The sequence below is a fragment of the Strix aluco genome, chromosome 5 (assembly GCF_031877795.1).
Source record: "Strix aluco isolate bStrAlu1 chromosome 5, bStrAlu1.hap1, whole genome shotgun sequence".
Taxonomy (NCBI): domain Eukaryota; kingdom Metazoa; phylum Chordata; class Aves; order Strigiformes; family Strigidae; genus Strix; species Strix aluco.
The window spans coordinates 64,053,275-64,197,453 of NC_133935.1; the positions used below are offsets into that span (position 1 = coordinate 64,053,275).

The 144,179-nt window shown below is 38.7% G+C and overlaps 5 protein-coding genes across 21 annotated transcripts in view; 2 read left to right on the forward strand and 3 right to left on the reverse strand.

Annotated features, from left to right (window-relative positions):
• Positions 1-4,811: 4,811 nt before the first annotated feature.
• Positions 4,812-29,042, reverse strand: IQUB (IQ motif and ubiquitin domain containing). The gene is made up of 11 exons (XM_074827614.1): positions 28,583-29,042; positions 27,345-27,506; positions 27,070-27,245; positions 26,665-26,820; positions 24,339-24,549; positions 20,207-20,382; positions 15,284-15,454; positions 13,694-13,870; positions 12,011-12,259; positions 7,970-8,155; positions 4,812-5,733 (listed from the first exon to the last, which is right to left on the reverse strand). The coding sequence occupies exons 1-11, from the start codon at positions 29,040-29,042 to the stop codon at positions 5,608-5,610; spliced, it is 2,250 nt and encodes a 749-aa protein (XP_074683715.1). The 3' UTR covers positions 4,812-5,607.
• A 4,786-nt stretch (positions 29,043-33,828) lies between these two features.
• On the reverse strand, positions 33,829-37,750 carry NDUFA5 (NADH:ubiquinone oxidoreductase subunit A5). Its single transcript, XM_074827615.1, has 5 exons — positions 37,565-37,750; positions 36,990-37,034; positions 35,268-35,384; positions 34,465-34,530; positions 33,829-34,036 (listed from the first exon to the last, which is right to left on the reverse strand). The coding sequence occupies exons 1-5, from the start codon at positions 37,583-37,585 to the stop codon at positions 33,935-33,937; spliced, it is 351 nt and encodes a 116-aa protein (XP_074683716.1). The 5' UTR covers positions 37,586-37,750; the 3' UTR covers positions 33,829-33,934.
• Positions 37,751-38,040: 290 nt separating this feature from the next.
• Positions 38,041-56,980, forward strand: ASB15 (ankyrin repeat and SOCS box containing 15). 16 transcript variants are annotated; one of them, XM_074827620.1, is made up of 13 exons: positions 38,077-38,877; positions 41,843-41,937; positions 42,464-42,560; positions 44,856-44,912; positions 47,377-47,518; positions 48,801-48,853; positions 48,949-49,080; positions 49,496-49,654; positions 51,709-51,954; positions 52,586-52,757; positions 53,136-53,706; positions 54,283-54,436; positions 55,942-56,980. In XM_074827620.1, the coding sequence occupies exons 5-13, from the start codon at positions 47,403-47,405 to the stop codon at positions 56,112-56,114; spliced, it is 1,776 nt and encodes a 591-aa protein (XP_074683721.1). In that variant the 5' UTR covers positions 38,077-38,877; positions 41,843-41,937; positions 42,464-42,560; positions 44,856-44,912; positions 47,377-47,402; the 3' UTR covers positions 56,115-56,980. The 16 variants fall into 16 exon arrangements, with proteins under 16 accessions (XP_074683727.1, XP_074683733.1, XP_074683721.1 ...); XM_074827626.1 differs by adding an exon at positions 38,041-38,063 and having other exon boundaries at positions 38,721-38,877; positions 41,843-44,912; XM_074827623.1 differs by having other exon boundaries at positions 38,077-38,350; positions 38,721-38,877; positions 41,843-44,912.
• Positions 56,981-67,266: 10,286 nt separating this feature from the next.
• On the forward strand, positions 67,267-73,696 carry LMOD2 (leiomodin 2). The gene is made up of 3 exons (XM_074827634.1): positions 67,267-67,660; positions 71,591-72,928; positions 73,267-73,696. The coding sequence occupies exons 1-3, from the start codon at positions 67,388-67,390 to the stop codon at positions 73,291-73,293; spliced, it is 1,638 nt and encodes a 545-aa protein (XP_074683735.1). The 5' UTR covers positions 67,267-67,387; the 3' UTR covers positions 73,294-73,696.
• A 19,690-nt stretch (positions 73,697-93,386) lies between these two features.
• Positions 93,387-144,179, reverse strand: part of WASL (WASP like actin nucleation promoting factor) — a 51,583-nt gene continuing 790 nt past the window's right edge. Inside the window, exons 2-12 of one of the 2 annotated variants that reach the window (XM_074827635.1) lie at positions 118,649-118,783; positions 117,366-117,452; positions 116,731-116,827; positions 111,747-111,770; positions 106,240-106,408; positions 102,954-102,996; positions 102,397-102,550; positions 101,587-101,604; positions 98,691-99,211; positions 97,442-97,550; positions 93,387-96,081 (exon numbers count right to left, since the gene is read on the reverse strand). In XM_074827635.1, the coding sequence (XP_074683736.1) occupies positions 96,020-96,081; positions 97,442-97,550; positions 98,691-99,211; positions 101,587-101,604; positions 102,397-102,550; positions 102,954-102,996; positions 106,240-106,408; positions 111,747-111,770; positions 116,731-116,827; positions 117,366-117,452; positions 118,649-118,783 (1,419 nt within the window). In that variant the 3' untranslated portion in view covers positions 93,387-96,019. The remainder of the gene's footprint in view (positions 96,082-97,441; positions 97,551-98,690; positions 99,212-101,586; positions 101,605-102,396; positions 102,551-102,953; positions 102,997-106,239; positions 106,409-111,746; positions 111,771-116,730; positions 116,828-117,365; positions 117,453-118,648; positions 118,784-144,179) is intronic. The other variant, XM_074827636.1, reaches the window with a different exon arrangement.

Sequence of the window (144,179 nt, forward strand, 5' to 3'; positions counted from 1 at the left end):
TAGATTATACCTTGTTTTAAGCTATATCTTTTGGAGGGTATTTGCACACACTAACCAAATCACACACAAGTGAGATGGAGCACAGTTGGTGGGTATACTGTCTGTATTCTGCCTTATAGAAACAGTCTTAGAACTTTTGAAACAAACCCAGATTGTTTTCTCTCAGATTACCATATTACTTATGAACAAACTTTTAACTGAAAACAAACTGAATTTTCCTTTTTAATATTTCTCCACAAACCACAGTTTGGGAACAACTGAAATGAAGAAAGCTTTGAAAAAAAGGAATGAGAAGAACCTATTGAGTGGGATTTTAATTTCGCTCCCTCAGTAAATTTGGCTCACAAATGCATCTGCATATATTTTCTCCTTTTTCTTTTTTTCTTCACTCCTAAAAATAAAGATTTTTTGCCAAATGAAAAGAAAAAAAAATACCTATTGAAAAGAGAATTTTCAAAACAATTCCTTTCTTTCATTTAATTAAAATGAGATGAGATCACAGTGGTTCTTTTACCTGTGAGCAGGAACCTAAAACCGCTTTTGATAGATGTCTGTTGGTATACTTAAAAGCACACACAGTTTACTGTTGCATTTTCCATAGGGCTTTTTCCTTGAAAACCCATAGGTGATCTGAGTCCAGGTTTAGAACTGTTTGTACATGAAGATTTTTTTTAAAATCCAGCAAAAATTCAAAATACTGAAACTCAGACTGCTGTCAAATCATTAACTGCAATGAAGAAAAAAATACCTCCATTACCATGTATCTCAGCTTAACTAAAATAATTTTATTAAGAGAAGCTGTAATATTGACATACCATGTATTAACATTCTAGTCCTACCCATTTCTCTGGATTTATACATGCTTTCTTTTACAACTGTATGCCTCTCATATATCCTATGTATTTCTTATCCTGTCCAAGTTGAAATATAGGACTCATAAAAAATAACTGAAAAGACCAATATGATGGAAGCTTAATTACTTTTTCTTATGAATCCTTTTCTTTAAAAGAAAAAAGAAAAAAATCATCTCAACCTCAGAATTCTACATTCCTGATGTAAAAAATTTTTAATAAAAAGAAGTGTGAATTCCAGATTTGTGTGGGATGAAGGTAAATTTAAGACTGCAAGTCAGGCTAAAAGGGATGACTGTTGTAACAAGGACAATTTACAGTGCAGGATAAGCCAGAAGAACTATCTATAGATAGGTGACAAAAATAAATGCCATCCATTTTGCATGCAAGTTTGATCCTTGAGCAATAGGTTTGAGAGATAACATGGTACTACAGCAGCATATTAAAGAACCTCTTCCCCCAGCTCAACTAATAGACATATTCAAATTTAGGCTCTTTAAAAAAAATAAATAATAATTAAAAGAATCCAAGATTTGGATACTTTTTTTAAAAAGTCTCAGTTACTATTAGTATTATTTCCTATTGAAAAAGTATTTTCCATATGGCAAATACTGGTCAGCAACTACTTTGCTACCCTCACACTTTTAAATTATAATCCTGTTTTATTACTTTTTACAATAATTTTATTATGTAAGAGGGGACTCAATGCTTTGTTCATTGGGACATCTTTTTGGGGCAAGGAGATGAAGGGAGAAATTACTCTGAGTTCTTCTTCCTTTGAGACATAAATAGAGAAAATTACATCCTGGAAATAGCATGAACTTTCATCTTGGGACTGGGGAGACAGAATGTTTTGCCAAATTAGCTATTATTACCTATTTGTGCATGTGGGAAGAAAGCCAGAACCTTTCCCTCTGGAAAAGGATTAGTGGCATTGGAGGTGGGTAGAAGGCATATTTTGCTTCATGCTTGAAGAGTCTTGCTCACAAAAGAGTCCTGTGAGGTAAGCTCCAGGTGTTAATTGGCCACGTGTCTCTGCTACTGCAGGAGAAATACAAGCCACATGGACTGATCCCCTTTTCCTGGTAGAGAGTATCTACATCTGCCAAAGAACTGAGATGAACCCAGCATTTCTGACCAGTGTTTCAGGAGTGTGGACTCCTCGTGATCTCAAACTCTAAGCTACAATTTAAGAGACTCTATAAGCCTATTACTTTAGCCACTTCTCAGAAGTGAAGAGAGAGGGTTAGAATTTCACCTTACAGTTATTCTCCTTTGAAGAGGCACTGATACTTTGCAATCATTTGTTCTCATTATACTGGTGAGATCTAGGCTCCAAAGCCAAGGCCTTTTTACCAACAGATTCCAAAACCATGTTGTGAGTACTTCATTGAAATTTAAGCAAAGATGATCAACTGTGCTTTTAAAGAATTTACTCAGTTCTAATGGAAATTGTCAGATTTGACCATTTATCTGAACAGTTTTCTTTTCCTGATAAAATGCAACTACTTCTCCTAGAAATCATAGAATCATAGAATGGTTGGGTTGGAAAGGACCTTAAAGATCATCTAGTTCCAACCCCCCTGCCATGGGCAGGGACACCTTCCACTAGATCAAGTTGCTCAAAGCACCATCCAACCTGGCCTTGAACACTTCCAGGGATGGGGCATCCACAGCTTCTCTGGGCAACCTGTTCCAGTGCCTCACCACCCTCACAGTGAAGAATTTTTTCCTTACATCTAATCTAAATCTGCCCTCTTTCAGTTTAGAACCATTACCCCTCATCCTATCACTACACTCCCTGATAAAGAGTCCCTCCCCATCTTTCCTGTAGGCCACCTTTAAGTACTGGAAGGCCGCTATAAGGTCTTCCCAGAGCCTCCTCCTCTCTAGGCTGAAAAACCCCAACTCTTTCAGCCTGTCTTCATACGGGAGGTGCTCCAGACGACTGTTCTTCTTCATGGCCTGCCTCTGGGCCCGCTCAAGGAGATCTATGCCCTTCTTATGCTGGGGGCCCCAGAGCTGGATGGTAGTCCATGTGGGATCTCACGAGAGCAGAGGAGAGGGGGAGAATCCCCTCCCTCGACCTGCTGGCCACACTTCTTTTGATGCAGCCCAGGATATGGTTGGCTTTCTGGGCTGCAAATGCACATTGCTGGGTCATGTTGAGCTTCTCATCAACCAACACCCCCAAGTCCTTCTTCTCAGGGCTGCTCTCAATCCATTCTCCACCCAGCCTGTAACTGTGCTTGGGATATATAGCATCCTAAGTATATATACTAGAGGATATATATATAATCTTTAATCTGACTCTGATCCTTTCAGTCAGGTTTTCCAGTATTCATCACTGGCTGATACAGAGAATGCTTTCATTCTTCGTACTTGTCCAGTACCTTTTTTAGTATCATTTGTAAGCTACATAAACAAGCGAAGCAACACAGTAACTACTAAAGAAAAGTTTTAAATTAATTCCTTTTCAAAATGTAATAGAATTATGAATGCTATGGACAAAAAGGCGTAAAAAGTAATTGTTTTTAAATTCAGTAACAATGTCAACAAAACATTTATGATGATGAAATTAGCAATTAAAGAAAACTAACATAAAGGATTTTGTACTAATTTCAATTATACTAATTTTTTTTTAAAGTGTTATCCTATTTTTGAATTATGTTGGCTTTACTTGTTTTTTCCCTAACAAAAGGATTCAATTACATATCCAAAATATTGAAAATACTTTTTCAATTTTTCACCAACTCTCAATACATCATGTCCTCCAAAACATTCAGTTTCCATGCTTTCAAAAGCCATTTTTGGACACTGACTTGAAGGAAGACATGAGTTTTCAGTTTATACAGGTAGTCACTCATTTTGTGGACAGCCATGTCCCAAATATTAGTCAAGTATCCAATTCACTATAATTGTGACACAAATTTTTAACTACTTATACAAGAGCTTTCACAGTGTGATTAAATGGCACTGCCGTTATCAGGGACTACCTTCTGGACTTCTGCAGGAACCAAAAAATTTGTGTGTTTGAGCAATTGTCTATCAGGCCAAAACGCTAGTTTGCTTGAGAATACTGAACTGAATCAGTATTCAGAACTCTTCAAGCATAAATCTGTAATACTGTGTGAGTTTGGGGCCCCTCAAATCAAGAAAGGCTTTGATAAACTGGAGCAAGTTCAATAGAGGTCCACCAAGAAGATCACGGGGCAGAAGCACTTGACATGTGAGGAGAGGCTGAGGGAACTGGGCTTGTGTAGCCTGAAGAAAAGAAGGCTTGGGGAAAAACTGCTAGCAGCTTTCCAAAACTTAAAAAGATATTATTAAGAAGATAAAGCCAGGCTCTTTACAGGTGTGCATGTTAGAGGATGAGAGACAACATACTCTATTGAAATGGAAAATTTCTGTCAAGGTAAGGACAGTCAAGCACTGGAACATGTTACATTCTTCATCCTTGAGGTTTTCAAGACCTGAATGCATAAAGCTTGGGGCAGTTCAGTCTGACCTTATAGCTGGTTGTGCTTTGAGTAGGAAGTGGACTTCTGAGGCCCCTTCAAACCTGAATCATTCTGTGCTTCTGTATATTCCTGCTATGACAAGGTGACCCGCTTAGTGGATGAGGGAAAGGCTGTAGATGTTGTTACCTAGACTTTAGTAAAGCCTTTGAACTGATTGGTTCAGTACTGAACTAAAATCCAGAATCTGAATGCAATGGTAAAATCAATGGAAAGACTCCACTGATGTTAGAATGCACTGGTCACTCAGTTACTGGTTCTACAGTTCATGTTCTGTTGAGGGAGTCAATCCACTTTACAGCTGTTTGCTGCCAAATATATGCTTATTTCTGTTTGCAAATGCTACTGCTTTTTCCTAGACAGTTTTATTTGTCAGAGAAAAAGGCTTTGTCCTAGGTCAAAAACATGTCATAGAATAGAGGTTTCAAGAAGAACACTGCAATTTTTTGTAGGACTTTATTGAATATAGACCATATAATATTTTTCTCTGTAACTATAATCAAACATAAACATAACTAAGGTTATGGAGAGAATTGACGTCTACTTTAAATAACACAAGACTGTTCGAAACAGTCTTCATTGTGTATTTCAAATTATAAGTCTGATTTACAATAATTTCAAGATCTTGGATACAATAATTACATGCTGGAAGTTCCACTATGACCATCAAGATGAGCTATAAAATGTGAAGTTATTTTTTTGCACAAATATTTTCAAAGCAAAACAGCTATTTTTGGAAGGGCATATCAATTCTGTTCTGTACGAATTTAGGGTTTGAGGGGTTTTCTGCCTTATATGCCTAAGATAAGAGAAATAAATGTAATACAATGGTTATAGTATTATTTTTCTAATTAAAAGGTGACAAAGAATTATCTACATTCCCCCAACAGGAATATTACACTACAGACAGAATGTTCCAAACAACACAGGCATAAACAGAAAGAAAGTCATTGCTCTGAAAATTTAGAATTTACGAAGACCATCAACAACACTTTACTTTTTAAATAATGAGGTTACAAAACATGAAATGCAGTTATATTGACTGGTCAAGATCAAATTATTTTATCCTCAGAAGTTTATTTTGATCTGTGTAAAACAATTAATTGATGAAAAAGTACATCTCCTTAAAACCAAGGAAATTATATTAATCAATAATACAGCTAACTTCTTTAACTTCAGTTAACTTCACTTAAGAGTTATGTTTTTGTACCAGTAGGAATAGGTGTAGCTATTAAAAATTAATTGGCATTAGCCTGATTGTCACTCCTATGCAAAAACGATGTCATCACTGGAATCTGAGCAAAATAGGTTTTTGCCAGGATATGCTTATGTTTTATTCTTTGAATAAATGCTGCTTCATAAGCCTGAAAGGAAAAAAAATGCAAATCCCATTAAATACAATTAAAATATCTAGCAATCTACATGTTGCTTCATATTTTAGACAGCATGAACAGTGACCCTGTAATAAACTAAGCCAGATAATTTACTCATATATGATACCTAATGAAATATTTTGTAGTTCTATACTGCTACCTTATGGCCCAGTAGTGAAAATGACTAACTATACCTTGTGAAATATTAGTCACCTTTTGAAAACAGAAAAACTTCCAGCATTTTTTATCTGTTCAAGATAAAACTTACTTATTTTTTTTCAGGTAAGAACATTTGTACTTACCTTTGAAAATTAAAAAAGGCAATGCTTAGATATCAACATTTGCAAGGTGATGACTATAGGAAATTTCCTTGATAAGAATCAGAGTGATTATTTACAAATAATCATGGCAGCAAGTATTTTGCCACATTGCAGTCAGCCTTTGTGTTCAGTGGTGATGTTTTCTTAAATTTCTAGTGATTAGTAGTAGCTCAGGTGATGTAATATAAATAACCAGAATATTTAGTTGAAAAAGCTCTTTGCTATCGCTATAGTCATTGTTATGAATAATTGCGATTAAAGAAAGTGCTTGAGAGGCCTTTTTTTGTTTCAGCGAATGAGAAACAATCACTCATGTATGACATTCTAACTTTGTTTCATTTTCCTTATTTCACACTCTTTTTTCTCTTTTTTTTTTTTTTTAAGAAAGGTTTGGCCATTACCAGTGAAGAAAGGTGACTCCTCATTATAGCTGGTCCACTTCTACTTTTGTAGCAAGAGCTAAGTGAAAATACTTACGATTTTTAGGTAGGCTTGCATACCTAACCTATTGCTCTTCTGGCCTAATTCCCATCTCCACTGAAGCTCTGGACCTAACCAAGTTAATGGCATCTCTTTGACTATGACATCCAGACTTATGAAGTTAAACCAGGTAAGTGCATAATTAGAAACTTTGCCTGCCGTAATTCTAGTAACATACATTTATGGATGTAGATTCAGACTGCCTGAATAGCCTTGCTGACTGAAAGTGAGACAGAGGAGTCAATACAGGAATTTCCAGCTTGAAACTGATTTTACCTTTTAAAGGTAATGCTCACATAAACACGTGTCTGCTTGAAGACACAGGCTGGGCACACACAGAGAAAATATCATGCATAGCAGAATTCCCTTTACCTTTAGAATTCCCTGACTGATATATTTCATCCCCAAAGCAAACCTTTCATTATGAGAGCAATTCATTTGCTCTGTCAGTTTAGTGATCACATACTCTTAAGAATTCCAAAAAGAAGAACAATGCATAACAGCTGAAGTTGCATTTGTGATGCACACATTTTGTGTTAGAAATTGAATTAAGAACACCCTGAATAAAAGGACACTATACAACAATGCCCTCAGATCACTACTTACATAAATCAATAACCGAGAGGTGAAAGGCTTAATAATCCATTACTAATTGCAGGACAAACACAGCTCACTGGATTCTCCCATGCCTTAGAAAACTAAATACTCTACCATATGTTGTCCAGTGGAGTGAAATATTTATCAGACTACCACGTTTAGGCATGGAATTGGGGGAGAGTGGTGTAAAAATACAGTTTCAATGACTTCTTTAACAAATTATTAAGCTTTTTAATTCAGAACAGCAATTATGTTTTTATTGCTTAATTGCAAACTGTAAGATTACATTGTCAAGGGTACTTAAATGACATCTATGTAAGAAAATAAATTGAGACAAATTTTATTATAACAACTGTTTAAGTTCTAGACAAAGCGCCATTCTGTTATTTGATGAGAAATTTATATGGCCAGAAACTAATGAGGCCAGAGCATGTGCAAGAGCACAGGCACACAGTTGTCATATGGTTAGTCTTTAATGTGTTTTTCATCCAGGCCAGCTCTTGTCTGATCTCAGCTGAGGGAGTAGCATAGGCATGGCACTGTTCTCAGTAGGCAGCATGGATAAGGCCACTTAGCTTCTTACATTTCTGGAGGGAGAATCAGGGCAAGGCAGAGTTCAGGTACATGGATGCAAGTTGTACGTGCCAGCTGCCCTCTGGACTAGTGCCTGGTTTATTTAATAGTACAGATGTAATCATTTAAATAGTCACAATGGGCCAATTTAAACATGGATGAGTTTAAGGACTAAATTTGGCCAAACATCTTTAGTCACAGGATTCTATTAAAACACAACATAAATATTGTAAAAGATTAATCCCATCAAATTTTACCTTTTGAAGGTCACACAGTTTAAGATGTGCATCTGCCTCGTCTCTACTGAGGAGAATAGTGTTCCAGGGAGACCACTCACGGTGCTTATCCCATCTGACCATGACCAAATCATAGAGGTCACTGCAAGCACTGAGAGCTGACCGACAGCCCCATATGTTCTCAGTCAGGTACTGCAGATCTTGATACTTAAATGGAAAACAAGGTTAAGAAGGAAGAAGCACGTTTCATTCTACAACAAAAGCATTGTAACCATAAAAGAATGCAAATTTGAGTAAAAAATTTTTCTATGCATATATCATATAATCACTTGGTTAAAGAATGTCTAGACATACACATCTTCCCTTAGCATGGTGTGGCAATTGTTAACTATATTTTTCTTGTAACATGTCTAAAATATTACATTCTTACTTTGATTGTCTTTGCCAATGGCAATTCATATCTTCCACTGACATCCTCAATGCTTAACTGCTCTTACAAAGCTTCTTAAATCTCATGTTTTTTCTCATATAGCATGCTTAAGCCTGTTCAGACCTTTCTGGTTAATAACAGTAATCCATCTCTGTCATTACTCAGATGAGTTCCCCATTTCATTCTGGGATTCAGAATTAATGTTATTCAACAAATGAGTTATTACACTACTAAATTACTTAAAGTTTACATATAATCAGAATAATCTGCCCTGGAAAATGTGGGAAATTAGGACAAGAAAAACTTCCACCTGTGACAGACCCCAAATCACTGCCTGCTTTGCTTTCTTCCCCTCACTCTGCTGTTGACATATGGAGAGTTCATTGCGCTCATGATACTGTTGCCAAATAAGATTATAAGATCAGGTAGCTATGCTACAATATTAACAAAAAATAATAGAAGGTCTGTTTGTAAAGGTTCTCCACTACAGAAAGGCCTTTAAATGTACTTTTAACCTATGTCTAAGGTTAATTTATGTCAATCTTAATTTGTTTCATTTACTACTAGTCATCTGAAATCACTGCTAAATCTTGATAAACACAGCCTCTTGAATGAAAGAAAAAAAAATTGGGATGGCAGTTACCACTGAACTTTGGCAAGTTTTCTTGTCACTCTCCATTAGTTCTTCTCTGTATTAGTCATGGAAAATTATTAGAAGATTTTTATCTACAGGACTGTGTAAACAACAGACTTTAAAATAGATTTTCCTCCAAGCTAGCCATTTGAAGACAACTCATTCTTCTAAAAAGAAATCTTGACTTAATTAATTAAATAATGGTGATTATATGTTACTTATTAAATTCCTGACAAAGGATGAATGAAACTATACCAACTCAGTGTTTTAGTGAAATGCAGCCTCATGTATTCTCATCCATCTTGCTTCCAAAATCCAGGAGCCCATGTAAATTCTTGCCAGAGAAAATGTAAGATAAAAGCTGGGCTTAGACCCTCCACTGGTAATAAACTACTACTACTACTGATTCCAAGAACATAGGACTTGTCCTACATCTGGTCTTAAATCTGGTTCCACAGGGCTTCCTTTATTAGGTTTCACTAACTAGCTTCTATTTTCAGTATTTCCTCCTTTTCACAAAATTTCAAATAACTTCTGTATCTTCTCAGAAGACAGAAATTTGCAAGCAGACATAGTAGCAATTATTACTATTTTTGTGCTAAGCTACACATCTCAAAAGTTATCATAACTTGCAAAAATCTATACTGAGGCGTATAAGGGTCCATGTAGAACAGAACCACAATTTTACTCTTCCTTTTTCTTGGATTACAATTTTTTTTCTCCCTGAAAAATAGGCAAAAGCTTGTTCTATGTTAAAACTTCTCAGGTTATGTGAAAGAGTTTGATTTAAGATACTACTGCACTTTCTAAAGGTAGGCATGCATTTTGCTGTGAAATTTTACAGTTAATTCATTTCAAATTATGTTTCCCCCCCATTTGTTCTGTGCTCACAAGAAACAGAAGTGGCCTTCAAGTACTGTCGTCTGACAGGTTGGGAGCAAGTATTATTGTATCATTGAATGCTCAGCAGGTGAGACTAGGAAACAAGGGTAGGCAGCAAACTGATAAAGGAGTTAAGTGTATTTGTAACTTCAAATGAATAAGACATTGCCATTGGGATGTAGCTCATCAAGAAAAATCAAAGCCATAGTATGTACTATCGATTGTAAAGAGTATGGCATAGTTAAACCTTCTGAAAGAATAAAAGGTAGCCTCAGGCCTTGACATATTTGCTGAACTAGTTCATTTTGATACAAAAAAGGTCTTTAGCTGCAGTAAGTGGAACTTACTGGAACTACCTTAACTCTCACCAACGGGTTTTTGCATTTTAAACCTTATCAGCACTCATATAGGTAGTCAACCCAAACACAGAATCAGTATGCAAGAGATCTGAAGAAAAATCTTTTATCTTATCACAAAAGTCTTGCATCTATCCACAGACAATATAATCAGAGTCAGTAATGGTACTGCACTGGACAATGAATAAAGCTGTCATAGCTGCTCCAAAAGACTTTTAATTGTGTCCAAGTAATTTCTAGATGCCCAGAGATGTTTTCTGGATATAAGTACACAAGGGGACAGACAGTTGTGAGGGGAAGGAAAAAAAAAGCAAGTAGCTCAGAAAAAAATTAATAATTTAAGGAAATGTTAGGGAAAAACCCAAGGAAATTAATGATTTAAGATACAAACCTCTGTTGTTTAGATATTTACAGCTCTAAAGAAAAGAAGTTAATTTGGATGAAAATGACACAGTATCTAGAGCTGTTGCAGTGGTACAACCACAAACGAAACTGCAAGTGAGGGCTTTCGGTGTCAGCAGTTAAGCAGCAGTCATGTTTCAGTGCATCAATGGCCACCAGCCATCACAATTGATGTGATATGATGTGATGTGAGAGAGCTCTAAAAGATTTTGGAGGATGTTTACATATTAAGATAAACTAAGTTAGACACAGACAAAAAACTTTTCAGCTTAAGTGAAAACCAATATAGCTGAACAACATCTACAAAATCCAGGTTCTTTGAGAATATTTCTTAAAGAGGCATGATAATTAAAGAATCCCAATCTTCCTTTTGACAGCTGCCACGGGCAAAGTGCCAAACCACAGCATGGCTTGTTTTGATAGCAGTGGGATATTCATGACTGGCTTTTGTTTGGTTGGTTGATGTTTCAGACATACCAAAAATATAGTTCAAAATCTATTCTATGAATGTTGATGCTGTAGAGATTTTTATTACTAAGTGTCAGAAAGTTCAAATAAATCTATGCTGTTCAATATTTTCAATAAATAACAGTTTGCAATTACCTCAGATTTAAAACTTTCCCGGTGGATGTTGGATGTCAAATTCTTTTGTTGACAAAATAAGTAATAACAACTAAAAGAGAGAATTTGCTGAAGACAGAGGCAAGAAATGCTTTAAACTGAGTTGTACCAGTAATGATTATTAAGAAACATTAGCTACTTAATAATATTGCAGAAGATTACAGATGATGGTAAAAAAATTTAGAAGATTAAAATATTTAGTGAATCCCTTTCCTAATAAACACAAAAATCCCAACTATACAGATATTCTACTGACATAGAACAGGAATGTCAAAAACTCAGCTCTTTTATTTTTTTCCCTCTGAGAACACAAAACAATTTAGTTATATTACTAAAAGAGTCCAAATAATGGGGTTCAAAATCTTTTACTAGCATTATGTATTGAACAATAGTCACAAAAGCATTATTGTTGATTTACTGATGATGCTAGTGTCTTTAAGCAACAGGACGGCCATAGTAGAACCAGAAGAATTATTTGGATCATCTGATTCTTTGACCGGTCAGCTAGACTTCTACTTTCTTTTAATGCATAGCTTGTAACCACTTTTGAAAGTACAGCTATACTTCAAGAGCTTAAGTGCTTCTTCTTTACAGTATGGAACATCCCATATCACGGGAAGAAGTTTTTGTAGCTTTTAGCCTATTTCTCAACCTGTCAACAGCATACACAAAATAAAGGAAAAATTATAGTCAAAGCCATTGGTTTCCATTATTAGCAGTACTCTTTCAGACAGTACCTGAACTAAGTAAACAACTTCAGCATCATCCTGATAATCAGCTTCAGACTTTCTGAGATTTTCTAGTATAAGTTTGTATGTCAAAAGTGCATCTCGTCGCCGAGCCTCATTATCAAGTTTGCAACACAAGCGACATCTGCCAATGGTGCGGCAATTAGCAGGAACAGGAAACTCAGTAGATGGTAAATAATTTTCACAACTATGACAGAAATTAACATTTTTATAAAGCTTTAAGGGATCTGGTGGAACCTAAAAGATTAAAAAAAAAAAAAAAGTTAATTTACCACAAAGTATGTTTGTATTACTTGTATTCCAACAGAGCTAGGGTGACACACATTTTACATATATTCATGCAAGTATTCTAATATGTAAAAGCTTTTATGTATGCAGAATGTCAGCCATTCTGGAAAGATGACCACACAGAGGAAACAGAAACTAACTATTCCGCATTTAATTTCTCATATAGAATCTGCCCTTTATGTCAAAGATAAAACCCTGAGATTATGGGCATATTAATATTTTGGCATAAGAACATAAAATCAACAGAGCCACATGTCCAAAAACAATATAGGGGAAGATAATAAACTAAACTTGCTAATGACTTCCTCATCCTCATATTGCTTCATGGGTTCTCAAAAGAATATAATGTAGTCTGTGCAGAGGGCCCAAGTCTGTAACTGGATAGTCTGAGTAGTCTGATAATCCAGCTACCTATTGTGGTCATCTGCCTTTTTTTGAAAATAGCCTGAGGATTTGGTCACTTTGACTGTCTCTTGATGAACTGCCATCTTTTTTGTGGTCTAGAGAAGGTTACAAGATTCAAATATAGGTGCAATTCAGCCTTCAACTCAACATACAGTTAACCAAAAGGTACAGAAGACAAAGATCTCCCATCTCCAGTCTCTGCTATGACACATCTAGGTAACCCTGTTCATGAACCTAGTGTAAAATAACTGTTAGTTGGTTCTAAATCTGACTAACAGTTACTGACAGATTCTCTATTCCTGAGATACCATCAACCACTGTAAGAGGAATCCTCTTCTGACATATGCAGAATACTTGTTGCTGCCTAAAGCTGCAACATACAAGAGTGAATTATATTTTTAATTGTAATCTGTAGTTGGAAAACAATCACATGACTTGAGAGATGTCTATCACTTTCTCCACTTCCTAGCTAAACTTTCTCACAAAGTAGCAACTGGTTGTACAACAGAAGCTCGTAACAGTTCTTGCTTAGGTGCAAACTCATTAGACATCCCTTTGACAATGGCAATGTTGTTCGTTTCTGGATGCATGGTATGCTGTCCCTTGTCCGGTGGTAAGAAGATAATTGCGCTCTCTGTTGGTTCCCCATTTGCTATTACATTTTACTGTTACCATCCCATAAAATCTACCATTTATAGTTCTCAGATTTTTTATTTCATACATAGAGCTCCTGGGCTCTCTCAGTGCTATCAGCCACTTGTCAGATTCTTATACCCACGTCTATGCCCCATGCTTCCTATATGATTATATAAGCTTATTTGTGTGAAGCCTGTGTACTTGCTACATTCTACATCTTGAGGAACTCCTCCAGTGATTCTACAGCAAAATGTAAAATAAAAACCTTTCATTGTTTTCCATTCCCCTTCTACACCAACCTTAGTTCAATGGCCACTATGTCAGACTGCAAAATAAGAATACCTTAAGTATCCTAGCAACTTCAGGGTTGAACTTTGGAGTTTTAATATACTGAAGAAATAACGTACAAATTCTTTTCCTCAGTCCTTCTAAGTTGCATTCTTTCACCTCTCTCGACATAAGATCAATTTCCCTGTCAATTAATTCCACTATTTCCTGTGTTAATTTACATTCATGTTCCTGAAAGAAAACACAAAGAAAAAGGAACACAAACTACACAACAAGGAAGCAAACAAACAAAATAATTCTAATGCAGGTATGAAAGCAAACTAGGGATTCGATACCAATCATCATTCATACCTCTGTATGTTCACGTAACAATATGTTCATAGAAGAACCCCTTAGTGTCTTAGGAGAACAACCTTCAAGAAAATGAATGTAAACTACAAAACTGAGAACGCTTACAGATTCTGCTTTAAGGGGCCTGTATATATAACCAAAGCTGTGAGGCACTGTAAACCTGGAGGCAATAAAAAATGCTAACCAGAGGCACATAATGTATGCAAAATTTGCAGTCTCCAAAAGCCCCAAGAAATACCTCCCTAAGAAGCTTCCTTTGGCTATGTGATGGGAGCTGTAATGTCTATACAAAGTAATGGTTAAAAAAACCCCCAAACATATAAAAACCCCCCACCCCACAAAAGGCATGAGGGGCTTTATGAGTATGCTTGGAAATCAGTCAATAGTTCAAATGCTTAGGAGGAGATTTTTCAGAGTCAGATAAGAGGTAAATTTGTTCAATGTTTTCTCACCTAAAATAGTGCACTAATTTACAGGAATTCTAGAATTTGTTCACTACAGCAATATCAACTTGTATCAAGACAGGTAGGAGTTCATAAACCAGCAGTGCTCCCAGTGCTATATTGGCTTTAGATCAAATTCTGGTACTACCAAAGTAAACAGCAAGATGTTTATTTAATAAGACCAGGAAGCAGCATTCTATTCTAGTTTGACATCAACAGTATCATCCTGAAAGTACCTTGAAACTCATATTATTATTTTGTACAAGAATAAGTAAATAAATAAAACAAATATGAAAGACTAAAAGAAATGCAACCAGCTTCTAATTTGCTGGGAACACTGGCAGCAGCAATGAGAGTGGGGACTGAGGGGCAAAGGAAAAAATGATTAAAAAATCAGTATTTGCTACCCATAAAACTGGTAACTCAAACCAACAGAGAGATAAGGTTCTAAACAGACATTTCAAAGAACTGAGAAGAAGAAATAGAAATAGCCACTTAAATCTCTGCCATGGTGTTCATCAAGTTGTTATAAATGTTAAGCTAAACTTTGTACTAAAATTGTACTCTTTATTAATATACAAAAAAAGTCTAAAACCATGGGGTTAAAATTCTAACACAACTTGAAGAAAAATGTGCCCATCACAAAATGAAATATGTATTTAGAGTATATCTAACTAGAATGTAAATTACACTCTTATGACAGGTGGTACACTAGGCTTTCTCTTGCTGCCAGCTGATCATCCTGGCACCCGTCTGCCAGAAGGATTGCTTATGTGTCAACATAATTAAGTGACTGTATCTTTAGGAAGTACAGCTTCAAACTAAACATAAATAGAAAAATAAAACATACCTTCACTGTACGTCTGAGTGTTAACAGCACATCTATTCTCTCATCTTTTGTGATGTCGTTCATGCTAATGCTGCGGTAGATTTCAAATAGTTCTCTGGCATGGAGTGTGTACTGTGTATCCATTTCAGTGATTTTTCCATCATATGCTTTCCATCTCTTAGGTTGTGCACACTTCAGAAACAATTTATATAACTCTGAGCTATTATAATCTGATCACCAGCTGAACAAGTGCATTACATTACATCAAGTTTTATCACAGGAAATAGGGACTTAACATCAATGCTTGGCTAATACAAAAGGCTAATTCTATTGTCGATTTTTATACAGTACCTTTTCCACCAGAGCAAGTAGTCAATTGCACACTTTGTTTAAAGTTGCAGGACATGAAAATTTTGACTTTACGGTATATTAAAAGTAAATAATATTCTCCTACAGGGATATGCTCTACTTCTTTGAAGTGAATTTAGTGACAGTAGTGTTAGAATACATTTGCTCTGTATTTCATCTTGTAGTCATAAATCCCTCTAAACTATCAGTAAAAATCAATGGGACTGTTGACTGTGTAAAGATTGCAAATTTAAGGCCTCAGAGTCTACTGCAGTACAAAATATCTCCAGGGAACTGTTCTATTTATGCTAGTTATACAGCTGGATAGAAGGCATAGACTTTGTTAAAGCTGACTAAGGCAAAGTATGAGTTTACAGCTTATCGTATAATTCACCTAGCTTCTTGTTTGCCAACTTAACCACATACCATATGCCTACTACTTCAACTGTCTCTCTGCACACCTTTAACTTTTATACACTGTGAGGATGTACACGGTGTCAGCTGCCCCACTCAGTTTGAAAAGTCTGACCATTTCAAGAGGGCTGTTTTGGTTGCAAAACACACTGTTACATAGGGAGCCAGGTATCTAAAACAAATAGAAAGATACTCATTCTGTGTATTAATTATTCTCTTTCACTGTATTTGCAACTCGAGTGTTCACAAGCACTTGTGAACTTTGCAGTCTCAGTGCGAGTTAACTACAGCAGCACTTCATGCAGCATTCACATGCCCAGTATTTTTCTGGATATGACTCCAGCATTGACGTAATCATTATTTTGACCAAATATACAGACTTGCTATGGTGATAAGTCATAAAAATACCAAGAATATTAGATAGTTAGAACAGATATGATTAGTCACCACCACAATCAAAATAGAGCTCTCCTCACTTTTAAATAAATAAATTACAAAGTTAGGCAAGCAAAAGAAGGACAAAATAATTGAAAAAAGGATTTAACACTGAATAACTGACATTTAATTACATTATCAGTGGGGGTAGAACTCTAATTAAAGGAGGTATTGCTAATCAGAGGTCACAGTTGAGAGCCAAAACTGATTAAGAAATGCAATATCAAAACTAGACATTAGTAAAAATAAAACTCTTAATTCCTCAGTAAAATCTTTGAACTTCTGCAAAATTAGAGAGGCGATTTTCTCTCTGTCATGAAAATGGAGCATTCTACTATAACTTCATGACTTTGTTTCACTATCTTTGTACGGTACTAGAAATTCTAAAATACCAAACCAAAACAAAAAAATCAAGCAAACGGCAAAAAAACCCCACCAACTTAGAAGCTATATCATGCTGTAACTCCCTCCTTTGTATGGTGGACTGTACCTACATTTGATTCTCTTCAATGAAATCACTTTCATGATAAGACAGAAAGGTCATTTGCTTATGTGAGGGAGAGTCAATGGGCAGAGTTTACCCTAGGAAATGGTTATTAAAACTAGGTTCTTCTGATAAATTTGCAACAAACCATATATGAGCTAGCAGTCTTGGTATTCCACTCTGCAAATGACCGTTAACACAGTCAAATTATATTATGATAACATCTAAATTATTCAAAGCAGGATATCATATCTGTAACTTCTGTATTTTTTCTTACTACCTCATCATAACTGGGTATTATATAAAATAAAATAAATTAGAAATTATGCAGCTTTTACTGAAAAAAAAAATACAGAGGTCTCATCAATATAAAGATTTCCAGTATTTCAGAAAGAATCACATGCTTTCTGATTTCAGGACTAGTTTCATATATTCAGGATTAATGCAAGAAAACTAAAACTTCAAGATTTTTTGCCATCTTCTTCTTGTGTTTTAGTCTGTGGCAGTGCTGTGGAATTTACAATAATCCTGTTATCTGTATTACTTCAGAGAGCAAGACTACTACAACTGCACTCTGCTGCCAATGCATGAAAGCAAAGAAAAGCACCTGAGGAGAGAAACACACCACCACAGACACAGAGAGAAAAAGGTAAGAGAAAAAGGTAAGAAAAGTTAAAAAAATCCATAGACTGGGTGCAGAAATAGCACAAAGCATGAAAGGTATGAACTGAGTGATAGTTAATAATTACACAAAATCCTTTAAGAAAATATTATTGCTGTACAAAAGCTTAATCAAGTACTTCCTCTTCAAAATACAAATGCTGAAGAAGAATGAGCTCAGCATAAAAAAAGAAGCCCCCAGAATGTAGCGTACACACAACCAGTAGCAACCACTGTAAAAGCACACATGCGTGAGGAGGAATATGCTTTAAGTAGCAAAGAAGGGAACGAAGGTTTCCATGGAGAAGCAAGTTTCATACCACATTGGCTATTGCAGCAAAGTGAAATGCTTGCAGTCTTCAGAGGTGAAAGGTGTTATTTCAGCTTTAACTGGCAAGTGTCCAGATTAACACTACCAGCTCAAAGTTCAAGAAATAACTGAATAAGCTATAATCTAGCACTCCAACAATAAATTTCATACTACAGTTTAAAGTATTTAAATTCCATTGTTATAGTCATAACAAACCATTTGAGATTTCCAAAAATCTATTTTATTTATTTTATTTTTTAAGAAATGCAGAAATGGTTACTTTCTTTACCTCTAAGTTAGGCTGCTACCTATGTCAACATTTTAGTACAACACTAAAAACCCTATAGCTGACATGATAAAAAAACATGAAAAGAAGAAGTTGCACTAGTTCAGAAGCTCACTAGATTTTCAAATTAAAAAGAAACCAGTCTCTTTAATGAAAAACATAATTTATAAATTTAAAGTATGTATAAACAAATTAGTAGTAAGTGCTGCAGAAAAATGTCCACTGTTTGGAAAAAGAGAGCATCTCTTGTCTCTCTTGTGTCTCCTGAATCTCCAAACATCAATTGTCTCTAAGAATTCTGGTACTGAAGAACATTTTGCTTCTGATTCCTAAAGGTAAGAAAACTGTACAACTTGTGAGAATATATACTGGAAGTAAACTATATAGGTTAGGACAGTGGAAAGCAGTCCTTAAAGGAAAAATAGAGACTCAGTTAAGAGAGAAATATATTTACTTTCACTGTTCCAGGCTTCTTTTTCTGAGAAGATAACAGAATAGACTGTAAATAGCAAAAGCAAACATTTAACATATAAATGATTCCAGGTTTTGATATCATATCGAAATATTTAGTTTTCTGGTTTTTTTCACTCTTGAAAGCAGTAACATCACAGCAATAAACTTGGTAATACTTCCACCAACATTTCAGATAAGTAATTTGTTCGTAATGAAGAAAGGTAATAGATTTTATCAAATCACTTTTTACAGCCCAGTTCCCATACATCAATAATAAAAAGAATGAAAAAAAGTCTCTTTTGGCCAAAACAGCCACTTTTACTTTTGAGCACTAAATATTCAAAGTTTAAAAATAAATAAATAAATAATTAAATAAATAAACTATTTCTGTTGCAGTATTTTGTTTCACAATTATGTCACATACTATGAAAACAGCCAGAAAATGAACTGTTTCTTTTTTCTGAGGGGGTGGACTGCTGGGACATCTACCTAAAAAGGACTTTTTTTGTATTTTACATCAAGGTGCCATTGTATCTAATGCCATTCTAAATCATCTTTGTGTATGAATGCTCATCCTTGTTTTATAGATAAAAGCCTGAAGAACACTTGTGTTAAATTTCATCCCCTAGATTATTCAAGAATAAAATCTCAAGTTCTAACGCAACTGAAACTAGTGAATTAATAACTGAGTTCAATATGATATAAGACTCAGTCAAAGCTCTTCCGGGTTTCTATCCTGTACATTAAAACAGAGTAAATGCTTTCTTTAAAGACAGACATATGATGACCAGGCCTGTGCTCAATGGGGAAACAAATGACAAATCTAGTTTCTGAAGGATAACATTTCTGAGGGAAGAAGAAGAAAAAAAAAAAAGAATCAATTAATCCATTCTGGAGGGTTAAAGTTTAATTTTGCAAATACTTGCTTAAACATTTGCATATAAGTTTAAATGAAATAGCAAACTTTTCACTATAGAGAACAATGAACAACCAGAGGGAAAATCACTTAGTCATTAGTTTTGATTAGTGAAACTGAGTGTTTTTGAAAGAAGCTAATAGGCAGATTTTTAAAGTTTCAAAAACAGAGTAGGAAAGAGCATAGTTTCATGCATGAATTCCTACATCATTGCAATGAACACAATACAAAATATAGAATGGTATGCAATATCCTGATGCTTTATAACCTCAGATAACCATTCTGAATTGTTAGAATTTGAGCCTTTAATATTGTTAAGAGTGCCATCAGAATCATGTTCTTTATGCAGAATAATACAAAATTCATCCACTCAGCGCTATTGTTTTATATTATATATACACACCTGAGATTCACCATAGACATAGGTAGTTAACGGTCTTAACGATGCACTGTTAGTCCTTCAGCCAGTCACAGGGCTAAGAAATTCTTAGCTTGGAAAAAGAAATGTACTGAATTGTATTGACATGAAAAACTAGATAATCTGGATATTTATAACATTAGCATTCACATGACTAACTGTTAAAGCTACAAAAGTTACTTTGGTATTCTTTATGTTCAGCTTAAATTACATCACTGACCTTATCCAGAAAGTGCAGTATTGCTTTTTGTTGATTCTCCTCATCTGCATTTAGTTTGTGTCTCCCAATGGCAGCAATCAGCTGTGTCTCTTTTTCCAGAAGTCCACAAAATGCTGCCTTTCTTTCAGCTCCAGTAAGAGTTCTGTTAATCCATTCGGTCTCCTCCTGCCTCCATACTACAGATACAAATATTTTGGGTATTTTTATAAGATGTTTTCCAGTGAAATGTCTACTTTCATATTTAAGAAATACTTAATTTTCAATATTCATTAAAAGCCAGTTTCTATGCTAGGGAATTGATTGTTATGCAGAGTTTTAATACACTCAAAAAGGCCCAGAAATGAATGTAAATTATACAGATGTTCTGTGAAAGTATGTGTGTGTACATCAATTCCAAACTGCCAATTCATACTACAAACTCAAAGATGGGTTAGGATAAAAAGGAGCTCTATGTGAAAAAAAGAATTTAGCTCCTGTGGAAACATGTGATTAAATTATTTCTTCACGATTTTGCATCTAAAATAACTGTTTCAGACTCAAACAGCTCCAAAAGGTATGAGCAATAGGAACTTTTCAAACAATTGCTCATCAAAGTCACAAGAAAAGATACCATGGAGATCTTCTCAACAGATTAAGGACAGCATCTTACTGTAGTACCACTAGTACTCAGTGCTGACAATATTACTGCTTCTCCCTGCATAAATGAGTAAAACCTAAAGAAGCTTGAAGTCCTCCAAAACTGAGATAAAACTTGACTGACAGGTCTTACTGAATGTTTGAGTGGCATCTATCTTTTGCTATCTAAGGCAGAAGGATGCACATTAATAACTAGACAGATGTTGCTTTACTCTCCCTTTCCTCTTCTACAGCAGAACCCTTCAAATGGAAGTGGCATGCAAACCACAAGATAATAATGACAGCAGCACGTGAATCAGTATACGCCGTATAAGAATCTGGCCTTCTGACTCTTAGGGTCAAATCACAAAACCACAGGTACATGCTGCACTTACAAGTTAAGACTACTTAATGACAGAAACATACAGATGTGTTTCTATCAGGGTTTATTTTGTAGTATTCATATTTTTACTAGAAGCACTAGTACACAGACTATATGCCCTTACAGAAATCTGTTAGCAAAAACAAACTGTGTTTACTGAATCGTGTTTTCCTTTGCATACACTGTAACAATTTTTGGCTTTTCTGAAAGCCAAACATATCTGGAGTTTTGCAGGGAAATTTATAAGATCCAACACTTCAACATTCCTGAATAATCTCTCAAAGTGTTGTTATCGTTCCAGAACAGCTATGCAAAAGCAAAATCCAACATAAAGAAACAATCTAATAAGTGATGCACACTTACTGAAAAAGCCTATAACATCCTGTATCAGGTAAGATTAGAGGCAAGAGGAGAGAAAAGAGGAAGGTTTATTTTCTGCATGTGCTTCCTTATGTTTTCCATTTTAAAACATTTTAATTAATTTCCTTAAGGCTCTCCAAGCTTTGGTATTAATATGACAGCTGTCTGACAAGTTCTCAGTACCCAGAGATATATTTTTAAATAAAGCCATTTCAGCAAACAAAAGCACTGTATAGAATTAATTTACATGAAGCTTTATATGCCTGAAGGGGGCAGCAACTTCAAAGGTAGAGCTAATAAATACAGTAAGCAATTTTGTACTTACAGAAATGAAGAAGCTGTCAGTTATCATCAATACTCACCTCCTGATTCACCATGTACATGCAATCAAGTTAAAAGCATTTCTCTTAGATTATGTTTTACAGACATTTTACTCATTATCATTTTTATTCCATTTTTTATAAAACAAAGTAGTTCATGCTTTTCAAATAAATAATGAATGTCTCTATATGCAGACACACTGAATATACAGACGCACCATACAGTCAACAGGCAATTTTTTGTACCAACAGGAATTGCTTGTACTGGTTGACCCTGTAATAGTATCCCCCTGTTGTGATCAGGAGCAATAACCTTCACAGTTCTCTAGAGGACAAGTCTCATTCTATTACTGTCACAATGATTTAGCTTGTATAGACTGTTGACACTACAAGAATGTAAAAGTAGTTTCAGATGCAGGTAGAAAAAAACCCAACTTCCTAGAACCACTAAGCTCTATTAAAATAAACAGCGTGACTACAAGTCTCCATGTAGAGAAGCAACTAATCAACACCAGTAAACAAAACACAAACCAAAAAGACTGATAGCAGACCATTATTTTTAACAAAATGTTAAGAACTTTCAAATACTGGGGCTTGTTCTGTTCCAGTTTTGAAGTGGCACATGCTTTTTCAGGTTGCCTAGATATTAAATTCCTGAGTATGCAAAGCTGAAAGTTTCATTATTTGTGAATCCAATGACATTAAATTAAGCAAAAAGAGACACGTAAATAAACACAAGTTTTAAATCTGAAAATATTGGGAATATCAGCACTCATTCACAATTTTGTCTGCTTTGTTGTTTCTATTGCAAATAAGAGTCATTACCCTTTAAAAAAAAAAAAAGTGGATCATACATTTGATAGCACATTAGCTAGGAAGCAGTTTTTTAAAGAAAATAATGCAGGAAATCAGATACCAAATAATAGCACTTGCCATAAGCAGGGAGGGAAAAAATTGTTACTTTAGTACCTTGGCTTTTGATTACCTAGTCAGACACCTTCAACAGGGCTTGAGTCTTGTGGAGTGAAAAGCTAGCCAGCTATGAAGGAATTTGGGGGTGGGGAAAACAACCCCTAACAAACCACAAATGTTATGAAGATACCATTCCCAGAATTCTAAAGTTTAAGAACAGTAATAATTTTTATATTTGGCACAAACAGTAATATTTGTAAGTCATTTATACATTCAGACAAACTATGCCCCACAAAGTATGAGAGCATTAAAAGATTAGGGTATAACTTGGGAATTCTTGAATCATGATCCTAAGCTCTATGAATAACACACACTACCAAATTTATGCTCAGTTTATCATGGAAGAAATAGCTGGAATGGTTTAAGGTAGGTCATGTGGCTTTGTAATAAAGCGGGTAATCCATTAGGCCAGTTCTACTATAGGGACAGTAATGTCCAAACTGACAAAAAGTTATACCATAAGCAAGTACTGTAGCCTTGGATAACATATGAGTTGCTACAAGTCACAATGCAAGCATCTTGTTTGAAAGGAGACATTTAAAAAATAACTCTTGCAATTACATTATATGCTGGTGCAAGTCCACTTCTTTCTATTACTTTGTTTTTCCAAAAGCACATTCTCTAGGTTTTTTGTTACATTTGCAACATTATTCTCCTGTAAGTTATGTCAATTATCTGTAGTATTCACCTTATTTTTCCAGGAAAGTTTAGAGATGCTTGCCTATATTAGACACCATCCTCTCCAACAGGAAAAGTAAGTCTTTCAGGACGCCCTGTAGGATACCTAACAGATTTTAAAATTTTGACCACGGCGTTTTGTGAAACATGGAATAAATTAAAGCAGAGAAAAAACAGAAGGAAAAGAAGACTAGGACAAAAGGAATAACCTCAGTCATGTATTGTAAAATTCTGGCCAAAAATTTAATCCATTATAAAGAAATGTCTATATTAAATGACGAAAGATGGATCTTAATAGTAATTTCTTCATAGTATTATTTTCAGCATCCTAAATGTAGAGTGAAAGATTAAAGTAACTCTGATCCAAAAAAACAGTTGCTGTTCCTCCAGCTGACCTGAACACTAGAGATGAATGAAAAAAAACCTCAGAAAAAACCCCTGCCAAATAGCATTATTCTACAAGCAGATTATTTCCTAAAAAGGTGTGACAGTTTTGACTGGGATGGAGTTAATTTTCTTCACAGTAGCTTGTGGAGTGCTATGTTCTGGATTTGTGATGAAAACAGTGTTGATAACATAGGGACGTTTTAGTTATTGCTAAACAGTGCTTACACAGTGTCAAGGCCTTTTCTGCTTCTAGAAATATATGAAAGTCAAGTAATTCTTTTAAAATGAAAGAAATTCCACTGTAAGTCAAAAAAATCAAGGAAGTATCTATAGAAACATGTCAAAACCAGAAGAGTTTGTTTTAAACAAACTGTACTCTTCTGCTGATTTAAGAGTATCCCTTTAAGAAAAAACTTACATTCTAAAGCATGGTACAGTAGCTCAAAGTCTTTTTTTGTTTTAGGGTTCAGTCTTCGTTCCTGTTCCCTTCTCAGTTTTTCATCTTTCTCTTTTTTTCTCCGTACTTCTTCTTGTGCTTCCCATGACAGCCTTAACCTCTTTTTTTCCCTCAGATTTTGTATGACATTTATAGCATGCCAACGACGGAAATACGTCTGTAATACTATTACCTATATGTGACACAATACCAAAGAATCATGAATTCATGACAATACAGAATGGGGTTTTTTTTCTTAACAGTTATTTTTTCTACCTACTTAACCACATTTTCTAATACTTATCTGGTACTCAAACTAATTTAAACGTTACAAAAACAGTCATGTACTGTTACTCTAAACACTAGTATGCTTACTTATTTAGGTAACTGCAGGAGTTTAATCAGTGAGTACAGTGGAGAAAGTAGGTTCAAGTAATCAAGTTAATGTATAAACTGCAATTACTTTTTTTTTTTCTTTTTCAAATCTCTCCTTAAAAAATACCTTTTTCATGTATTGTTTTCATTCTTTTCAGCCTTGCGGGCAGAGGTTCTCATTTTACTATCCATTTATATAGTGTCTAGATTAGGAATATAGACATGTTTGCAAAATTTCTTTTAAATTTCTAAATACAAAAATCAACACACATACACACAAAAATCAACTGCACTTTATTTGTAAACAAATAATGAAAGTGAAATTACCAATGCTGTTATGACAGAACTTAAAAAAGAAAATTTAAAAATCCACCTTCCAAAGCTGTGGCCATTAAAAACTAGGGAAATGTCTATACTAAGCTAAGGGTGCACAATGCACAAGCCTGAGCTTCTGCCAGCTGAGTTAGCACTTGCACCACAAGCAGTTTAGCCAGGTTGATACCATGAGCTAATAAGCATTGTTCAGCATTGAAGGCTATCAAACACAAACCCACACTAATATAGTTACACTGTCTCTAGAGATATCTTAACCTAACATTTCTCTTGAATACATCTTCAGCTAGTATTACAATATGGAACTACACTGCACTGTGCAAATCCATCAACTTGAACCAACACCAAGCTGATGTCTCTCTACCGTGCATTATAGATTACCTACAGATACCTTACAGATTTCAGTAAGTGGCAGTAATGATCAGAGTAAAACATATTGGCATTCCTGAGGAAACGGCTACCTATCTGGGTTTCACTTCTACAAGACCCTTATTGCTGTCAGCTGATGCTGACCAAGTAAGTTCTTACAGAAAACTTCTACCCAGAATAATGTCAATCATGTCAATATAATTATCCTCAGACACATGGGGAACCATTTAATTACATGCAAACTATTTTAAGTAATCAAATTAATAACTAGACCATTTACAAAGCAGTAAATGATGTTGGGTGTACTTAGGTGTGCAGTCACCGAACACATGGTTTTCAAAAAGCAATTTGGAACACCTAAATGGCATCTTCTGCACAATGACTATACAGAATCCGTCATCAGAATCGCCCACATGAGGCGACTCAGCCCACCAAAGAACTCCACAGGCCTGTTGCATGTGTCTGAACAGCCACGTTATACCTTAATGCCAAAGCAGGAGCTTGAACACAATCCAGAACAGAGCAGTATGCCAAAGGTAACCTATCAGGCCTGTTAAAGCCAAAAACCACAAAACCCATAAGCTGAATGCAGGTCTCCTAAATCCTAACCCAATACTTTACCCATTTGAGGCCATACATTAAGCATGTAGAATCATAGAATCAGAACAGTTTGGGTTGGAAGGGACCTTTAAAGGTCATCTAGTCCAACCCCTCTGCAATGAGCAGGGGCATCTTCAACTAGAGCAGGTTGCTGAGCCCTGTCCAACCTGACCTTGAATGTTTCCAGGGATGGGGCATCTACCATGTCTCTGGGCAACCTGTTACAGTGTTTCACCACCCTCGTCCTAAAGAGGTTCTTCCTTGTATCTACTCTGTACCTTAGGTCGTTCTAAAGAGATGATGAGAATGCCATAGGGACAAGCCTATTTTAATCCCTAATGCTCTATATGGAAGCTTAACTGTCACTGTAAGTCAGAAATCAGTAAAATCACAATTATTAACATTTAAAAAACCACAAGGTCTCAAAAGTCATTAAAAACACTAATATTGTAAGTGAGCAGACACACGCTTCCCCCATACCTGAAAGATTACAAAAGGGGAAGATTAAGCAGACATTTTGCAGCTCACTGTTAAATTCACTCTTTGAACACTCTGAACACTCATTAAATATTCAGATAACCTTTGTAATACTTCATTTTACAGATACAGTTTCAAACAGATGAGAACTTACTGCTTCAAGTCTACGTTTATGGTATTCTTCCGCTGTAAGATACTTCCCAGGACTTATTAACTTGTCAGTCATGTTTGACACATACAGGCCAATTTTAGCCATCTGTGTTGATGTTGTATTTTTTGTTTGTTGTGTCTTATTTTTTTCAAAAGCCGTCTGGGGAAAAAATGCATGTCAGATTATAACAAGATATAATTAGATTTTTTTTCCTCATTACAGTAAGTGGCAAAATTGGCTATTTATAACAAAAATCACAAGACTAATGATGTTCATCCACTAAATACTTAGACTCAGTTGCACACTTATTGCTGATATACTTCCTCATTCCTATGGGAAATAACTGTGTCAACATTCTATTCTGTTTGGTAAAAACAGCATTCTAAAAAGACACTACAAAGCCATTACCTGTGTTTCCCTACAAAATAACTGAATTCCTTTGTCGGGTTGCTTTTTGGGTATCGTTTGCGATCCTGCGTTATGAAATTCAACTCCTGTTATCCTGTTCTTAAATCCACCCAGAAATGGTTTATGATAGGTAGGTCTTTTAATTTTAACAACCACATCTTGAAATGAATCAGAATCTGTTAAAATGGAAATTCCAGGATATTGTTTCTTTTAGTAACAGATTGAGAGTAGAGCATGATTATACATAATGACACTCGTATAAAAACAGCATTTACCTCTTTGTACTCTGACAGTTACGACATCAGGCATGTGGTAATCCTGTTGAACTGCTTTCCCAGGAAAATATTTCTGATCAAGACATAACTTCTCAGACTGGATAGTTTCATCAAAGTCAGCCCTAGTCCTCCTAAGAGCTTCATCATCCTCAATCATACTTCCTAAAAATAAAATAAAAATTAATTCCTAATATGCTTCTCAAAACAAACAAATAAATAAAATAACTCGAGTTTACCCTGAGATGATTTTATTGAAACACTGCAACACAGAATAACCATAGATTTTTGAGCTGGAAAGACAGTCTACTTGAAAGCTGAAACACTTTTTAAAGAGCTATCCAACATAATACTGCCACCACATAAAAAGTCATTCATACCACAACTTACTAAACCTGCTCCAGTTTAGACCTGATCCAAGTATACAACAGCTGAATCACTGTTGTCTTTCACACAATACTTGACATGGTGTTTATTCAAAGACTACATTCTGAACCAGATCTACTTAAAGCTCCAGAAACTACTTCTTTCTGATTTAGAGATAAGAGTCTATCTGGCTTTGGTACAGTGCCCTTCCCAGGAAGCGATCACCAGCTACTGAGAATGAGAGCACCTGAAGGCAGCTCAGCCAAGAGGAAGGCGGTCAGCAGGTCCATCCTCCAAAGGGTCACTCACTGTGCTCGCCTGCTGAACGGGATGTGCTACTGTCTGCTCTGAAGACCGAAGAAAACGGGGCACTGAATTCAAAAGAGAAAGTAACACAGGACGCCCAGAATGGAGAGGAACAAGTGCAGGAAATGACAGAGTGTTTCAGGGACTGCCGGAGAAAGGCATGAAGAATGGAAGGGTGGCAGGTGACAGGGGAATCTGAGAGACGTAAAATAGTAAGGTGATTGCTGTGGTCTAGTCTAAACTGTTAGTAGCCCATGTACTCATGAATTATGCACTGCTGTTTTTCAAATGTGTGTACAAAAGACATATACGTATTCACGTTTCTGAAAATGAAGATCACTATAAAATGCTGTATTAGTCCATAAACTGCTACTGCATTTTGAGATAAAGAATACCTTCTTCACCTTTTCGAGCATGTTTTATATAAGAATTTTAAAAGTCACTTCAAGACCAAAAACCATAAACGGGGGGGGGGGTGTGTGTGTGTGTGTACAAGAAGCCATGATCAAGCTGAAGAAAAAAAAATGTCTTTAAAGCATTAATGTCCAATATTTTAATAACTTCATTACCTGTCACTGTCCCACTTGCTGTATTCTCTGATAGTACTGAGTTTTGAGATGTTTGTTCTTCCCTTTCTGAATTTCTTAATTCGGGTAAAGTAAAATAATTCTCATTTGTTACAGGAGATGTGCTCTCAGGTGATGCGCTGAATGGGGCATCTGGCTCAAATACATCTTGCTCATTTTTTCTGATCACTTCTTGATTGCCTAGTCCTTCGCTGGGTAACTCCCACTGTGCTAAACTTGACTGCTCCTGTTCCTTCAGAGCTGACTGCTCCAGAGAGGACTGCTGCCCACAGCCCTCCTCCGACTGGGCCGTGCCTGTAGCTTCTGAATGCAGAGGCTTCTGTGCGGGGTCCCCGTTCCCGGCCTCCCTGACTGCTCTTTCTTCTGAGGATGCAGGTGGCTGCTCTGCACCTGACCTTTCCGTTATAACAACTTCAACGCAACTATCCGATGTATCTTCCATTTCCTAAAGTATCAGTTGCACGTTTTTAACCTTTCTGGAAAAATAATCACAGTATCTATTTAAAATTGCATACTAGCACATTTCTACTACCACACGTATGGGTGACTCAATATCCTGAAAGGCTTTCTCTGTATGTATTCCCACGTAGCCTATTTAGAATAACAGCGTGAGGTCTCTGCTTCCACCAAACGCAATACACCTGACATCTTCTCACCGGTGTCAAACATAACGCTCCCTAGCGCTGCCAGCAGGCAGGCAGCGTGACTCTTTCCTAACGCAAGCCTCCGCAGAGCAGTATTACCCGCTGACAGCACACCTTTAAGGCTTTCCGTGCTGCCACTGACGTGACATGGGCTGGAAGAATCCAAACCCCATATTCATGACAAAAAAACCCAGCAGCAAACGGGAAGCAGCTCCCGGCCGGAGCCGAGCAAACGGGTGATGGCCTACCGAGCGCCCAGCTCCGCCGGCACCGCCGCGCGCCGCCCGGGGCCCGCAGCAGCCCTTAGCACGGGGCGCACCGGGGGCCGGAGGGCCGCGGCCGCTGCTCGGCGCCCGGGGGGGCTCCCCCGCCCGGCCCCGCACCCCCCGCCCGGCCCCGCGCCCGTTCCTTTCCCGCCTCGCGGCTGTCCCTGGCGGCGGCGCGTCGCGGTAGCTATAGCAACCGGAGGGGGCGGCGCCTCGCGTAGCCCGGGGCCGCAGGGCGGGGAGGGCCGGGGGCCGCGAGCATGCGCACTGGGGCGGGGGTGGCCGCGCGGGGCTGCACGTGCCGGGAAGGCCGAGAGGGGGGAAGGGAAGCGGTGGGACGGACAGAGGCTGACAGACCCTCCTGGCTCCATTCCACTCCTGCGCGGTTAACGGAGGCACCGCAGGGCTTCAGACCGTAGCACCAGCAGCAGCTTGTGGTTGCTGCCTCCGGGGCGGCCTTGCCCGACCTCTGTTGGGTCGGTAACTGCGCCGGGCACCTGCCAGTGTGAGCACACCCACGCTCCCGACACTTGCCCTGGCCTACGCTGTGATCCACGGCAAGGTGAAGATCAACTCTTAGGGGTTTATAGTGACCTTAATGTAAGAAAACACCATTTTCCCTAGATTGTAGCAGAAATTGTGCTAATACGCAAAACTGTTCCTGGATATTAGGAAGAGCGGGTGTGTTTGGATGCTGACAATCCCCACCATCGCTTCCCAGCTCCGTGTCAGCACGTCGCCGCACGATGTGTTCAGCTGAACAGTGGTGCTCTCCCCTGGAAAGTCTGCGGTTCTGGTGTGGAAGCAAAGTGGAAGCTTTGAGTGGAAGCAAAGACACACCAGAATTAAAACCACATGAAACTGAATTTCTTGGTGCTTAATGTGTGGTTTCTGAGACAACTCTTGCAAGTGTTTCAGCACGCTACAGGAAAACAGACTACACTCAATTCACACAACCATTTTAGAGCTGAAATACACAGTTCTGTGTCACAACTCTAGGAGAATCCTGAAAAATTTCTCTTTCAGCAGGTATATCCATAAAAGCATATCCATAGTTGGTAACAGTATCCCATGATCACTGTTACCAAGTTTCACAGACTTTGTCAGGCATTTGAACCATAGCCTGCTTCCCATCAAAAGGACAGAAATTTCCCATTACTACCTTTTCTCTAAATTTCATTCTCATTCTTTCCTATGCTCTTTTCTCTAAAACCTGGATCAAACTTGAACTCAGGGTGGAACAGAACCGGGAGTAACTCTAGAAAGACAGTATGTCATTTTGTCACTATTATATAGTCAACTTGATTAAAGATGCAAACACATTTTCAGTTTGCAAGATTTTACATTTTTTTCTAAAGAAAAGCATACATGCTGTAAATTTTTAAAAAGCTGCTTTCACTCATCCTCCCTTTGAACACAATCAGAAATTATTTCAGAGATTAAAATGGAGTCCTTTCAGAACACAACTACTCCAAATAGATTAAGCAGCAGATAGCACGTTAGGAATAACAAAAACCTCAGTACTACTGCTACCTGGCAATCTGAAAGTTGTTTTTCTGGTTTTACAGGCTCTGCCTCTATTATGTCCCATCCTTGCAAATAGGGCAATTTTCACTCCCATAATGACCTCAATCAGATGATCTCAAAGTGTTTTAAAGATCTAAAGTTTATTAACTCTTAAGTCTTTCAGTGATTTACCTTGCCATATTACAGCTGATAATGATGACATCCTTGGCATCATCATGTATTTCCAACATTGGTAATGGTGAAAAATCAAGTAAAATCATTACAGGTAGTCTCCAAATTATGCCTTGCTAGCACATTCATCTTAAAATAAATTATTTGCAACATAGTACTTCTAATATAGATTCTCTCTTGCCTGTAAAATATGTGCACTGTTTTCTTGCTACAGTGTGGATTTAAATATCAGATACACAGTTACAGAGTTAATAGCAAGGTAAAAATTACTGCTTCCCTTCCTGGCAAAGATGTATTTTTAAATTAGCCATGAACAAGGACGACGTGAACTACACAACACTGTACAAAAGTCATACACCGCGACATCTCAGAACTGCAATGCATTTTCTTTCCTCCGTTTGTTCTCAATAACTGCTATTTAAAGTCGATGCTACAACATAATACTAATTAATTTAACAATCTTATGTAGCACAGATGATTAATTTATGCTAAGATAATGAAATGAAATTTAACCAATGATAAAATAATGAAGTAACACATTTTGAGAATTTGATAAAAAGCTCAGAAGGATGAAAAATCCTTATTAATGATTCCTAGAGTTGGCTTCAGTAGAACCTTTTTAAGACTCAAGTTAATTGATTCCTAAATTAAAGCATTTGTAAAAGCTAATCCAGTGTTTCAGATAGAAAGATTTAGAAAATTATCCTATTTTGAGTCACATGAAAGAAACACATATAGACCAGAAAAAACACTGGGAATATAAATGAGGAAATAGAGCTAAAAAAAAAAAAATTCCCTCAAGGTAGTAAACAACTCATATTAGGGTCTGTACTGAGGACATATCTGTGCATTTGAGAAAGGGAGAAGATACGGGCACAGTTTTGATCAGTGAAACTCAGTTTTAAGAGACCAGATAGCAAATTTCAGCAGCAATTGGCCAAGAAACTTCCTCTCCCCTGCCATGAGCTTATAGGAAAGCTTTTCTCACACACATGACAAATATGATTTTGAAGTGGAGAAAATGAGCAAAAAGAGTTCAGTTGATGTCTCAGTTACAAAACAACAGAAAGAATTCCAATAGTTGTCACTATTCTGGCAACTTCCCCCACCCCCCCAAGTATTGCATGCCAGTATCATACTAGACTTCAGGGAGTTTTATTTATTTTTTATTTTTCTTTCTCTCACATCAGCTCAATAGTTATTACCTAAAACAATTTCTCATCTGACATCATTCGCCCTCATTAAAGTTTGTAATCCTTTAATGTTTATAATGTGAAAGTTGTGGTTAACTTTAGCGAAGTCCTCTTATGGAATGCCATCTAGTGGTTTTCTCTCAGAAGAGACCAGCTTCTGCCTTTTCCAAGGCTGAAAAAGCCTTCAACACCAAACAATGAGGCAAATTACTTTCCACTTTTTCAAAATCTAAAAATTTCTGTAATTATAGTAAAGAATGCAGTGAAAATAGTTGCTAGAGTATACCTTAGGTATACTGTTTTTCTCTTCTACTGTCCTACTCCCCAATACCTCGATTGTATGAGATATTATATAAAGATGTAAGTAATCATTAATAATAATGATGTTACAGGTAAACTTATAGGCCTAATGACTACGAAAAACGGCTATGACAAAATATGTAAGGTACTGCAGTGGTGCTCTATCATAAACGTTTAACAAACTGCAGATTTTTGTCATACAGCTATATTCCTACCTTTAAACTTGCGAGAACTTTATTAATGGTACTGAAAAAACATGAGTAAAGGCAAACTCGCAAAGTATCTTTAGAGCTTAGTTTGGCTATTTTAATCAGGGCTTATAAGCTCGTAAATTAAGTAAACAGAAGCTTGTAAGCTAAGTAAACAGAAGTTTTCAGAAGAGTCAGGCACTGTTTCCATTTAAATGTTTGAAAGAACCTAGATGTGTCAAGAAAGATCCACTATTTTTTTCATATTACTAAGTAACATTCAAGGTCGTCAATAATATACAATTAAATCTATAAAGTATACATGTTTATATACAAAGTCTTTGTAAGACCCCAGTACTAAAGTTTGTACCATGTGTATGATGCTAACATGGTAACCTACCAGCTAACCAAGAAACCTGTTCCTGCTGTCACCTTAAGGGGTGGTCTTCCTTCTCCCCCTCACCCCTCCAATCTTGGGTCTTCCCAGTGCTTCCCCTGAGTCAGAATTAGTGTTTATGTGGGCCGCGAAGTCAGCCAGTTCAAGACAGTGATTCAGCCGAAATCTAAAAAACTGTTATTTTTGGTAAGCCTAGTTTTCATTACATCAGATCCCCGATCTCAGTATCTGCATAGTCATAAAGACCCTGGCAGTGGCTGGCAAAAATACGCAACCAAAGGTGGGAGAGAAGAGCAGGATCATACTTTTCTACAGCTTTGATTTTGATTTCAAATGGCCTATAATACCTGTATTTGTTAACATACAAATACAGATTAAATAAAATAAGAAGGATGCAAATACCCTGTTAATAATAAATTACAAAAGGAAATAAACCAAAGGTTGGGTAGTACAACAGCTGAGAATTTTCTTAAAACCATTTTTTCAAGAAATTGGAAGCAGTCTTTAGATTACTAAATGTAAGTGGACATTGGGACGAAGCATGTTTTTATCAAGTTATTATCTTTAATTTAAAGACAACTGTCAGTAACAATAGATTAATAATTAACTTTTTTTTTTAACTTTCAAGAGGTTACACCATTTTGAACATTATATTGGCCATCTCCACTGGTCAGAAGGAGGTTCTTCAACTAGAGGCTCCCACGGTTTCCACTGTACCATTTTTCTTGCCAGGGAAAGCTCATTTTCAGCCTGTTAATAAACACCATACACAAATTCTTAAATTCTATACAATTGCCAAAGTATTAAATGACCTCTATTTCAGTTCATTATCTCGGTGATGTCACTACCTATCACAGTCACAGCCTACCACCAATTTAATCTATCAACAGCAAAAGGAACTGTGTGTTTTGGGGGTTTGGATTTTGTTTTTAAAAAACATATTGAATCACCCTCAAATACAAAGACAGGTTTCTTCACCTGGTCATTCCCAATGACAACTTCATACTCCCAGTCTATTTGGATTATCCCCCAATATTATTCAATCATCTGCCCTTTACACTGATTTAGACTCTGTAAGAAGGTATGCATGCTATATATGTAAACATAATACAGAAAACGTGTTCAGTTTTAGTACGGTCATCCCAATCACTACATGACGATTCATTTTCAGATTTTACCTGCACAATGACTTCTTCTATGTGACCACTATTCAGTTTGTCCTGTAGTTTTTGCACATCAGTCTCCTGTGTATTCAAATACATATAAAATGAATGCTTTGTTTCACTGAGAAGTAGAGAGCCCAGATAAAGCATGAAAACAATAATTTAACCAGATCACACTCTAGTCTTCCTCAGAACTACCATCAAATTAGCTGGCTTCTGTCATTTTACATTATCAAAGAAATCTCACACACTTTTCTTATTGGAAAACAAACATCAAACTCTCAGTGATAAATATGACAAACATACTATTAAATGACATTCAAAGAAGCATTAGCAGCTAAGGGCTTTAGTATATATCTTGTAAGAAAATTTTGATCATGGCTTTTTATAAAATGATATGCAACCTTCCAGTTATCACCTTACATACACAATACCAGTACAGCACAGTTTAATGTACCAAAAAGCATTTTAAAATGTCAAAGGCAAGGACTGTGCTATGATACTACATTGGTAAGAGAACATGCATCTTTTAGTGCAAGTGTGTGGAAACTATCACCGTTCTACGAATCTTAAAAAAAAAAAAAAAAAGCTTTCTTCTAATTTTCACAGAAAACATCAGTAAGAAATTATTCTTTTTAATATACCATCAAAATATTCCATTCAATAACAAAAATAAACCTCAAGACTTCCAATTATTTCAGAACTGATACCTGAAAGTTACATATACCCCAGAAAAATACCCACTCATTTTGAAAATCATTCTTCTCATCCTAAAAATCTTTTCATGTGTAACATTTATGAAACATCACTGTACTTACCGTTTGCACCAAATTAAATCGCTGATTTACAATCTGCTCAGTGTATTTCCTATATGCTGCATCTTTAGGAATATTTTGCAGGACACCAAGGATTTTTGTGTACAGTATTCGCAGGCGCTGAAGTGACCACAAGACATTGTTAGAATACACAAATAGAATTATTCAACTTCTTGTCCTACTTAACCTACTAGCTAACTATCTATACACAAAATATAGAGGGTTATGGTATTCAATCCAGATATGTAGGATTAACAAAATAACTAAGTCTGAACCACAGAACTGTCTTGGGTAAGACTGGGATTTATCAGGACTGAGAAGTTACCACTGTCAGATTCCTCAAGGAAAAAAAAAAAAAAAGTTGCAATCTGAAGTACATTTGATGCAAAATGGAAACAATAAAAGCTGTGTTTCTAATAGTAACCATACTTCTAAAAAATGAGGCGAATTCATGTCTAAACCATCAGTTTCTGAAAAATTACCTGGGAAAGATACAAAGAAGCACATAAGCTACCAAAGCATAATGAGATTATTTTTTTTTGGCACTTCTAATGCTGGTACAAAGCTCTGAGTGACAGACAGATCTGAATTAAACTAAAAAGTGAAACTTTTATTGCTGGATTTAAATGCAGTGATAAAGGACACATTGGGTTGAAGAAATTGCAGCTTTTGGGCCATATGTTGGCTGCATAACTGTATCTAACTGAAGAAGAATGGATATCATACAGGAACAATAAAAAATAGAAGCAGATACTGCAGTCAAAGAAATACAAAGAAGAAAAAACAGGAAATGAAAAGGGGACTGGCACAGAATCTATACTTCAACTAAAGCACTGTTGATTTCTTTACTCATGGCTTTATGTCACTGAAAAAAAAAAAAAATGTAGTAAGTTCAGCCAGAAGGTGTCTGACAAGGCTGTGGACTATGCTGGATTCATTTGTACAGAACAATAATGATTTTTTCTATGGTTCTTTTTGATAGTGTTCTTAACTTTTGGTGGCAAAACCATTTTTGAAATAGAATCATTGCATGGTGGGAAATTTCAAAGCATGAAGAAATGAATGAATTATTGAAGTCCTTTCAAAGCTCATGCCTCCTGAATAAGCAAGCAAGATGTGGCAAACATAGTTTCACTACTGAGCCTGTGGAGGTAAAAAAAAGTACTAAACTGCTACAAGAATCACTTAATGTGGTTCCTGAGAAGCACTTAAGTGTTCCAATCTCCACAGCGCTTGCCATTACAGGGCCTTGAGGTGGCTTTGCACCACATGGTTAGCCTCTATCATGTAAGGCTAGCCTATCCTCTTAGTATAGGTCTAAGTTATTTCAGTACTTGTTGGAAACACAACATAGCAAGGCAGCAAAAATCTGTATGCCTGTGATGTAGAAATTACAGTTATGAAGAACCAAATTTGAAGATTTCTTTGCTTTTGCACTGGAGAGAAGAGAAATTAAATACCAGTTCATAAAAGTACTTATACAAAGGAGGTTTCTGAAATCAGCACATGCAACAAAAAGTACCTGTGCAAAGTAACTCCTAATGATATGAATTAAACCTTTAAGAAGTAATTTGCTTCCTTTTATCGCTCTGGAACGTTTTTACACTTTCATTAAGTTGCCACCGCTTTAAGGTACACAGCGTACCTACATACACAAATATGTAACAAAAAGCTTTGATCTCCGTGACAATTCCCATTAAATGCAGAACACAACACGTGACATACCTCATGAGGGTTTTCAGATACAGCCAATCCTACAAGTCCAGTGGTCTGCACAGAAAGCATAAACATGTCTAACATACCAAAGCATGGAATCCCATACAGGTTATTTTGGTTTGGCTCAACATACACTTGACGGGGACCGTCCTGGGACATAAGCCTCTGCCTCCCACCACACGCACGGGACCCCACAAATTTGCTGCGTTTTGACCAGCGCACACGAAGGGGAGAGACAGCGCGATGAGAGGGAGCAACTCACACTACAAAGCGGCTGCTGCAAAGCCTCCCGGGTGGGGTGCACTCCACTTTACCCACCTCCTTCCTCCCCACACAACGAGCCAGCCCCCTCCGCTAAGGGTCGCTGCTGCCCCGCGAGCAGCTGGCGCCGGGCCCGCCGTCCCCCGTGGGCCCGGGAAGGGAACCGGGCCCTTTCCCCGCGGGGCGCCCCACTCTCACCCCGCCCCTCAGGCGCCCCCTACCCCCTCCCCAGAAACCTGCCGGGGCGGGGCGAGGCGAGAGCCCGCAGCGCAGGACGAAGCCGCGGCAGACTGCCAGGCTCAAGGACCCCTGCGGCGCCTCACCTTCCTCAGCGCCCCCGCCATGGCTGCGCCGCGCCAAACGCCCCGCTCCGCCACCCGCCGCCGGGCGCATGCGCGGTGCCGGGCGCGTGCGGTCGCCCGTTAGAGGACATGGCAAAGGACACCCGACCGCGCATGCGCTGCAGCCACCCCGGCTCCCGATCCCGGCGAACAGCGAGGCGAAGCAGGGCGAAGCAGGGCGGGAGGATGGGGAAAACGCGCATGCGCCGAAGCATGTGCACCTACCAGCGCATGCGCCGAGGCGAGGGCATTCCCCCGGCGCATGCGCCGCCTGAAGGTGGTGCGGAGGTTGCGCGCGTGTGCGTGGCGGCGAGCGCGGTGCGGCTGCCGTCTGTTCTAGCCGGCCCGGTGCTCGCCGCCGCCTCCTCTTCAGGCGGGGGCGCGGGGGAGGGTACCGGCTCGGCTCGGCTCGGCTCGGCCCGGCCCGGCCCGGCCCGGCCCGGCCCGGCCCGGCCCGGCGGCGTTTCACCCTCTGAAGAAAGTCTGTTTGTGGTGTGGTGTGGTGTGGCGGTCGCTGTTGGGGGCAGGCGGCTAGGCCCCTGCTATGGAACTGCGGGCACGGCAGGGCAGGGCAGGGCGCGGCTTGGCCTCGCCCGCGTGGCCTGTCCCGGTGTGGGGAGAGGGTGCCAGACCTGCTCGCAGATCCGCGCCTCTGAAACCATCACAGACTGGCCCGTCTGCAGTGTTTATTCAGGAGAGGCGTCTGATTGAAAGGCAGACCAAGTTTTGAAGCCCAGTGCTTTGAGATGTGCTGAGTATGCTATAGCAGTATGCTACAGTTAATGCTTTGCTGCACTTACGTAGATTTGAATATCCCTTTTTAAGTATAGGTTGACTGCGTGAAAGTGCTAAAGGTAGCTTATGGTCAGTTTGCAGAAGTTAGTTTCTAGATGAGGAATGCTCTCTTGAAAGATGTGCTTACTAGAAATGCATCACAGAGGAGTTGTAAGTGCTGTATGTTGTATTTAGATTTTCAGCATGTTTCTAGTAAAGATGTGATACGCATTTGATGTGTTTTGTGTGGCTGGTGACAGTACTCGGAATCAGCTGATTTTTGCCAAGTGAAAACTGCCAGTAATGAGTTCTCAGAACTACTATAAGTTCATAATTTCTGATTTATTTTCCAAATGTTTTGCAGAGTCCAAGTGTAGTCCAAGCTTCAGAGTTGATTTCAAAGCTCCCTTTCGTGAGTCAGTTGTGTCAAGCCTTAAAGCTTCAGAAGTATGTTTGGCTGCTGCTCAGAGCAGTCTTGTGTGATACGTACTTGGAAATAAAGCTGTTTATGTCCACACAAGGTGAGATTTTCATGTAGTAGATGTGATTTGAATATGTGTCAGCTTCTGTCATTCTTTCATGAAACACTGACATGTTCAGGGTTTGTAGAAGTTTCTAGTACATGAATTATAGTTTTCTGCAACATACATGTAAAAAAATAAATACTTTCTGATTGATAACTGATACAGTGTGTAACTAAACATTTTTATGCCTGGGAATAGGGTCTAATTTAGAAATAATGCAGAAACTTATAAACAATTAGGAGATTATATATTTTTAGCAAAATTCATATATTAAAAGGTTGTAACTGCATGTATGCTATCAGTCAAGTCTTCCCGAGGTTGATAATTTTCTACCTCTGAGACTAGTCATAAGTATTCTGGAATTTGTTTAATAAGCAGAAGCATGCATATACCTTCTATGAATTTTAACTGTGAGATTGATTTGACCAAGAAATTGTGTTAAAAATAGGTAATTAACTGCAGAATCAAAATTAAGGATCAGTGTAATAGAATATGGTAAATAGGTAATTTCTGAGTTAATGGAATGAGTTAAAGTGAAAAAAGTTGTAAAATACTGATGGAAAATAGAAAACTTAATTAAGGGACTTGAGATAGAGTGGGAGAAAACAGCAATAAAAAGACAGTTTAATTGACTTTATTGGTGGAGATGAACACGGTGTTCATCTGAAGATCCAGTTGTCTTACCTTTATGGCCTAGCTGCTAAGTTAAAGGGTGAATTTTGCATAGTGAGTAAGATTTGATAATAATTGTGGTGTAACTTTATATAGTATTTATTCTGGACAAATTTATAATTCCTTTGGCCTGCACCTGAGGTCCTCTTTTCTATAACTGGTAAGCAAATGCAACAAACTGAGTTTCAGAATATCGTAGAGTTCTCCCTGAAAGCCAGTCTTTTAATAAGACATGCACTACTGCCATTCCACAACTAAAGCAAAGTTGTTAATACAGTTTATATCAGAATTCAGAGTTTGTGCTTCACCACTTCCACGTGTTCTTCAAGATTGCATCAGAGAGACCTGGGGTTTCTTTCCAAGGCACTGAGAATCTCTCTTTCATGTGAAAATTACATTGTTTAAAAATTTCTGCCTTTTTTATTGGATCATCCCTGCATTTTTACCTTCTCTGTGATGGTCCAACGAGATGATCTATCTCGTGATTACACTAACCGACCACAGCACAAAGTGTTCTGTGCCTGTCAATCTTTAGCCAAATTAGCTCAGTTAGCATCGTTCAAACAGTAGTTGTGTCTGTTTAGACAACCCAAGTATGTAGGTGTCTTTGACACACCCTAGTACAAAGAGTAAAAAATAGTAAGCCATGTTGATGAGATGGTTCATGAAATCAATCCAGAGTGACACAGTAGGAAGTTCCTCAAACTGCCAAACTCTGTTTCAATACGTATTTTTTTTTTAAAATATAACAACTCCAAGACCTAAGACGTATTGTCAGAGTACATTCAGTAATTATCTGGTTTTGAAAACAAGCCAAAAAAAACCCCCAAAACCACCCACACAGCATTTCACAGATAATATCTGTTTAGCACTGGGTACTCTGTTAGGAGTATTATCCTGTGTGTTAATACGTAGCGCGTAGGCACCCTAAGAAGGCCTTGCTATAGCTGTGACTTCTCTTCCCTTTTTGGTCTCACCAATGAATTTATCTCACTGGGAAGTCTTGCTAATTGCCATATGATTTGGTATCTGGAGAAGAGTCTCATTTATTCTGGCTTTACGTGCATGGAACATAGTTGACTGATGGATTTATACCTTTTAACTATGCATGAGCAGAATCAGACACTTTACATAGCAATGCAAAATATTAAAAATATCTGAAAAGCTAAACAATACTGTGCTCATAATGTGGACATGTAGGAGTTCTGATAGTGTCCTGGTTATGTAAAGGAAATGAAAGAACTCAAGGTAAGCAATTAAAACATTTGTGTTGTGTATATGTATTTATACATTCTAGGTATTTTTTTTTTTATTATATAAGAATATATTTCTGTTCTTACCTCTTAGTCAACAGTAGAGCAGGGTCTCAGCACTGTTTCTGTCTGCGTCTGTTCTGATTTTTTTGGAGGCTCTCCATGTTTACTTAGGTTGCACTGGCAAAAGAAGTTGCAATGAGTATTTATCGTCATTAAATGGTTTTCTTGATCTTGTGTCCAGAGATGAGATGCATGTAGTGCCTGACTTAAGCTTACAGTTTTACGGTTCTATAAATGCAAGTGAATCATGGGGCACAGAAGAGTTCACAGTGTACAATTTCATTTCATCAGAACAATTAAAGATAAGTTGGAAGTTTGTCGTTTCACTTAGTTATATTCCCTTATTGTCTGTTCATTTTGGTAAAGATAGGAACTAATTGGTTAAAACTAAAACAGGACAGAGGTATTGCATCAGTGATACGTATCGAGCTTCTTCCACATCCCGTGCCTGTGATTTAACTTGCTGGGTACTGCTATTCTCAGTGTTACTCGGGTTATTCTGCTTTTGCATCACTGCTCGCTGTGGTGCTGTGCCTCCTGCTTCTTTGTCCAATTTCAAGTTACTGAATCTAGTCAAATAAGTACTATAAGTGGCTGTCATTGAATCTATGAAGCTTTGCATCATAGCAGCCTCAGAGGGAGAGATTAGTGTTTGGTGATGTGATATGGCGGGATCTACAACTAGTTAAACGCTAAACCTTCTCACAGATTTGTTTTAATTTAGGTGAATATGTTACCAGATTTTGTTAATGTAGCCCTTGAGACTAAGTTGGCAAATAATTTATTTTCTTAATGAGAGTTGTTGAACCAATGAGGGCACAGATAATCTTATTATACCGTTCAGACCTTGTGTTACATTTGATGAGATTTTAGAGAAGTCATGTGTAATACTTCCCTGTGGGTCGAGTCTGCTTATGTTACAGTTGTACAAGGTCAGACCTTAATTTATCTAGCAACTGCGTATTTAATTTTAGAAGTATCACAGGACACATCAGCTTGCGGGGCACCATTCCTGGCGGTTCAAAATGCAGGCCCCAGAGTAACAGTGGCAAGATAATGGGTTGAAAAGGTGAGAATATATTATGTGCTCGCCAATTAGACTAACAGAGAAATAGTTTAAAACTGTAATATTTAATAGACTTGAGTCCAAATTTAGACTGCTATTAATTAATTTATTGCTATGAATAAGCTCTTTGCATGCCTAAGGGCCTTCTATTTATAGAGAGCAAAGCTAGGATTGTCTAGTTTATTTTAAGGATAAGAAATTAGAATAACATTAACACTGACATAACTTTAACTTTATGCATTTAAAAGCAATGAATGCTTGATACACTTCTTTCACAGGAAAGATGCAACTTCCATGATTAGCAAGTAGTTCAGATTTTTTTTGATTAAGAAACACTAACTTAATTTAAGAGAGCAAAACTTTTTTCTTTTTTAAGGAAAACAGCAAGAAGTAATGTCTAGTTTTTCAGGCATAAATGGAAAAAATACCAGAAAAATATCAGACTACTTAGAATGTTGTTTAAGGAAAATATTCTTGGTAATACAAAAAGTAAAACTGGCTTAGACCAAGCATCTGCCATTGTTTCTAGTGATCTAGTGTCTGGGTCTGGTAAATGCAAAACTTCCATAGGTGAATGGAAGAAGATTTTGCTGCTGAGCTTTTCAGCCTTTCCATTGCAACATCAGGTAATGTGGCAGGGATGTCTTCTGCTGCTGGTCAGTGTACCAGCCGTGCTGTTCTATTCCTCTGTGATCCTAGTGGAACATCCATGCTTCAGTCAGACCTTGTCACCTCAGCACAGCGTATTACCAGCAGTGATAGAGCAAATCAGGCTCTCAAAGCACGTATAGACCCCTGGCAGTGTGTCCAGCACTTGTGCTGTGGTGAGCTGTTTGCCTTACACTTACTCTACCATATCACAGCCACTTGCTACCTTACTGGCTTTCTCATTCTATAGTATATTCTTAATTTTTGTAGGTTAAGATAATTTGAAAACAGTACACCCAACAATTCTGAAACACTGCTCGTCTGAGACCTTTCTGGTTAAGTGTGTATTCAGGTAGAGCTCTGTGTTGCCTGGAGCATGGTCAGTCTGGGGAATACAGCAAAGCAGGAGATTGCTGACCAAATGGGTATGGTTGTTGTATGACCAGAAAAAAGAAAGCAAGTTTCTATGATGACCTGGAAACTGATTTCTTCCTGTAATCTGGAGATAAAGGTGAGGTAGAAAGGCAATACATTTTTTCTGAAAATAAAAGGATTTTCTTACTAAATTACTGTCATGCAAGATGCTCTGTGCTCTTAACTCTTCTTGGAATCAGTGATGTTGGAGGGTATTGATCACCTCACAGGACTAAACTATAAGTGAACATCTTCATAAAGATGCTGTAATATACCAGAAGAGCCTTTTTTCAGAGACTTTGCAATGTGAGGGTCTAATCTAAGGCCTATATAAGTCTTCAGGAGTCTTTTTGGTTCAGGCTCAAAGATAAATATAATATGATTGACTGTAATGTAATAATGTTCAGTTTCAGTTCTCCTAAGGACAGCAACTTCAGTAGGGCTTGCAGGGCACGAAGATCCACCCATGTGAATCTGGTAGGGTGAGCGTGATTCATTAAAAAGATGCTTCAGAATTTCAGCACTGGCACGAAGTCTTCAAATGGAGGGTTTTCAAAACAAAAGATGTGAAGAAAGGGAAGATAGCTTCTGTTTGCCTTTAAGCTGTTGTTGAGGAAATAGATTAAGAATTTTACATTTTTTCTTAGTAAATTCCTTAATTTCTTTATTCCCAAATTTCCTTAATAAATTTTCTTACATAAATTAACTGTTTGGTCTCATTTGGAGCACCTCCCAGCTGCCAGTGAAATGTTTAATTTATTCTAAAATGTACTTTCCTTTTAGCTGATGGTAGGAGAGGTTGTAGATATGTTTATTTAGATACACCTCTATAACTGCTAGTCCAAGAGAGATTTTATCTGCTGTCTAAAAGGTTTGTCAGTCTTCAAAACAGTGCATATTTGTGGGTTAAATGATGGGAGCCTTCAGGTGCCATCAGAATTAGAGAAGTGTTTATGAAAATGTAAAGATAAACGCTCAAAAGAACCTTGACTCATAATTCTCCTGCCTGTCAGCAAAGTGCGTTGCCAGCAAGAGATGAGGAAAAGAGGCTCAGTTTCATGGCCTTACTGATGATGGGAATTTTACATTATGATTTAGAAGAAACTTGTGGCAGCATTTAAAAAAAAAAAAAAAGATGGTCAGCTGCTTTGTTTTGTATAGCTTTTTGAAGTTGCTGCTTTGTAGTACACCTTGGGAGCTTGACATGGGATATCTTCCTTTCTGCTAAAGCAAACTATATTTAAAAAAAACCCCCAATTTCTTAATAATTTTTTTTTTCTGCGACAAACTTGCTAGGCTGTCATAAGCTTGTTTGGATCATAAGAGTTTCAGAACATCGTTATCATTGTTTTTTAGAATTACAGAGAAGTTCATATTGTCCATCCTGTTCAACAGGATGTCAGTCAGTCAGCATTATCTGTAATTTCAGGAATCTTTTTTGTATGAGAAGTTCCACCTAAACTTCAGTATGCCAGAAGATAACTGTGAGGACTTCTAAGCATTAATATGTTGTGCAGCAGATTTAACGTCAGGTAGCATGTGTAAGGTTTTGGTACGTGTGTCTGCATTGTGCTGACCAGTTCATCAGTCTGACTTGTGTGTGAAATCTTTTGGACTGTTACGCTGAAGCCTTCACAAAAGGAAGGAACAGAGAGACCTTCAGAAAAGCATTGTCTTTTATGAACAACATAAATGTCTATTCTTCTAAGCCTCAAAAGAAAATGTGTCTGTGAATATTTTTTATTATTATTTGTGGAAGATTTTTACAATGAGAGGTGGCAGTTCAAGACCAAAGTTGTATATTTTTTCCTTCAAAGAAAACGGGACTGAAGTGGAAATTTTTGTCCAATTTCCTTCAGATTGTCCATCCTTGCAGTTAAAAACCTGGGCCACAGTTCCAGCACCTACTGAAAGAGGTGAGGAAACGTTATGTGGGAATCCGAATCCAAGAGACCTTTAGCTTCTGAGTCAACTTGACTCTACGTCCTTACTAATTTCATTTTGGTTTGCAAGCTGTATAATAATACACCAAGTAGTAAGGTATTTGTGGATGGGATTATAACCTTGGCTGTGGTACATTGATTGACTTATTATTTATGGGGACAATGCAGAAATCAGTCTAAAAAGAAGTCTGGTTAGCACTTTCCCTTGAAGATCATTTTCAGAAAACGGCCTCCACATATTTTCTACAATGTTCCTCCTCTGCAAAATGTCTAGGACAGCACACAATGATCGTTCTGTGAGAAACATACCATAGATGCTTAGTATAATTAATATTTGTGCAACACTTTGATGATGATAAGTGTTCCGTGTGGTAGATACAGTACGTTAGATACAGTACGTTACTGTGTAAACTGTAGGACTAGTAGTTGGAAACTTTTTAAAAAAATAGTTCAGCATCTAGTGTCCTAAGTCTGATTAAAGGACAAATGTGTTAAGCCACTAAGATCAAATCAAACAGAAAAACGTTGGCAAAACCCAAAGCAAAGTCCACTTGTGAAAACCTAGGTAGGTACAGCTAGGCATATATTAAGTTTTTGTTCCTTATATATCTTTTATGATATATATGATATATAAATACTACATTTTACACTTCAAGAACCTACAGGAAGATGTTGTAAAGAGCAACATTACTGAGCTTCCAATTATAGTTATAATTTACTAGCAAGGCATTCAGTTGATGTGATATCAGTAGCAAAAAGCATAGTGAACATAAGCCACAGTTAAAGTTGGTGATATGAGCAGACTGAATTTAAGCTGGTGACTATAGTTAAAAGGTTTGACATATTCTGTTACTGATCCACTGAGCCTTCCATCTACTCTCACACCTTGAAAATAATAACTGGCATGGCTTGACCATCACCCGGGTTTGTGTTCCAAACTCCTGTGAATGTCCATTAAACTTCGTGACTGCGGAAGTAGTGCAGAGACTCGAAGTCCTTAGTCTGCTTTGATAGACCATGCTTTAGCAATGTAAAAATAAAACAAGATTTGCAAGTGCTTGTGGTTTTGGTTTGTGTTTTGGTTTTTTTTTTTTTTTTTTAATATATGAATGACCACTAAAAGTGATAATGACACGAGACCATTGTAATGTTTTGTTGTACAACTACCTGTCTGTGAAGTCCAAAAATCTTGTACACTATTACAGTAACATAAAGTAGATTTTGCATTTGGTATTGTCTCCCTCAAAACCCTTATATTTTCATTTGAGAAAACATCCCCATTCAGCTTCAAGAGAGGAGAAGTGAATACAGGTTACAGCTGAAAACGTTTCATAGAATCAGAGAATGGTTTGGGTTGGAAGGGACCTTTAAAGGTCATCTAGTCCAACCCCCCTGCAATGAGCAGGGACATCTTCAAACTAGATCAGCTTGCTCAGAGCCCCATCCAGCCTGACCTTGAATGTTTCCAGGGAGGGGGCATCTACCATGCTTGTGGGCAACCTGTTACAGTGTTTTACCACCATCATTGTAAAAAAATTCTTCCTTATATCTAGTCTAAATCTACTGTCGTTTAATTTAAAACCATTACCCCTGTACCCTATTGCTGCAGGCCCTCCTAAAAGGTCTGTCCCCATGTTTCTTATAAGCCCCCTTTAAGTATTAAAAGATAATAAACTGCATTCAGAACTGGATGATGTGTCACCATCTAAACTGTAATGACATGCTGTGGGCTTTGGGACGTCGAAATGCTGTGTCCTAATGGCACTGGTTGGTGGATCCATCTTGCATCTGCTGTCAGTGCCACCCTGTGTGAAGGAAGTGGGAAAAAATGCTCTTTCCCCATACAAAAGACCAAGTTAGTTCAGAATTTCTCTGAAATAATTTGATGTTTGTGTAAATCCTGAATAAGTACAATGTGTGAACACCCTTAAAACTGGTTGTGTGTTTAATTCTGAATTGCAGATGCTCTGTAAATAATTCTTAAACAATTTGAGTGTTTCTTTTTTGTGTCTAAAATTTTAAAATGTATATGTTTGTGTTCATTAATTCTTTGTGAATGCCTGTGTTTGATAGGAATCATTCATGAGGTGGTAACTTTGTTTACTGTTCATTATTCGTGCTTGTATGGAAATCATATATTCACTGACTTGATGGCCACAGCTTTCTAAAGGGAAAAGGTTCTTTTTATGGTTTACAAATTGTCCAGTATTTGTCAGTAGATGACAAATGTAGTGTGTGAACAATAAAGAGCTTTTCCCAAATGGTGTGTCTAGACTAAATGTTTCCAGGGTTGTTTTCTATCACCACTTTTAAACAGGAATTCACCAAAACATTATTATATTAAAATAAATTTATGGAAACACCTGATTTTATTATAAAAAATACCTTAAACAAGATATGATCTTTAGCAGTATTTTTTGTGTGTATTTCAAAATAGCTCATCATTATAGCTCACTGTAAAAAATGATGGATGAAAGAGAAGATTTGGTTGAAGATCTGCTCACTGAGTATGCCATACAGCTTAGCATTCAAGAATCAAATGGGGCCAAACCACCAGTGTCTTCCAGCTGTAATGACAGGTACTGTCAATTCCATGTGTTAGAGATTATGCCATATTTTAACAGTGTTTTGAGACGTCAATATTTAGTGCCTTATGTTCCTAGTTTGACTATTACTCCTTTTTCTCAGTGGAGCGCTGTCTGAAGCAATGATTGAAAAGAGTAAACAAAATAGAAATGTTGATTTTGTTTTTCTCAAACATTTCTAAATCTCAAACTTTAAAGACAATAAATTTGGATTTCTTAGTAATCTGTCTGCTCTGTAACTGTCCCAGTCTTTCTCTATGCACTTGGATACATACATGTGCAGGAAAAATCCAAACCAGAACAACAGCAAAACCCACAGGGTTTCATATATGACATTAATGTTATGGTTAAGAGTGGTTCCCAGGATTAGGAAATGTAGGGCTCAGCTGAGCTATGTGGGGTGATGAGAGCTTAGGGAAATGAGATTCACGTGGCTAAACTAATACTTCCCTTGGCCTTTCAGGCCATTTACCTTCTTATGAAAAGTGTACGTGTCAGGCAAAGCTAAGTTTTGTCTTAAGTTGTTCAGCAATAATGCCATAAATACATTTTGTAGATTGCTCTGTCTGAAATGGAAGGATGTAGAACTGTAAGTCTTGAGGACTGTTAACCTTTCCTTATTTCCTGTGGGATCGCATGAAGGTTTGGGTCGTCATGGGGCTGCTGTTGTAGGACTGAAATCTCCCTTTTCACTGAAAGCTCTCAGCAGAGCCACTGGGTACTCATGTTACTTAGCTTCTTTTTTGTTTAATTAAATCTGATCTATTTTTTAATATGTTTTTATCATCAAAATAAGGAACTAGCAGACACCAGCCTTTAAATTCCATCTCATGGAGGTTTAAATGATATTGTTAAAAACATTACAACTCTTTTTCAGGGAAAAGGGTACTACTGATGCCATCAAACTCCCCTTCATTGGTTAATATTGACATTCTGACGCCATCACATTCTCATTCACTGTCTAAGGTTTCTGAATCTGAAGGGCTTGTTTCTGTAGTGTGGGGCAAATACAGCTTTTTAGTCCATGTCAGATTTCTTTGCCAAATTAGGAGTTTTATCACATCAGCCTGCATCAGGAATTGTGCCTAACTCAAGAACTTTGGATACTCTGAAGGTCCACAGAACAGGCGTAACGTAAGGTCACAAGGCTAATCAAGATTGTAGTTGATGTATTCAAAGGAAAGTTGGCTCAGATGAGAACCAAATGGAAAATATTGAATAAATAATGCATCTACTTTTTGTTTGTATTTTCTATTTTCTGCTCTTTTTTGGATAGTTTTGTACCACCTAGTGAGGAAAACAGGAAAATTGTAACATCCATAAAGCAAGGTAAAAACCCTAAAATAAAGTAGTCCCTTCACAAGACTGAGCTTACCATATATTATTTTTCCAACTGCATCTCATTTATCTGTTGGATTTTTAAGGTCAAGTATTTGGGCTCCAAGAACTTGTGAAACACAAATATGCTTTGGATGAAGCTGATGAAAGAGGGTGGTTTCCACTGCATGAGGCTGCAGCTCAGCCAATTCAGCAAATACTTGAAATCATTTTAGATGGTGAGTAAGGTAAAAATATCCCACAAGATAAGGGGAGCAGTACAGAAACAGCAATAAACAGCCATCCACAATAGGCTAGAAGTGTTTACTAAAAAAAGTACGATCAGATCCTCCATGGAGCATCTTGGGTATGTTGTTTAAATATTCAGGCAAATTTTCTTTTGGGAAAGTTGCATCAATTCACACCAGCAGAGAACTTGGACCGTTTTTAACATTTTGTTCAGAAACCTACAGACACAGCAAAAATTAATGTTCAGCATTCAGTGTGTTTGGAAGTACTAGTTAGGTTAAGTTAAACATAATTACAAGTAATTTTCATAAAGGCTTAGTATTTAAGGATTTCTGGTATATGTGTTTGTGTTAACAGCTTTGTGCTTTAATTTTGTTTTATCTTTTCTCACTTTTTTACCTCTAGCATCTTATAAAACAATGTGGGAATACAAAACATGTGATGGAGAAACACCATTAACTTTGGCAGCAAAAACTGGCTTTGTGGAAAATGTAAGAACGTTACTGGAAAAGGGTGTTTGGCCCAATACCACAAATGACAAAGGAGAAACTCCACTTCTTATCGGTATTTGCCTCTTCTCCCTGGGTTTAAGCAGAGTGAATGGCAGCGCTTCCCCTCTACTGAGTACTCACCTGAGTACTCCGGTGGGCTTGTGTGGTTTAGATGCTGGTCATCTTTTTAGATGAAACTAAATGCCCAGCACTTGGTGAAATGTACCCAACGTTCAGATCAGCACTCATTAAGCTTTAGGTGATCACTGAGCTTATCTTAAAGATTCTCCTTCAGGTGATCGTTGAGCTTCTCCTAAGAAAATGGGACCCATTTTTTTGTTCAAGGTACCTTCCTGTCTCTTCAGGTGCTATAAGACCTTTAACAACCTGGTCCTATTTGACCATCTTAAGGTACAAGTACGATACAGGAATAAGCTGTTGCTTTAACTTGAATGTACTTTTTCTGGAGGTCTGGAGTTTATTGGAGATTTTTAGTTTTATTAGATGATTTCTTCAGGAGGAGACAGGTATTTTCAATTTCAAAATCTCCCATCTTATTTCCCTCCCCTCTTGCACTGAAAATAAGGTTCAACTACGTTTCTAGGTAATACCCCAGTCTAAAGAAAAGTGATTCCTTTGAAAGATTTTATGGTATTAGTAGACTTAAATAAGCTTTACTGTACAAGAGTAATTTAGCTATATTAGCTTTAATTTCTGTTGAATGTCAAAACATCTTTATTCTTCTGAAGAGAATCAATCTGTGAAATTAATACAATATAAGAAAATACAATATATAATACAATTATCAGTATTAAAATATTCAGTTCTCTGAATTGTTAACTTTCTCCAGATGTGATGACCGTATTAACATTTTAAGACCCTGAGGCATTTCTAGAGGGTTCCTCTGCAATGTCTTGCTTTGCGTTGTTTCAGCTCTTTTCAATAATTGTAAGTCTGTGAAACTTTTAAGCTATTTTCAGCCCTTGCTTTTAATGAATCCTGGAAAGAGTTAACTAGAGCTTATGAAAAGGGTCTTTCTCCCTTGTAATGACAGTTTATTATCCTAAATATTTATCTGTACAAACTCCTGAAAATGAGGTTTGTCAGCTCTGTATTGTTTATGTGATCCTTTTTATGTTTTTGTGTCACTTAGCACTGAAAATGTGGAAGTAGATATAGTTCATCATACATTTCAATCTTAGTCTCAGTGAAATAGAGATCAGGTGCTTAACACTTAATAGATGATGCTCATGATTTGGTTACTCCTTTTAATATTAAAGCTCTGGATTAAAGGGCTCTTCAGCACAAAGTTAAATGCTGAAGAGGTATCTATCTAGTGGGATGGCTTCTGCTTCCAGGTACATTTAGTAATACTTTACTCCAAAGCTGTTGTGGATAATTATGAAGAGTGTTACCTCGTAAAAACCTTCTTACTTGTATAATGGGACATTAACAAAAGTTAAATTTACTAACCCTATGACTCTGATCTCCTTCAGCTGCCCCACCAGTCAGTAGAGAGATCTGCTATTCCAAAGGGTAGTTCAGAAGTAAAATTAGACTCTTACTCAGGATCACTATTTTATATGTAAATAATTTGCAGGTGTAGTTATCCATGAAAATTTCAAACCTGGAACTTCAAAAGGGCAGAACATGGCCTTTAAATATGACAAATGTCAACTGTAATTTGGCTGACAACAATACATGCTAGGGTTAGAGTTACCAGGTGACAAAGTCACAAGTGGAATTTTCTGGGAACACTAGAATGTTTGCACCAACTTTAGAAGTAAGGATCGTATTCGAATATTATGTTATTTTTATTGTTGCTTTTCCTTGTGATACACCTCCGTCTGCTTTCTCAGAATCGAAGAGGTGCTGCTTTTGCCCTCCATGATCCAAACTGACGTATTTTCTAGCTTGTGTTGGTTTACCTTGATTTCCCAAGCAGCTGATGTTAGCATTTATTTACCAGTAAATTGGATTCCCAGAGTTCTAGGCCTGGAAATCTTTTTAATTTCCTCATATCAGTACACAAGGAAAAGCTTTTCTAAACTTATTAGATCTCTTTAACTTTCATGACAGCATAACTGAAAATGTAATTTTATTATTCATTTTTTAAATGTCTTTAAGCTGTAAGAAAGGGCTCTTTTGAAATGGTATCCACTCTGATTAAACACAACTGTAGTATCCACCAGCCGTGCGTAAAACGTTGGTCAGCAATGCATGAAGCTGCAAAACAGGGACGCAAAGACATTGTTGCTCTTCTTCTGAAGAATGGTGGAAATGTGAACCTTAAGGATGGATATGGAGTAACACCATTAGGTGTTGCTGCTGAATATGGTCACTGTGATGTGCTGGAGCATCTTATTCATAAAGGTATGTAGTCAGGTAAAAGGGAAATACACTTCTGCACTGACATACGTCTTGCCTGGTTGCTCAGGTGTTTTAGGGTGATCATGGAAAAGGAAGGAAAGAGTAGTGATGAAGGAGAAGATTTGGTTTCTTGGAAGGAGAGGAACCATATATGAGTTTTCCTGCTAGACTGGAGTGATGCTTACACGTTTCCAATAACGCATGTGAGAGGAGTGGCAGAGTTGATAACAATCCATTTCAGTCAAGGAGGGACTTACTGCTATACAGTAAGCCCTCTATTTCTCTTTACTCCCCTCCCTCCCCTTCCTCCCTTCCTTCCTTCATTCCTTGTACAGAATTATATTGGTATTAATTAATGAAATGAAGTATTTTTGAAATATGCCAGAATTTTTGAAATACTCAATTATAACACACATGGTCAAAGCAGATCCTGCTCAGGTGATCATTTGAACATGTATCTGTACAAGTCTTGTTCTGCCTTTGAGTTTTAAATTTGTCACAAGAAGTATGTCTTATTTTAGTAAAGTTAACTTAAATATGTCTGAAAACTAAGAGGAAAGTACTCTGGGCTTGTTTTTATGATGATCAGCAAATAATTTTGGATATAATTATAAACTCTGTATCCTCCTTCAAGGTGGAGATGTCCAGGCCTTAGCAGATGATGGTGCCTCAGTACTGTTTGAAGCAGCTGGAGGTGGTAATCCAGACTGCATAGCCCTTCTTTTGGAATATGGAGGAAGTGGCAATGTGCCTACTAAGGCAGGACTGCTTCCCATACACAAAGCGGCTTATGAAGGACATTACCTGTGAGTATGAGCTTGGACTTACATTTTCTTTGAGATGCAGTGTGGCACAAGGTCACATTGAAGAAGATTGTCATAAACTTCCAAATGTATAGATCATTTATATTTCAGGAGTGCCTGTTATATCAGGTTGATTTAACTTTTAAGTGTTTTTTAGTGTAAACAAAGCAAAATGCAAAACATACTCCTTAGAACTAAGTTAAAACTGCTGAAACAACTTAAACGCAAGGTCCTATTTGACAGTTCTCAAAACTGGCATTTCTGTGTTTGGATCTTCCTGTGTAAAGTGTCTAGCTGGTAATTTAGTATACAGCTGGATGAGGGTCATTTTCTTCACGCAGGGAAGCGATGCCTAACTAGTTTTATTTACTTTTTTTTTAGGGCCCTGAAGTATCTCATTCCGGTCACGTCCCAAACCTCAATCCAGAAAAGTGGGTTAAGCCCTGTTCACTCCGCAGCAGATGGTCAGAACTCGCAATGTCTAGAGCTCCTCATTGAAAATGGTTTTGATGTCAATACTCTCTTGGCTGAACATATTTCAAATAGTTATGATGATGAAAGAAAAACCGCACTTTATTTTGCTGTTTCTAACAATGACATTCTTTGCACTGAAATATTGCTCAAAGCAGGGTCAAATCCAAACAAGGATCCTTTAAATTGTCTTCTTGTGGCAGTGAGAGCTGGCAACCATGAAGTTGTAAGGCTGCTTCTGTCTTACGGAGCAAACGTCAATTGCTACTTTATGTTGGTTAATGATACGCACTTCCCCAGCGCCATTCAGTATGCTTTGAATGATGAGGTGATGCTGAGGCTGTTGCTCAATCATGGATATAATGTGGAGATGTGTTTTGACTGTATGCATCAAGATATCTTTGGAAATTCTTTTGTGTGGTCAACTCCAGAGGAAGAGATTCTCCCTGGGTGGACTTCTTCTGTAGTAAAGGATAATCCAGTAAATACATAACCTTCCTTCCTTCTCTTCATTTTGCTCTTTTCATTAGCCAGCTTTAAACATTCCAGATGATTGTGCAGAATTTAAGATTAGCATACTAGCAAAATCCTTTTTTAAAACACTCTAAAAACAAACCAGCCATTTTTCATTTTCTACTCTGAGACAGAGAAATTTATGTTCATAGAGTGGTTTTAGTTTGAAGTTCATATGTTAGAGATTTAGGAAAGACATTTTAAGAAATCATGAGGCAGGATTCTGGAATTTCTGTTTCTGTCCTAACCAACAGAGTAGGTGTGTTTCCAAATAGGTATCGTTGTTGAACAAAACAGTGCCACAATTTACAGCATTGTTATAATTATTACTGGCTTTCAGGCCTATCCAGACAAACTAAAGTATCACAAAAGCATGGAAGAAAATTGCTTTTAAAGTAACCTACCTAGGCATCAATTTATGACTGTTAAAGGTCATTGCTAATACTTTGTTGAAATTATCCTGTGTAATTGCTTTAAAATGTGTTATTTTGGCATTCCTCTGCACAGATTTTGAAATTACGACTTGATGTGTTTTCCCTTTCAGTTCTGTGACTTTATTGCTGTTCCTTGGTTGAAACATTTAGCAGGAAAAGTGGTTCGTGTTTTTATAGATTACATGGATTACGTTCCTCTATGCACAAAAATTAAGTTTGTCTTAGAAACACAGAAAGAATGGACAGAGATTCGTCAGATATTGGGTAAATATCTAACTTACAGTTATTGATGTTATGATTTACTATAGGTGACTTTAATTGCTTATGTGAGGTCACATTCATCCAAAGTGTTGTAGCAGTCCCAATGTGTACTACCTAAAAACCAGGTTGTGCCTGTCATCCAGTCCTCACGTTGGGACAGATCTTTACCTATTGCCACTGGTCATAAGTTAGTTAATCGGACTGGAATATGGCAAACATGCACCTGGTGAGAATTAATGTCATAAGGAATGTCACTGTTGTGTGGGAAGCCCTTTTAGTTAAGCAAGACCACTGAGGTAATTCTCAAACTCATTAACCCATGTAACACCAGTCATTGCACAGCTATGGGACACAACTTTTTTTATTGAGGAATATTGCTCATACTTCCATCCTTCTTTTTGCTTCCTTGATCTCTCAAGTCTATTAATCATTCAAGGATTATTGTAAGAGCATGTTTGAGATCCCATTATGTTCAAGGTGCTAGGTGGTGACAAAGAGTGTGCCATCACCAATCTGTGTACCATCATTTCCTAACACCAATTTACATGATAGACATCTAGAGTTGCCATTACTAGTACTATAATTGCGTAATATGCATAATTGCATAACTTTACTTTTGAAGTTCTTCACATTAGTCTGGACCTTCTACCATTGGTGACACCAGAGTCACCCACCTTAGGTGAAATGACCATGTTTCACCTATCTTAACTTAAAGAAATCTGTTGGGGAATGTATTAAATGTTCTCTTTGCATGAATTAATTTTATTTGACTTTTAATTTTGTTTAATTTTAAATAGAATTTGATTTAACATCAGCTTTTAAAAACCAAAATATTTAGGTTTAAAACTGGTACCCTGTATTTAAGTTTGCTTCAGTTATTTACATCGGCATGCTGAGGAACTCCTTTTTGTTAGTGTCACAGGAACATCCAAATAATTTGCTAATCTTAACTATGGTGAAAGTTTTTGTTATGTTCAGGAAGGCTAAATTAAGCTGAGCATTTTGACTGATGTATATTCTGGTAAGATGTATTTGTTTAGAAGACTCAACAGGCCCAAGCATGGTAAAGTCTGGTCCTGGTGCCTTATTGATACAGCAGAAATGGAAGGTGCTGTGTCTGGCCTCAACATGCAATTTTTAAGATGTGCACCTAGGGAAAGGAGAGATTGTTCATCAGTTACCATTGATTATGCTAAATAAAGTCCTGGTTTAGGTGTTCAGATGAGTACTTTGGAGACAGAGTACAGTGTGCATATTTCCAAAGTGAGACAGTAATGTTAAACAGACACCTGACAGAAAAAGTTTTGCTAGTAACATCATTGTGTATCATCACAATTCTGATGTGAAAAGAATGGTATTTTATTCAGAAGTGGCAAAATAGTAACATCCCAAGGAAATAGATTTTTATATTAATTTTATCAGAGCATGTTTTGAGATTGTGAACTAGCTTACGATCATTGTTAATGGCATTGATTTTCCCACCCTTTTTCTCTCACTATTGTTTTTAGATAACCCTCGCCCATTGAAACATCTGTGTCGCCTGAAAATACGTAAACTCTTGGGGTTAAGGAGACTCCAGAAATTGTCATCCATGAAGAAGTTTCCACTTCCACCAGTTCTCAAGAACTATATCCTATATAAAGAATATGATCTGTATGGAAAAGGGATACATTTAGAATAGTTTTTAAAAATAACTGTGTATAATCTGTAATTTGACTCATTTCTTCACTATTTTTTACTAGCTAAAGAGCTGCTTGGTGTTTCAGATACATTCACAACATTATGATATTTGTCAATAGTTGTTTTATGGGAACAAATTTTTCTTCAAAACTAGCACATTAAAGCTCATGTTTTAGCACAACATTGTACTATCTGAATATAGACTAAAATCATAATAAAGACACTATAATAATTATGTAGAACAGTACACTCTAAATGGGAATTCAGATGAATGAAGGATAAAAGAAGAATTTTCATGATGGACTTGCCAATTAAGATGAAAAATACAATTGCTGCTCTCATTTTGTGGCATTAGTTTATCTATAAAAGGAAGTAAATCTCTAATTTAGCTTGGCAAAGAAAGTTAAACCATTAACTTCACATCTGTCATGTTATTGGCCTGAAATGTAACACTTTGAAGATCATGGTCCTATTATAAAATTCTCCAAACACTTAAAAGATTCTTTTTAGCTATTTTTGCAAAGTGTTTGCTCCCAGATATGACTGCTGTGTGTGCCAGTACTGCATGTTTCAAGGCTTGGCAAAATTTGAGGGACTTTAAGCAGGCTGTTTTAAAGAAAGAGTAGGTTTTGATGGACAACCAAACTAGGAAATGGAGCAGCATATCCACTTGGTTGAGAAATGTTGCAATGTTGTAGCTTTAATTATGGTTCCCACAGAGTTTTGACAGAGCACTTCTTGACCAGACTAAACAACACCCTCAGTCATGCTGTGATGCACTTGGCAGTATGCTTCTGCATGTCTAGAGAAAAACACATCCAATTAAATCTTCTTTAAATTATTCTATTAAAAGTGGATTGCACTTACTCCCTTTGCTGTTCTGCCATCCCTTCCATCTCGGGGGGGGGGGGGGGGGGGGGAAGAATCGAAACCCTCTAAACGCAGAAAATATTTCAGTTGGTGGATGTCAGGATTACATAGCACATAGTCAGAGTTTAGCTAAACATGTAATTTAAGAGATATGCTGGTTATGACACACATCCACACACTCACACAAACCAAAGGTCAGCTCAAGCATCCTTCTGCCCTGCTCCCTACACTGGCTCTCTCTGTTCTTCAGAACTTCTCCTTATTTACTGGATGCCATTGTCATATATAACTTATTAACACCTCAGTCGGAGATATAAATTCCACTCCCAAAGGCAGCTATATCAGTCCTTTGTGGGTCTGTCCTTCCTCGCAACAGATTTACAGGAGCAAATGGAGTGAAAATTACTAGTCTGGGACATGTAGAGGGTTGAACAGAAGGCTTAATTGCTGCTTCTGCTCTCACTAGGGCTACTAGTCATCTGGCTTTCCAAGACGTGTCCCCTGGGGTTTTTTTGCCATAAATTTTGACCAGGATGAAAAAGAATAATTTGGTCACTTGTGAAACATTTCTAGGTATCTGGCATCTGGGCCAGGCCCCTGGCAGGAGGATGCCCCAGGTGGCTGGTGACTCCAGGCACGGCCTGAGCACAGAGTGCCCTGTGAACCCAGCATGGCTGTCAGCAGTAAGGCTCCACTGGCCAATACATCCGGGACATAACGAGCTAAATGCATGTATGCTCCATAACCTATAAACTGGTATTTCTATGTGATAATTCCTAAGCAGAAATACAGGTACTTTTAATGAATACAGTGAGCACAACACAAGAATCTGGGTAGTCACGTATCTGATACAGTATACTGCAACCAGCAGAGGAAACATGATCAAATAGGGCTTTAGACAGGAGATTTTAAACCCTTTCTGTGGCTAGAGCCAAATTCCATTAGTAATTTTAGTTCATGGGCCAAGGTTTATATTTAGGACTTTATACACACTTCAGGCAATAGTTACATTGCCTGTGGCATCAAAGCATTCAGCTCTAGGACAGTGTTTTAACATATCATGAGCTTGTCCTTAGAATATCATTAGGTAAGCTAAAAAGACATGATATTATTGTGTTTATCTTTTAAACAATACATCCGGGGCATTTTTGTTGTTTGGTAGCCTGTTATAGAAGGTGGCCTAATCCTGTTCTAAAGCTTTTCTGTCCTTCGACATTGAAGTTGTCTATTTATTGAAGATTCCCCTCCCCCTCCCTCCGGATGGTAAAGGAAGTACAACATTATGAGAAAGCATCTTTAATGCTTTCAAGGCATCTGTGAACTGAATGGAAACATGAGGGGCAAGACTTTGTTTTAAATGGAATATAAGGTGAGATAGACATGGAAAGGGAGATATTTATCCCATGTCATGCTTATGGCACTGCTAGGGATTGGACACAAGTCTTTCGACTCACATGTTTTGCAGCCAGATCACTGAATACTGCCTTCTTGGTGTTGAGTAGGTGGTGGTGGGAGCAGCAAATGTAACTGGTCCACGACTGGTGGTTGTGTGAGAAGAGGCAAAGGCAGCAGCCCCAGCTGGAAGAAGAAATCAGTAGGAAAAAACTGCTTATTTTTTTCCCTGCTTGGACTGTGATTGAACCCTTACAACACTGAGATTTCATTTTCTCTGCTATTTGGGTGTGACTTGTGGGGTGTTCCACTGCAATCCAATTCCATGGCATGCCCACCCCATGGGCGACATTGGCTGGAAGTAATTAAATGCCCTGGCATTGATTCAGGCATGCTCTGGGGTAGGGACTCCTATCGGTTTGGGGACAATGTTTGAAAGCAGAGGTATCACTTGGTCTCTGTTTCTCATAAAATCTGACACAAGCAGCTGCACCAGACTGATGAGCTCTCCAAGGAGCCAGACATTCAGCAGTGGTTACGTCAGCCCTTGCAGCACCAGCGAGATGGACTTTGTAGCTGTAAGTGTTTTCATAGCTCGGTGAAGGACCAAACCATAGCTATGAGTTCTGTATATGACCAGCTATTCTATCTAGGGACTATAATGTTGTGTGTCTTCCATAAAACTTCCATGCACTGGCTACCATATAATCTTGGGTGCTGGCACAGCAGATCCTTGTTCTGGGTATTAAGGGGGGGGGCAGTTTTACTGTTCCACTGCGGCAGTCGGTGTTCTGGCTGGGGCTCTTTGTGCCTGAGCCCTTTGTGCCCTTTCTCAGACTACTGCTAGTACAGGAGTCATGCATGGAAAAACACAGTCATAAAGCCACGGGCTCTTTTGTGGGGTAGAGCACAGGAATTTTTTCTGACCCTTACTTGGGGCAGAAAAAGTCTTCTAAAATATCCAGCTTTTAGCTATGTTTTGCATTGAGAAAAATGGCATAAATTTATGAGGGCTTATCTCTGTAGAACAGGTCTCGCCTCTTTTGCTTTTCGATCACTCCCTTTAATATGCACCTAATCAACAGCCTCTTGCCCTCATCTCTGTGTCTTCTGTGTAGCCAGCTTTGCCTCCCTGGTGTACTCTGCCTGCTGAATCAGTCCTTTTAAAGCCTCTCCCCACTGTTTTTCCCTGCAAGCCTTAGGACTGGTAGATCTCTGCTCAGGAAAATGGTATCAAGAAAAGTAATTTCAACCAAAGTGATTTTCAACCTTAATGGCCCTATTCTGGCCTGTTCTCTCTCTGACCTTTCCAATGGAAATTGTTTGTTTAGGCTGCAGTAATTAAAGCTGGCACATTGCCATCCAAGTTGTCTATCCTTCGGAGGCCTTTTCTGCACCCTACAGATAATGACCTTGATTCAAAAATACACTGGCTGTCTCCAAATGCATGGAGCGGTCTTCAGAGAAATCCATCGTGATTCTTTAGCAGGACAAATGCTGGATAAATCAGGAAGAAGTACATGGGTAAGTGCACCAAATTACTATATAAATATTTTAAAGTGTATATTGCAATAGGAAGCATTTTCTCTCTAAAATGCTCCCTTAAGTGTCACTTGCACCAGCAAAAGAGGTACTTAGATCAGGAAAAATATTCCCTGAGGAACCTGTGTTTTGTGGTTCTCCTGAAAAGCTGTAAAAATCTATTAGTAAATTGTTAGTGGTCATAAGACTGATGTAACAGTGTAGCTCTGGTGACGTGTACAAGGCATTTACATTTAATTTTCTAAATTCACATTTTCAGTAGAAACCTCTACATTCGATCTCGCAAAACCATTGCCTTTTGTCTGCATATTCTGCACATGGTAGATATGGTGCCCAGAATTCCTATCATCATTAATATGGACTATTTAAAAAATAGATATAAATAAAGACAATAAAGTAGACAATTTACTTAGTACTGCTGCTTGTATTTCATTCCCTATGAATTACATCACTTGTTTATATTGCTGGGATCTCCTTTTCAAAAAAATCTTCATAAAACACACACTGTTAAAAAAAAAGTGACCAAAACTAAATATAGAAGTAGGTACCTGTATTGCTTTTTGTGTATAAAGAAATAAAGCAAATTTTTTTATCTGAATAGCAAACTGTAGGTTTGGCTAAGCTACGTGGGCAAACCTTCTCAGACTAAGGCATTCAACACAGGACAAAGTCCATACACTTTTTATAATCGCTTATAATTTAATAACTACCTGACCTGGACATGCAAATACGGTATATTTGCAAATACCACCATGAATAATATAATGCTTACATTGGCAGATGTTACCTATTCTGTCATGCTTTTTTGGGAAATAGGCTAACGGCACATGTCTAAACAGCATCCCATTCAAACTGTACTTCCAAAACCCACATTTTTTGTGCATGCAGCAGTTCCTCTGTTACTTTCTTTGCAATACAGTGGCCTCTACTTCCTGTCCAAACCTGTTGAGCGATATCGCAATGTAATTCCAAACAGCTGCTGTGATCACCCTATGTCTGTACATCAGTAGAGACTGAAATGATTTCTATATATAGTTTGTAAATCTGTTGGCAATGTTTGTGAAGCACACTGAGATTCTTCCTGAGGGATAAGAACAGCTATATGAAAGCAAGAGCATTAAGATCATCATTGTGTACAAAGCAGTTTATCTTTTTGGTGTGGCAGAAACTGGCACCGAGGAAATGGCCAGTCTACAGAGATGTGGAGAAACACTTGCTTTGAGCAAAACGCTGGCAGGAATAGTTTGTGCTGTCAAAGATAAGCAGATTCATCTCATGTTGCTATTACAGAACATGACATTGTACTGACACAAGATGATTAAAAAGTATTGGCTGTGTAGGAAGAAAAGAAAACTGGGAATGGGAATCATGTTTATTCAGTAGAATTTATTTGTCCCCCTTGCCTTCCCTATTTTAGTGTGATTCAGGTAGGCAAAAGGGGCAATAAACCCCAAGTCTGCTGCACCCTTGGCACCCAGCTGCATGCCTCTCTGTATAATCAAATAGACCTTCAGGATTTGTGCCTGAAGGACACTGGGTGCCTGTGCAATGTAGGCAGTGAGTTTTCCTTCTTTTAATCAAAGCTTGAGGAATTTGGTAGTCTAGAATGTTCTTATTGGCACCCAGATGAATATTTCCCCTGGTGCTTCCCTGCAGCCAGGTTGACCTCTTGACTCCTCTTCCAAGACACATCTTTACACTTTTCCCATCAACAGCACTATCAGAGCGCATTCACTTCTTCACTCACTATGTATGACTCTTCTGTCTTCTTGATAAACAAGGCAACCCAAACACCCCTACCATCAAAACACATTAGATTAGTGGTTGCCCCATGGCTTGTTGGTATATAGTGTTGTATATTGACTTCTGGTTATGTCCGCAGCAGCTGTTGGGAATGCTGTTTTCAAAACTAATCTGAGCGGTAAGGCAGCCCACATGCACATGTTTTTGAGTGAAAGCTGATCACTGTTTGTGATGGGTCTGAGTTGTTAAGCTACAATCTGGACCAGGAATCTGCCCTCCTGGTCGGCTGGGGTGCACTACACAGGAACAGTGGGAAAAATCCATCTTTAAGTTAGGAAGCTGAGTTTGTTTCCCCAGCAAAGACTGGGTTTGGATCAGGGTCACCTTTAAACTTACCCCACTTTTTGGTTCCCCAGCATGGATGAAGGGAAAAATGTTTTTCTCCCGTGTGACTCCCTGTTTACGACATCACCAAGAGAGATGGACTGGACAACAGAATCATCTGGCATAGAGAAAAGCAGCTGAAAAATTGTTCCTTCAAATGCCTTCAGTGCATGCTTTATCCCATTCTCTCTGCTGATACCACTGTTAAATGTAGGTGATGACACATCCTTTTCAGGAACAGTATGGTGTCCACAATTTTCACAAGTTATGCTAATCTCCTGGGGAAAAGAGCTACAGCTTGTCCCATCAGTCTGCCTCGCGGTCCTGTTTAGATGCCAGGTTGCTGACCCTTTGTCTCTCCAGGCCGATTTGGACTCTGCATTCAACCTGGGCCTGTACAAGCAGTATACAGAAACTGAGACACACTACACATACCTCTCTCAACTGATGCAGGCGGGAGCACAGGGGCAGGACAGGGGACGTGTGAGAAGGGGAGGGAAGGCGAGGTCAGCGAACAGGCTGCAGAGGTGGGAGAGGACAGCAATTGGCTGAGCAGAGAGGGCAGGCGAGGGGGGTCTGCAGGGCCAGGGCTGGAGAAAGCGGCAGAGCAGCAAGGAGGCAAGAAAGGGTCTGATGGGAGAGCTCAGGGGCTGGCGCTTTGGGTTCTGCGTGAAGGGATGGTGGGAGGAAAGGAGCTGGTTGAGAAATGAGGGGTGCAAAAGTGATGGGGGAGGTGGGAGCAAACACCGCAGGCAGAAGGGCAGCAGGAGAGATGAGGAAAGCCCAGACATGCTGTGGTGCATTGTTTTTAATGTGCTCTATGGCAATTGGACCTGTTCCTGCAGCGTGGGACTGCAGCTCAGTACGAGCCAACGCATCTGTCTGACAGGCTGTCCTCAGGAGCCGTGACTGAAATAGCCACTGTCCTGGGGCTGGCTGTGTCCTGCGCCTGAGGACAAGGTTGTGCAGCCCTCTCTCCTTCCCTGTAGCTTTTCTTGCACTCATCAGAGTGGAAGTAAAATTTAAACTGTGGGCTTTGTCCTGCTGGGGGGTGAGTACCACTCCTTGGGTTTTGTTTGCATCCTTTCAGTCATTGGGCCAACGTGCCCAAAGTGTGGAAACGTGTGAGAAGCAGAACAAAGTTTCGTAGGGTGCAGCTTGAAATAGTTAATTTCTTGGAAAGGGAAAAAAACCCACCACATTTAGAAGTGCTTCTTCTTTTAAAACCAGGAAAATAGATCCCCCAGGCTAGAAAAGATTGGAAGTCTTGTCTGCAATCTAACTGCTGCTGAGTGGGGTCCATCCCACTCGAAGCTGGGAACGTGGGTGCCATGTATCTGCAATGGCAGAGTGCATCCTGCTCCTATTAAATGGGTGCTCCCAGTTCTTATTTTCTCTCATCTTATCCCAGGTCCTGAAGGGTTTAAAGGAAAATTATTAAAGGAACTTTTTAATAATCCTGTAGATTGAGTGAAGAGATTTTATGGCCTACATGTGAAACAGTTTATTCCCTGAATACAGAATTTCAGCAGGGCATTATGGAGATGAGTTTGGTTTTTCTGTTGGGAGGTGCTGAAGCACCTCAGAGGATTCATCCTAAACAGCTGTCAACACAGCCAGTATAAACCTGCCCTCATGTACTACATACGTCTCACGCTCTGCTCTCCAGCCTTCTGTGATGGAGGGAAGTTCACTGTGCCACCTCACTAGCACAAGGTCTCTTCCTAAGCTGTTTATAATGGTGTGATCGATCACATAGCATGGGACGTGTAACAGGATGCTCAAACTGCTATTTTTTTACTTGTGGGGTTTTTTTTTTTTGTTTTGTTTTGTTTTGTTTTTTCAGAAATACGAACATATATAATGCCTGAGAAATGGGACTGTGGAATGACAAAAAGTTTTAGGCAGGAATGCTAATAACAGGAAAATACAATCACTCCTGTCTTCGCAGCAAAGTTCCTCTCAGAAGTTGGACAAGTCAGTTTAATTGTAATTAAATCATTTGAGTGTTAACCTGTGATCTGAACTGTTGAAGTGGTGGGCAGCTTCAGCAGTTGCTGGTGCCCTCAGGAACTGAGCCCTGACCAGCTGAAGTGCTGCATAATGCCAAATACCCCCAAACAAGGAATCCTAAACTCCAGATTAGTGGGTACTTGCAATCTTAAAATCTCTGTACCTCTATTCTTCCTTGTTACGAAGGCAGTAACACCTTCACATCTCTTGAAGGGGCCACTGGACAAATAAAGCCATTGTTAGTCTTGATATGCTGAAGAACGGGGCAAAACAGAATGCTGAAAGGCTGTTAAATGTGCATGATCTCTACTGAACAAGAGTAAAGGTCCTGGGCACTCATGGGTCTAAGATCAAAGTACATGATTACAGAATTATGGAATTAAGGACCGTGTTTCAGTGCTCATCAACAAGCAAGGACAAATATTATCCCAGCATTTTCTACCTGTGAGTATTTAGCTTTACAGTCTTAGCATCCTTTTTGTTTGTCTAATTTGGCATGTGCTACAGCCTTATTACTTTTATTAAAATTGTTCTAGAGACTGTTGATGGGTCTTCACCCTTGGCCATCTCCGTATAAAGAATGGGTCCTAAATTACCATGAGTGACATGTACAGGATTAAGAAAGGATCCCAAACCTCTTATAACTGCCAATTTCTCCCTTGCATCAGGGGAGAAATACCTTGTCCATCTTTAGTAGCATCTTTAAATTCTCTTATCTCGTGGCTGGAATGGACATCACTGATATTTTATATACAAAAAAACATCACCACTGTCCCAGCGTTGTATCATGCCTCATAGTATCATTCATATTGCTGCCAAGGGCTGGACTAAGTCTTCTTTTGGAATATTATTTTGCAAGTGCATGTTGCTTTTTGAAGTTCCTTTGAGTTTGGAAAATTTGAATTATACATAGAAAACTTTAAATAGACAATTCAGGTATCCGTATGTTTGAACTTTGTATTACGGACTCTCAGCCCAGGAAAATTCAGAGACTTACAAATTTTGTTGTATCTGAGGAAAAAAGGAAAAGCAGAAAGCTCAGAATTTTCTGTGAAACAGTATATCTGAATAGATTTCATTTTAATCAGATGTTTTTGCTTTTAATATTGTACATATCAGTGTTGTACATGTCAACATTGTACTAGTAAAATATAGCACATTTCTAAAAGCATTTCAGTTTCAATCAGCATTTTCCAACAGAGTGCAAATTTTCTAATCAACTCCATCTAAAAAGGTTTTCAGCAAAATGTTGTCTGCAAAAATGCACCCAAGAACATCAATTTTATTGTGCTGCTTCTCTAACTCCAGTGATAACAAAGTGAACCATTGCCCTAGACATACTGAAGGAATAAAACTGTTTGGCGTCCTGTTATATACATTTAATTAATGCCAAAGTCAGCATTCATAACACAAAGTAAAAGAAAAAAAGGTACTTATTATTATTTTTTTCTGTTGTTTCACATTTTAGAGAATTTGACCTAAGCATCATTTCTGTAAGTGCAGCTGAAAGTGAGCAGAACTTCTGCTGACCCATTGCCCATTGACTTCTCTAGGCACAGGTGACCCATCACAGGATCTTATACCATGAAGGTAACACTCTTAGCTCCATAAGCCAAACTGGTTTGCATCTTCCTCCTTTTTATTTTATGAAAAGATTTGGCCAATGTAAATGATTTGCAAATACTTATTTTATTTTAAGATTCACAATATTCTTTAGTCTGCTTTATTAATGTATTTCTTGTGTTAGGGAAGACTAAGCTTGTAAGCTTTCATCCCACTTCTTGAGCAAGCTAAACTGCATGAAATTCATATAGGAAAATGACCAAAGGAAAAATGTAATTTCTTTATCAAGTCTGTTTATGAAAATCATGCTCAATCTCCTCTCTCCCTTGCCAGTAAAGCAATATGCATAATAATAAAACTAAATGAGCGATTTGGCTAAACATCATGCATCAGGTTTCCAACCCATACTAACCAAAAAGAAATGATGTTGACAAGAACAATACTTCAAATTATTTTCACTTACATTTCCATTAAATACTGACTTGACTATCTAAAAATAAACCCTCTGTATGTTATCATTTAATAAGGTTGATATATGTTGGTATAGATGTGTTCCTACTTCCCTGTATGAAAAACAACCTTTTCTCTGTCTTTCCGTCTTCCTCTCCCTCTTAACACAGGTTTGCAGGTATTGCTGACCTGAATATTTCAGAAAATGTTGCTAGTTCACCATCATTCACTGCTAATAGAGAGAAGAATAAAACATTGTGAAGTTTAACCTTTCATTCTGTAGTTTCTTACATTGGAAGATACCCATCTATAAAAATAATATCAGAATAATGTATCATTTATTAGCAGACATGATAATGTAGATAGACATTTAAAATTAGGGGCACTCTCCAGCTGCACATCAGTCAGCTACAGCAAGCAATAGCCATTGACTAAAATAGCCACTAGAGGCCTTCATTTGTGAGGGGCTGTCAGAAGACAGAGCCCCACTGCCCACCCGGGACTGGTTCCCCCTAAAGCTCTGGGGGACTCTACTTACTCCCCCAGCAGAGCACAGTTCTCCGCATGAAAAAAAATCTCACAGGCGCTCCAAATGGACATGTCAAGCTGATTCTCCCCCCGATTATCCTCAGAATAAAAAAAAAAAAAAAAAGGAATTAACAAATAATCCAGTTGTGTGATTTGTTACAGGCGAGGCGTGACATTGCAGGAGCAGTGCTGCCCACAGGCGCAGGCATGCTGACCTCCTCCCCTCGGGCTGCCTTCCCACCGATCCCAACCTCCCGCAAACGCCTTGGCAGGATAACAGTGCGGTTCCGCTGGAAAACCGTGAGAATGAGAGGAAGTCTGCTGAACAACAGCGAGGGTGTTTTATTTCCAGCCCCTGTGGCAGCTCAGGATTAAATGGATTTTCATTGTTCTTTCTCTACTGCAGTTTGGACATGAAGTTGGTGTAAATGTGCCCAGGGTTTTATTTGCTGCTGCCCCCCCGTCTGTGAGGCTGGTATTCTCCCGCTAGCCGCCTGCTCTAAATATGGCCATGGCCAGTGTGTCAATAATCCCCCTCTTTAAGGGACCTGCAAACACTAGTGTTGGGACATTCTTACTGTTCAGATGTCTAGCTGACGTCTGATGCTTAAAACGGAGCATGCTTTCATCCCTCCATGCATTGTCGTAAGCCCCTGATGATTACTCTTAAAAGGGTGCCTCCACTACGCAGGGAAACAGTTGCTGACCAAACGAGACACAGCTTGCTTGCTTCAGCCTTCTTGAATGCCTAGTCACTTCAGGTTTGTACCAGCCTGACTAAGCGGGACCATGTCTACCTTTGGCTACAGAAGAGAGCTCAGTAAATATGAAGACATTGATGAAGATGAGCTCCTTGCTTCTCTCACTGAAGAGGAGCTTAAGGAGCTGGAGCGGGAGCTGGAGGACATAGAGCCTGACCGTAACCTTCCAGTGGGACAACGGCAGAAGAGCCTGACGGAGAAAACACCAACAGGGACTTTCAGCCGGGAAGCGCTGATGGCCTATTGGGAGAGGGAGACCAAGAAACTCTTAGAAGAAGAGAGATTGGGTGCATGCGACAAGGTAAGATGCTAAGGCATTCGCTGTTTCCTTGAAATATTTGGGCTTGTTCTTCCCTGGTATAATCTTGGTCACAGTTTTCATTTTCTTTCATCCCCTTGTAGCATTTTTAGGAACACTGTTAGCCGTACTTTTGTGTCTGCTAAAGCACTACATGTTAGCTCAGGAAGGTTATGCTCTCTATCTCTGGAGGTACCTTAAAAGCTTAGTTAAGAACAGAAGATAATAATGTACAAACTATTGTTAGTGATCAACAGGAATAGGAATAAATTTTAAATCAATAGGAATAAATTTTAAAGAGCGTGTTACAAATTATTTCCAGGTAGTGATGTGGACTTTGGGGTAACTTTTGATTTGGTTTAAAAGTTAAAAAATTGACTTTTCCTTTCCTTTAAAAAAATAATCTGTATTGACTGCTGAGAAGCATATTAGGAAGATAATTTTGACTACATGTTATGTCAGAAGTTGAGTAAGCGGACGCCAGGCTTCGTGCTCGCTGGAAGGAAGCTGCATTGCAGTCAGCAGCTTATGTTGCTTTGTTCCTGCTGAGGATCCCTGGCACGGCACGGGAGTCTTCTGGCAACTGTTGTCAGAGAGTAGCTGTAAGTTATTTAAAAAGTGGCCTGGGGTAGAGTAATCAGCCAAACCATTCATCTGTATTCCCCCAAAAACAATCAATAGTGCTTGTTAGGCGATTTGTCCCCCAGAATAAAAATTTTAATAGCAAAAGTGGATCCCTAAACTGGAAATGAACAGTACAGCTGGGCAGGACTGAAGGGCTCAGTCCTAGCAGGTGATGAGCACTCTCAGTCTAAGCCGATGTCCATGTCAGCATCTCCCAGGCCCTTGCTAAAACAATTTGTGAGACTGAGCTCTATCAACAAGCAACCTCTGTTTTCCCATTGGCTCCATGTAATTTCAAAGCAAAGTGAGGACTTGGGGATGTGAGTAGCTTTTTGATTTTTAAGCACTGCTTCGTACCAAGCTCTGACTCTTCTTAAAAGGACAAGTTTTCCCATGTTTAAGTAGAAAATAATGCAAAAATGTAAAGACAGCAAAACTGGACTCAGAACTTCTAACAATCTTGATTCAGGAGCTCAGTTCACTTGCAAGGCAATAATTGCAGTTTGTACATTAGATATAATACTCTCTTTAAGAAAAACCACCTGGGTTAAATTAGCCTGCAATAATAACATCCAGGATTTCTTTACACTTAATTGTTCTCTCCTGCTGGTGAATGGTGGAGTAATGTCTTTGTAGGCAAGCACACAGACCACTAGCTGTCAACAGACCGTTAGTATCAGCTTGCAGATGTTGACTTCACTCCCTGTTTGTCAAGTCCTAGGGAGGCAATGGCAAGATTAATGTTTATTTCCAGCTGAGCCTAGAACTCAAAACCTGGACAGTTCCAAAAAACCCTCTGAACAGGTCTAGTTTGGTGTCTTATACAATGGCAGGATTTTTTTTTCTTTTTCCATGTCTATACAGCATTAACAATGGGTACTGGCTAAAACTCTTAAGCACTTGCAAAACCTCTGTACTTTTTGATCTGAGAAGAAACTTCCTAAATGCATCTGTAAATATGAAAATATTGACACGCTGATGTCGAGGGCACTGAAGGCAGTAAGAAAACTGCTTCTGCGTTTCTTGATAGCAATTTTCTTGCTGCCCTCAACTGTCTGAAAATCAGACACCTCATCTAAGATGGTTATTTGTGCTCCTTCTATAGTTAGTGGTAAGAGGTCAGCCCCTCCAGAAGGCAAACATCCTGCTGATAGCCTTTTAGGGTAAATGACTTGCCCTCCAAAGATACCTCTCTGCATTGACTATCTTAGTCCTAACTTTTCATTGAGTTACTGCTACAAAGTAAGATGAAGCCTTGCAGGCTGCCTGCATCAGTCCTGTATGGAAATGCTGCCACAATAACAGAGCATGTCTCTATGGATCTGTAAAGAGAGGAGTACTTGATTTCAAAATTATCATGCAGATTGTTATGACACCAAATGATGTATGTGACAGGAAACTAAATTCCCCCTTTGACCCCAGAAATGCCACTCCAAAAACAAAACCCAAGTATTTTTTTTTTTTTATTAATGTAATGTCATCAAGCATATTGACAGTTCATTTAGAGGCACCAACTTCTGCTCATCTGCAGCTGTGTTGAAGGGTGTAGTGTATATTCTTGGATAGATAAAAGCATAGCCATGAAGACAGGTTCCTGGATATCTTGTGTATTCAGCTTTTAAAAGTCTGCATATATGTATAGAGGATACAGATATAAATCTTAGTCCCATAACAAGCCTGGCTGAAACACAGCCCTGTTTCTGTATGTAGCACAGCGTCTCTCAGGGTAAGGGCATTCATGCACATGATCTGCAGGAAAAGCAACGGTGCCGGGCCCTACAAGCCCTCCAGCTGCTGAATGCTCATGAACAACAGGCTGGAACAGCTCGATGTCCGGTTTCATTGAAGTCACACTTCTGCACACATTACAATTACCGTCTGTTTTGCATGTGTCCCAACACAGAAATCTGATTAAGATTGTGAAACAGTACTGTGCAATCTGTCATTACTATTATTTTGACCTTTCCCTTCATTTTTAGAGCAAGATAATTAAGCAAACCTAAAACTGCACGGGTTTTCTAAAAATAGGCTGTCATGTTAGTAACACTTTCATTTTCCAAAAAGCACAAAACAGAATCGCTGTGTCTCCTCAGAGTGTACTCACTTTGTAAAATACCCTCTAGTATTTTACAAAGACTAAAATATGAATATTGCTAAAGTAGTGCATACAGAACAACTATATTTCATCCAAAATTTATAAACATTTACAAATGTACATAAAAAGGCATATGCTATGGCTTGTCCAATAGACAAAACAGGGACATGGGAGGTCTTTTGGGGAAAGAGGCTTAAGGTTGGTCATAGTGTGAGGGTTCAGTCATGGCCTACATGCTTCTGGAGTCTTCCGGATGGAGAGTGAGACTTCCCTGGGGTGCAGGCCTTTTGCTGTTCCTACACAGAGAATTGTCTTCTGCCACCGTAACTGCTGAGGGCACCAGGCAGAACTTTGAGAAGCAGATCCAAATTTGCCATTTTGGTGCCCATCAAACACACTAAAATAACCTTGGGGTTTAGAAAAAGTCAGTTTACTCTATAGGCAATGAGCTATAATGAGTTACACTATGGCAACTGACCTGTGACAGCTGTCAGTGAGCACAGTCTTAGCTCTTGGCAAACGTTTGGGGATTATTGACGTATGATTACTTGTTACCTGCGGGAATGTGTCTGAATCTTTTCTTCACAAATAACTTCTAAGTGTGTATAGCCCATGCAGTGCATCTAAAGTCTTTTTGACATGATTCCTGCAATTCTGTATTATTTTGCATGTTGATATCCGTGTTTACATGTGCAAATACTATTGGTGTTCTAAATCACAGCAGTCTTTAGCCTTTTTAGATGTACTAACATAAGCAAGGGAGTCTGAGCATAGACACAGATGTCTAATCCTATGAAATCAAGAAACTTGTTGCTCATAGATCATGTCCATTCTGAAATTGCGGTCTTATGTTTCTGCTGGCAAGGATCCAAATAACATCCCCTTGTGGACGTGCCAACACATAGAAAGCATGAACTATGTCCATGTCGCAATATCTTGTATCAAATTTTCTCTTGGCAGAAATAATTCATGTCATTAAATCTGTTCCAATTTATGCTAAGCATTTCTCTTCTAAAGAATATGAAAGAAATACTGTTAAAAAGGTGTTAGGTACTGAGACATTTTCTGTTCTCCTAACTGTCTCTGTTTCTGGGAATTTATTTTTAGCTTTCAGTATTAACTTACATACTTTCCAGATAATTAGTTTTGTGCAAAAAGGCAGTAGCTACATTACTGCAATCAAGTTTAACACCCACACCTACTTTCCTGTTCAGGATACTGAGCAAGAAGACGACAATTCAGAAGACATTCGAGAAGAATATTTTACAGAAAGCAATAGTGAAGTGTCTGAGGAGGCATGTACTGAAGAGGATGATGAAGAAGAAGAAGATGAGGAGGAAGATGAAGATGACAGTGATGATGAGGATGAGGAAAAGCAAAATGCTGCAGCTGCTGAAAGACCTGACGATGGCGGGAGTTCTGACCACATCAGACGCAAAAATTCTAATGATGCAAAGGACGATGAAAACTTACTCAATGGCCATGATGGAAAAGACACTGATAATCTGAGTGTAAAAAGCAGTGCCATCCACCCTTGTGGAAATCCAACAGTTATTGAGGATGCTTTGGAAAAAGTTAGGAGCAATGACCCTGACACCACAGAGGTCAATCTGAACAACATTGAAAACATCACTTCACAGATGCTTATACAATTTTCTCAAGCCCTGAGGGACAACACGGTGGTTAAGTCATTCAGCTTGGCTAACACGCATGCTGATGACAACGTTGCAATAGCTATTGCTGGTATGTTAAAGGTAAATCAGCATATAACTAGTCTGAATATTGAGTCAAATTTTATCACAGGCAAAGGAGTGCTGGCCATCATGAGAGCTTTGCAGAACAATAAGGTTCTAACAGAACTGCGGTTCCACAATCAAAGGCACATCATGGGCAGCCAGGTGGAAATGGACATAGTTAAACTGTTGAAAGAGAACACCACTCTGGTCAAGCTTGGATACCACTTTGACCTTGCTGGCCCAAGAATGAGCATGACAAGTATCCTGACAAGAAATATGGATAAACAAAGACAAAAGCGTATGCAGGAGCAGCGGCAACAAGAGTCTGGTTGTGATGGAGCCATCACAAAGACCAAAGTCTTGCAGAAGGGGACTCCTCGGTCCTCACCTTATGTGTCACCTAAGAGCTCACCTTGGTCCTCTCCAAAGCTTCCTAAGAAAGCACAGCCAGTGAAAAGTCAGCCTCCAGCTCCTGCACCCCCACCTCCCCCTCCACCCCCACCTCCTCCTCCTCCTCCTCCTCCCCCAGTTATTCCAGAGAAGAAGGCACCAACCAGGAATATAGCTGAAGTCATCAAACAGCAAGAAAGCTCAAAAAAAGCCTTACAGAATGGACAGAAAAAGAAAAAAGGCAAAAAAAGCAAAAAACATGAGAACAGTATATTGAAAGAAATTAAAGATTCCCTAAAATCAGTCTCGGACGGAAAATCAGAGGAAGGTTCACGACCCTCTACCCGTCCCTCCACCCCACAAAGGTCTCTCCATGACAACCTTATGGAAGCAATTCGGGCAAGCAGCATAAAGCAATTAAGGCGGGTAAGTAAGAGATTATATTTAAGTAACTGATTGTGGCTCAGATATAGCACAAGCTCCATTAATTTTAGTGCATGCACATTTAATTAAAAAAAATTCTTAGAAATGTGAGCATAAGAAAACATTTGGAAGGAGGCTCTTCTCTGATTGGGCTTTTCTCAGCATACTGATTTCTATTCAACTGTGATTTTGACAGAAAGTAGGGTACTTCCCCAGCTTCAGGCTTGTTACGGGAGATGCTGCATGACACAGGGCTCTTTGGAGTGTGTCTCTGGTAGGAATTTTGCCATACAGACTGTACAGCAAATGTAATGAACACCCTCCCCACCCCCCTCTCCTAGGTGGAGGTACCAGAAGCCCTTCGGTGAAAGCCTGGAATACAGAAGAGGCAGAGCACTGCAGTGGTCAAGGAGAGGCTACTCGTCCATTCACTGGTGGTAACATAGACTGTCTAGCAAGCTGCTTCCAAAGCACACTCTTAGATTCAAAACTTTTCTCTTTTATTTCAAAGAAATAAACCCGCTAAATACAAAACAATGCTTTAAGGATACATTTGACTTGTAATCTGTAAATATGGAAATAATTTTCTTTTTTATTTAATGAGATTTCTATTGAGAAATTGCTGCTTATTTAGATATTCTTTTCAATATCTGATTGCACGTCACTGGACAAGATCTTCACACTGAGATGTAATAGTTTACCAACCTGTGGTTTCTTCTTTTTTTTTTTTTCCATTAATTTACAATAAATGTGGTTTGAAGCTTTCAAGCAGACCTGGGTTTCTGTGAGTAAAACCTATCAGATGTTTGCGTCAAGTTCATGAGCATTAGGGAAGTCTCCTGAAAAAGAACCTTAGATCTTTCTCAGCTGCACCCATCAGGCCTGCTTGGAGGATAGTACCCAAGCCCATATGTTCAGTTGCATACTGACATAGGAAAAAATGGTTCATAAGTCTGTATACAACTAAAATTAAGTTGTGGGTTGTGTCAGGTCACTCATATTGTGTACCAGGTCCTCAACCTTGATCTAACAGAAAAGGTGATGAATAGAGCTGCAGTTCATGTTGACTTAGAGGTTAAACATTAATGTAGATATTTTAAGGATGCAGCATTCAACTTCAGTCATTTAATACAAAGGCACACTGCTGTATCTAGGCAGAACTAACCCCAGTGCAGACAGTCGGTCAGACAGAGAAACTTAAAAATCAGTCTAGCATTCAGATGAAAAAAAACTTTCATATGATATCAGCTCAACAACAAGCGGGGTGTGAACTGTCAATATGATATGGTGGAAGCAGTGCCAAATGATAATTTGGAGATGCACGGCTGGAGGTATCACATCACAGGTGATGGCATGAGTAGCCCTTCTTCGTGTAGTACTAGACATCTCCCTCTGTCAGATTAGTTATGGTTCTGGGTGCTTCAGCTAGTGTGAAGGTAGTGATAACATGAAGAAAACTGAGCAGTGGCCAAAATGTTGAAAGGCAAGAGGAGATACATGTTTAGAAGCACTACTAAATACTGATTGGTTTGCTCATTTCAACAATAAATAACAGAATTAGTATTTCTTTTACATAAAACCACACCAAAGAGAAGTAATTAGTTAAAGTTACCCAACATTGCAGTGGTACTGAAAAAATACAGGTAAGGTTGTATCTAGAAATATTAATGAGACAGATTTCCCCAGAAAGAGGAACAAACTACTGGAGGGAAATGAAGTATAACGAAGAGGGGATCCATTAGTGAACTGTCAGGAATGTTACTGTTACGGCAAGAAAATGGTGAAGATATCTTTTTGCTTTTTTTATTTACTGACTACAACATACCACAAGTAATTTATAACTAACTGAAACACTTTCCAACATTTTTCCTCTTGCCTCAGGATCACAACTATTTCTAGGCCCAGTATCGCAGGAAACATGGTACGTACAATTAGTCTTTAGCTGCCTTTATAATTGCATAGGTTCCCATGGCATAAAAATCAACCTATGATCCGTCTCCCATGTCCAAATGAAAGCTGAAGCTTGGGATCTTCTGAGGATGGAAGCAATGCTGGAATGCAGACCACAGTCAGGAGGACACCTATGACCCCAGACCTTGTTCCCAGCAGGTTTGTGAAGGGTGAGAAACAGCAAAATGTTTAATCAAATGCCAGAAGCAGCTAAGCAGTTGCAAGGGAGAACGAAAGATAGAGTGGGAACTCAGGGAAAGCACAGTGGAGAGGATTTGGAGGAAGACAAGAAAATGCTTTAAAAAAACACAACAAAACCTTTAAAGAAAGAGGGAGAGTGAGAAGTGAGGAAACTATCTGCATGGGAGGTGAAAACTGATATGGGAAAAGAAGATGATATAGAAGAAAATGAATACTGAAAAGTGGCAGATGAGAGAAGAGAAGAATGCAGAAGAAGAAGAAAACATAGGAAAAGGAAAAAAGGAAGGCAAAATTCAGTTTTCAGGTCAGTAAGAGCTGTTGGAGTTGCTCTTTTGCAGAGGGGGAGGGTGATGGGCACAGCCCTGATGAAGGCTCGGCCAGAGCTGCTGACTGTGCTTGCTGACAAGCAGCTCATCAGTTCTCTCTGGTGTGAGGCCTGCTCTGATGATGGAGATTAGTATTTCAGCTAAAATGTAGTCACGGAAGTGCCGGCCGTGTGTGGTTATTTAAGCTCCTGCATGAAGTGTCAGTCCTGTGCCTTAGCCAAAGTCTAATCTGGGTAATTACCTTCTGCCTACATAAATTTCACAGCAGTTTCTCTTGGAGGCATTTCAAGGCTTGACTCCTATTTGCAGATTTCATGAGGCAGAGCCCCCAAAACCACATTGTTAAGGTTTTGATGCCCCTCTGAAGTGAAAGGCAGCCCCCTTCCCTCCTAGGGTGGGTGTCAGCCCTGCTGCCGACAGCGCTGAGCTCCCTCATGAATGCTTCCAAGGAGCAACCTGTTTTCCTTCCAAATAGGGAAGTGAGCACTATGACAAGCATACAAACCCCCTCTGAGACGTACTTCCTGGACTGGAAGATGGTTTAGCAGGAGTCAGGAGGTGCCAAGTCGTGTTCCTGCCTGGGGAACAAACACCCCACAACTGCGCATTTCCCCTGGGGCCCAGGTCCTGCCTGTAAGCTCAGTTCACTTTCTGTACCTTTGCCTTGAGTCACAGGGAGGAAAATCATCTCCTTTGAAGGCCTGACTGCCTCTTGGTTGACCTGTAAGGAAGGTGGCCCCTGGGTCAGCTCCTGCACATCCAGTGCTATGCCCCCGTCAGAGCTGGATGTGGTGTCTGGACAAGGGAGCCCCAGGATGCTCATCGTTTGGACACGTAGGGCTCCCTGCAGTGAGTGGCCATCCACTTTCTTTCAAAGATCAGTCAGAGAAACAAACACACCAAAATCTGTCAAAATGAATTGGTCAGCAATAAAAGAGCTGCAAAGGATAACCAAGTGCTTGCTGTCACTGAAGAAGTAAAGAGACAGGAGAGGATAATGGGTTACAATGTCTTTAGGAACATCATTTATCTCTTCATGAGTTGCAGAAATAACCAGTCCATTGAAGAGCAGAAATACTGTAGCTTCCCAAGGAAGAAAAAACCCAAAACCTGCCTTCCCTATTTACACTGAGTGAAATCTCTCCTGTGAGTGTTCCCCCAAATTTGGGCTGGGGGGTGAGAAGGGAGGGCTGGGTACTGTACAGACTACACAAGCTTCACAATGTGGTTGAGACTAACACGGGATCCTCCTACCCCATCACAGCCACCCTCTCCTGTGTGCCACTGTGGTGATCTGCCACCAGCTGCACTGGGCAAGGGCTTCAGCCTCATGTGGTGTTTGGAAGCTGTGCCACCCTGTGAAGCCCCATGCTCCATGTTATCTGAGAAGGAGGCACTGCCTCCACTGCAGCTTCATGCTTTGGCCCTTTCCCATAACATGTGTCCACATAAGCATCCGTGTTGTGTAACATGGCGTGAAAGAGCTGACCTACCAAAGCACCAGAAATATCAAGAGCTTGACTGCTACCTGTAATTCCAGTATCTGGCCCTTTAGTTTGTGCCTTGTCACCTAGGGAAGTGTCTGAACTTACAGAAAGAAAAGGAGTTCATAAAAGCCCAAGAGATTTTATTTCCACATCTTCTGGAAGCTTCCTGCCTCTTGCTGAATCCCCTGTTAGATGTTCTGGATAGTGACCCACGTTACTCTGCAACTTGGGGGTTTAGCTGGGGTAGAGGTGCTTCCTTCAACCGGCAGAGGTGCTTCCTTCTTACCAAACAGGGCAGGTGGCCAACGAGGCTCCTTCCAGGTGAAGCCACATCCATTTCTGTGGGCTGAGTCTGTGCTGCACGCAGCCAGGAAGCCAGAGGAGCTGGTGCAACACAGTCCCAGCATGGCATGGTGGGAGGATGGATGGCCTGGGGCCTGGGAGGCGGCGAGGTGGAGGGGAGGCGGAAGTTATGGCCAAGATCTCTACCTTGCCCGCATGCCAGCACAGCACAGGTGAAACCCTCCCAGCACAGAAGAGAAGATGGGAGTATTCAGGACTTCTACACCACCACTCATACAGCATACAGTTTCCTCAGAAGTTCATGAGATATATGAAAGTAATGATTAAGGCAGAGCAGCTCCACAGCCAAAATAGAGGGTATTTGCTGTAGGCTGTTTAGAGAGTGACACCTTAAATTGAGGGGGTTACCTGCAGTCCCTGGGTATAAGAGGACAGGTAGCTCCAAGAACTATTCCTGGGTGCAGGCCCAAGTGAAACAGCATCTGTACAATTCTGGTAACTAACAACAGCCAGGAAAAAATTGTTTTGAATCGGAAGAGGGGCAGAAAATGGCTAGGATAATTGGGGAATGGAGAGGCTGTCCTATGAGAGACATGAGAACAGGTGGTGGGATCAGTCTAGCCAAACAAAGGCTCAGAAGGATTTCAGCTCACATCTATAAATACTGCAAGGGAGAAAGAGCTACAGCACACTGTTAGCAGTAGAAAAACAAAACAAAACAAAACAAAACAGGACAGAAACTGTGCATGGCTGCATTTGGATCAGAAATTAGAAAACATTTCCTAACTCTCAGAACAAGAAGATCCTTCGAACAGCGTTCCCATTAAAAAGGAATGGGCTAATTCAGCACCTTACTGTTAAAAGAATGCAAGAAGCTTATGAAAAGGGTAATATGATATGGTGCTTTCAGCAGCAGAAGCCTGAAACTGTGATAACACAGAAGCTCCTGTCATTGTTCACTCTTAGATGTGATAACTCCACAGGGTCTGCAAGCCAGAATAGTATTGAAAGTTGTAAAACTCTCCTACAATTTGTAGTAAGATGCTTTATTTTCAAATCCATGCAAGTCAACTTTAGAAACGACTATCACATGGAAGCCAAAGTCTTCTGCTAGGTGCTGGATTAATACCATCTACACTTGATACCAACAGGGACCAAATACTTAGAGAGCAGAATTTGGTTCATATATTGAGAAGTCCAACACTGTACTTGGATGGCAGATCTCCATTTCCAAAACAATGTACTTAAGACAGAATTAATTTTCAGACTCCTTCCTGAAAAGTTACAACTGAAGTTTCCTTTGAGTTGCCTGTTCAATGACTTAATTTTGAATGTTATGTTCTTAAATGGGATAGTGATCATGGTGCCCTACATGCTAGGAGAAAACCTGTTATCAGGAGACAAAGCCTTGCTCAGAAATAAAATTGTGTGCGTTGTCTACTGAGAAGATACTCTTTAGAAGGACCTGGTGATTTGGAGTGGCTGCTTTTATATAAGGAGTGTGGGATATTTTTCTTTTCAGATGTTCAAAATGTCAGCACATTAACACAGTTTTGTTAGGCACTTGTAAATGAAGTTTCTGAACTGGACTGTGATTTTTGCAGTATTTTCATCATTTTGTTTTATCAGATAATTCTCTTGCTTTTGGAAGCACAGAGGTCTCATGTTTAATAGCTGCTACCGAGAAAACACCTTCATCATCTGAGGGGAGACATCTCAACATCTCACCTCTCAGCTGGGACTTGGGCTTCCCAGTCCTCAGCCTCACCCCAAGCTGCCAAGACCCAGAGCCATGAAGGAGGAGGATTACGGGCAAGGGGTGCTGTCACAGCTCGGGTAGGCAAAGAGAATGAATCTGGATGAAGTCAATGGGCTACTGGTAAGGGTTAGCTGCAGCAGGGTAGCTCCCAGCATGAACCGACCTTCTCCTCCACAGCTTGCCAGGGCTGTCCTGTGAGGGAAGTGGAGGCCGAAGGTCCGTTGCAGCTTTGGGTCTGCTGAGTGGTCGTAGCCTTGTGCTGAAACTGAAAGGTGAAAGAGCAAACTGCAGTTAGTGTGCAGCAGTTGAAGGGCTTACTTTCTTTCTGTGAAGACAGTGGAAAAATAGGGAAACTCTCACCAACTGGCTGTGGGGTAGCTGGTGCACTGTCAGCCCCAGATGTAACTGCTCTGTGTGAAGAGGACAGATCGGTCCGAAAGAGAAATGGAGATATGGAAAGATTCTGCCCTTGTTGAAAACAGGGCAACAGTCTGCCTGCCAGGTGTATTTATTGCTATCTATAACATTTGACTTTTTTCAGCTTCAAATTAATACAAATTTTATAAAGCCTTTTTAATGGCAAAAAATGAATGATTTTCTACAGAACTCTTAACACAGGGAAAGATGCTTCTCTTTCCTTAAAATATTGTCACAGTAAAAATTCTCAGTGGGCTTCTGGTAAGAGCCAGAACATGTATCCCAGAGTCACGACTGAAGGTTATGTCCTGGGCTGTGCTTCTGCTGTTTGTGTACTCCGCGGTATATTGCTTAATCTCTTGTGCCTCTACTTTGCCTTGGGGATATCAGTACTGATCTGCCTCACAATACTGCAAGGCTATGTTCATATAGACTCAATTGTGCTCCAAGATCCTCAGACATCATTATTTTGTTTTTATTTTTAATTTTAATTTTATTTTTATTTTTGCTAACAGGTATGTTTTGACTGGCTGAATACAAGTGAATATGATGAGTATCAGTGTATTTCTAAGCAGTAAGAGAAGCACAGCCCATGACCCAGTGCAGGAAATTTTGTAAATGCAGATGAAGCAAGCCATGAGGACAGGAATCCCGAGGCTGACTTGGCCATGCAAGAATGCTATCAAAAGGAAGACATGCCATTTGTCATTTAGTCACCTAAGAAATAAGCATATGAGGAACAGAAGGGACACTCAGAAATGTTTACGCACCCTAAAGAGGGTAATTTGGGGCTGTTTCTCCCTAGCAGTCGCCTAGGAGACAATTTCACCAGACTAACCAAGTATAACCTCTATCCATCAGACTTTTTCTTGTGTGGGAGATACCTGACGTTTCAATTCCATAGGTAAAAAATTCGTCACTTCTGCACCCTGTTATGCCTTTCTGCTGAGAGCATTAGGTCAATCCACCCGTAAAGGGCTAAATATTTCCTGGGCTTTTCTTTCCAGGGCTTTTTCTGGGAAACATTTGGAGCCATAGCTTTATTTTTTTATTAACATACTCATGACTGTTCTTGAGGCCTGTCAATGAGCTACAGTTAATGCAGTGAATTTTACAGGTAACTGAACAAAATGTTTATGTGTACACAGAGTGGGGTCACTCCTTTCACTTGGTCTCAGCTTACTGCTCTTTAAATCAATGATACATGCACGTGTTGCTGTGTTTCACAAACAAGTTGGAAGGCAAGAGTGCTCATGTTTCATGTGCTCTTGAACACTTCTGCCAAACTCCAGCTCTTTGTTTTCCTCTTCACCAAGTCTGCCCTGACCATGGCAGGTTAGTCTCAATAGTGTAGGGTGGGCAGATACAGGCAAACTCTGCCTGTTTTGTGAGCTGGTGAGACAGGCACCAGTGCCAGTCCAGGTGGTGTGTGACTGCACAGGCATCTCTCAGACGCTGCAAATATTCTTGTCTTTCATCCGGGTTTATTGCACAGGTTTGGGTGCCTCATTAGCCCCTGTTACATGACTTTTGGTCTGCTTTCACTCATCTGCAGTGGGCTCTGTAGGCTTCTATAGTGCTAGGGCCTGAATAATAGACCCTGAAACAAAGTTGACCTCTAGGTGAACCTCACAACCAAATGTTATCCTTTATTAGTATCTGTTAATTAGTAAAATCTGTGTTACCATTAGCATTTATTATTAGCATCTGATATGTATGCTCACTAGCGAAAGATGTAGCTTAGACAAAATATAATCAGTAGTGAGGATGAAATGTTGTGAGAATGTGTATCCAGCTTCCCTTGTTTAGCCTTGTTCAAGGCTGAGAACCCAAGTGTTTGGCCTTGTTAGAAACTCCCTTGGTTCTCCCCCTGAGCCCTGGCCAGGCTTTGGGTGGAATCCAACAGGAGGATGAAACCAGATGTTTCCGCTCAAAGAAAAGATGCCAGTTATTCTGCCTTGCTGATTTTTAGTATGTAAGGCTGGACCCCGCAACTTTGTATGCTTCACCTACCGATGGACGTGCCGCGTAGGATTTCCCACTTGCAGGGAAAGATTGTCCAAATCCTCGCTGTAACTGGGGGTCCCCAGCAACTGCAGATGTGGATGTTGGTAACATATGCAAGTGGTGATGGATCTTTCTTAATCACTATTCTCCCTGTTGTGTAGTAATGATTAGGTGCATTACCTTGCTTGTTCTTATTTTCTATAATTAACTGTATGTAGTAATAATTAAGTGTACTATTCTGTATTTTTCTTATTGCTTATTTTCTGTTTTACTTGGTTATATCCTTTAATTATTAACAGTAAAATAAGCCTACTCTTTCCACTCTGGTGTCTGAGTTTAATTGACATCCTTGATGAGCAAAACAGCTTCCCTGTCACATCCCATGACAGGCTGATCTTTTGTCTAGCCAGTCATGAGCCAAACTTCTCAGTTCAGAGTGTCCCCAAACAGTCTAAGTGAGATCCAATCACTCCAAACATCCTGATTGCTGGATTTTAGGTGCAACACCAGGAGCAGCTCCAGGAGAATTTTGCAGCTCTGGATCAGCACTGCTGTGGTCCCTGTTGTCTCCTTCATGCCTGCCTGTCTGTGTGTTGCTGCCCCCTTTTTCACACCAAAACTGCCATCAGTCAGTTTGGGGAGCTAAACCAGCACCAAAAAAAAGAAAAAAAAAAAAAGAAAACCAAACAAAAAGGAAGACTGTTCTGGTTTGGTTCCCCAAACCTCTCACTGTAGGTTCAGTGCTGTGTTGCTGGTGCAGGTGAGGTGGTGGGAACCTCTGGCCAGGAACAGAGGGAGGACAGTGTTGGGCAGCATGGATTTAGCTTGGCTTAAATTGTTCTGGATCCTTACCCTAAGCTCTTTGTGACAACAGAACCGTGGATGTTGATAGCCCAGCACAGCTGAGCAGCCTGCATCACCCCACTGTGTCGTTGGCTCCTGCTCCCAAATTCCCACTGAGATGAATCCCAGAGGTCACATGGAGAACTGAGCTCACCGCTGGGTGTCTGACAATCCCGAGCTTTAACTCCGCTCTGCCAGCTCAGTGCTATGAGACACGGTGTGCCTCAAGGGCATTGGGCAGGTTGTGCCAGCTTCCTATCTCTGTAGAGCATTAAAATTATTATAGAAAGCACTTCCAGAGTTGCCTTTGCTCCAAGACAACATCAAATATAATTAAACCAGTCCTTAAAAATACGTAGTAGATAAAGCTCCTAGTCTCCCTAAATAACCATCCGTTGGAAAGTTTTCTTTAGTGCTTCATCATCTTCTCAGGTGGAAAGCAAGCCCATTACTTCTTGTACCATCCACATTGGACATGGAGGACTATTCACACTGGATAGTCATTGTCTGGCTACCTCAGAATGGCAATGCGTGGCCTCATCTGCGAGTGACTGTATAGCATGTTAATACTACAAAATGCTGTATCTCATTCTACCACTTAATTACATGTAGGGTGACCAGACCTGTTCAATGTTAAAGGTACTGGATCCTCTGACAGTCATCCTTTCAAGAGCTAATAGGACCCACAGTTCATTGCATGGTTAGCTAGCTGTGATCCCATCAAAAGCATGATTAATTCTGAAGCAGTCAACTGTTCCCCCTGCAGTGTGCTCCTCTGCAGCTCCTCAGCTATATTCCCGGCCAGAAGAGACGTGGTGGCGAGTAACTGAGAATATGGGGTTATCACATTTGAGGGTCTGCATGACCCAAGATTGCTCTCCCACCACTTGCTTCATCTGACAGTTTTCTGATACTGTCTCGTTGTGTTGATGCTGGTAGTGCCACCTGGGATAAAGTGGGAATGGAGTCATAGGTGTAGAGGTGGTTCTTTCATCAGGTATGGGCCAATTCGTCACTTCCAGAGTGGAGTTCTGATCAGAGTGAGAGAACCAACCTGACCCTCCAGGTCCCGAGTGCTGCTGCTGTGGTGGGACTCACATGCCCAAGACCGCTCAAAACAAAGATGCGAACTTCATTCTGTCATATTTTAATGAATGCTTAAAGACCTCATTGCCAAATCAGCCTCTTTCTGAGCTGATAAATGTTTACCCCTTCTCCAGACAGAGCGGTGGTCTCAAGAGAATTTAAATTTGCTTTGTTTATAGGATATTTCCTTATCTGAAATTCAAGGTTAATGCAACTCTTGGGCAGATTCCGGGTGTCTCTCTCATTTGCTTTTCATGAAGAAGTCTAAAGGGTTCATTTCTTCCTCGGGCAAATGGTGAAACCATTCAGTTCTTCAACAAGCCATGGGATAGAAAACTTCTGCAGGGCCATTCAGTCCTCTCATAGGGACTGGGAGAGCTGCACTGATCATGTGCAAAGAAGAGAGAAGATTCAAATGTGTCCACCTCATTCCAGTCAGTCTCCAGGGTCATTGGTAGCATTCAAAAGCAAGTAATGGACGTGGGTATGTTATTTCTACACAGAACATCATACTTTAAAAGCAGCACATCTGATTTAGTTGAAAGCAGCTGGGAATGACCTAAAGGCAGATCAGGAGTTGCATAATTTACTACAGTCAGCTTTTAAGTGAAATTAGGAGTTTAGTATGGAAACACTGCTGAAGTTGTAGCTCTACCCTGATTTCCTGCCTCTTACACCAGATATTCTATAATGCTTTAAAATGCAAACACTGAGCTAACCAGTGGCAGAATTTCCTGTACGCTCTCAGCACGTCTGCTTGTGAGCAGGATTCCCATTGCAGTACATGGGGGAAGGCTGCATAAAATATATGAGGAACTAAGGATGCTACATCCCTTTATTTGCTTTTCCAGCAAGAGATATGTGAGAGAGCACATTGCTGTGAGATGGAGGTGGGCACCAGCTGGCAGTGATCAGACTTCTCACTTGAAGGGCTGCCTCACCATCCTGGCCTCCACACTGCATTGCACAAAGAAAGGTTTAACTGTGGTCAGTTTTTCTTTTTTCTTTCCATGTCTCTTCCCATTCTTCCAATTACCACTTCCAAAATTATGGAGGAAGCATGCCCCATCACTTCTATTTTCTCCTGCTGACCCTTCCTTTCATTTCTGTGTTTTGCATAGAAGAGGCTTGCTTTTTTCCATCTGTGTTTTGGGATATTCGTCTAATAACTCTCTCAGAGACATACTAAGTGTGATCCAAGTGTTATCAGCTTGGGTTCAGGATGCTCTCATCATTGTCAGTCCTTTCCTCACATGTTTCTGTGCTGGACTCCACATTGTCATGTCAAAAGACACCCTGCAACCTTTTCTTTCCTTTCTGGCATTGCTCAGGTCATGGGAGATGTAAGTATATGAGGTAAGGAAAAGCCAAGCCTAAACCATCAAGACAGTCTGAATCAAAGCTCCATCAAGCTGCTTTTCCTCCCCACTGGCTCTGAATCATAACAAAGAATAAGACATCTTTTCATCTTACGTCTCACCACCAAAGAAGAATATACTTCCTAGCAGACATCACACAGACTTTAAAATCCCTGAATGTGTTTCAGGTAGAGGGTCCTGTTCTGGTGGTTGGAAATGTGGTAAAAATAAATGAGAGATTTTTCTGGTGGATAAAGAAAGATAAAACTGAACCTTCCACTATGAATCTAAATAAATGTGCTTCAGCATTAATTTCTCTAAGGCAAAAAATCCACAAAGCATTTTTAGTGTAGATTTGCTGCTTTTCTGTATTCTAAAAATCTCTTTTACAGATTTTATTGGAAAGCAGCTACATAATCACCTGTACCACATATAAAATACTTAATGCAACTTGGAGGAGAAAGTTTGTTCTGGTATTAAAAATTCTCCATCATAAGAATTTGATAAGAATCAGCCTGATTTTTATTTTAAATGCTTTTTCCAGCACCATAGGGGTATGTTTTTTATGCAGCTCCAGCCTCTGGGTAGCCAAACACCCCTGTTACAAAGGCCAAATGTTTTGCCAGCTTGCAAGAATGGCCAAAACTGTAATATGAACTCATGGATCTCTTGATATATTCTTGTACACACTGATGTCTTTCTGTGCAATGGGGCACTGCCTCAGAGAGCCTAACAAATCCCTTCTCAAGCCTGTAATTCCAGTCATTTCTGCTCTGTGAATTCTGCCAAATGCTCATGTGCCCCAGAGAGAGAAGTCTGGGGGCTTCGATTGTACATACTGTGCAGGTTGCTTCAGATGCTCCCGTCTCCAATGTGACCTTATATTTTGTACATCAGCTATGTTCTTTTCTGAGATAGCATACATTTAAGAGGAAACAGTGATGACATGCAGAGACAACCCTATACCATCTGTCCCCAGCAGGTAGCTATAGTACATGAGATATGCTCAATGAACATTATGAAAACTAACCCTATAGGGACTCACTTTCTAAAAATTAATAGCTCTATTGCTTACCAAAACTGCGGTTGAAGTATTACACCAATTAAACACGTATACTTCTCTGAGACCGGGACTACTGCCAGTTAAGTACCCCCATACCACTGCATTTGCTGTAGCAGAGCTCCCATCCCATCTATTTCCAGAACATCCCAACAGTTTGACTGATTGAGTCCATACCATGACTTCACTCCAGTTTAGTAGTTCTAAATACAGCTTGGTGGAGAGATTTCATGACTGGATGAAATTTAATGCTGCTGGAAATAAGGAACAATGGGTAGAGCACATACCTTTATCACAAAATTCTGCAAAAGCCTTGGTGAAATAAGCCTTCCCCATTTGCAACTTGAGCAGTAATATTTTATTGCCTGAACACTTTACAGAACCTCTCGCAGTTTGATCTGTTCAGTGTTAGGAAAATGCTTAGAGATCCCGAACAAAATGCTGGCACATGCGTGCAGAGAATAACCAGTATTTAAATGGAATGAAAAACTTTGGGGTTAGTACGCTGATGAGCTTCTTTCTAGCAACACATTGAGAGGTTGCACTGGGCAGAAACATTTTGCCAATTTCAGTCTAATTAGCAACACAAAAGACAAAGTTTTTTGTTTTTTGTTTTTTTTTTCCTTATTTAATGCTGTAAAATAGATGCTGCTAAATTAGAATCCAACTGTCTTTGTAGTAATAAAACAGGAGGTCAGATTTAAAGAGCCACATTTGCCCTTGTGTGTTTCTTCGAAGACCTCTCTGTCTCTAAGTTGACAGGGCAACTGTTCACTGAAAATTATGCAGAAAGATTCATAAAATCTTAGTTGGGATCTTAAAATATATGGCAAGTTCAACAGTTTTAAGTAAGCATGGATCATATTGTTCAGCTGAAATAGCTGACACATTTTTACCCTGTGGCTGTAGTATTTACCAAGTTCAAAAAATAAAAAAAAAAAAAAAATAATAGAGGAAAGTAAATCAATCTGATTTCAGCGGTGTCCAGTCACAGTTTCTCCTAATGTCCCATGGTGATCTGGGAGGCTGGGGGATATAGAGTGTGACTGTCATCCTGCAGCAAAAATATTATCACACACTTCAAAGCTATTGGCTGCCTTTCCTCAAAGGTGCACCCTGATGAAAACAGGATGGCCCCTTTCAAACCAAGATGATAGAGACAGATGACGCAGTAAGATGAAACCAGCAGGAGCCAGCACACACAGAGCTGCAGTAAATTCGAGACATAAACAGAATACCTCCTGTACTTAAAATCTTCTGAGGCCCCTGAGCTTTATGAAAGCGTGGCAGCAGCATTGCTGCACCCTTTGGTCTTGCAGACCTGCAGGGATTCAGAAGAGGCACCAATTCCAGCGACTTTATTATGACTTACACCCATAAAACTAATGTTCTTTACATCTTTTGGGAGAAACATGTGACCGTTCGTGGCCAACCAGCAAGAAGTGTGGTAGATTAAATAGGCAGAGCTGAATGGCCATACGATAGGGCCATACATAGCTGCTGCCGCTCGTACAAACGCTGCCTACAATAACCACACACTCAGGCTCAGGTGGCTTGCCATGGCGAGGACTCCCTGTTCAGGATCAGTTAAGCTCCTGACACCGTCAATCACAGTGAAGTGCTCTGGATGGGAGGGGTGAGAGGGTGTGCTGCAAACGTGGCTTGTAAACCAGAGGATTAGCAACTGCTCTGTAACATTAAGTCCCAAACCTCACGTCTTTCACATAGTTTGTTAAAACTTTTTTAGTTTATTAAAACTAAATCCATGGGGAACTGCATGCTGTGGCTGGGTTTCCAGTGTTCTGATCACAAAGGACATAATGAATGCAAAAGGACAGTTTAAGACAACACTAGAGTGTGATCCAGTATTTGCACACACAGATGACTGAACTGCTCAGATTAACTCTAGTTTACAGACATGATTCAGGTGGGGTTTGTTTTTCTTTTTGAGAGCTTAAAAATAGCTGCTGATTCTGAAAAACAGGCCTTGTAGAAATAAAGAAGTCTTGCCTAATGTTTTTGTTCTGAGAATTGAGATAACTAAATTTTAACAAGTAAAATGTCGTTCAAAAATACTTAAAGTGTCGCATGTCTGGACTGCAATACCACAGTCTATATGTATTTACATACATTGCTTTTGATATGCTGTTACCACCATTACACAGATGGGCAACTAAAGCACAGGGCAGGCTGGGGTGAGATCTGGTTTCAGGCTAAGACACCTACATTTAAGTGTCTGAAGTATGGATGTCTACCTGCTCAATGGATGTCTACACTCTCATTACAGCTAGTGGAGATAAACTGTCTGAAGAGTGACTGAGTTGGACAAATGTAGAAGCTGACTTTGGGATACATCCCACCCTGACTTCTCAGTAACATATCATCTATTTCTGAGAATACAGCTAAATCTCTTGAATGCTGAGCCATGGGGTCTGTTGCATGGGGGCTTGACCCCCATGATGTTTGCTATAGGTTTCTGTACATGCTATAGGTTTCTGCTACCTGATGGCCAGACTCTTTAGAGTCACCTCCAAAAGAACAGCAAGAGATAATCCGCTTGAGGTTAGACAAGATGCTTCTTCCACACACAGGAGTAGCTTCATCTAGGGCACTGTCCTCCTGCTAACAACCTGAATGAATTTTATGACAAAGAATGGACAAGATGGCAAATGTTCAGATAGACTTTTTACTGTCTTCCAGAAGGCACTAGTTCTGTCTATGCAGAGAGGGAACATCTGAAGAATGGGCCAAAGGTAAGAGGCTTAGTGCTGAAAATGGCATAAGAAAGCATATAACCTAGTTTTATTGGAAAGTCAGGAACCACGAAGATCTGTAATGATCTCATATCACACTTCTGGAGGATTTCAGGACCAACAGAAAGGCTGTTCTGACAGTGAAGACACAAGGAACACGACTAACAACTTCAACTATCACAGCATTTGATATCAATGCAGCTACAGCCTTTCAGGAAACAGAGACACATCTCTACAGGTAACAGTGTGACAATTCGTTTCCACTTGGCAGAATACAGTCTCACTAAATCCTCTGCACTGCAGTGTAGCTGAAGTAACCTGTAGCATCCACAACACGAGGTACAATGAATGCTGCTCTAAACTCGTTCTAAATCCAAGTATCATTTCTAGACCGGATGGGCAGTTTGATTGAGGAGGCAGATTCCTCACATTAAATAGTGAAATCACAGAATCACAGAATTGTCTAGGTTGGAAAAGACCTTGAAGATCATCGAGTCCAACCATTGACCTAACACTGACAGTTCTCAACTACACCATATCCCTCAGAGCTAAGTCTTAAGCGCTTACTCTTAAACACCTCCAGGGATGGGGACTCCACCACCTCTCTGGGCAGCCCATTCCAACGCCTAACAACCCGTTCTGTAAAGAAATGCTTCCTAATATCCAGTCTAAACCTTCCCTGGTGCAACTTGAGGCCATTACCTCTTGTCCTATCACTTGTTACTTGGTTAAAGAGACTCATCTCCAGCTCTCTGCAACCTCCTTTCAGGTAGTTGTGGAGGGCGATGAGGTCTCCCCTCAGCCTCCTCTTCTCCAGACTAAACAACCCCAGTTCCCTCAGCCACTCCTCATAAGACTTGATCTCCAGACCCTTCACCAGCTTCGTTGCCCTTCTCTGGACACGCTCGAGTAATTCAATGTCCTTTTTGTAGTGAGGGGCCCAAAACTGAACACAGTAATTGAGGTGCGGCCTCACCAGTGATGATGATCATCCTGAGCAGACGCTGCCCAAGGTCCCTGTGATTTCCTGAGGTCCATAGCCTCAGGATGCTATTGGACCAGGCTACATGCCCAGCAGCAAAGAAAGATTCCAGTACTTTTTTGTTTTCTATGCCAGCAGTGATCTATGATGGGTTGACTCCTTGGAGAATGCATCCTGAATTACAGCTATCCTTTGACCAGCCACCCATCTCTCATGCTGCTTATTGGAGCAATCAGAGCAAAGCTTCTCTATTGGTCATTTAATATTTCAGCTAAGTATGTAGGCAAGACCATTTTTGACCCAAAGAGGAATCCACATCAGGACAACTGTTCACTTTGAGATGGCTTGTGTTACACTAGAGCTGCATGCTGTAGGCTGCTGAAGGTATGTGTTAGGCAATGGTGCTAACTATATTTTTATCATGAGGTTTGGAGAGCTGTCCAGGAATAAGACATCGGTAGTGGAGACCAGAATGGCTGAGAGTAGTAAGGGCTGAGATGTGATAATGTTCTGTTATCTGGGTAGGGCATCAGTTTAGCAGGAGTCAGAAGCTCCTGTAAGTCCTAGCTCCTGTAAGGCAAGTATGAAAGGTGTTATAGCACAGAAGGGATCCTTTAAACATTACAGAGTAATTTCATACAGTTTTTGTTGTCTTCATCTTGCTTTACTGGACGCTATTGGTCCTTCTGCAGACTTGTAATCAGATTTTTTTTTTTTTTTTTTAAGGTCTGTGAACACTCTTGGTATGTATTTATCTCCATTTTGGCCACTAAAAACCCTGGTAGGGCTGTGCCTTCTTCCCAGGCATTTTGCTGGTTAAGGTCTTCAATTTTGTTGGTAGCTTTCCTTTCTTTCTAGTCTAGTAAGAATTCTGCTTTATCTGATAGTTTGCATTAGAATTAGGGTAATTCATAAGGAATATATGGTAGGTTTTTAGGAACTATTTTCTCCATAAGGAGTAACCCACATGTGTTGGGTTGCCTGGCTGAGGAGCAGATTAGCAATGTATTGTGCCGTATTCAAACACTTTTCCAAGAACACAGTCCGAAGGAAGACCTCCTGCCAAGAAAATCAGTATTGCCCTCTCCAAACCACAGTATGCCATTCGGACAGAATTTTTGGAAAAGTCATCTAGAAACACTTCTGAAGATGTATCATTTCAGCTTGGCAAAGTGTAGACATGATGAAGAAATGAAAAGGTCCAGGTACCATCCTGCTATACTTTTAATCCAGGAATTGTATTGACTCATATATGAAAAGGGCAGCACAGAACCTACATAGGAGCTGGATGGGAAGCTGAGAACTAATAGCATCCCCATTTCAAAACCAAACCCAACAGCAATGTCATGGTATCTTCCCTGTCATGTGCTCTTGGCACCAACTTTGATACAAAGTGCTTGCTATTTGTTTTTGTACCCGATGACCCACTATTAGCCAGGTCAAAAATACAAACCACAGGCCTGAGCACTGTTTAACACAACTGACAGCAGAGGGGCACGCTTGCTCTCCAAAACTAATATGCCTCTTACCTGTCTTGGGGGCAGCAGGTAAGTTTTAGTAATATATTCTCTAAGGATTAGGTATTAAAGCTACTACTGGTGCAAACTTAATTCCTGATGTAGGACCTTGAAAGAGAATGCTAGTACCTAGCAGATTTCTGCTTTAGTCACTTGCCTTTCACGCTTACACACATTACCCTCAGGAGACTTAACCACAGAAAACATGTTTTATGTTAACTGGGTCTAAGACTGACTTTTCCATTTCATTTTGAATTTAAAAGTAAAGACAGATTCTCTGCTGACATTTGAACAGGCATAACCCTGACAAAGCACTATATGCTGAAGATCATTTCTTCCCTTGATGAAGAAATAAGCACTGTTTGGGTCCAAAAGATTATTCTGACCAGAAAAATTCTATAGTAGCATCTAGTAACAAAAACAAAGGGAAGAAAAGAAGAATGCAGGTTTCTCAACAGTCAGTCAGTCTGTGTAACTTGTGTCCTGAGCATCTGGGAAAGCCCCATCTACCAACAAAAGGCTCCAAATCCGGCTCAACTGCTCTGGCATCAACATCCAGAAGAGCCAGTTCCCGAATCTGTGTGCCTGTTGATGCCATTTAAGCAAATACTTTGTGTGTGATATATGATACAAGCATTATCATATTTCTTACACTTTAAACTCCAGATCGTATTGTGTCCCCCAGCTGGCACACACAATGTAATGTGGGTTAGGGCTGTTTTTGAACTCGTTCTGTTTTTTAAAAGCTCTCTGAAGTTTTTTCCTCCGAAAACCTTATACCCTCTCATCTAATTCTCAAGTAGTAAGTTTCAAATTCATACTGCTTGAGTAACAAAAAGATGATTAAGGTTCAGGGAGGGAAACCACACACACATGAAGTAATGGCTCAAGAATTTCACTCCAAAAATACTCCAAAAACTCTTCAGAGCACTAGCAAAAAGGCCTTTAAGTATGTTTGCCAGTCTATTATACTAACAGATAAAACCAACAATAAATATATCACGCTTCAGAATTTCAGGTGTGTATTAAGCTGTTTATAGATGGATAAGTCCTGCAGGTATTATCTAAAACTACATAAGAGAAAAATTTGAATACCTGATAAATTACTGTTCTAGCTCATTTTAGCAGGTTACTCAACAAATACTGTAAAATTCAGCATAAAATTTGGCAGAGAACAACTAATTTTTTATATTTCGATACTGATGCAATGATTCAACTTCTCAACACGTATCTGCATTCATTTCAAGTCTGTGATTTCAAATAACTAATGGTTTATTTTTTCAAGCACAAAATAGCACATGTGCCATAGCAGTTTGGTGATTAAAAAGTCTCTCTTCCACAACTGTATAAACATCCTTAAACTTTCAAACACCACCTTAGAGAGAAGTGTTAGGGTTAAACATGGACATTAAACCTCCACAGCTCACATTCTAGTTTGTACTACCCTACCCTTTCCTTCTCACTTACAAGAAAACTCCAGGCAGTAAACAAATACCTAGCAACAGGAGTCCTCACTGAGTGCTAGAGGGTAACACTGGTCCTCTGAGAGACAGAGGTTTAGTATCTTCTAAGCTTCCCTACACCATTTTCACTTTTCTATAAATAAAGCTGCTTATCACTGTACTTAAGCTTCAGGAACTTTAATTAGACCAGGAATTCCTCTAATGATTAGATAAAGGCTGTTGTAATGGATTGTTAACAGTCTTAAACAAAAACAAAAGGATCTCTCCTCCTTTTTCCTCTTTACATACATCTTACTTGGGAAAGTAACCACTGTCAAATAAAAAAAATGAAAGAAAAGCCTCCTTTCAAAAGCAGGTTTTAAGCTTCTATTTACTAAGTGGAGAGGAAATAATTATATAACTCAGCAGACCTGGTACGTAACAATTCCAACTTTGCCTTGCACTTAAGGCCTAAAAATCAGGTAAGTGCTAAACTTCAAAAGAAAGCGCACACCAGATAAAAATCTTCAGCTGCTTTAAAGGAAAGCAGACCAGTTCTGAAGTGTCCTGAGCTCAAATATTACAACAGCAAGACAAAGATTTACATCTGTAAAAACCTCCTAAATTAGAGCTTTCATTAACAGGAGTTAACTATTTAGTACTTCTAGAGTGTTTATTAATGAAGCCATGTTTGTTTGACCTTGAACTGGATTATGGCACTTGCCTGAAGCAGTAGCTGTTTCCAGAGAAGCTGCTGAGCAGCTGTGAGATCTGCCAGGACAGGGTGTCACATTCTTACTCATTGTGTTTATTCACTAGCACAATCCAACTTTCCAGAGACATAAAAACTACTGCTTTGTGAACTTGGCTAGGCAACCAAAGTTACTTTTAAAGTGTGTAATCAATATGCAGACCTATTTTAAAAGCTATGCCACAATTAGCACTTAAAAACCACACAGTTTTACACTAGTTGGGTCAAATTAATTTTATTATGCTCCATGATGAATTGCCACCAGTGCAACATCCTATTCACTGTACATTTCAAAAATTCACATACTAAAAATTTCAGTTTGATAAATGGAAAACTGAATGATTGAGAAGTTCTTACGGATTTCATACGTACAAGTGGCTAGCTGATATTGTCTATGCACATAGAGTGTTGAGATACAAAAGCCTCATGCTAGTTTGTTAATTGCTAAGGCTATCTGGACAGTCATTTAACCAGAATATATAAGAGAGGCCTTCATTACAATGTTTAGCAACAGTGCACCAGTATCATGAAATGTTATCTTCTGCTCATAGTGCAAGTGGCAGAGTGCTGAAGCATGCAGTTATGACTAACTTAACTGCCACTGCAGTCTTTATGCCTGAAATTTATCATGTACAAACACTACTTAAAAGTAAATATTGACCTGGACACCACAGAATGTGAGTGTACTTTTTGTCTGAAGAAATAGAAAACCCAAAAGCTTTCTTTGGCCAGTATCTACAAATCAAAATTTTATTCAATAAGGTAACTTCAGAGTTCCCAAAACCTGGAATAAAAGTTTGATTAATGAACTGTGATGCTTAATTATTAACTATATTACAGAGCTTCCAATTCTGGGAACATAACAGCTAAACATATCTAGTAAGTAGCATGTTAGAACCTCTAGGCCTCATCTCCTTAATTTTAAAATGCCCTATATGCAGTAAAAAATAAGGGAGCAGTGCCAGAAGTTACATGAAAGCCATACAAATATTTTCCTTATACACAAGTTCTTAACTCCACTGCCATTAGCCACCCCAGGCTGCACTTGCACTTGATCCAGTGCTCAAGCCATTACAGCAGCAAAGCTAGAAGGAAGTGTTTCTAGCAGCAGAGGGCAATGCAAAAGTTACCGCAAGAAAGTGAGACCACTTGGAATTTTTTTTTCCTCAAGTTATGTGCTTAAATTACTCTTCGAAGGAAGTTAGCATCCTCCGAATAATTTAACTACAACCTTACCTCTCCCACTACTTTTCAGCAACTTTCCTTTCCTCTCATATGACTAAATTAATTGTCTAAAGACTAGGTTATAACTGAGTTAGAAATCCAAGCCGTATCATGCAGGTCCAGCCTGTCAAGATCAGGTCAACACTGGGTTTCAGTCAATACAATTCCGATAAATTTAGTTTGATAGCTTGACTACAGTCAAAGACCCAGGACACTATGCATTAACTACACTCCAAGTATGACTGACTTAACTAAACATTCTGTGTCAGATAATGTGGTTTTTCAAAAGATTTTCTACCTGAAAGTTACAGTAAGTAATTAATGCTGCAGATATTAAATACCCACGTAGCATAGATTAGTATTTTGTAATAGGCAGATATGCCAATGTTTACTGCACTACAAAGTACAACTTATCTAAATGTGCAAGCTGTGAAATGAGAATCCCATTTTCCGTCCATTTATTCAAATACTATTCTTGTGAATTGGGTTCCTGATCTTCATCACAACCCTTGGTCTTAAAGCCAACATATGAAGACAGAATATTGCCATAAAGTTCAGTACTTATTCAAAGTGTATATTCTGAGTTAATGGCCTTCCAACTTTATGGATGTAGGATTGGTGTTTCAGCATTTGTTGTGTACCATAACGCAAAGACTGCAAAGTAATACCACTTATGTTTACTTTATTAGTACACCAATGTCCTACAAATTTTAAAAAGTAATTAAACATTATTGAAGCAAGCATTAAACGCAGCCCTTCAGCCTGAAAACCACATAAAATTGATTTTTAAAATAAATCAAACTGTAGCAATTGCCAGCCTCCAGTATAGCCCCCAGTAATTTACACTTCTTCATTCTGAAAGTAAAAGCTGGGAAAAAAAAAAAAGACTGAACTTGTCTGCATCAAAGATGCCTTTACCACTATTACAATGTAAAGCCACCCTGTTTAACTTCAGATAGAGAGTTCCCTAATTTAAGGATTTAATTACTACTGCTGTTCAGTAACAGTCAGTATTGCTAGAGTTAGGGCAAGGTAATCTTCACAACTACCTGTGCATTTCTGTAGTGATTTTCTTCTATGTAAAGCATACTGCTAAGATTTGAACTGCAATGTTGTGATGTATTTGAAACCATGCAATAGTATAAACCAGCCTCCACATTCATGTAGCATTGCATTTGAAATGAAGGGGCTAAATAAACTAAGAGCTGCATCACTTAAAGAACATAGTGCTATACTAGGTTTTAATAAGAAAATTTAGATACAGAAAAAGTAGGGTATGAAAATAGTGTTTTCCTTCTTGCATTATAGCTAAATTACATTAAGGTTTTTGTCAGTCTCACATATTACATTTAAACTCCCTTATTGATGGAATGGAAAGTATTCACATGTACATGATCATCCAGGTGTAAACTTGCACACATTAACAGGGAGTAGCTTTGTAGAGGATTATGACAAACCTTTACAGATTAAATGAGGTATTGCACAGATTAATAAAAAAGCAAAAGGCAACAAAAATATACAGCAAATTGGTAGAACATTTACATGATAATTTTACAGAATCCATAGACAGAAAGTAGTGTTTAGTATATCATTCACCTTAAAAAATATATATATATAATAATATATGATCAATCATCCCATTCATCATCATCCTCAAAGTCTTCTTCATCATCTTCATCCTCATCTTCATCTGTAAGACAAAAAAGGCAAGTCACTTGCATGCACTGAATTAACATGACAAAACTGTTATTGATTTCTCCCACAACTTTCTGAAAACAGCAATCAGTGCAAGGAGGTCACGACAATATATTTGGTAATACTCTATTTTAAGATTTCTACACATGACATTCAGTTTAGATAGATACTGCCTGAAAGTTAAATTTAGTTTGTTTCCTTTCTCACTCCCTTCCCCAGCTAGGAAAAATGTATCTTGTTTTCTGCTATGAGAAAAAGAATCAGTAGTTCTTATTTAAACACTTACTACTTGTAACTCTTTCTTAGATAATATGAGAGTGGCCAGCTTGTTCTAGACTGGGTTTTAAACTTCAAGGACAGATTAATTAATGAAATGTAAGAACTGCTTCCCCAGGTTTACTACATAATGGGATTTCTGTTTACTGTACAGGCAGATAAAAAAAATAAATTGTGAGCTAAAGACTGCTGTGGTAACCAGAATATTCTAAGTTGTGTAATGCACATCAACTGTAATATCAATGTTTGTTGTTAACTTTATTTAGCCTTCTACTATTGTGATATGTATCATAATTTAAAAATTGGTTAGGCAAGAACATTTCCTTCGCTAAGAAACTGCTGTATTTAGCATCCTTCTGGTATTTAAATTATGTAAAGGACCAAAATTGGAGATTACTACATAGGGCAGCAAATCAACAAACTCTATTGCACTTAGTCAAATGGGCTGCAGCCTGCAAGTGCAGTTTCGGTATTAAGGCAACTCTCAGAGAAAAATATATCAAAGCCTAAACAGAAGAGATGTGAACAGCTGCACTACAGCTACTGAACTGCATTTATTACAAGCTGGTATTTGAGAAATGCAAACCCTCTTGCAGCCTTATTTTTTCTGAGCACTGAAGTGTGAAAAGTTGATTCAGTACTAGTATGGGACTAGTCAAGTAACACTACTTATCTGATTATTATCCAGCAGGTGGCATCCAAAGCACACTGGAAGCCACAGTTTTAAGCGCATGAATCTTTTTAAAGAGCACTGGCTTCTAGAAACAGAAAGCATTAAAAACCTTCCTTTCAAAATATTTTGACAACTTGTTTCATCAGACAACTAGTGGATAAAAATAAGTCATTAAAAAAAATCTTTATAAGGATATTAACCTTGGTTAGTAATTTTTATTTCAGTATTACTGCAAACTACTATAATACCAGTAATTCAAAGCAACATGAAATAACCATTCAACCCATCACATTCTGTGTTGAGCTATATGCTGAAATCCATGCTTTTTTCCAACAGTATTTTATGTTGAAGTGTTAACTCTTGAAAACCCAACATAGTGAGGTCAGAAAAATTCCATCAGACTCACCTGAAGAATGAATGGCTTTGCTCCTTTTCTGCATAACCTCCATTAATGCACCCACAATTCCTGAGGTGGGTGCAGGTGTAGGTGGTGCACTCTCCTGACCATCAGATACCTTGGAAAAAAGGATACATTAGAAAGATGCAATTAGCAAAACAGAACCTGTGTATTTCGAGACAAACTTCCTTATAAGATTAATAGTTTATTTTCAGCCAGAAGGAAGAGTGAAACTCCAGTTTGTTTCTTCAGATCAAGCTAAGCTTTTATTTAGGAAAAAGACAACCTTTTCTCTTTTACCATATAACGCAACTGTAGTTAGTCCATACTCAAGACTAAATATTTCAGCTCTGACTATCATGAAGTGAGCACTCAGCTAAAAGAAAGCTTCTTAATATGGTTGTACAGGCATGACTTGAGCGGCTGCATAATCATTACTTATTTTGTCCTTGCTATATACCACAAAATACTTTTTCTTGTTTGGGTTTGTTAACCAGGTCTGCTTAGGTTGATAATCCCTTCTGAAAGTAATAGACTTTGATGCTGCATACCTGTAATGACAAATAAATATTAACATGCCCTCACACTTTTTACTTCAGAAGCCTCAAGTGCAGAAGAGTGACAAAAAAAAAAAAAAAAAAAAAAAAAAAAAGAAGAGATACCCACAGGTAAATTATTTTTAAGATATTCAGTAACATCAAGAAGAAATAGTAATAGCCTGAGCTACAGCAGGAACAGCAGAGGTATCCCTCACGGGGGGCACTTTTCTAGACACAGGCAGCCACCTTCTTACAAGCCTCAATGTTTGCAGACCATGGGTCTATTTTAAGATGAAAATAAAAAAAAAAAAAAAAAAAATCTAGTGTTTGTCTTCCACTACCATTACTGCTGAACTCATCCCCTGCAGTTGCTCAGACAATTTTACTGAAGTATTCAGACCAGTGATCTTTCACAGTTATTGCAAAAGTTCTTTACAGCCATGATACTGTGGTATCATCATTGTAGGATTTATGCTTAAAGCTTTTCAGTAAAGTGAGAAATGAGTTTGAAAACAAGAATAATTTCATGCACCAATACTCATTCATAGCAAATACGTGTTCTAAGCATTTTCTCAGTACTACTGTTTAAAGCATCACTTCAACACTTCTGAAAGTTAAGATCCAGCCAAAAACAGAGACACAATTTTCCGTTCACACTCCAATACTGCAGCCATTTGCAAGTCCCAAGGGGACACAGGTGAAAAACAGCTTTTACTCACGGATTTCAGCTGTATACCCTGTCGTATCTGGTCTAACAGTGCATCTCTTCCTGAGCAGGACACTGGTCGACTGTTCTGTTCTACTTTCTTTAACTGAGCTCCTTCTCTGATTTGATCCAAGAGTGCTGCTTTGTTTCCTGCAGGAACTGGAAGCTGGTGATCAACCTCTGAAGGAAGGCCTGGTGGTGGAGGAGGACCAGGAGGGGGTGGAGGAGGAGGGGGTGGCGGAGGAACAGATGACCCAGTTGCAGGTGGTGGCGGCGGTGGAGGAGGGCCGGATGGTGCAGATGAGGAATGCACTGGTGGTGGTGGAGGATACATCCTGTTTGGAGGCGGTGGGGGCACTGTTGCACCAGGTCTAGATGGAGGTGGGGGTGGAGGTGCTGCTGTGGGAGCTCTTGAAGGAGGTGGAGGTGGTGCCCCTCGGCCCCTAGCAGGGGGAGGAGGAGGGCCCGAGCTATGGGGAGGTGGTGGTGGAGGTGGAGGGGGTCCTCCTCTGCACGGTGGTGGTGGAGGTGGAGCTGAAATGAAACAAAACAATTTACAATTACATGCTACTCAACACCCATAAGTCTTTCACAGACTAGCAGAAAAAGACAAAACGCTCTGCCTTGCCTTTTGCAAGGATCTCTGTGCCTGTGCAAATTTTACCAATTCTGGATTAAGTTGAACGCAGCTGAATATAAGCTATGCTTATATGAATGCAAACCAAGCTGAATATAGCCCCTATGTCTGTTGTGTATTTTGTAAAAGAATCAACACTGCAGGAAGCAAGTGCAATACATAAAAAACCTAATGAAAGTAACAAACCAAGCTTGGTCATTAATTTTGGTTTGTTCCTATAGTAGTAATTTTCTTCATAATCCAAGCGTATGCTAAGTCAGTGTTTCAATTTCTCATGACAAAATGCAGAAAAAATTTCAAAAGAATCCTCTAAAATTTTGTTCAGCTAGGACACAAGGCAAGAGAAAGATTTTAGAAAATACACAAGAGTGAAATACAGAATTTCCACTTTATAATCTATCCATTATTTTATTAGGGAATTAGAGGCAAATATTTTTTTAAGCAACATCATCTAGTAACAAAAACCCCCCTACTAATGCATTACAATGCAGAGTAAACTGATCCTTAGTCCCTTTTACTGAAAATTAGTTCCAACCATATCTTTATTGGGACTGCAGAAAGGAAACAACTTCAGGGCTACCTCAACGCACAGGATCATTTCTATATGAAGTGGCCTTTAAATGTACTTGGTCTGCTAATGGCATTTTAAACAGCACCATTTCATTTCCTATTCCATTAAGCATCTAATGGCTTATGGTACTTCAGGTTGTGTGGTTGTTGCACGCAACTACATAATAATCCAGGTGCTGTCATACAACTATGAAAATTCACATCTGATTTCATATGCTTTGATAACAAAAACGGTAACACTCAGGAAGAGTTCTTTACCTCTTCTATTATCTCATTCCTGTTACATGCTGAGAAAGCAGTCTGTTTTCACTAGAATAGAGTGGGGACATTCCTAAAACAGGGATTTTGAGGAAGTAGAAGATACTAGTGCCTCAGTGCCTCCTTCCCTGTTCATCTTAGAGAAACATACCCCTCCTAAATTTATGTGCTATATTCTTAAGTTCCACAAACAGCTCTGTTTTTTTCCATCTCTTCAGAAGAATAACACGGGGAGAATCTCCTCTCAGACTTCGTATATTTACCTAGAGACATACTGCCAACATTCTTGACTTAAAAAAAAAAAAACCCACCACTTTTTGGCTGGCATGACTGTAGTTTCCTTTTCGGCCATCGGAGGCCAGTATTTTCAAACATAATTTAGCAAGCACTACGGACAGTTTTTCTGTATTACTGAAAAGATCATACTCCAGAGTGTATAGTGTCTGCAGATTTTGAATACAAGTTTTAAGTTTTCCTGTGGGAAAGGGGTTTATTTGCATCATTTCTAGAGAGAGCGCTATGCCACATCAAATCTGTGGAAACAGAGTTCAGGAGTTTTTATAAGGCTTGTCTGCACTCAAATGAAGTGAAATAAGGGAGGAGGAGCAAGGAGGGAACACTATTACCTCATCCTCTCTCCTTTCCCCCAAACAAATGGTACAAGCAAAGCAATAAAATATTTATTTTTTTTTTAATAAATGCACATTAATCTGAAGATTGCTATTAACAAAAACTTTGTAAAATCTTCTACTGATGGTATTGCCACTAAAAAAACCAACAGCATCAAAACTAGCAAAAGAGTGGGGAAAAACAGGAAAGTAACTTCTATCTGAGCAGAATGTGTCTGCAACTCTCTAGTTAGCATCCTAGCAGCTTGAATATGCAAGCACAGAAATTCTTGCAATAAACACAGAAAAATGTGTTTCAGTTGAGAAAGAACACTTCAAACAGCAGTCAAGCCTACACATAAAATAATTGCAGATAAACCCACTGAAATTATTTATCTACCTCTATCAAAAAGCACATTATTATCATGCATGTTAAAGATAAGGCAGCTTTTCTTTCAATTGCATACATGCAAGTGACCATAACGTGAAGTTAACACATACATAATAGAAAAATAGACATTTTAAAAGTGTTTTAAGCTAGTCATAAGACTCCAAAGCAAGTCTTCTCAATCCAATTTTATGGTCAGCAGTCTGGGATCAACAACTCCGTAAACATTTAAACAGAGTTAAGATTATATAAAGAAACTGACAGATTTCTTCCTGAGAAAAAAATATCATAAATAAAATTTTGCTTGCAATTTAACTAAGAAGTTTGACTATAATTTTTAGTATTGCAGTCAAACAGATGTAGACTAAGGTTTCCCATCTAGGAAAGAAATCACACAGCAGCATGAATACTTTGAAGCATATACTTAGACACCAGCTCAAATACATACCACTCCACCGTGGGGGACCTAAGGAATAAATGTAACAAGTCATTGTACCCTGAATCTGTATCTCTTCAGTCACTCCAACAACTTATTCACTAGTTTCAAACTGCTATAACTTCAATGGCATTTATATCCTATTTCTCTTGAGAAGTGTTCTAGGCAAATTTTTGAAAGTTTGACATTGGCAGTGTAATTTTCAGACTGACTTGCTATGTTCCACTAGATAGTGCATCAGCTAAGATCACATTTAAAGTTTAGGCAGGAAATGGTTTATTTGAGAATTTTTTTGCAGCAGAAGCCTTCTCAAAACTAGCACTTTTTACTTTAAAAAAAAAATTCATATAAAATTTGCAGGTCTCTAGCTGTTGCAAAGCTCATTACACAGTGCTGCCAGGGTAAACAGGCACCATACATACACGGGTCAATCATGTACTACTATTACAATTAACAACAGCAATATGGCTTCTAAGACTTTAATTTATTTATAAGACTGAGATTATAAATAAATATGCAAAACATACAGTCTGAAGAATCTATATTGAACATATTGCATAGCTTTGCAGTCAAAGTGCTACTGGAAATAACTGACATAGATAAGATTCTTATTCTTTAGGGAACAAGTACTCTCATGGGTCATGCATGAACATTTTTACATAGCATATGTTGTACAGAAACATTATGAAATCCAGTGCAACTGCAGTGACATGAAGTCCAGAAAAGAGAATCAAAAATTGCTCATCATCAACTGCTTCTACTCTAATCCTTAAGGTAAAAAATGTCCTGCTAATTTTTACGTGGAAATAAAAGGAATCCCACCTTGTCTGCGCAGTTCGTTTTTAACAGCTTCCACACCTCCTGTTTTTTCAATGAAATCATATATGGCCTTTGAAGTTTCTTTGTCTTTTAGTTGAGCCTCTGAAATTCCACACAGATCAAACAGGTTTTTCAGTTCTGGGTCTAAGTTGTTCACCTGCAAGTCAGATACATTAGTTTTAAGTAGCTTGAAATAGAAGATTTTTTTTTTTTAAAATATAATTTGCATTGGAAAAAGCCCACAAACCATGAGTTAAAAGGAACAGCAAAGCCAAATACATATCCCTCTGGGTTGACTTTTCAATCAGAAAGGACTATTTTAGGAGAGGTAAGTACCTAGCACAAAAACTTAAGTTTTGCATCTTTTCCCCTCAATCCCAGATCCTTCCTACTCCCTTCTACTCCAACATCTCTCAATGTTTGCATCATAAAATCACAATTTATACCTATTTTGATGTACAGTTAACTTTTTATTTAATGCCAATCTTCACAACTTGCATTAAAAAGCCTCAAAAGCTTTTAATCGTTCAGTGTATTGAATATCTTATTAAATTACTTACATCAAAACCTGTGTTTGGATCCCAACCAACATGTCCAATGTGTCTAAAAAAACCAGAAAAGTCCATTTAATCAGCATAAAAAAAAAGACCTTGTTAACTAAAATAACAGGACACCAATGTAACTGGAGATTACCATCAGCTTCTAACCTCCAGTCTCATTAAGACACTAAGCAATTCTTACTCCTCAGTGCCCCACTTAAGAACAGAATATTAAAACTTCCTTTATTCACACTTTTTGTCTTGTGTCAAAAGACCAAGTGGAGAAGTCATTTCCCCCCTTTAGATTATGGTCTGTGGTAAAACATGAAGGCTGCATGCCACCCTGTGGTGCACATAGATGGTGATGGAAGGACTGCACAGAGATCAAGGGAGGAGTTCAGCCTTTATATAGCAACTGGACTGGAAGCTACTGCCAAGGTCTTCAGTGTCATGCAGCTGGAAAACTTCCTCCCTGTCATCACTATCTGTTCTCTCATCACCCTTTTCCCATTCACTTCTTTCAAAGAAAAGTCAGGACTGTTTTCAGTTGCCATCTTCCTAGGCTTCTAACAGCCATTTCATGTGGCTACTGGAGTAATATTTTATGTGATACTATAATCAGCTAAAAAGGAAATAGAGTTTGTGCCCCTCCAAGCTACTTCATGCAACATCTGTTGGCTATAGAAGACAAAACCATAATGTTACCAGCACTCCATGTTTTGGGTTTCTTTTTGCCAATGGCCAGTTCTAGAAACCAAATGCAGTATTCAGGAAGTCCAACTCAGAGTTTTAAGAATACCAGGTGAGCCGTTAGTAGCCAATGAAGTTTAGGCTAAACTTGTCAAATGACAAGGACTGTTTCACTGTCCTTATACAGTGCCTAGAGCAACTTGCTTGGGTCTGTTAGTACCACCACCAACACAAGTTTTCTTAATGAGAACACTGAAGCTCAATGATCAGTTTTGGTCTTGGTGTAACTATGATTAGTTAACTACTTAGCCTGAGGGGTAAGAAGAAAAGATCTGGTTTAAAATGACATTATGTTACAGAAAAGGAAAAAAAGAGGAAAGACCCCTGTTTTGCCTAAATGTTTAAATGACTTTCACTATCAAAATATGGGATGATCTATTGATTACAGAATTCTGTACAGCTTGCTTCACATCATCAGACATGCATTTCCTAATACAGTCTCATATCTGACTGTAATGTATTAACTGGCATATGTAAATTGACAGAAATTTACTGGCCAGTACAATCTTACCCACATATTTCTGTAAATCTGTGCAACTCAGGATGCTCTTTTAAGAGGTTGTGAGCATACAATTCAGAGCTTAGTGCACTTAATTCATATTGAAGTTTATATGGAGTAGTGTTAGCATTATTTCTCATTTATTTTTCATCCCTCGGAGTAAAATAAGTTACTTGTACACATTGACTGCAACACATTTGTTTTCAGAGGTCTTTTCAATGAAAATGCATACTTACCACATAACTACAACTCTTATGTTACTCAAAAGAATGTATACAGCAATAAGTTACATTAATATTAGAATTTTATTTTTTTTCTCAGAACACTGAAAGTCCACATCTGTCTAACAGAAGGCATTTAAAAATTTTATGTACTGATTGCAACTTTGATTTAACATAAACAGTGACAGTGCTGGTCTTCACCAGTATCATAGCTCAAGTTATATACAAGTTATCCTACTGGTATATTTGCCTAACAATACCAAACACCAGTTCCCATATGTTTGTACAAAACCAGCAACTGAAGTATTTTACACAGTAAGATGACACATAGCTGCTCTCTGCTGGAAACTTAACTAGACCTTAAGCTGAACCAAACAGACTTTCAACCTCCTTTTGCGAAGGTTCACCACTTATAATTTAATGTTACATTTAATGATACTAGAATGTATCCTTTGTTTGAACTTCATTAAATATTTAATCATCTTATTCTCAGCTTTTCTAGGTCAGAACCTGATAGACATTATAAACAAAGTCTCAAATTAATTTTATAGCTACACTGCTGCACAACCCCTTCCACAAATTCTGATCAGAGGTAAGACACACTAATGCAAATCATTATGTGCAATTTTGTCTGTGTATGAAGTCTGCATCAGTAGAGCCACAACAGTGACCAGCTACCAATCACTCTTCAATTTTCATTTCACTCTTCCTTCTTTTCCTGTATGTTTCAGTTTAAGCGACACTAACAGATGCAGCACTTCACTGATACCCAGATCAGAGAGAACATAGTTGATGTCTGACTTGTCTAAGCACAGTCTGGTCAGGGAAGCATTTTAGCCCATCTCTCCTTTTACTTTCTGCCCACTATTCCATTCTACACAACAGTCTCTCAAACCACTGTGCAGTAACATTACTGTAACTGGTAACACCAGCATTACTTTTATGAAGTTTTATTCTGGGAAAGCATATCAGTGAAGTGATGCAAAATAATGGTTCAAAAGAACAACACATTCACTTGGGATGTAAACCTCGCACTGGTTTTCTAATACTTCACAGAAACTTAACTTTCCTGTAACTAACTCAAGCTCTTTAAATTCCTGTTGTTTTGGCAAATAAAATACACTTATTTTAAAAGGCAGAAGATTAAAAAACCAAATTATAGTTCAGTAAAACAACAGTTATTTCAGTAGTGACCAAAACCAAGTTTCACAAAAGTGAAGCTTAAAGTGATACATAACTATCCTAAAAGATTGAAGATACATAAGAAACTGTATTACAAAAAGCCCAACCTGTTCTTAAGAGGTGTATACATGCATGCTGTACTTTTATCACAAGATATGGGTACTAGCCCACATATCAGAATAAGTAAGTTTGTAAACAGAAAGCCAGAGATACAAATATGGCTATGTCACTTCTGCTGTTACTACAAGTCAGGACCTGCATGTGTATTTTGCATGACAAAGCACAGATAAGCAGGCACAGTTGTAAGTATAAGTGTTAAAGAGTTGACCATTGAGGCTGAATACGAGTCTGCACTGAGCTGACTACTCCAATAAGGCATCTCTTATGCAGCTAAATTGTTTTCTAAGCTATTTTAGGGTAGCAAGTTACTTTTTGTTTACTGTTACAGTAAACTCCTCACCTGTGTAGAAGCTAACTTGCTTTTAAAACCCACAGCATCCCAGCTAGCATTCACTGTAGTTCAGGTTACACACAACAGTCACACATTCAAGTCTTGAGTATTTGCAAGTGTAATTGGCACACCCAAAAAAACCTCCCAAACCAACAAAACCCCCCACCCACCAAAAACCAGAGACAAACTGAAAAGAGTCCTTACTGGAAATTAGATGGCGTTCCAATATCTGCCTTTGTCAATCTTCTCTTTTTAGTCTTTCCTTTCTTCTTTTCTTTGGTATATGAAATATTGTTGACTTGTGGAGTATAAAATCTGTTAGTTGTAATCTCTGGGTTTTTGATATCAACAGTTGCCATTGGTAGATTTGGGCCTGTGAAGGTAAAGTACAGGATTTTTACTACTGTGTTTCAAGAAAGCCATATTTAACCTAGAAACTTTTTTAATTGAGTGGTAAAATACTGTAGCCATAGCTCTACATGCTACATGAATCCACTATCCGTCTGGGTTCTGGATGTCAAATACATAGACTAAGTTACCTGCTGAAGAAAAAAAAAATAAATGTTGCTAGAGCAGAGCAATGGCAGAAAAATTTTCTAAACTAGAATTTTTTTTTTGCAAATTTGGCAAAGAAAGTAATTTTAAACTAAATAGTTCTGTACACAGGACACATGGAATGAGACCCATTAAGGTACAGCATAGCTACAATCCTAGACAAGATCAAAGAAGTGAGTGCCATAAACAGTAACACCCAGCACACCATGACGTTGGCAGCACAGTAAACTGATTTTAAAGGAGAGGAAACCTTTGCTTAAGCAGCCCCAAGTAGGAATGCTTTCTGCCACCGCACACAGAACCTGAACATCACAAGAACTTCAGAGGGCTGCTCTGGACACACTCCTGTCTTCAGGTATAGGACAATATCTATGGAACTATTCAGGATTTCTTATGTCTTACTCTTTGACAGATTGGCAAAATAATTGAACTCCCAGATAAGAAACAGAGCTTGAAGACTAAACAGTAGTTTTGAAGACTGACAGTAAAAACAGCACCAGAAATACAAATTAAACAGAAATTATGAATAACGTTCTTCATTATAAACGATTTTTGAATTATCACTCTAGTTATTTAAAATGCATCTGAATTATACTCATGCCAATTTTAGCATTATGTTTCTTGTGTAATACTAGCATGTTTTCCACACAAGTCTTTTAGCTTTGACAGAGGATAACTCTTGACATAAGCAAGTGATAGTAGAATTTAAATACTAAGAGGCAATTTATGCCTCTTTCATAAATATACATATGTACATATATGTATTTTTAAAGAAACCTGCAAAGAGGATAAGTGATTTTAGTTTTGGAAGAATGAGATTAAGCAGTTAATTTAAGACCAGTTCACCCAGAAATAGTTTGAAAACATCCTCTTCTTGCCTGTGAGTTACCACCCAATGGTTAGCAAATCAATTAAAATAAGCTTCATGCACCCACTGTTACTGGGCAGATGATAAAAAAGCCTAAGTAGACTTTGATAAACCTGAACCTTATTTTGACACTATTTTTTCATAACTGAATTTTGTATGGATAATTCAAAGTTCTACAAGCGTTCAGAAAGGACCTGTTAACAAGCCTTAGGTTTTACAGTCCAAAGTCCAAATCAGAAAGGAGAAGCAGACAATACAATGGATAACATAGCTGACACTTGCAGTTTAACACCTCAGTGGGAAGCACCTAGTACTGGCCAGAACAAGAAACAAGAACAGAAATGCGACATTGGGCTAGACAAAACTCATCTAAAAACATATGACAACTACCTTCCTGCAGGAGTCAAAGAACAAGATTTAAAACTGCAGGAAGAAGAGTTTCTAAAGTGTCTTCTGCTAAGCAGAAATGTTTTGATCTAGAAATGTTATAATCTAAACAACTGTCCTTTAAGAACACCAAAGCACAAACTGACCACATACAACTATGCAAAACAATTTGCATTGTTAAAGTTCCACTTAAAGTTAGCATTAAATTCACTAATCATCAAATAACATCAACCCAAAACTTAACAAGTGGAGTTAAGTAAAATCTTCAGAATTAATTGAAAATTACAGTCTTAATTTCATTAGATACAAAACCAAAACACACTGTAGGAGTTCATTTTCACTTTAACCACCTATTACATTTTCTCTATGATATCCTCCCTATTTTTACGTATTATACTGATACTTGTAGTTTCAGCAGCTGAACTGATGTTCAAAAAGCAAGACGTACTTCTGCAATGCTAGGAAGTTTGTGATATTCTTCTCATAATTCCTAACAGTGAAAATGCACCTTTCTACATGTAAAATCCTGAACTAACCATACATGGTTTTAACCATGTGAATCAGCAGCCATTTGCAAATTGAAGTTTTATTCAGATGAGCTCAAATTAAGGACTGATAGCCTGATTCCCCTTGATACTAGTAATAGTCATACAAGTGATCATAGTAAACTCTTAGAGCTGAAAATTTTTCTTACCGTCAAGTTTAGACCTTAGATGTCCACGAGAGATAAAAGAACCTTGGAAAGAATTATACTCTTCTAGAACTGCCATATTTATAATCCAGTAAAATTTTTCCCATCATAAGACATGCACCTTCCCCATCAGGTGTAGATAGCTCAACAAACGAAGATGAGAGAGGCATATAGAGCTCATCACTAGGAAGTACCTGACGGTACAGTGGCCTTAAGCATCCACTGTTATCAATATCTGTGCCATCTTCAGAAGGGGCTCCAGAAAATGCAGTGCAGAACATTCTGAAATCTTAATTTTACGAAATTATCGGTATTTTATTTAGAACCTCTCTAGGCATCTGTCCCAGACTACAGACATCCCTACAATAAATGCAGCTGTTCTAGTTAACAGCCGAAACAAAATTCTGCTGCATGGTTCTTAAAGATTCCCTCAAAACCTAATTCTCTGACAAATCCTTGTTTCATCCAGAACTTCACTAAGAGGTCAGTTCAACTATAATGACTCTTCTTTATTTGCATAGATAGACCTAGCTATTACAAATGAGTAGAACATAAATCCCAGGAAATTACAGACTAATACATTTTACATAACTGTTAACACCAATTTGATTTTAATCCTGCAATTCTAAAAAAACTCAAAAAACCCAAAAAACCACACAACCAAGCTTAAATCCACACTATTGAAAACGTCATACGAAAAGACAGAATTCTTTCTCCATGAAGCTTCAACGTATGCAGAAAATCCAGACAAACAAGACCCATTAAAACAGAATTCCCCACAGTATTTCAAGCTCGGATCATGTGAGTACAGAAGTGTCTGTTCTTGTTTTTCAGTTTTAAAGGTCATTATGCATTGATACTCAGTACAAAAAAAGCAGGTGTCCCTTTTTTTTTTCTTCCCCCATAGAATTTCACTGCATATGGAGAGTAAAACAAAAACCAGCTGATACTACAATAGTTTTTTCCCAGTTACATGCTGATAGTATATATCTGCTCTAGTCTGAATTCCAAACGCTGAAATGCGGAGGCTATAACCCATGCCCTTAGCATGTCTCACCTATGACTACAGAGGGCACAAACACAGCTAACTCTGCCAGCTGAGAAGCCACACATTACAGAATTGGGACAGAATCAGAAAAAGAAGACAGGTCATGAAAGAGTACAGGGACTCCCAGTGAAACAGTTTAATAAAAAAGAAGAGATGCTCAGAGCTTTGACTAGTGATTATAAACCTGAAACACTGGTCATAAACCTATGTATTCCACAGAACATTCAAAATAAAGGCAATGGATGCAAGTTTGGTATGCAATATTTTTCTCAGAAAAAAATCGTTGCCTGAGGATTACGGGATATTTTACAGGATTAATTATGAGAGTATTTTAAGCACAAAAGTTTTTACAGATTTAGTTTTCTTAAATCTTACTCCAATCACAGATAGCAACCTAGACAAACAAATTGTTTGTGTTACTATTGGTAACATTTACAGTAGAGACAAAGGCTAAATTTTTTGTGGTAGGTGGCACTACACAGTCACCACTGCTGTTTTAAATTCTACCTGCTCTGCAGACATTGCTGTCAGGGATGTGGTGTTTAGGTGAGCAGAAGCAACTGTCACTCAAGATGCAGAACAGTTAAAACCTTCTGAAAGCTCAGAAAAGCTGGTAAGATGATCATGGATGGTATTACTATGATTGTTTAGAAACTAAACAACCCAGTCCCAGTTGAAAGAATTGATACTAAAAATGCCTGGCCTAAACTGATGATTGCCTGAACTTCCTCAAAACTGAGTGTTTACGAAAAGAGTATTTTTTGAGAAGTATTTCACATGAGGGAGGCTTTATTTGGATATAAAAGACATCAGCAGTTCCTGTAATTCAGTATTAGTTAAGGATTGGATGTTAGTACAATTTTAAGACTACCTCCTCAGGCTGTAAGGGGACCTCAGATGATCAGTTGACTATACCCTTGCTCAAGCAGCAAACTAACAGATACAGTGATATGATCTATCTGGATCACCAACAGAAATATCACAGGAAAAAACACTTTTTAACTTCAGTGTGAATTCAGAACTACAGAGACCCCAAACTTGATATTCATTGATGTACATTTTTCATTTGATTTTAGAATTAGATGGTAAAAAAATTTTGGATCAAATTGATACACAGTTTTGATTCCTTCCATCAATTTAATGAGGGCATCTCCTGAGGAACATGTATCTTCATGCCAGTGAGATGTATTCCTGAGAGGCAAATAGATTAAAATAATCCTTCATGCAAAACGTTTAATACTGACAAACATATGACGTATGACCAAAAGGCTATGTTACATGGTTAGCTGGATACGCAATTGAAATTTTATGGATGTTTTATATCTGTCATCATTATGCCCGCCTTTAGACAAATAGGCTAACTTTCAGTTTCAGCAAGGTTCTACATAGTGATCCTATATATGCATATTCTGAAGACCAAGCAGCAACTGCAAGGTACAAAGTTTTCTTCTCAGTTTAAGCTGAAGGGCCTCTGTCCTATTTACAACAAAACATGCTCCTCCAAAAGCATTCTTTATAAATTCCAGCTAAGCCACAAATCTTTCAAGCTACAACTAGACAAATGCCAAAGAACAGAAACAAAACAAATATACTAACCTCCAGAATAAGGTCTGGAGCACCTCCCTTATGGGGACAGGCTGAGAGAGTTGGGGTTGTTCAGCCTAGAGAAGGCTCCAGGGAGACCTTATAGCGGCCTTCCAGTACTTAAAGGGGGCTACAGGAAAGATGGGGAGGGACTCTTTGTCAGGGAGTGTAGTGATAGGATGAGGGGTAACAGTTTTAAACTGAAAGAGGGTCGGTTTATATTAGATGTAAGAAAGAAATTCTTTATTGTGAGGGTGGTGAGGCACTGGAACAGGTTGCCCAGAGAAGCTGTGGATGCCCCCTCCCTGGCAGTGTTCAAGGCCAGGTTGGACGGGGCTTTGAGCAACCTGATCTAGTGGAAGGTGTCCCTGCCCATGGCAGGGGGGTTGGAACTGGATGATCTTTAAGGTCTCTTCCAACCCAAACCATTCTATGATTGATACGATTCTATGAGTAAGAGTTTACTGCTTTTGCCACCACATGACTATCTGGAACAAGTCCAAAACAAATCTATACAAAAACAGTAAATGAGAGCAGTAATAAAAAACAAAATGCAGTGATTCATGCAAAAAGCTTACCATTTGGTGGGTCTCGTCTTTTTTCTGTTGAAAAAGAAAAAAGAGCTATTTATTCATAGGTATCACAGAAAAAAAATCATTCTAAATGTTAGTTTCTAGCAAAGCTTTCAATGACCTTGAACTCAAACTTAAGAATCTATTAATATTCTTAAAGCCTTGTTGTTGTGTAGTTGAAAAAAAGCATTACAGAACAATAAAAACCTAATCCTAAATAATAAGCACTGATTTCAAGTGAGTAAACAGAGTAGGAGCATAAGGAAATAGCTGAACTGGTTTCAGACATTTTGACTCCAAAATAAGGTGAAATACCCAAAAGGTAGCTGTTTTGGTACAACCTATCACAGCAAGATTTTTGAAGCGTTATGCTTTCTGATTTCCACTGAACTAGACTGTTCCTTCATTTTTCTCTGAAACATAATTAGCGCTTTTATACAGTATTGTTCTCTCACAGAACCTGAAATATATTATAGTTATTTTTGGTTTTATGCAAAGAAAAATAGGACACAGAGGGGCAAGACACTTCACCTATGTTATCCAACCAGTAACTGAACAATATGGAACAGAACTAGAATCTCCTTAGTACTAATCTGATACTCTATTCACAATGCCAAACTGTTTCACAGACCATGAAGAATTTGACTTGATGATTTAAAATGTAGTTTTAAACATTTCACACCCCAGTATTCTCCACCTATAACAGTAAATTCTTCTTTAAAGGAGATTTCCCTCACTATTAATTCCTATCCACCACAAATAACATTTGCCTACCTTGCAACCATCCTTCAAAACTGCCAGTACACAGTTACGCTATTTGTGTACCTACACACTCACTCTCAAGAATTTTGGATTTAGCAGTACCTATATGGGCAAGCAGTTTGTTATCTTACTGCACCAAAAAACATGGCTCCATAAGGAAGGCTGTACATCCCTCCCTTTCAGATCTGGAGAATCTGAAATCTAACAGGTACTCCCAAGAGTTTTGTAGCAAGAATTCATAACAGACATTTCACTCTTCAGCAAGCCCCAGAAAAACTGGTAACTTACTATATTTTTCGAGACACAGAAACATAAGGGGAAGGGGCCTCCACAGATAGTGTTGACCCTGTCATAGCAATATTTAAAAAAAAAATCTACAACCCTAAGTGTGCAAGGCAAGTCAGCCTCATATCCGTCAGCTAATCTTCAGGTAGGAATAAAGAAGCTGTCATGGTCATCAAAACTTCAGAGGAAGGTGACCAAAACCCCTTGAGAATGAACTGTTACTGAGCAAGCCTTCTAAAGACAAGCAGTTGTCTCTTGGCTCACAGAGGGTTAGCCTTAGGCACAAAGGTGGAGAACCTCTGCAAGGGTGCCTCAGCGAAAGGTATCAGGTCTGAGGAAGGGGGAAAAAAAATACCAACAAAACCAAAACCAACTCTTTTTTGGCCAAATACTGCACTTTCTCTTCCTAGAATATTCAGTTTAAGGAACCACTGATGTTGTACTGCCAAAAAAAAAAAACCCAACCCAAACTCAACTTTTGCAACATACTTAGTTTTATTCAAAAACTCAGAGACAGCAACGGAGAGTGCAGGACTGACTGCAAGTCATTTGGTACAGGATGAGAAGCTGGCAAAAGCAGGAGGTATTCACAGGAAGTGTTAAAGTGGCCTTGTGCCAAATCATGGGAATCCATTACAATTTTCATTAGAAGAGAGTTCAAGAGAAAAGATAGCGGAAAACAAAGGAAGACATTTTAAAGACTCCCTGTGATTTTTGCTGGGTATATAAAACATTAATTTGTGGCCCAAAGAGTCCAGATCTGTTCTTCTGTGTTTCCCAGTGCTAAGTAGAAAATATGAACTCCTGCTCTGAACTGCAAATGACCTGACTGGAGAGTGGTGGATTTCTCCCTGTTTGAAGATGGAGATGCCTACTGATCCAAAAGAGATCAACTTCACCAGCTGCCTATGTCCAAAAACCACAGCTCCCTTCAGTAAATATTCCTGGAAACAAGAATGATCTCTGCTGAAACTTGAATCCAATGCAGGCTGAGGACTTCAGAGATGCTTTTGTCTCCCAAGCAGTAAAAACAAAAGCTGTGACCAAAGATGACAGAAAAAAAAAATAGCTCTCCATATTAAGAATCCAGCCTGAAGCTTACGAAGTGCATTAGGAAGGGCATCAGGAGCTAAAAGCTTGTGGAGGAAAAAGGCAGCTTTGAAGAGGGCTAACAGAGCTCCCATCCATGAGCTACATGCAGTCCATAAAAATTAGTCAAGAAGCCTCCTACTTCAGAAAGGCAGTTAAGAACAAGGCTCTGTTCTACAAGTCTCTGTTCCCCTTTTATGGCTGAGTGCTAAGGATGTGGAGAGGACAGTTGTGTGTGTACACACATGAACATTTCTGAGACAAGATAATAAAAACTAACAGTACCTACATGCAAGAATACTCAAAGTGAGAATGTACTACACTGCAAGCACTGAGAAGAGAAACAGTGTTCACCCTGCTTACCGGGGGAACTATTTGGGATCAGTTTAAGAAGTAAACGGAGAGATTATTTAAGTAAGTCTACCAGAGAAATTAACCAATTATAGTAATTTCTTCCTAACCTAAGGTTAAGAATTTAATTTACTAAAAAAAAAAAAAATAGAATTTAGCTAGATGAAAACCATATTAAAAAGATTAATACAACACATCAATAATTCTTTCTCTGCCTTTCTCCCTCATTCTATTCTCTATTAGGTATTTTGTACATTTGCAAGCTTTTGTACATTCTCTATTTGGAGCCAAACTTTCACCTCTCTGGAATTCCAGATGCACTTACTCAGAAATTGTCTGTATACACCAGTGCATTTCATGCCGAGTAATGAAGAGCAGAATACTGTTGCCTCTTCTTGCAGCTGTTAGACAACATTTTGTGTACTACTCTCAGCACTAAGACATAGTTTAGTGAGCCAAAACTGCTGTTCTTGATACCTTCCAACAACATAAGCTTTCCATAAGACTCCTGGAAAAGTCTCCTAGCAAGCTCTGAATGGTATAACAGGCTGTTAAGTGATCACATGGAGTACTCATTTGAGTTGAAGGCATGTCAGGTGGCATTGCTATGAAATGAAACATATTTTGGAAGGCATGGGAGTAAAAATCCCATTAAAACAGAAAAGTATCAAAACTACCAGACTATTACCTCTGTGTTTGAAAAGTTAAGATGCATTAGAAGACACACACACAATTTATATATACACATTGTAAATGATATACAACTTTTATATATCATTTATATTATATATAAATCTATGTATAAATTAATATTTTATATATGCATTTTTAGATCAGTCAATCAATAAATAAATATATAAACACCACCAGCAGATCAGCTTTGACTTGGGCAAGTGCAAAGCCTGTTATTTTAGAAGCACAATTAGATAGTCACATCAATGACAAATACAGAACTCCATCTGGTGGCTTGACTAAGGAATCTTATGATTGTTTTCAATTCTTGTTTTGCAGCTCTTAAGGAAAAAAAACCCCACAGCTTGGGAGTTTTGGTTTGGGTTTTTTTTTTTTTTTTTAGTTACAGTTGTCTTCAAGTTGTAAGTGTTTGGGGAGATAAGTTGTTAGAAGACAATGTATGGAGTATGCTCATCCTACAACATGAGTTTGAGTACACAAACCAAGACATAACCTCAAAGACTAAACAAGAAAAACTAGAGGTGAAACTCTGTCCTGTGAACAGGAGGTCTGACTGAACCACTGTTTTCAAACAAAGCTTGCTATGGCCAGTAATGCAAACATTTCTTCCTAAGTCACCTCTGTGCTCTGTAGCACTGTTTTAGACACATAATAGAGTGAAACTTCAGGAACAGGAGATGCAAGGTGATGCAAGATTACTTTTACACAACAAGTATGAGAAACATTATTAATGCCACTTCTTAATGACCCCACTTCCCATGAAACCCTATGAATGTATTTAATTCCAAGCAGAGGGAATCTTAAAAAAGCTATTTAAGCTTCTGGAACAAATGTTCTACACCTGAGTCACCATACCTAAATGAAATCCAAGTGAATACATATAGATCATGTAGCTTCCCAAGAATACTTGCAAGGATGGCACTCCAAGATGAGGACTTCCTCCCTTTACATTAGTCTGCACTGCATTGCTAGTGCAATTCAATTCCAGAATGGACTACAAAAATGCATCCTGTAGCTTCAACAGAAGTCCACGCTACAGTTTACAGCAAGCCTGTGCACATCTGTGTATTCTCAGCCTATGATTTATATCACCTTATCCTTCATGGACATATGGCTGTCAGAGAGGCAAGTTGTTTATGGGCTCCCTGGAAAAGGACCAAGACAAGATCTGTAGGAAGTCTGAGCTCCCTTTAAAACACTGACCATGTTCCTAAAGCATCTTGAAGCTGGCAAAAAGCATACTGTGCTGCAGACTGTCCTGTGATGCTAAGGACAGTATAGGCATGTTATGTCTTCTGTTCTTGGCCTCTGCCAAGATCACTAGTTTTGAATAAAAGATATTTCTCTACTAAACACTGGACCAATGCCAAAAATCCATTCACATGAACTACTGAACATACCAGATGGTAAAATCTTTGTTACAACCCACTTGGGCTGAGTTTAAACAAATCAGTTATAAACAGCCCAAAGCTAAAAGAGGGTTTAGTCAAATGTGAAAACAGCTTACAGAAAGATTTCTAGTTTTCCCATTGACAGCTTACCGTTTTTGCTTCCTCCTGATCTGTATTTTCAAACACCACAACCCTGAAGTCTCAGCTTACAAGGAAGCTTACAGCAAGGAGCACCAAGTATTTCAGAAAAATATTATTTTTGCACAGTAGAGAAAACAAGCACGCTTTAATAACACAATTACTTCTAAAGATAAATATGGCAGTAGCGTCTCCAGTAGCTTTCAGACATAAAGTAGCTTCCTGCCTCCCCCCAAAACAACATAAACAAGCCTGAATTTAAGATTAATTTGAATATTTACCAGATTTTCTCTGCCGTCGTCCAAGTAAATCTGTTACTGTTTTGCGGAATAGTTTAGCTTCTTCTTCATTAGCAAAATTAAGACCAACTTGACATGTCTGAAAAACATTAATATTCCCCCACCCATGACTAAGAAAATGTTTCAAAGGCTTTCTTAGGTGTCTTCTTACACCTTCTGAAGGTATAATCAGAAAAAATTATCACTGCAAATTTGGAACCAAGTCTTAGTGAAGCATTCTATCTTAGGAATGTCTGTCTACTCATCAAGTTTCTAGAGATCATGGCTAATAAATTTGAGCAAAATCTTGCAGCTGAAATCAAAGGACGGAAGATTTGTGCTTTAAGAATATATGATACTTCACAAACCTCATCTACAAGTCAAATGTAATTTCATTAAAGGGAGTTGAAAATAAAGAATTACATTTTATGCTTCTGTCCTATGGATTAAGTTTTCTAGTTGAGATACCAAAAAAATCCTTTTACAAATAAGCTTAAAAAGCTTCACAGAACACAATTAATTTTGTAGTTTTATAAATAATTTGCAGAATGAAATTAAAAACCTCAGTTATATTAAAAGAAGCTACTGTTCAAATAAAAGGCATTTTAAAATAGATATTAAAAGACATTGAGACTCACATCTCCAGCAAAGGTATGAAAATATCCTCTAGGACTATTATATACAAAGTTATTGTACAGCTCCTGCTCCCACAATAATTTCCCATCCTGAAAAGAAGAAAAAATATTTTTAAAAACTTAGACGAATTGCAGAGTTTAACTTAAGAGTTGGAAGCTGCACGGTGTTAAGCATCTACCCCGCTATTAACCCAACGAATGAACTCAAAGTCAAAAATATACTGGAACTTGGTGAAGACTATTCCATCAAGTCACTGTGTTCTGTTCAAATTCTTGGTTGTTTTCAAAAAACATCCTTTGAGTTCTACAATCCTGCAATAGTGATATTGGGAGCAGCAACAGTGACCAGTGATAGGAATACAGTGATAGCAGCAACAGCAATAAAGTAGACTTCCAGTCTCCTGTTACTATCTCAGGCTTGACTTGAAAACAGTAAACTTAAAAAGAGAACAAAAAAAATCTCACTTTTTTAATAAGTTTTATATATTTAAATGGCATTACAGTTCAGCACCCAAGGAACAGGTTTCTCACCAAGTCTAATAGTCAAGTGACCAAATTACAAAGTCAAATTCAAGTGCCAACTGGCAACTCTGGACAAATCTGAGAGACTACAAGCACTGACCACTGACAGATAATGAGTCGTTCCTGGCTACAGAGATAATGGGAAGCCTTCCAAAGTCTCAACAAAGTCAGTAGGACTTACACTTCTCAGTATCATTTTTGTAATGAAAACACATCTTGGACACTTCATTTCTTAGTTCCCACTGTTTTGAGTGAAGTATTAGAACAGGAGAAAGATCTTCAGGATGAATGTATATATTGTGGAGGGGAAAATAAAACCTTGTTTCTCCTGCAGTTTTCACATGCACCAAAACACTAATCAAAAAGATTGTTTCCACCCATACAGAAGATGGCATCTATTTTGTGAATATCATCCAAAGTAGTGACATCCACTAGAATTTTGTCAGTTATCCGTATCAGTGACACTATACTAACTTTTCAATAGTTTGACTAATCAGATCTGTAGAAGACAGTTTCTGTGAGCTGTAAGAAAATTTTATCTGATATTTATTTCATCCACAAAAGCTGACATCTATGAAATAATTTAGAATACCTGAGAAAGTCACACTTGCCTATTAATAAGCACTGTAATTGCACTGCTTAAAGCACAACCATTTACTTGAGAATTTCTACGAGTTGAGGCTACGACAACCTACACGTTCAATTCAAGATGCAGAATGAATACAACCAAGCTTAAAGAGCAAAAAAGAACAAAAGATGCTTACCTTAATGTCAAATATTCTGATAAAATATGACCTCTGCGGATTGTCCTTTACAAGGCAAGCTACACCACAGCATTTCTTTGACCACATGGCATTGCGATCTGCTGCATATATTTGAACAACTGCCGAAGACATAGTCTAAAAAGAAAAGGTAGCTATTACTTTTAATGTAAAAATCACAAATTCTACATTTCATCTTTTATCAAAGCATCTCTTAATTTTGATCATTGTTCTAGGCAGCAATTTTGATAATTCCCAGGTGGTAACACAGTAAAGTTCAAATGACCCCAGATCACTTTGACGCAAGATTTAGACAGCTTAAGAATCCAATTGAACTTTTTGTTCTTGCTCATAAAATCAGCAAAGAGACTTTGCCTGTAAGAGGCAGACCAGTAACTATAGTGGTCACACAGAGAAGCCCTACGGTGCAACTAAATTTCTTTCTATTCAGTACTTCAAACTGGATAGAAAAGTAATACTCAGGCTAGAACTGTAAATTACACAGTGCCTGGAAACACTCCCAGGTACTGGAACACAACTGTCTACATTGCTTAATTGTTCAAATGGTCTCTGGCATAATTTTAGCTGATGCCAACTAACAAACTCCTAAAATTCTTGGGCATCATTTGAGAATTCACATGAGCTAGGCTCATTCCCAGCTGGCAATTTGAAATCATCCTGTTTTCAAATTGAGAGATTTTAATAAGAGATGAAGATTATTCCACACCAGATTGCTTCAGTCACCGGGAACGTTCCTCAGCATGTTTTCTAGTATACATGTGTCCTACCTTAAGAGTCCTATGAACAAATGAAAATTGGAGCCTTTGAAGAATATTTATTTAGCAGTCAAGTCATAAGGACATAAAGCTTAAAGGCTCTGTGATGGGACAGACCAGAGGCTATCTATCCCAGGATCTACTGCCCAACAGCACCAGATGCCTAGGTAAGGATACAATAGTACACCGTTACACCATGGGAGTATAACCCCAGCAAATGGCAGGTTGGAGCTCGAAGCTCCCCTGAGCCAGCATATGCGTTTTACAGCACATGTTGGATTTTTCCTTTGTGAATTTATCTAATCGCTCCAGACCCATGTGAACTTCTGGGCATCACAACACGGGGCAGGATTGTATTTCATGGTTCACTTATGCACTGTTTGAATAGTTAGAAACTTTTATCTAAAAGTTTGCCACCTGCTAGTTTCAGTTGACTGTCCCTCCTTGTTCTTAACACTAGAAGATGGTGTTAATGGTTTCATAGTTGCCTCAACATGTTGCACATGCTTTTACAGATAATTGTCACACTTCTGTGCCCTGTTAAGTTCTCTACCATTTAGGAAGTGATACTAGTTTTAAGTCATTCTTGTACCAAGAAAAAAAATGTATAGTTTTACACTTTAATTAGCCTTGTCACTCTTGTATGGATCTTACCTAGACCTACTATATCCTTCTTTGACTGGGGATGAGACTTATGTTGTATTAATCCAGTCTGTTAGTCTTTTGAACATAGGGTCACAAAAATACTGTTTTCTGGTTTTGTTCTCTATTTCTTCCCTGTAAGTCAAAGAGTTTTATTTCCTTTTTCACTATGGAACATTAAGCAGATGTTCTCACAGATCTGTTACAGTTCCAAGACCATTCTGGAGGGATCATATCTAGTCTGAGTAATGGGCTCCATACTATGTCTTCCCCACCTGCTCTACAATCATCACTTTGCCTTCATCAACACTGACTACTTGCCAAAACAGCTGACATCTAGAATGCAGGCATGTCTTGTTACACTGTAAGATTATCTACTAAACATCAGTATCACCCATGTCACACTTTTCAACTGGTTTAAAATAACCAAAAGAATAACTGAAGTTTCATGAGATATTTTTATCAAAAAAACTTCCAATTTTCTTAAAATAGAGTCAAAGTAATATAGCCAGACTGACAGCTACTCCTTGGGGGAGCTTTAACCTTTGCCCAAGAACTATGATGTAACTTTCACAAGTCAAGATGTAATTCTGTTCCTCTTTGCAACCACCTCTTCAGAAGTTGTCAGGCTGACTACTAATCTGTCTGGTAACCTACAGAAAAAGTTAGTGCATGATTGATTGATGAAGAGAAAGCTTTGCAGTTGCCTCCTCAAATGCTCTACAACTAACTGTAGAGTAAAATTTCTGTTCCTATAACCTTCAGAGTAATATGAATAATTTAATCATAACTGGACTTGTCAGATGAGTAAAAAGGGACCCTTGAATTAACCATACTACCACAACGAAACAGTTCGCCAACATTAAGTTGCAGGTATAAGAGATGCCATTTTTCCCCTTATGTTGCAATAAGCAAAGATTTCACTTTGGGCACAACTGGCCAGATTTTGTTCAAAACTTCTGCTAACAGTCTTTTCTCCAATATCATCTCACTATTAAACTGATAATCTTGTAGATATAAGATAATAAAAAGAAGCACAGGTGGGCCATTCTACAGTTGTAACGAAGGCATTACATCCCATCACAGCAACTATCCTGTCTGTGCAAGAAGCCTTCTCAACCCTCCAAATCAAGCCCAGCTCCACTAACATCTCCCCACCAGGACTACCCACAGAAATGTGTGGTCTTGGCAGGAATTATGCAACTTAAGTTCAAGGCATGGAAGACAGTGATCTGTGTCAAGAAAGGGCTCCCTATGCGTTGCTTCCTATGGTATCCAGCAGCAAAAGCACCAACTGAATTATCTGGGTAAACCAGTAACTGTTGTAATTTGATGATGATTGCGTATAAAACCTTGAACCAGCACATACCCCATGAGTAGGCAGAATAATATTACGCAAAGAGAGTGTGTCCTCATTCTGCATAACCATAATGGATTTAATGTACACTTGGATACCCTATGAGTAGAGCTTAATTTACAAGCTAGAGAACAATTTCACTGAATCTAAAGTAGGTGCTGTTTTGAGGCCTACTAAGCTTAGAGTTCAATTACATTTTAACTTATTCATTAGCACTGTGCAAATTCCTAGTGTTGACAGACTGCAATGAAGCTTTCACATGTTAGAACATGTAATTGTAAGTTCCACTATCACACCACTGTAATTTTTTTTAGTGGAGGGACAATGCAGAAAAAAATACAAGGTGTATTTTTTGGGGGAGAAGGACGATAAAATCCAACTCCTTTTACTTCAGCCACTGTTCATTTTCATCATGCAGAGCAGTGGTGCCATACTTTAAATATTTTTGCCACCTGTACATCATAATCATCCACAGACTTTGGAAACTTAAAAACATCAGCTAAATTTAAAACTTGTGAAAATACATGAACCATAAACTTAATCTACATCATTATGAATCCTAGCCACATGAATTCAACTTTTTTTTTAAAAAATCAACTTTAATTGCAGAATTGTAACATCTGATAACATTTACACAAATATCATAAATTTGAGTATTCTACTGCATTTTCTGAATGAGCATTTATTCATTTATAGATGAATATCAAATCCCTTCAGTTCCCTTTATTTTTTCCACAGTCAACCCCCGGCTAGAGGACATGCCATTCATTCCAGAGATTTGTCACACCCCTCAAGCTGATTAGCTATGAAGCAATAAGCCTGGTGTTGTCAGCTATACACGGGCTGCCTCACTGGCAGAGCTGGTCCCATCCTTGGACACACATACTGCAGGATATGTGGTATCAACACAAGGTTTAGGAAAACACCTTCTGCCTGCAAAAGGTAGCCACAAGTAGTCATCACACATTTGTAGAATGTGATCACAGCAGTCACTGATAGTTTCCAACTGGGCAGCAGATATCTGCGTACTTTGATCAGCTTTTGGTGTGAACATTTGCAGCAGTAGCCTGTCAAGTTAATGACTTGCTGTAGCTCAGTGTTTCTCAAAAACAGTAAAGCACGCCAACACAGACAGTGGAACATCTCATTACAAGAAAGAGCCATCACACCAGACTGATTGTGGTTGACATGGATTGTAAAAAGCTAAGAAATTACAGGAGACTACAGACATTAACACAGTGGACCAAAAGTCACAACAAAGAGCAGCAGCAAGATTAGGGCTGTAAGAGGATGTTCAGCCACCTCAGCATACACCAGAACAGAAAGCATTTCGAGACCCATTGGGATGGTTTTTGTAGCGCTCATGTACAGCTGACAACTGCTTGTGGTTCAAAGATCAAAGACTCATAAAATAACCTTGGTTATTGAGGATGCGACCTCTGTAAGTCTTCCAGGCCAACCTCCTGCACACAGCAAGGGTAATTAAAAGCCTTGAATTCAAGTTGCTCAAGGTCCTGTCCAGCTAAGTTTAAAGGCTCCAAATCACCTCTGGCAAACCTGTTCCAGTGCTTAATCACTCCAATTTTAGTGCCTGTAAAAACGCAACTAACTTTAATGTATTCCACTAATGGTTCAGTATTGTTATGTGTTACATGTTGACTGTACTACTGAAGACACGCTAGCAGTGATTTTCAGTCTTTTTCCAATAAAGGTGCAGACCCTTTCATACACACGTCATTTAATCGCACATGACAGGTTTGCTTTTCTCAGCTATCCTTCTCAGCCCCTGGAAGTATCTTACAAATAAAACAGGAGAAAAAAAGACCCTGCCCTGTAATGTAAGAATACAAGTAGTAGCAGTTGTTTCCAAGAAGAGTAGCCTCTTGAAAGAAAACATGCTGATACAATGCCTGTAGCTTCATCATGAAGTCAGCCTGAAGACTTTTGGCCTGCAAGTCACAGTGAACACAATTAGCTACTGTCAGATTTCTGCGAAGAAAAGCTATGGTGAATAGTTGTGTGCAATCCAAACCCAGTAAGAACCAAAATCAGTATTTCCATTATCTTTTCCTTAAAGTACACGTCTGGAAAAGTCATCCTGATCAATACTACAGCTGGTGAAAAGGTACCATGGGCAGGCATTTTTTAAGATCTACTATGGTGGCAATTCTTATTATGGCTAAGCCAACATGATGAAGCCTGACCAGGTGATGCTGGGGCTCCCGAGTCACTCATTTCTTCTTTGATACAAGATCAGGAAGATAGCCTGCAGTTTGCTTCTAGGGCAACAGTTCAATAATGAGTGCTTGTTGCTATTCATCGACATTAAAACAGTGGTAAGCAATAGTCTTCCTCAGACAGCAGGGTTCGGGAGCTAACATCAAGTACCACTGCACTGTGGAAAACACTTAGTGAGTTGTAACTCTAATCTTGACCACAACAAGGACAGGAAGCCTCAATACTAAGGCAATCTCCAATAGCCTAGCATTATCTGAGTCATGGAAGAAGATATGGAAACTCATTAAGACTCATGAATGAAAAAGACAAGAAGCAGAAGTGAGAATGCAGGGTAGCTAACTCTAAGAAATCAAGCCTAAACCACAGCAAATTAGACAATTAGAACTCAGTGGTTGCCATTTCTTTCTCTACATTACAATTATTCTGCAGAAAAAAAATCCCAAATGTAGCACTGACCAATCAAGCAGAAATACTGCTTGAAACCTTAGCTTATCTCAAAAAAACCCTTATGTTTAAGCAATTACACATTTAAATGTCAATAATAAATTCATGTTATTTAAAGCAAACAAAATTGGAGTTAGACAGTGCTAACACCTTCCTGCTGTTCTGCCATTACCTTATCTTCAGTGTCATAAATATATGGAGCTTCCAAAAATGTTTCTGCAGTGCTCAACACAGCCATGCATTTTATCTCATCACTCTTAATACAGAAACATAAACAAAACCTGCTGCAGGAACCAGGCCTGGAACCGCCTCCCCTTCTCAGAGGAAGGCCTTTGGTGGCCTACACAACCAAGCTCTGCTCGCTCTTTCTGGCAGTTTCATTTCCCTTCTGCACAGTGGTCCCCTTTCAAGAGGAAAAGTAGCTATTTTCTTGGCATTGAGGATGTCTTCTGCCACGTGGGAACAGTGTGTTCCCTTCCTGCTAGGCCAGGCTGATAACCCACTTCCAGGGTGAATGTTCTCATCACCACGCAATCCTGCAGAAGGCACACACTGCAATCTCCTCCAACGGTGCTTTTAAATGAACTGAATAAAAAGCCTGTGACTATTCAGATGATCCCTAACTAATTAGGCCACATAAACAACATGCAAGTATGTTTCCCTAACAATTTCTACATTGTAAGTAGCAAAGGCATTTGCTGGAGTAGACAAAAATATCTGCTAGCACTTTCACAGAAACTTATAAAACTTGAGTTTAATTAGGTTCAGAATCCTACAATATTTATTAGCCCTGGATAGTAGGTATCCTCTTAAGCATGGGTGTCTAGTATGATGGTGAAGGTGCAATTCAGGCATAACAGCAAAAAGTACAAACACAAATCAACACTTTCACCAGATTCTAAAGGTCTCAGTAAGTATTCACAAGGGTCAACTTGTAATTAGTTACTTGGCCCCAGACCACAGAAGAGGGAGTACAATAGGTGCATCCGACTGTCTTTCCAGCCTTTTCCCCTTTAAGAACAGTGGATCAAGCTATTTATGATTACTGCATCTTGCACAAAAAAATCAGTGTGATGATACTGTCTTGATAAGACTCCACAATATTTTGACTACAAAATCAGATTTTAATAAATCAGATTTTGAAACTCTCAGACTGGCTTATAATTTATGTTGTCACACCAGGTTGCCTCCAGAATCTTCACAAATGAGTCTGATATGTGACAGTGTTCATCCACTAGGGATGTGGATACTTCTTGATTCTCAATTTGGGTAAACAAATTACTGCAATGTTTAAAGCTATAATAGCTTTAAAGATATATTTAACAAATTACTAATAATCTTATCTTTAAAGACAATTGTGTATTGCAAAAAAGTTATCTTTAGATGCTACAGACAGGATTTTAAACTAGTTTCCCATCAAAAGAAGAAATACAGAACTTCAGAAGTTTGCTGGCAGATTTTAACACGTTAAGCAGCTGGAAACAATCATCTAATTTTAATGTCATTTACAGGACATTATTTTCAGAAGACAGACTGATTGCTCCACAGACGGGAAAACTAAAGCAAGTTTTCACATTATTTGACAGAACTGATATAGAGAGCCTTTTGTAAATATCCAATCACATGAGAAAAGTTTTATTTGGTGCAAGTTGAAAAATTACTCAACTGAAGACACCGAGGCCTCACCAGTTATACTGCTTGTGAAATTATTTGCTACAATCACAACAGTGTTCAATTTTAAGCTTAAAACTTTTTCATTTCTTAATTTCCCATGATCACTCACTGATTTAAAAATGGACTATACACAGATGCTAAGAAATTAATATTTTTTTCCACCTATACACAAAGTCAGGCTATGTTAAAAATAAAGCCACTGCATAAGAGATGCTGCCTTTTTCTTATTTGAAGGGAGAGGAAAGAGGAAGTTTTTCTGAAACTGCAAAAAGCCACTTCAGGTATTTCCTATAATTTCTGAAACATGAGGATCTTAATTTAAGTTAAAAGAAAGACAGTTCCACACAACACATTTAAGGGATCCCTTAAAAAAACATTTAAGGGACCAAGAGACCAAACCCAATTTTTTTAAAAAAAAAATTAACACCCAAGAACAGATTCCCTGCCTTGTTCTGATCAGCACACAAGTCAGTTGCAATATCCTCATTGAATATCTTTTACTGATGCGGAGACTGCAGCAGTGATCACTAAGTGATGTTACAACAAAAAAGGAATGAAACAAAGGACTGCTGTTTAACAAATCTAAAAAGTGCTATAAAAGTGCTTGTCCAGACTTAAACCTGAAGTTGTCTAGCAAAGTGATCCCTCACTCCTAACCCTTGGTCAGCCAGTTACAGCAACTCATATTTTTCTGAGTGTCTTCAGATACAAGTTCATTTACATTTCCAGTACCTCCCAGAACCCCCCAGTTCAGCTAGCTGGCCAACTCTTTTCAAACACTCATTGCTCAACTGTGGATCGGAGAGGACCAACAATTAAGATGTGGGTAAACAGCACAGCATATAAAACCAAATCAAACAGCACATGATTAACTGAGACATGCTTTTATCAGACACAGAATAAAGATATTTTTAAATCCTACAACCTCAGTTCAGACAACACATGCAAGACTTCAGCCTTCCAGAGATATGACGTAGCCATAACCACAAGCATGTTCCAGATTATAATATTCCAAACTATCTCAGTTTAGCAGGTCATTTACCAGATGACACGCACAACCTGGCGTTTTCAGTGATGAGCAAGCTCAACACTGTCGCTTCCTGTTTACCTGCACAGCATCATTAGCAGCTTACTCAGCTGTGTCTCACTGCTTAAGTCTCACTGCTTAACGCTGCTCAACTCCTGGCTGGCCAGAAAGCAGCAGACACATGACAAAACCCAGTTATTTGTGTTTTGTTGTTAAAGTCATACATTTAGTTACTTTCAAAACAACAGAAAGTGTGCTACACACAGGCCATCCACAAATTTGTCACCATAGTACTGCCATGGAGCAAAAATTCTAACTACAGAAGACAGACATTTTGTCTTGCAGTTCCACTCCCGCCCCCAGACTGTCAAGACACTCAGAGTCAAGGCATGTAAGACTGTTCCTTTTCAAAGCTCAGGGAATTTTCAGGTTAAATGTTAAAGTCTAATTTAAAATGCCTCAAAATGGAAAGGTAATCAAGACTCCCAAGACTAGAATGATCCTTACACAAAAATGGAGCACTGTACAGATATATAGATTAACTGGTTCTCAAAACAATGTTTCACAGTCATACACAGAAATTGCAGATTGGCATTTCAAGCCATATAGACTCAAGGCAAGAATTAGGAGTTTCATGCAACCCATGGGATAAAATTGGAGCTTGAATCTGTTTTGTCCTGTTCCACTGCCTACTCGGCTATAAGGGAAACCAGCTCCTCTGATTCAACATTCTCTTCTACCAGCAACCCGATGCCTTCACTCACGAAGGTCCTCTTTCTTCAGCCTTCACCAACCACTCCATTTTCTATGCAATAACGTTTTTCCAGATGCTACATACTAGTTTTATATTTAATGCAGGGTCTTATAAGCAGATCCTCACACCCACTTTGAACACGAGTGTGCTTCAAGAAAATGTTAGAATTCAGAACCTTATCATCCACGAAAAGCAAAACAGGTTTGTTTTGGTTTTGTGTTTTTTAAGAGTTAGATCCACTATATTTCTTTATAGACCCACTTAATGGTAAATGTATCACCATGCTCACAAGTAAAAATCTTCAGAACAGTTAAATTGATTAAAGAAAGGATGTGAAGCATAAGCCTCAGGAATTCCTGAATTATCCCAGCTCTGGAACACTCATTAATGAGCCCTTGAAAATGCTATTTAGTATCTACTGATACTCCCAGGTCCAGATTTAAAAAATTAAAAATATTAATATTTACTTTGCAGAGGTGAGGTTTAGGTGAACTTTTCTTATGCTCTTCACACTTGAGGACAGAAAAAAGTAAGGAATTTTGACTTCAGATGAAATAAAACAGGGTTTTGAAATAAAAAAACCCTCTTTTATAAGAAAGCATTAACTTCATGCCAATATAAAACAAAGAACCCCCTTCAAAATATTAACAAATTTAAGAAAAGGCTATTAAAAGTAAAACCTCTTTGAATAACAGCCAGCAACTGGTCTTGCAATCGTGTATACAACTTGCGTCCTGCCCTGTAAAGCAGACTCAATCCACTTACATAAGGGTACTTAGGGATGCAACCCCCCCTCACACTTTCACTGTGCCACAACTCAACATGTTTTAATTCCTCCTTCAGCAGTTCGCATTTGACTTGAATATAACTGTTATGTTCAGATATAAGGAAACTCATAATTGTACATAAGATTTTATCTTTTTTTACACCACCGAGTCTGCTATGAATAAAGTTATTCCCAGTTGTAAGTCTCAAAAAGTAGATATACTATGGGAAAACATTGCATGAAGATTAGTTACATGATCCCTGGCCATATTCAAAGCTCATTCCAGGAATACAATGCTAAAACCTCTTTTGGAGTGGAAGATGTACCTAATAGTGAAAGCATCAGCTGAATGTTTGGGAGACTGCTATTCTTCATTTAATTCTGGCAACAGGCTGTTGCATGATGTTTATGTTTATTTCTCCCCCATGCCTCAGTTTCCTCATCTGTAATACAGAGATACAGACCTCTACCTCTGTAAAGTGCCTTGAGAACTCCTGATGAAGGAAAAAAAACCAAAAAGTATTATGCTTCCACGACAGAAATCCATTATTTTGTGGGGGTGTGGGGTGTGTGTGTCTACATTATCTTCTCTGTCAGTAGCAAAACCAACTTAATTTCCACATCACTAGTGTTAGTTTTCTCCCCCATGCATGAACGTTAATTAATACCTGATAGCCTGGTCACTGTTGGCTGTTTTAGATAAGGAAATTAACATATTCTTTTACCATGAGGGATGCCCCTTAAGTAAAGTGACATTCTTCGCAGGTCCAAAGCACAGCATTTACCAATGGACTGCAGAGGCCAAAAGCCATTTAAATTCACCCATATGTAAACAAACTTTAGTAGTTTGGAAGCAGTGTCACAGAATGGTGGTCTTATGTGGCCAATTCTATGCAAACTTCAGGCTTAAGATATGTATTTCCATTTTAGACAAATCACAGCTGTAAATTCTTTGTAACAAACTTACTAATGCTTCTGTAAATCATCATCACATTTTTTACACAGTATATTTAATGCTTGATTCTTAAGATGGGAGAATAAAGAGCACAAAGCACATGAGTGAAAACTTAACAGCAAAAGAAAAATTATTTTTATGAAACAAGAGTAATTTCCCACGTACCTGGCATCTCTCAGAAGTCTCTTCCATGATAATCCTGACCTCTGAGCAACAACCCCCCTCCCCCCCCGACGTCTCGGTACATAACGACTGAGAAAATCATGAGACTACGCACCACAAAAAAGTGAACCTGATGTTGGCACTACCAGAGGAACTAGGTAATTACGTGACAAAAGTAGTTTTGAAAACTAGGCACTCTATCCTACTTCCAGCACAGCCCTTCAATAAGGGCAATCATCACCATATACATCTAGGTTCTTTTACAAAGAATTTGGCTACATAATAAAAAATGCTAGAGATATTTTAGTTTAGCTTTTTGTATTACTACTTATGCCTCTTAGAAACTGCATTAAGAGCTTGCCCTCAGCCATATCCTGTAGCATGGGCTCTACAGCTCAAAATCTGTGTTTAAATTCTCAGGCCAGGCATTACCGTGAGAAAAATCCTCAATTTCTACTATGTAAGAAAAGCTCCCCTTTACAATTTGTGTTTCTGTTACACTCTCCCCTTGGATTATCTGAATGAACAGTACAAAGGTAATATTTGATGTAGTTTACTGATGGGAAGAAAAGAAACCTTAAGGAAAGGAATTGTTGTGTTTGCAATACTCAGTTTTCAATAAATGGATACAACTGACCTCTGCTAAGCTAGGACTTCAAAAAAAAAAGTTGAGATGAAGAACAATTTTGAAACTCGGATATTAATAACAGAATTGAAAATTCCCTTTCCGAACTTACTACCCACTACTGGAAAATAAATGCAGAGGACAACTGAATGGGAAAGCTCCTTCCCTGAAGCAGAAATTCTTCCTCTGTACTCCGTAACGAGTCAGAACGTTACTTATCATGAAGCTGACTGCTCTGCTAGGCACAACCAGAACAACAAAAATGGTAAAGAATCTACTCATTTACAGTTAAAGCGTTTATTTATACAACAAAATGTTGCAGAAAGAGAGCAGCAGGATGTATTTTTCCTCTGCACTCAACACTTTGTGGTGTCCATGTCCAGTCACCAGCTTCCAGTTTAAAAATCACACAATACTTATTTTTTCCTTCATTGCGGAGCTGACAGTACAACTTCACACAGTTCTAATGAGCAACCATAGACAGAACCAAGGAACAGAGGCAGTGATATTGTTCTCAGTCTTTTGTTCTTATATATTCATGTGTTTGGATGGGTCAGAAGAAAAGCATCCCCACAAAAAATTAACATAATTAGCTCTCCAGTACTGCTGTGTCCCTGTTCATAACTTGTGAACATTGTTCAGCAGCAATAACAAATATGCTACATGAAAAGTTAAAAGTATGAACCAGCCTGAATTTACAGATTATAAAAATTATTTCACTCTACTTACAACAGTATTAAAGTAGCACTAGATCTTGTGTGAGAAACAAAGCTTAAAATAAAGAAAATCAATATTTATTAGATCAATAATAGTTTGGAATCCACAAAGTCACACCACTATAATTTTAACATGAACACAGTATTTTAAAATATTTTTAAAACTCTTAGGACAGAAAATATTTGTTTCAAAGAACATTTAGAAGAAACATTAGGTCTGAAACTGACCTCTTTTTGGTAAGTATTGTCTGAATTAATGAAATACAGCAAATTGAGCCAAAATAATAACTTTAATGAAAAAGATCTTAAGATAGCATTGTTTTTGATTCCTATGAAAATGAAATACTGAAAACAATCGAACTGTATTGCACTGGCAGTCTAATCAGCCAGTATCATCACCCTAATCAAGCATCAGATTTGAAGCATTACATGCTTCAGTTTGAATGTCTTTTCTGCAAGTCTCCAAGTCTGTTCTGAAGCTGACAGTAAGGCTAACATGCTCAGTGTCACTGGCTCTTGCTGCTTGGGAGAAATGGCAACAACCTGACTGTCAGGCCAAGTGTTTGTCACTTTTCTGAAAACCTCCACTTACACAATGATAAGTTACAGTGCTTTTTATGACAGTATAAAGACAGCAGGTATATTGTTACACCACACTAACAGAATAAAAATGTTCATTAATACTGGTTGTAACCATTAAACCTAATAAAAAAGGTTATTATAATGACATGCTGATAAAGTTTTCAGTAATTTTTCCAAAACGCCTTTGGAAATGAGATATTCCTCCATAAGGGCACTGATGCAACTTAAACCCCCAAGACTGAAAGAAGGTACATACCCCCTGTCAAAGCAGACTCTGGGTTTCCAGTTTTTATATGGATATTCCCTTCCTTTGTGATCAACTAACTACACCAATTGCTCTGAGCACCTGAACAGCCTCAATCTGTCAGCATTGAAACAAAAAGCTCTTGATGTTGAGTGTATAGAATACCAGTCCCAGGAGTATACAGTTTCGAGAAAACAAGCTTATTACCCGATTAAGACAGAGTTCAAGAAAAATAACACCCTACTCAGAAGACTTTATACGAGTATAGAAATAGAGTATCTCTTCCAGACTCCTGGAAGAAATAATCACAGGAGTGAGACCTACATAATAGCAATGCTATTGCTAGAGGTTCAGCATGATAAATTTTATGAACATCAGATTAAAGTCTGATGTTCATAAAGTATAACTGGGTCCTCGAAAGACATAGGAATTAAATTATTTGCCAGAAACTTCAAGGCTGTGGTACAAACACTGATGATCTTTCTACCTGAAGATGGTGATGGGGGTGTGCCAGTAACCCAGCTAGACCTTGAGCAAGCTGGCGGGGGGGCGGGGAGGGTGAAGTCTTGATTTTTTTGGTAGTCCAAAATTCACTCCTGGGGACATGGACTATTTACAGAAGATGAAGCAGATTTACAGAAGAAACTGAAAGGCTAGCCAACTTCACCAATGAAAGTGTCCCATAGAACATGTGTTATTCAAAAGTGGATCCTTCAGAAGGCGGCCTCTGCCATCCACCATGGGATGTGCAATATGATACAGAACTTGAGTTTTGTATTAGCTGACGTGGAACTAAGATCTTTAAATCTGCCCGTCCCCATGTAAAAGCTTCCATGCTGCAACAAACACTACAGTCCTCTGAAGAACTCCAGAGTCAAAGTGATATGTCAGTCACCTCACTTCAGGACCAAGTTACTCTGACAAACCAGGGCACCATGTTGCACTTCAACAAAGTGCCCAAAGCATCTGAAATGCAAAACCAGACTTGATGATGAATGGCAGACATCCTTATTTATGGCTGGTTTGTTTATTTGAAATAAACCAACTATGTACACCCTTTGCTAATTCAGACTTGCATCACAGTGATATTGTCTGTATGTGGTGACCTTGGAGAAGATGTTATTTCCAGCAACACGGATGTTGGTACTGCGTCATTTCATTGCTAGAGCAATTATCGCAGCCAGAATTGATATGCAAGTCACCATCCTGAAATTAAGACTAAAAGCACTCAGCTTCTGAATATTGTTATCTCCCTTCTGCTCTGAAGCAAAGACTACCTGCTGTGGGAGTACTGCTTGTACAGTACCAAGCATCACCAGTTCCTGCCAGTGCTGACTTATAAAAGCAGATACTGAAAAAGAACATGGCTTGAGGGGGAAGAGATCACAGGACACTAGGGGGAAAAAAGTAAGGTAAAAACTTCAGGGAAGCATCTACAGAACTGAGACATCTAAACACTATCTAACAGATCTAGTGATGTAGAAGACAGAACTGAAAAGATTCCTGAGCTCACACCTTTACATCCAAGACAGAACCAATTATTAAGGTGAGACACCAGAACAGAGTATGTGACAATTAAACTATCATTAAATATGCTACTTTACCCCCTAGAACTGTCTCTGGAGCTCAAGCAGGAAACCAATTACTGCATCTGAACTGACAGAAAACTGGTAAAACGCTCCAAAATGCAGCTGCAAGGAAGATTCCAAGAGACCTCAGTACAGCCCTGGAGTCTCTGAAGACGCACAGAACTTTTCTTGAATTGCTTACAAACTACTCATCAAAAAAGAAAGCTCTAGACAGAAATTCATTTTCTTGGTAGGCCAGTGCTCTGTAATCAAGTAGCGCAGTAAGTGAAATGCAGCAGTCCTTAAGGTCACCCCTGTTGTACCTAACACAGCCTGTAGAAGCACAGCTACAAGTTAGCCAGATCTCCTTACCAGAGGGCAAAATAATCTTTTTTCTCCTGAAATCGGAGAAGAGGATGAAGAACCTTATGAGCTTGTGTTCGCAATATGTCAGATGCACTTGATAATTTTTCCACTGCAGTAGGTTGTTACGTGCACAGGCACACCTTTGTCTGCTGGAAACTTCTAGTCACCTGCATTTTCTCAGGTTTCCAAAAGCAAGTTCTAGGAGCAGAGAGACAAGATTGAATTTTGTTGCTGGCAGGAAAACCAGGTTCGACTCTGGCTTGATGTCAGAGAGGACAGTTATGGGACCAGCAGCAGAGCTGACCCTTATTCTGTGATGTACATCCTACTGACAATACTAGAACAGATAGCTCACGTCCATCTCCCCACCCCAAGCACTACAATTGCTTTTGTCTCCTGGTAGCTTCACCTGGTTGTGCAAATATTAGTAGCTAGGACCAGGGGCACTTTCTGGATCTAGTGGCAAGTGGTACTGCAGAATGCACATCTGTACAGAAGAACTCTCTCCCTCCGCCCAACACAACACAACCTGGGTAAGGCCCTATGCATACCGTCTATTAGGAACTGTGTTTACACTATTCTATTCCCAAAACCATGCTCAGTAATTTGAGTGAATACTAACTAGCATTACCCAAACCTGTGTAAGGAAGTGTGCCAACAAATTATACACCATGGACAGTCATAGAACAGTGCCTGAGTTCGTGCTACTGCCCTACTTAAGTTTGTTAGGATCAATATGTTAGCACAGATGGCTGACAGACCAGAGGTGAGAGAAAGGACAAGATCCATCTTTCTGCTACTAAGCTTCAATGTACACTGGGTGGGTATCTTGCATTTTGAGCCTGTCAGTTCTGGTTACTGAGGACAGAAAGGTATGGTCCAGGCAGGTATGGCCAGTGTGAGGGATGGACCCCTTGGTTACACAGGATGAAGCTTGGAGCAGCAGCAGAAACACTTGTTCAATATGCAGCTCTCATCTAAACAATACGAACAGAAGGCAGAAGAACAGACAGGATTTGTTGTTTACAGGCAGCAAAGACCAGAGATGTTCGAAGACACTGTTAAGGAAAAGTCTCAGTGAGGAACTGAAGCATTGAAAGAGAGACCTCCTAAATGACATAAAAAGATGAAGTCAAAACCACAACATGGAATAAGTAAGATCTACATTTCCTACAGAAACACTGAGCACCAAATCCATCTCCATTCATCCTATCAAACAAAACTGTAATGCAACTAGGTGTGTTGCATCTTGTACACACTTGAACTAAGGCAAGGAAGGGCATGCTCTCTGCAGAGATTCAGATGTATTAACAGTCTCCTAAGTATATAAATATTGGGACGTGAATGAGATATGAACAAATCTCTCAAAAACAAAACTAAAATGAATTTCTTTTAATAGATAAGTGGTTTGTTGAATCACTACTGAGTTCTAGAGATCAAGCACAACCAGCATTTTCTGTTGCAATGACACTTTAAAACCTTGTACAGTTTTAAATGTAAAGCTCCAGCTACACAAACTGAGAACAGTGCTAACAGTGCAGTGCAACACTTAGAGGCCAACATTGTTTAAGAAAGGTCAAAGTGACAACATCTATTGTATGACTGAAAAATACCGGCTGATGTAAAACTGCACAAAATTAAGCCCCAAATATGTATTTTTTTGAAACTGTTAATAGGTTACTAAAAATAAAAACACTAATGACTGTGTGCCCAGTTATAAAATTAATTTCATACCAGAGATACTCTTAACTACAGAATAAAGACAAATAAAGAAAAAACAGCTCTGCATTTTATTTGTTAAAAACTACTGCTTCCTTCTTTGCAAATGCATGGGGAAGCTTTTGCCTGTGGTATTGCACAGAACACATACCACTACAGGATGTTCATAGTTTTCTTCCTCTTTTCAGTTAACCACAAAAATCAAGCATAGTTCTACAGAGCGAAGCCTATTTGGATGCCTTTGTGTATATTTAGTGTCATAAGCCAAGTGATGTTTCTGTTTGCTTTGGCTGACTGAGGGGGACTAAAGGAAAAAAATGTCTACTTACAAAGAATGACCACATCTTAGCTGTGCTCAGAGAGAGCTGTCACATGGTTAGCGGAGCAGGAAATAACTTACAGTTCACTCAAAGCAGGACTAAGCAATTCTGTGGTTTCAAATCTGAGCCTGTAGAGTTGCTGAAGCTGTATCTTCCAGTATACAGTTTCTTAATATAGCAGCTTACAAACTGGAGAGTCTGGTCCTCCCTGGAGAAGCAGCATTAGAGGGTGGAGCAGTGCAAGAAGCCTGAGGAATATCACACTCTGGTTTTTGCTTCCCCCTCTCTTACCCACCAAAATTTCTCTTTTCTGTAACAACATTAACAACGACTTTGTGCCAGTGAAGATGAAATAGGAGAGAAATGTCTAATGGCCGTATCTCAGGCTGCAGCAGCAAACAGAGACTGTCTCCTCTCCTCATCTCCTTCCTCATGCAATGCTCTGCTGAGTTAGAAGAATACAAGCTATGTCTATCTGGGTATGAGTAGGACGACATGTCTGATGAAATACAAAGTTCATCAGCAAGGACAAAGCACTTTTGGAATTGAGAAGTAGAGGGGTAGGGGAACGGAGGGAAGAATGGTGAGGAAGGGAGACACTTCTAGATGAAGATCTTTGTGCAGATTATGGATGCAGGGGCTGAAGGGAGAAAGGAAGATCCTGGAGGCACTTGAGGTACAAGGGGGAAAGAGGAAATAAAGGAAGGAAACCCTTTTGCTAGGACAGAAAACTTGTTAAAATAGAGCATGTACGATAAGAGAGTGCAAGGAGACCCTAATGAAAGCTGAGACAAGATTCAGAGGACAGAGATCACTGTTCAAGACTTTAAAGCAAATCATCAGGATGGGGCTTACAAAAGAAATAGTGGTTAAATTAATTCCTAAGATATCATTACCAACTTTACCATACTCTGCTGTATAAAAATCTTTACTTTCTACGCAGAAACTAAGATTCTTCTTAAGTCAATATATTACTCCTTCTGTTATAAAAATGCACTAAGAAGGTTGTAAAACTTCTCTTACTTTTCTTTATCCCTAACATTGAAAGAAAGATATTAATACAACAAATTAATACTAATCTGTTTTCTTATCCACAAATCACATACAGATAAATAAATCTCTTGGCTGTCACCCTGAGGGGGGAGAAAACTTTTACAATTTAGTGCCAAATTCTCATATTCAAATATTCTTGTTGTTCTTCAGCCTAGACAGCAAGCCAAGTACTAGGCCTTGTTACTTAATACTCAGAGAATGTTATTTAGGAATCCATATTTTGATTTCACCTATCTTCTAAATAACCTCACCAAGTGCTGGCTAACTTTCTGGAAAACCAATATTGATAATACCTGAAGTAAATGCATTTTTTAAAAGTGTTTGCAATCTTAGAGGCAAGAGTTACCTTTCCATAATTAAGAGTTCAAATAATGAAATATAGTTTTCTTAGCTTTACAAAGAGGAGAAAGCCACCTTTTCTTTTGTTAGGTTGGTGTTTCTCAAATTGCAGGCAGAGTACTCCCGCATACTAAACATGCTTGGTGAGCACAGGTATGTTCCTGTATAACTATACCACTCTTATGCTGCATAATGGCTAGAGTAGATAAAGTCGATAACAAGAGTAGATAAAGGCAAAATAACACAATCACATTGAAGGGAAGCAAGATGAATGCAGGGGAATTCTGAATTACACAAAGTTCTGAAGGGAAAAATGGTGTGTGAAACCATCTTATAGAAGTGGAAACACAACCTTGAGTAGCAAGCCTTAATGGGATCTTGCAGCTTTAAGCTAGACACACTGGAGAACCAGAAAATGCACTATTTCTCAGAAAACTTAAAAGAAAAAAAGCTACCTTACAGTGAAGATTTTAAGGATGTCTGAATAAACAGTACAGGGAAAACAGTCTCACCAAGGTGGGGATGCATGTACGAAAGCAAGCGTCTATGGTGAGCTGCAATCTGCCAGTATGTCGTGGAGCTCTGCAGCAACAGTTTCCTTGCCAGCAATGATCTTCGCCACAGAACATTAAGTCTACAGGAACTGTGCAATTAATGAACTTCTTCCAGAATCATATATTCTTAACACAGGCATTCTAATTTGAGATGCCTAAAGTGTCATTCACTGCATAACCACGAAGAGGTGTCAGGAAAATTGTCTACCTTTAACTCACGGGTAGCTGAAAATAACACTACTAAATTTGAACAATTAAGCAAGTGAGCAGCTTTCTAAGAAAGTGTCCCTGTGATTGTTTCCATTACATCTCTTCTTTTTCCATTTGGGCTTTCCGCTCCTGTTATGTGAAGATCACAGCACACTTCAGGATCTTTGAATTTAACTGCAACTGTCCCTGAAGGTAACTGCACACCTGCTGTGCCCATTTTATTGCTTATCCAGGCATAAACATGATGTCTGGAAGCCACAGAATGTAGAGTGGCAGCGTACTCAAGTAAATACCTTGAGAAACAAAACTACCTTGTACAGCATGCGAGTCATGTCCCACTTCTGGATCCTCTAAATCCACTTCGAATTATTTACTGTTACAAGGAAAACCAACAGGCCAATTAAAAAAAAAAAACCAACCCTCTGTGTCCAAGTAACACATAATGCCAACCTTTCTTGAGAAAATTGTACCCTAACCCACCAATAAGCAACTCTGTCTAGTGCCCATAACACACTTTTGTTACTTCCTATATTTTATTATCTAAGTATTAGGGCATGAAACCCTAAGTCTCCTGCACTATACTAAGTTTATTTCTGTACTACAAAGATTCTTCAAGAGACAAGCCTGTGAAACACGCTCACTGGAAGAGAGGACACCATAAATCTTACCAATCTTACCACGTGGCTTAAAGTGAACAGCAAACTTATGACAAACTAAGCGCTTAATATCTCACCAAACCCCATCGCCACTGCAGACAGCACTACCTATAAAAGGTCAATGCAAGAATCAAGCCTTTCGTCATGTTGGTTTATGAACCACTGTGAAGTTCCTAGATGACACTCACTCATCATACACAAACCACTTCAATGCGTCACCCATTCCAGCACTGAGCTAGGAGCTGCCAGTGGCAATTGCTGCCATTGCTGGCACCTGCAGCCAATTACCAATGATAGCAGTAAACAAGTTTTTAATTCCAGCACTACTAGAGACACTAATAGTAGGGCAATAAGGGTCATAAGCTCTACAGAAAAGACAGGGGAGTTTTTTCAGGCAGAAGTACCAGAACTCCTCAGAAACAAGATATCTGAGATCTAAAATTAGAACATTCTCCATTATCACCTTTTTACCTTGAAATTGCATGGTATAAGATGGATCTTATACACTCTACTTGCTACAAACTATGCTTTTACTAAACCTTTGAGAACCCCCAAAAAAATATTCACAGAGGAAACACTCTAGTGATAACAGATTCAAATCGATATTTATGATCAGATAATGCAGAGAAATCACATCAATTCTCCATTAAAGGAAGAATAAAGTCTTTCATTTACATATCTGCATGAAATAGTAAACTCAATCTTTATCTCCTAACAAAAACTACCTCTTCCTTAGGTGTTCTCCTAAATAAGTGGTAGAAATCTTGTAGTCAACACATGACTGTTCATTTGAATCCTAGATTAAAACTTTGTATTCTTCTAAATTCCTCCATCTGATTCTTAGCTGTGAAGAGTTGGTAAGTTACAACACAACAGCTTGTGACTACAAATTGTTTTCATCCTGTTACATCTGTACACTATAGGATTCCAGAGCACGTTATAGGAGCATGAGTGGTATACTTGACCAGCTGATTAACCACAGATATGCTAAAAGACTTTCAGCACTTGACTACCTCCAAAACAGAGAAAAAAAATCTACAAAGTAGCTCAGAAGAGAATGCAAGAGTGCTGAAGCCTTAATAGATCGAGGTACTTGTCTATATTACTATATCACCTTCTGTTTGGCAATACATAACACTTCCGAACAGAGATCTACAGTGACTCAAATATGTGGTTGGACTCATCCTGCATGTCAAGAAACAAATTTATGTGTTTAGAACATCAGCTACAAGGATGGTCATGAGAGATGTAGCCACTATAGTCACTGAAGCAAAGACAGAAATTCAACTGATAAGTTTTTTAAAGTAAGTTGAATAGGAGATTTAGATAACAGCCAGTGATGTCTACTGACAATGATGGGATTTTAATACCTAAATCTGTCTCTTACTTCTGAACTGAATCCCACCCTTTGTGAACGGATGCTTTGTCTCACACACACACAGCTATGAGATGCAATGCCTTGTAGAGTGTTCACAGGTGGTCTCAAAACACTTCTCATCCATGGGTAAGTAATCTATTTACAGCATAGTTTACTACCTTAGCTTAATAGCAAGCTGTGAGGAAAAAAAGCATGAGAAACACTTTATGATAAGTAAGCCTACTGTAGATACATGGAGGCAGTTTGAGTATAATGGCTAAGCCACTTGCTCTGAAGAGTCCGATCTGACCCATTCCTATGAAAATCAGTTTTGTAGACACAGGTTTGGTTCAGAGGAACTAGCAAAAAACAACGTAATTCCCTCTAGAAGGGAAGATTATTGCTGAGAAGTTGTTTGGGTAAGTGACTCCAATGGATACTAGTGAGGCATACAGAGATGTTACATGTCTTTTGTTAGAACAGGCATAACTCTCAATATTCTTCTGTTCCACAAAATTCTATCCTTTACACTTCGTCTTCTTCCTCTGCATCTCATCTAAAAACACATGCAGAGATGAGATAACCACCTCTGAACTGATGACTCAGTTCTTCCTATCTGTTCAAGAGACAACTGCTTTTCAAATTATAATCTCGACCTTTTTTGGATGTACAGCATGCAGCATAAACTTCTCAGCCACAGAGGTTGCTCAGACCTGTAGTCCTCCTTCAAGTCTTAGTTCATGCTGTTTTCATATGCATAAGTAATCTTACAAGTCCTTTCTTGATAAAACATTTAACTCTTATCAATTAAGAGCTATAACTGCCATTCAGGTTTTTATTTTGTTTTATCTCAACTATTACTGTAATTTGTCCTTTGGCTCTGACATACAATCTTATTCTGGTCGCATGCACTTTAAAAGCAGCCAAAACAGTTTTCTTAGTTTACTTCTGTGTCACTTTTTGCATTCTTTACCAGTTCCTGTTTACTATATCAACCACAGCAAGATCTTACAAATAACAACCTATTCCTAGCCTTACTTATTACACCTAATCCAAGCGCCGAGTCTCACTTCTAAGTAGTATAAAACCCATAGTCCATTACCTACTTCTAATGTTATCAAGTACACATTTCTCATGTTTTAAGACCTCTCACACATATAAAATTATTTCTACAGAATAAAATAGTTTTTAATCAGTGACATTACTGACCAATATTAATCATGCAAATTTTAAAAGTACCCTCTTTATTAAAAATTATTAATGGGACACCTAGCATTTGCTTTTCCTTACAAAACTCATTGTTTAGGACAAAATTAAAGTGACTGATTTATAACTAAGCACACTTAAGCAAAAACTTCCAAGTTTGGCATAACCATAAAAATATTTCATTAATATGCACAGAAGTAATCCCATAGCCCACCTTAGCATAAGTTTACATAGACTTTTATTTCTACACTATGATAAAAAATAATTATGGAAAAATTTCTAGATAGTAAATTTTACATCTGACCTAGTTAACAATGTCATGTACCTGAACGAAAATTAGTTACATGCCTAAGCAACAATGAAAGTCCTAAAGAGCTACCTTATGGTGGATACCTACTGCAAGTAGTTCTACATTTGGATTCATATTTCAACCAAATTAACAATAGCTGCAGCTTTGACTATTAGCCAGTGGCTGGGTTTTGAAAACCCAATCTGTCACAGGCAAAGGTATTTTAATTGCTTATAGATTTAGATAAGCATTTTACAGCTCAGCAAACAAGGGGGAAAAAAGGGAGTTAAAAAAAAAATTCAGTAACCTTCTGTATGCACATTTGCCTACTAGTCAATGAGATTCCCAAAGTATCAGTAGTTATCCAGAAAATGGTATCAGCTTCAGCAACACACAAAGAGCAATGGCTCTTCACCACTTCCCCCACTTCCAGGTAATTTTTGTGTTCACCTGTCATCATTACTTAAGATGCCATTGAAATTATGTCAGTATCGGAGTTCATAGGTTGTGAGTACTCAATCAAAATAAAGGTAGTTGATAAATTCATTCGCTTTCCATAGAACAAAAATCAAGTAGTTGAATCCTCAATGTTATTTCAAAGTAGCTGCCTTGTTATCAGTAAAAAACAGAGTCAAAAGAAAGACTGTTGAAATAAATCAGGTCCAGAACACCACATGCTTTCTTAACCAAGTCCCTCAGGACTGATACTATCACTATGCCCTCCATAAGAGCACTATAACTTATTCGTACAAAAAGAGTATCTAGGATCATAGTCTAATGTCTCAACTGTTCCTCTGGCATTCTTCTCACTAGTGATCTAAACACAAGGTCAAGTAAAATATAACCTAAAATTCTGATGATATGGCAGATGCACATCACATCCAGTAGCATATCCATCACCCACACTGACAGAAACACTACCTGTAGCAGGCAGGAAGCACAGACAATTCAGCTGATGGGAAAGTAAGCTTGTAGCATCCTACAAAACTTGCAAGATCTTCCTTTCTTAAAAAAGGAGCATTTACAGTGTGAAGTTTCACTAATGAATAATTCAGACATGCATATTAAGAGATCAAATATCATGTACATTACAGAAAAGGCATTTTTCAGCATAGTGTGCCAACACTGAGTAGGGCTAGAAGGTCAAGAGTATCAAGAGTACTATCAGGCTCTGACAAACAGACACCATGGATTCAAGTTAGACAGCCGAAGTTGTTACCATCTCCAGGTGCCCCTGAGGGGATACTCAATCTGATCATTAATTAGTTTCTGAATTGTCATTGTGGCTCATGCCACAATAAACCAAAAAAGCCTGGTTAAATATCTCTAGAGCTTCAACACCCAAGTCCTCAAGATCAAGCAGAGACCCTCACTTATAGTAAGATGAGCCTACGCTTAATCTAGAGAGCATGTAGGACTGGGGGAAAAGGGGAAGAGAATGGGCCACAATTAGAAGATCCTCAGTTGGATAGTCAACCGAGATTCTGTGAAAACCACAAGAATGCGTAGTTTCAAGAAAAATACAAAGCAAGTTATGTCTAGGAAGTTATCAACCTGTCACAAGTCACATGACACCCAGATACTGTGAAGATATTTACCTCCAATGTCTGCTTTCAACATGCTATTTATGCAGAAAAGTTGAGAACTTGAGTAGGTGAGTGTTACAGCTGAGTATAACAAAAACAAAAAGTATGTTCACTTGACAAGAAAATCCAAGTTGTAGAAAAACAAACTGGAAATCAACTTACACACACAAATTCATGCACCATTTTTTAAAATTTAGACAAGTTTTATATTTTTTTGCAAAGGAGCTAAACATATGGAACGTGTGCCTGAATGTAGTTCAATTAATTTGTTTTTTACAAATCTATTACTTTTCAAAAAACATGCTTTATGGTGACACCTTCTGACCCATTTAACTTAGTTACTGTGACAGCATTTTATTTAACCCACTCCAATGTAAATATTACCTACTTCCTGTTCAGTTACTACATCTTACGCCTTCCTTGCAACAGTCAGTTTCATCAACAATACCATTTCAAAGTCCAAACAGTTACGTAGAACCATTATGACTGCACGGATATCCTGCTCTAAATCACAATTTTAAGTTCATTACTCTCACAGAGTTGCAGCAAGATGCATGGTGCCTAACATTAGTATGCTAGGTGTTGGACACAAGGCATCAGAAGACAGCCAGGTAACATAATTTTCAGTGGCTTCCAAATTATAATATTTTTTCTTCTTTCAAAAAAGCATTTTAAAATCTTTTTCCAAGCCAAGATTTTTCTAAAAGCTGCTTCTTTTCTAAAGAAAGTGGTTAACTTGTGAGCCTTCAAGCAGTTAATACAGATAAGCACAGTTTTATGCTGACATGCAAAAAGGTATTCTGAAAACGAAGAACTTACTGATATACTTGGTAACACATTTACTACAAGGCTTTTTCTTTTAACTGTTATGTTGCCTTTTTATACAGATACAGGAAAAGATGCAGTATTTGAGTTGCATTTGAGTACATGAGCCTGTTGTTTAGACTAGGAGGAGTACAGACTAAATCCGAGGCAGGCCTAGCACTGATACGAGCCTTCACACAACTTCATCAACGTTGCTTTGTTGTACCGCAGGTGCACCTGGGGCTCGTCCCGGCCTCGTCCAGCAACTGAACTGTTGCCACCGAGCCCCGCGGCTGCTCCCTCGCTGGCCAGTTCCCCCTGCAGGGCGCGGGTCGGCTGCAGGGCAGGGGTGAGCCCCACCAGCCGCCCCCCGGGAGCTCCGCGCCGATGGGCAGGGGAGCGCGGAAGGACGGAACCCACACCAGCGTTCGAGGCGGTCTCGGAGCCGTCCCGGTGCTCGCGGCTGCGCCCGGAGCCGGCCCGGCGGAAGGGCGGGCAGCCCCGCCGGGCCGGGCCGGCCGAAGGGGCCCGCCACCCGCGCTGCG

Bases quoted from the DNA above. Each gene is read 5' to 3' on its own strand.
- IQUB (XM_074827614.1), bottom strand. From the start codon at position 29,042: ATGGAAGATACATCGGATAGTTGCGTTGAAGTTGTTATAACGGAAAGG. The intron at 20,383-24,338 runs GTAAGTTTTTTC...TTGTATCTGTAG, and splicing joins ACTGTACCATGCTTTAGAAT to TATGGAGGCAGGAGGAGACC. The intron at 13,871-15,283 runs GTATGTTTTATT...GTTTTCTTTCAG, and splicing joins CACTCAGACGTACAGTGAAG to GAACATGAATGTAAATTAAC.
- NDUFA5 (XM_074827615.1), bottom strand. From the start codon at position 37,585: ATGGCGGGGGCGCTGAGGAAG. The intron at 37,035-37,564 runs GTGAGGCGCCGC...CTTTCTGTGCAG, and splicing joins TGGCGGGGGCGCTGAGGAAG to ACCACTGGACTTGTAGGATT. The intron at 34,531-35,267 runs GTAAGTACAGTG...TTGAATACACAG, and splicing joins GATTTAATTTGGTGCAAACG to GAGACTGATGTGCAAAAACT.
- ASB15 (XM_074827626.1), top strand. From the start codon at position 47,403: ATGATGGATGAAAGAGAAGATTTGGTTGAAGATCTGCTCACTGAGTAT. The intron at 47,519-48,800 runs GTACTGTCAATT...TTTTTTGGATAG, and splicing joins TCTTCCAGCTGTAATGACAG to TTTTGTACCACCTAGTGAGG. The intron at 54,437-55,941 runs GTAAATATCTAA...TATTGTTTTTAG, and splicing joins AGAGATTCGTCAGATATTGG to ATAACCCTCGCCCATTGAAA.
- LMOD2 (XM_074827634.1), top strand. From the start codon at position 67,388: ATGTCTACCTTTGGCTACAGAAGAGAGCTCAGTAAATATGAAGACATT. The intron at 67,661-71,590 runs GTAAGATGCTAA...TTTCCTGTTCAG, and splicing joins GATTGGGTGCATGCGACAAG to GATACTGAGCAAGAAGACGA. The intron at 72,929-73,266 runs GTAAGTAAGAGA...CCCCTCTCCTAG, and splicing joins GCATAAAGCAATTAAGGCGG to GTGGAGGTACCAGAAGCCCT.